Here is a 115,376-nt window from a genome sequence, read left to right as displayed (position 1 = left end):
TCAGTGACCTCGGAACGACCCAATCTTTCACAAAAGTTTGTAAAGGCAGACTACATGGCTAGGTGCTTGTAGTAACATGTGATTGCATTCTTTTCAAAGACCAGCAGGGGGCGATACCTGTGGCTGCAGAAATACTTCCATTTCCATAGAAGTCTATGAGAAGACCTCTCTGCCCTGACCTTTCATTTTTTTGAGGACTAAATGACAGAAGTCACTCAGGGTTAGGAAAGCTGAATTTCCCTTAGAGGATGATGCAGTTCAGATGAACACAAATCGTTTATTTTATTAAATTTTTGTGACTCATTAAAAAAAGGAAACAGAACATCCATTAAAGCAGGAAACATTACAGCCAAACATCTGTAAACAGAAACCAGAACCAGAATCCTCTGAAACACGAGGGTAAACTTATGGAACAAACAGGAAAAAAGAACACAAAGAAAAACAAGGATTATAAATGTTTTTTTGGCAAACACAGATTGTCATTTTTAAAGAAATGGATTACATGCACATGTCTGGCAAGCTGCTTTACAGAAGATAAGAGAAGGAAGTTTAGGGCAAAAAAAAAAGGCACATTTCACAACTCCTGATGAGTCACGAGAACGTTAACACATCTGCTATCTAATCACTCACACGCATACACGTTGAGCTCTGCCTTCAGGTTAAATATTAAATATCTTTTCAGGGTTCAAATGTTTGTATTTTTTCCATTCAATTGTTTCCCTTCAGCTTATAAAAACGATTCATCCTCACTCAAACCACACAGAAGCTGGTCGGTATTACACCGAGACAAACCGCCAATATTTGTAATAAATGAGATTATTGACAATCAGTCTTGTTAAAGGCCGACGCGTTCTGCTGACGACACAGCCAGCATCACCTCCGTAACCTTCGCTGCGATGCATGAGCGCCGGTCTTGCAGCCGCAGTGCCTTAAAAAACACTCGAGTCACAGCACATTACCTTTCAATTTAAACTGCATTACAGCAGTTGATGAAAAAGCTGCGGCGCCTTTCGAACGGCTCCGCAACCCACTGAACCCGAGAAACACCCTCGAACTGTGTTTGCATTTAAATTGACCACAGCTGAAGCGGCATTTCAATTCTACTACAAACTGAGAACAGCAGCAATTAAGCCCCTGAAGAAAAGACTTTCCTACAGAGCCTCGTGCAATCATTTGTTCAGAGGAGCCCGCTGTATACGGTACACAATACTGCAGGAACTTTAACTGGACTTTGAAAGTCTGGATATCTTTGCTGCTTTGACTCATCTCTGTGCAGACGCATGCTGACCTTAACCAAAAAGCAGCCTAAAGATATGTAAACCAAAACCTGGATGTTTATTCCCATATATGATGACTTAAAGTAAACAATAACAAGGTAAGAAAATGTAAATATGGTGTAGACAAAGTGGAGACTAAAAGACAAAGATCAGAATCCCTCAGAAAGCTGTTTTCACTCATGAACTGGGGAAAATGTGCAGGAACTCCAGATAACGCACTCCTACTTCAGCACCGGACATCCTTACAGAGGGTGGGAGGTCCAATCTGGCCGACTGGGACATTTGTGTTCTCACAGGAAGTTAACTGCTGCAGAGCTTGGATGAAACACCTTCGGTTTCTTTGGGTTTTCCCATTTGAAACCCAGAATTTTCCTTGTGTTTCCTCACAGATTACCAGTAAGGGGTTCACCAGTAAGTACAGCCTCACTGTGTCCTCACTCTCCACTCTCACTTCAGGGTGTAGAGCCTCAGACATCGGCCCTAAGAATCCTTAGATGGTGGTAGTAGAGGATAACCTTTAGATGGATTTTATTAAACCTGACCTGTGACTACATATGCGGGTTTAATGGTGACCTGGATCCACTGAAATTAAATTTATTTAAATAACGGCTTAAGAAAAATGGCCAAAGACTTAATTTGAGAAAGACTCCGGTGTTACCCAAACATCTCTGCATAAAGGGAAGAAGAGCTAATCTGTAACTTTAGTTTACTTAAAGATTAGTTAGTTTTGTGTATAAAGCAGTGAACCTAGAGCTGTTAAACTGCACAGCATGTGCGGTGACGCTGCACAGTCAGTGTTCTGGTCAAACTACATCTCCATCTAGAGCCCCGAGCTCTGGGTACAGACTAAGATAGGAGGTCATGGATAAAAGCAATGGAAATGAGCCTCTTCTGAAGTGTGTCTGAGCTCATCCTGAGTCCAACAGGGAGGAGACCCTGGAGAACACCCAGAACCCAGGAGGGTTGAGAAGTCTGAAAGAGGTGGCTGAGGAGTGCATGAAAACGGCTGTCTCTGTGACCCCACAGCCCAGGTAAGTGGTAGAAAACGGATGGATGAACCAAACTACGTCAGCCGAGCAGAAATGCACCTCCCACAGTACAAACAGGACAGCAACCTCCTTTTGGGAAAGTGGGTGGTTGTCCAGTGGTTGCACCTAAATTTAGTCTAACACCCTCAACCTCACCTGGTGGGAGGCAAATGATTGCATGAAGAGGTTTTTGTTGTTGCTGTTGCTCTTCAGGTAAACTGAAGTGTTTCCACTATAATATGAAAATCCCAAAGACAGAACCATGAAACAGGTCAAAGGCGGAAGCCTATGGGCGAGAATGCTGTTTGGATGAAGCTGCCAAGTGCCAGTGAAGTCAGCATCACTAGACTTTACAGTACAGTGTGCACTTTATGAAGCTGTGTAGTTGGCTCCCTTCACTTTTGGCCACAGATGCCTTCGTCACAGCCGGAGCTGAGGCCCTGTAGATCTCCATTACCCTGTCAGGTGTGGCTGTGTGATGGATACAGCACGAGGCTGACAGAGTCATGAATGGGTGCTGAGTAGAAGAAGATGGGAAGACATGCCCTGTGTGTGAACTACACGAGTGTCAGGTGATAAACAGAGATGGAGCTCCTCCTGGAAGCCTATCTGTCAGTGGATCTGTCACGGACGGAGCTTCATTGTTCACGAGGGGGAGACGAGGAGATCGGAGGCAGCCGCCGCTGAGGAATGGATGCACGTCAAACATGAAAGAGCGATCGTCCCCGATCCATTCGTTTTTCTTCTCCTGTTGGTTCCTGTTCCAATCTCATTACGAAGTTTTGCAACAGCGCACGAGTCTGAATGTGACAGGCTCTTTTTCATGTCTGCTCTTCCGCTCGCTTTAATATATTTTTGCTGGAACATTCTGCCCTCGAGGTCCGTCGGATCTTTCCTGCAGTTTGGAATATGAATGAGGCAAACTTTGAGAACAGCCCTTAGAGCTCTAAAGTAGCATATCAGAGGACTCAGATTACCATATAGCAATTAGAGCATATGTCGCTGCAGATCAAGAAGACACGTTTTGTCTCCCTCCTGAGTTGTCGGCACTGAAGAGCAGCCTCCGAGGCTAAAGTTCCTTTAACGTCCACTTGAGTCTACGGTTGGCACACAGCTTCACAGACTGGCAGTGTGATGACAGAGCGGATGACCTTTACATTGTGGTTTTGTCAGCTGCTACTTCAGGAGCACAAGTGCAGCTGGACGACTCTGACGGGGAGCCCGCTGAGGAGGAGAATCGGCCAAAACCAACTCGCTATGCGATAAAGTAAAGTCAGAGGGAAACAGGCTACACGTCCTCCAGACAATACAAGCAAGCTAACTGAAAACGGATGTCTATTTCTGGTACTCTAAAAAGTTACATTTTCTCACATTGTAACAAAAAGGATTATTTTTTTATTGCCTGTATTGTTGTTCTAAAAGTAATGCTACCCAACTCTGACCTGAAGCCATAAGTTTGCTTTAAACGAAGCTGCCGAGCGTTGGAACTGGAGGTGGTTACGGTGACAATTTTGTGGGAAAGTAGGTATAAACCTCTTTCTCTTCTTTAAACAACCATTTCTGCCGACTCACGCGTGAACAAATTTCTACAGATCACTGGGCCTCAGCTCTCTGATGACTATAAACCCGCTGGATATATTTTTAAAGTGCAAAACCTTGTGGAAAAACTCAGACTGTCTGGTGTTTATTGACAAAAAAATTCTACTAATAAATTCCCTTTAACTGTCATGCATTATCCCAACTTTTGTTCTGTGGAACATAGAACACGTGACATTTGGTCCCTTTTCCAAAAATATTTGATAAATTACTCTTAATTACATTTAATTTATGCAACAAAAGTTCAAGAGAAAGGCACACTGCCCAACCAGCAGTAATAAGGCTTCCTGTACAGGAACCACAAACTGGCCACACAGAGTTCTCATTTCTTGGTGTCAGTCAGGATGATGTTAGCTGTGACAAACATGAGGCAGGAGGCAGCCCACAGCAAAACAAACCACACCCAAAAGCTGTGACGGAAGGGAGACTGATGTTTGTTGATGGCATCTCTGCCCATCACGGGCTCCAGATGGCGCCTGGCGTAATAAACGAGGAAGGCTGGAACAATGTACTGGATCCCTGTGCCCGCATAGGATCCTGTGATTCCCACCAGGGACTCCAAGTTGTGGGTGCAGAAGGCGACCACGATGGGGGGCACGAGAGTAATAAGGGGAAATACGATTCTGTCCACCACCCACGGGTAGGTGCCTCCATCCCGGTGGAACAGGGTCTTCCAGTTGTTGCGAAGTGTGACGGCAATGATGGGGAAGTTGGTGCTGATGGTGAAAACGGGGAACAGGCCGAGGAAGTAGCGCAGTACTGGGATGTCTAACACGTCGCAGTTGTCCGTGAAGTTCAGGGTGTACATGTCATACAGCAGCGAGCTATCGAAGCAGAAGATGGCGGTGAATGAGAGCAGCACGTAGAAGCCAAGGATGAGGATGTAGTCAAAAAGCACCAGGGAGCCAACGCGTTTCTTGTTGGAGATGGGCGTCACCAAGGAAGGCAGGGAGTGTTGGCACATGAAGGAGTAGACACACACCCCGAACAGGTTGGGAACCCCAGACAGGGAGGCGACAGGCGGGTGGCCCGCACCGTGGTCTTTACCGATGCGGATTACAGCCAAGATGATCATCATGGTGAAAGCTGGAGGAAAAAAACAGAAAACAGGTTTTAAAATCACACTGATGACAAGAAAGGTAAAATATTATTGTACATTTGGCTATGGGATGCCAGCGTTCCCAGGCAGAGCTGGCACCTTCAAAATAAAATTTGAAGGTGAATAGTTTACGTTGCATGTTTCAGTTTCACGACTGCTTAGCGAGTAAGTCTAGTTGTCAAGTGGTTGCAGACGAGTGCATGTTTTCCATCACAAAAAGGTGCAGAACCGTGAAGCACATAGTGAACAAGTCTGACAACTGCCACAACTAATAAATACAAATGAAGTTGCTTTAAAGACATCATTATGATCTGGTGGTCTGGCCTTAAGTGTTTTGCAACTGCAGCTCAAAAAGTCAAACTTAGTTAAATATCAGCAACATCAGTTTAACATTAGGTACCAAAAGGGGTTAACCTGCAAATCTTCCAAGTGTTTTAAAAAGTATCTACTGGTCATAAACTCAACCAGTTATTTGTGAATGGAGGACTGTTAGAGCGTGAGGCTGCTGCAGCTACTTGATTAGTCATCAAGTCGCCAAAAAACAAATAAAACAGATGAAAAATGTGTGTGTGTGTGTATGGATCAGCCTTTCCCTCACTGTATTAATATGTTCTTGTCAGACAGTGTGAATGCCAACGAGAGCTTAGCCGCAGTGTAAGTAGAAGGAGCATGCTGGGATACTGACAGAGCCACGGGTCATCCTGGGGTCATACCATGAAATTATCCTTTTCTTAAATTTTATTTAGCCCCTCCCTAATCCAACCACCTTGGTTCCTTTATATCCTCAACTAATTTCTCCTGTTACAGAAAAAGAGATAAATCTACTTTTTAATTAAAACTTTTTTTCTAATGCTAATCACAGATTAAAGTGTTATTTTGTTGCCTTTGTGCAATCACAATGAAAGAACAGTTGGGATAGATTAACACTTCCTCACATTATTCCCAGAAAAACTGAGAACACGAAGCTGCTTTTTGCCCTTTCTCCGGTTTTGCATCAAAATGTATTTCTGAATGTTTTTCACCGCGAGCCTCTTTGACCACCTGGGACCCGGCTAACTGTTTCCAGTTGGATTAAATGCCTGGAAGTCAAAGCTTTCCCAGTCCTTAACTATTCATTTGGTTTAAATCCAGGTTTTACAGCCTGAGTTTAATTGAACTTTTTAAATGAGGTTTTTTTTTGGTGCACTCTGACTCACCTTTGTGTGAACTATAAATTACATTTTGAGTTTTATTAATTTGGGAAAAAATATACAACACACAAAGTTAAAGATGATTTTGACTGATTACAAAAATTTCTATTTTGTTTTTTTAAATTATCTACAGTTATAGTGTGACTTCTTTCACAATATTAATGAGGCGAAAACCTTTCACTGTGCTATCAGTGCTCAGAGTTTAACCTCATGTGGATGAAGATGGTGGTGCTGAACTGCCTTCCAGCTGTTTGTCCCAGAAACATCAGGCGTAAAAAAACAAACCAGCGAGCGTTTCACCACCCCGTGGTTTCCACTGCAGCGCCAATTGATTTCTGGATGTGCGTCTTTGGCAACTGTGTCTAAAGGAGACTCCTGAGAGTGGCATGCAGTCCTGTTACGGGCTAATAGTCATGTGACCCAGTAAACCATCTCTCCTCCAAATGCATGTGCGCGCACACGCACACACACACACACTCAATCAACGCGTGACACCAGGAGTTAGTCATAGCCCAGGGCAGCAGCCAGCTTCTCAGCTTTCATTATCAGCTGTCCTTTAAACACTGGGTGACATTTAGGAAGTGTCACTCGGACCATAATATGCCTCATATCTGCAGTAAAATGATTCTATACCTCATACTCGGACTTCACTCTACAAGAGTGAGACCCCTGCTGCCTCTGATGGGAATATCGTAAAGGGTTAACAACATCTGGGAGTCCAGCAGCTAAACTGCAGGGATGCAGGGGAAGTGTGCAACGAGGCAAGCTCTGCTTTTCACCTGCACTGTTCAAGAAACTCTAATGTATGTCAAGAGGATCTGCAGACCAGGAAAAAAAAAGCTCATTTTGTTTTAGTGTTTCAGTGTGGATGGAGATCTTTATTAAAGCCCCTCATCTCTGCACAGGAACATTCAGTAACTGTAGCCTGTTTCATCACAATTTAGCACTTTCTTACATTTACCTGCATCCATCATTCATAAACAATGATAGGCGACTGAACACAAACACCACTCAATCCTTTTCAAAGCAGCTGTCACACTGATACCGCAGCACAGCTTAGTATAAATTAATTTCTGATGTGTACAATTCACATAAAGACAATGAGAGGACACTGCAAGCTCGTAAGGTTACAGCTCATCACAAAGTAGCCACACTTTAAAGCACACGACTATTTTCCTTTAAATGTGACCATAATATACAAGATGAACGTTAACACTCTATTAAAGAAGACTTTAAATAAGGTGCTGAGGCCATAAACATATCAGAAAAATCCATACTGAGGTCATAGGTCAAAGGATTAGGCGGCTGGTTCTCTCATAGACCTCCGTGCAAACAGACTTCTCTGCATCCAGAGACGTCGCCCCCTGCTGGTCATCAGAAAGAACTCCAAAACACTGGCCAGAGGCTAAACTCATGAAACAATAGCTGATGGGTCCTCAGCCTGCTGAAAATGGAGCTGTGCGGTCTGTTGCTGACACAGCTACATTTTCAGCTTCCATTTCTCACCCTCGTTTCACACCTTCCTTGAATTTCACGTCAGAGCAGATGTAAGCACACACTCTGGAAAACCTGTTTCACAAGTGTTCAATATTTAATGCATCTTTGGCTCACGTCCAATGTAATCTCTGGCTCCGGGGAAAGCTCCCCGTTACGACCTCAACCCTCTTACACAGAGATGTCAAACGAATGGGCAACACACCAGGTTTCAAGGACAAGGACATGCAAAAAAAGTTCCTTATTATATCTGGGCTGTACACATACACATGCACTCTTTCCGAATGGCTCCGGCTTCCAAAAACATCTGCAATGTGTGAAAGAGTCATCACTAAAACCATCTGTCTGCTCCCTTTGCTCCTCCTGTCTTCTTTCTCCTTCAGACTCTCATCTTTTTTTCCACCTTTCTGTCTCTATGTGTGAAATAGTTGGCAACTATACCCGTCTGTCTGCGGTACACGAGGGAGAAAAAGGTGCAGGAGAGGAGGAAGAAAGCTTTTCTCCATCTTGACTCCAACACTTGCAGGCTGCACAGGAAGGAAACCAGCACGGGGCTTTTAATTAAGAGTACCTCAGGGTGGCTGGACACTGTTACATTACCTAAAGGACCTTTTTGCAAGTCTGGCCAAAATCAAGATGCTGCAAGAGCCTGCAAGAGTACAGCAGGGCTGATTGTACTGGGAGGCTCCCAGTTAAATGTTAATGAAGCTTAATAACTAAATATTACTCAAAATATCTTTAAATTGTAAAATCAAATGGGGGAAGAAAAAAAAATTGGCTCACAATTATAAAGGTTTTAAAGGCAAAGCACTCATTTATCACACTAAAGTCAATCAGATGGCTGAGAGGAGCCGAGATCCAAGAATAAAAGCCTCTAGATTGAAGCCTTTCATAATGTGCTCATTTGTCACCGGCCCTCGCCTGCATAATGCTACATGAGGTGGGCAAATCACGTCCGGCCGTGACAATTTTATCGCACTCATTGCGCCTATAAGCTATGAATCTCAATGCTGAAGCACTGTACAGCCGTGAAATGAAAGCATATTAGCTCTGATCACCTTAATCGAGTGTAGAAGTTTACTTACATAGTAAATTCAGTATGGCCTTGTAAGCGTCTGGACTGAGATGAGTGTGAGGGGCATTCGTGACTCCTTTAAAGGCATTATTCAGGTAACACGTACACGTGCTTTAATCTAAACCCATCAGCTCTTCTTGTAGCCATTAATGCTCCTGTCTTCTTCTTCTGACAAGAACTGAAACATTTCTCATTAAAAAAAAAACCTCTTTCTTCAGGAGAATTAGGTAAAGGTATTTTTTTTTATTAAGGCTGTTTTATTTTATTACTGTGCTGTAGGTAACGGTTAACTGACTTGTAAATTTGTTGTCATGAACATCTATGTGGTCCACACTCACATGAGCACACAGCAGGAAAGAGTCTGCTTTAAACGCCTTGGCTCTACTGTATAGTTTAGGTGAGGGACAGAGCTCACTGACTCTGAATGCACCGGACTGTTGATGGCACTACTCGCACATTGATGCAATCTGACTTCATACTACAGAGCTGACAGTTTAGAGACTGAGTAATGTCCGATCTGACTGTGTTCTTGCATGTTTTCCAGTTTCAGTCCTAAAAAACACAAGTCTTTCCACTCGTTAGCCAACACTGGCCTCCAGAAGCCTATTTGGGCAGTTATTCAGAAATATCATAATATGGTCACAGGGACTAAAAAAGTCCCGCTTTAAATGTTAGAGGTCAGACTTCCACCACCATCATTACTGATTAGATTTCAGTTCACGATTCTCTGAGTCCCGTGTCTGTCTTATAACGTCTCTGGCTGCAGCACGTCACCCACTGCTTTCCAGCTTCAGCACCCATCTTTCAACATATCTTCATACAGATGGGACGAAACATTACCTCTGCACCTGCCTGTTGAGATATGGTAATTCAATGCACCTTCACATAGACACGCAGGACCCATCCAATACTCTCCAATACACTTGACATGCGACAACAGAAGCTGAGTAAATTGAGCAACTGCACATCCCGATCCCCATGACTAGGCCCGTTCATCTGCTTCAGCCAGTGATTTATATTACCTGGATGGGAATGGCAACGACCTTGTGAGAAATGCTTCAACTTAACGACCCACCAGAGCAGGCTCTTTTGGCTGTGTTGTCTCTAGTAGCAAACATAGCAGATGCGGTTAAAGCCAAGGCTGGCTCTCAATGCTCCAAGAAGTCACTGACTGCCTAGAGAGAAAGACTCCCGGCTGCTCTCTCAGAGGAGATGGGAATCCTGGACTCAATTAATGAGGAGAAAATGGCAGAAGGTGAGAGGTGATCAATCTCATGTGCAATGGAGCACAAGAACGCTGAAAGTTGGGAGGTCTCGCTCCTCGAGTAGAAAGACGCAAGTACTTGAGTGAAAGCAATTCACTGACGTCTGCATGAAGGTCAAGGACTTCTCAGCTGTGTTTTAATGCAGAAAAAAAGCAGCCATGCTGCAGAGCAAATGCATTGTAGTCGCATGTTATGTAAGGGTCTGGTGATGCTACTTGTTTTCTCATCACGTTGGCCAATTTAAGCACCCCCCCCCTCTAGTGGTTTTAGTGCACAGCAATCTCCCCATCACTAATTAAGAGAGATACTCCTTGAGCACTCTTACTGTAATCTCTGCAGTAATTAGTAGCTCCGGCTCTTTGCCCGGTTCCCACCAGGGTTTCAGGATTTCTGGCTGTGCCAGGCTTCCATCACTTCAACTTCAGCAGAAGCAGAGGTAGCAAAGCTGCTGGGGCTGCTGAGTTTGTTGGGTGACTGGGTGATAAGTGGCTTCCTTGCTTTATAACCTGCTCTGTGATGTTGGATGGGGCTTTCAGTGTACATGACACAAAGCAGCACAGCAGTTGGCGGTACCATTTAGCACCCCATGCTGCAGCTGAGGTTCACAGACGTGAGCCAGCCAACCTCCGTTTCACCGGTTTAAATGCTGCGATAAAGACATTTAATTCAATTTTATTTATACAGCGCCAACTCGCAACAGCAGTCGCCTCAAAGTGCTTTGTGATGTAAAGATCCTGCAACAGTAGAGAGAAAACCACATCAGACGGCACAAATAAGTATTCAAGTTTAATGTCCTAATCTGCCATAAAGCTCCTATTATTCTAAAAACATTTTTAGGCTAAAATTTATATATTTATCTGGTTTGTTCTAGTTTCTCAAAAAAGGATTTAATACTTTTCTATTTTATATGATTGTCACATGAACATCAGGGAGTCACAGCTCGGATAAAATAACTTCAAAGATGTTTTGAGCTTTTGTCCCAGTTTTCTAGTCTTTAATATATTTCATTGGAAATAAAAAATTATGCTTTTTATTGCCTGTATCTAATCAGACTGTAAAGTAACTTTAAAAAATAGACTTTCATAGATTTTATTGCATGGAAATCGATTTCTGTGTAAAGAAGTAGGAAACAGTGTCCGAAACAACTTGCAGCCAATTTGCAATGGAAAGTTGGCAGTTACATGGCAATTAACTGTAACAGACCAGTGAAAATCGCAAATCTGTTGCCAGGAATTCACATTAACTACTCACATTCAGAGTCCAGCCAGAATCTCAGTGATATGAAATGGAAATTTAGAAATTCATCCACAAATAGTTGCTGCAGGATGGCAATTTAACTGTAAACTGACAAATGCACTTGGAATATAACCAGAGTAAAACCAGTTGGCAACCAGCTGAGTTGAGTCCCCAATTGCAAAGAGACGCTGTCACAGAGTTGCACTCATTGGCAACGTGTTGACTGTCAGAATTTTTAAATTAGATGGGAATTATCTGCAAACCTTCCTTAATCTGTCTGAGTGTGATTGCAATTCGACCGTGATTGTTTGGAGACAGGTTGCCTCACTCTGCCCTCTGGGCAACTAGTTGGGTGCTGCACCAATTTGCAGTTTCCTATTTGTAAAGAGGTTGCTGGTCTATTTGTACTCTAGCGGGACTGAATCATAGCCTCACTAAGCAACTGTCTCCCAGCACAACACAGACTCCAAATATATAAAAAAAAATGAAAAAGAAAAATAGGATTTTGCTGCTTCTGCTACTACGCAGGGATGGCAAATACATTAAAACCACTGTTAGACCAATGAAAGTGGCCTTGACCATGTAAATGTTCATACACATAAAATATGGTTTTTACTCCTTGGCTGACGTCACAAATGTCACTGAGAGCCAGAGCAGGACTGATGCTTTCCAAGCAGTGTTGAAATGTAATTTTTCAGGACCTCTGAACTGTGATTCTGGCTTCTGTACAGTTCATTAAGACCAGCTCATAATTCACTGCTCCCTCTGAACGAGAACTTTCCAGTCAACAACCAGAGTCCCCCTGAGCTTCAAAAACAATACATCAATCCCTCACCCATTTAAAACGGCAATGGGCAGCTGTGAGCCCCCACCCCCACCCCCCGGGCAATTTCTTAGCTCTTTACACTATGTTGTTGTAAACTAAGATCATCAGATGGATGGTGAGACCCACGGATCACTGAAACTATCAGTATTTGACTTGGACTTTTGTTTCTGTGCACCAAGAAAAACTGTAATTATTCATGAAGGGTGCAATAACTCCTTAGACAATCATCAAGACTTAAAGTGTTCTTAAATGAAGCACTCTAAGATAAGGGATATTTGTCACATGCACATGAGCATGTATTACTAGAATGCTCATTTTCAGCTTCCCATTTTTATTCTTGGGCTCAACCAAAGCCGTTTTGTTTATACTGGGCCTTAATACAGTCTGAAACAAGCTGTTTTAGCCCCTCCCCCTTTAAGATAACTTTCTTCTGACGGGCTGGTCCTAAAATCAAGCATATTTTCATTTTTGGCAAATAAAAGTCGATTCTGATGAATCACAAAGTAGCGTGGGACTCAATAATGTGCCAAATATGGAGGTTTTAGCTCCAAAGAGATGTGTTTTGTGAGGTCAGAGGGACCTCAGCCGTCACCACCGTAATCAAGTAAGCTCATTGTTGTACCTACGTGGACATCTGTGCCAAATTTAAAGACATTCCTGTTTCTGGTGTATTGTATTCACGAGAATGGCACAGATGGACGACCTCGACAAATGGCTTCCTCTGGTTTGGTGGCAAAGACCAATGCTGCAATGATACTGCACAAAAACCAAAGATCAAAAATTCCATGTTCGGTGTATTTTTCACAGAGGAAAATAAAAATCAAAAATCTTTAATGGCTTTCCTGTTGAATAAATCTGAGGGTTGCTCTCAGGAGGGACAGGATCCATATGGTACTGACTCAACAGTTAATACAGACACTAACACCTTTGAGGCTCCAAACATCTATTCATAAATCCTGGGAGAGATGGACGGAAGTGATTAATACTTGTTTACAGAGTAAGGAGGCTGTTAACTTTTTCCCTTTGTCTCACACCACTCGATATCAATCAGAGAAGCTGTGTACTCTAAGTGTTTAGAAGGTGTCCTTCTGGAGCAATGATAATGATCCATTCTGCTTACAGCAGGCAGGAAGAGGCTGGCTGCAACAGGTTACAGCAATATTTGCCTTTCCTACACATTTATCAATATGAACGTGCAAGGAAATTATTCTATATGGTGAAGATGCTTCACATTGCAAACTACTACAACTGTTTGGTGCATCATGCCTGTATAGCACTAATATTCCTGTACCAGGTGTGTACTATCGCTTTGCTTAAATTCACAAATGCTACCTCTCCTCTCTCTCCTTGCCCTGTGAGGTGCTTTTGTTGTGAGATGAGTCGTTATTACAGAGCACAAATTAAGAGGTGCAGATGGCCCTAACGATGTCCTTTATTAGCGATTATAAAGCATTAATTTATCAAGCATTATCTGGCACTGCTGCAAACAAGGTGACTAAATGAGTGCAGCTAGGAATTCTGGGTTGCATAAAAGGTGTCACGCTGACCTGGGCTAATGGCGACTCCGCTGAATATCCCAGCGTGTCACCGGCAGCAGAGCAGCAGGCAGGTACACCATCACTCGTGTTTGGTGTAAAAAAAACAGGGCTCTCTGGACAACAAGGTGACTGCAGTTGAGTGGCAGCAACTGTGACAAGGCCGGAGCTGAGGGCAGCAGGCGGGGCCCCGACGCACCAGCCAGCTGCTACCCCTGACATCAAATGCACTGGGTCCTCATTCAGGGCAGCACATGTGACTGCAGGTGCATCCGGGGAGTGGTGAGTAATGGTCAGGAGGGGAGGCAGGGTCTCCTGTCTCATGTGTTCAGTGTCAGTGGTTTCAAATAAAATGGATACCAAGATCCAGAGACACACTATAGTAAACAACTACACAACATGCATTTTCCAGATGATAGCACTGCCATCCAACAGAGAAGACAGAATACCAAAGCATGCGCTTCCAAGCTACTACTACAAGCTTTCTGTGTTTTATCACAATACACATTTAATCAGGATGCAGCCCTATCCGCTACAGCACATTACAATTCTTTTGATTGCAGCATATTTCTGAACATCACACTCAACAGGATTCATGAAAAGAGACTGTATCTTAGTGGGATAATACATTCACTTGTCCTCGGGAAGCAGCTCATCCAGAAACACTTCAACAAGCAATCTATAACTCAAACTGTCTTTGCACACTGAGAAGGTTGCCTGGTTCTCTGCACTAAAAACAAAGCTGCACAACTCGAAAGAGGAAAGAAAACAAACAAGGCCAATAATCAAGATTGATGGGGTAGTGGACAAAATAGGCCTCAGGGCAAGATATCTGTGCACAGGTAAATATGCACTCGGACTCTAAATGTTACAGAAGGTTATTAGTCCTCATTTTAAAGGGTAATTCAGGGTATTGTAAGTGGAGTATTTTCAGATGGTATTTAACAAAGTGCAAAAGGCTTAAAATGAGTCAACATGAAACACAATAATCCAAAGTTTCAAAACTGCAGCAGTGCTTCAGCTGTCCTGCATGTTGTGTTTGCTCTTAAACTGTTGCACATGTCCAGAGGGGTTTAGAGACACCGTGACTGGAGCTGCTGCGGTGAGGACAGACATCAGCCCTGTATTGATAATCTGGTAACGTATAAATATTAAATGCAGCGATGCTCCTGTAGTTGCACCGTCTGCTCTGACAGTATCTTAAACGTATGCCATGGACAGAGCTGTTTGGTATGCATTTCATTACAGGAGAGGTGTTAATTGATTAATTGATTTGATAAATCTTCAGGTCATACACCATGACTGATGTGCGTCACTGGTGTTCCTGCTTAAAATGCTGCAGCACTGTGTGTGTTTGGCTGAGCTGACAGCCTGCCTCTCCTCCCACCATATTCATCTATTTATAAATTTAGCAGTTTTGTAGGGTTTTCAATTATTACCACGTCATCAGTGTTTTGCACACACAGACTTTACTTGTGCAGCTTTGAATACACCCGAGTGGCCCATCCAATTATATTTCGCTACTCATTTTAAAATCTCATTTTTATTTTTTGATCCATCTGAGAGACAGGCGGTATCTATGATCCGCTCGTTACTACTTTGAGATTTCAGTCACTGCTAACTTTGCTCTTCTCCGTGGCTGGCAGGAGTGTCCCACAGACTGGTCGCACCACATACTTTGTACACTAGCTCCATCTGACCACAGCGGTCTCTGCAGGCAGATGGACCGTCCCCAGACTGGAGCAGAGTACCAATACGCCACCTCTGCTTTTGTCAGCAACTCCAAAGTGATTTCCATGTATTTTTTTTTTTTTTAAATGATTTGCTGCTCCCTGAGCATCCTCACGTGTCCAATGGAGCCATTTTAAATCAGTAGCCTGTGCTGTAAGGAGCCCTACAAGTGACACAACCAATCAATTATACAGAGCCTGGGGACGCTGAGATCAGGAAGAGCCAGCTAAAACCTGTGTGTTATTTAGCCAGCCAATAGCAGAGCGAGCATGGACGCCGTTGTGTCTGTGTGCCGTTTCTGTGAGCGAGCACGCGGCTGTACGGGGGCGGCGGGAGTGCCACGATTCAGTAGTGCTGTGATTTTAGCAGTGGACCCAGGACGGGCGGTTTATTTTCATCCGTCGCCTTGTGAGTGACGGTCCAATCAAGCTTGGGACGGGCTGTCAAGCCTGTCAGGCTGAGGAATGAGAGGAGATGGGAATCAAAGACACAGAGCAGGACCAAACCATGATGGACGGACCTTAAACCCACCAGCCACACAGGCAGACAAGGGCAGAAGGGAGGGGATGAAAGAAACTGGGAGGAGGGGGTGGGCGATAAAATGGAAATGTGTGGGTGGAAAAAGAGGCTGCAGAAAGAGAGGGCTCAAAGAAAGCAGGGGGAGAAAATGGTGAAAAGCAAAGAAAAACATCATGTTTAAGTGAACACAGCACATGTAGGTGCAGAATACTTTCTTACCAATCCAGCGCATGAGTGAGGTGAGAATCTGAAGATACTTGGTCTTCTGAGCGTTGAAGAAGGTGAATGGACCCAACAAAACGGTGAAAACGCTCTGCAGGGAGAGCAAATGGGAAAGTCATGTACACAGTCATGTAAAAGCAACCTTTAAGTGCTTCACGGTTTCACAGTTAAACAATAAGAGCTGGAAAATACTGAAAATACCCATAAAAAAAAAACTACCAGTGCAAAATAAAGTGGCCCAAATACAGTAACATGGCTCCATAAAACTAAAAGGGTCAATAAAATATAAAAATGAAATGGTTCAGAAAAGCAACAAAAGCTCAATAAACTAGAACAAACAAATCAATAAGGAAAGCGGCTCCATAGAAACAAACTTATTCTGATGTACATATTGAATTTGTATTGTGCAGAGGACAGCAAACTAAACTTAACCAATAGAGTAAGAGTAGAATCATCCACCATGAATGATGCGCTACCTGTTAGAGCTAACACACTGAACACACCTGAACAACACTTTGTGTTCTTTGACTTTCAACTGTGAAGGTTTGTGTCACTTTAAAGGCCGTTAGTTTCTGCTACACAACTTGTTCAAGTTCTCAATCTAAATTTAAATCAAAGAAAATTAATTTAAAGGGGACCTATTCTGTTCATTTCCAGATACATGTTTTTATTTTTTTTAGCTTTGGATGATTCACACTTCAAAATAATCGTTTTAATAATGCTGGGCCTTCGTGCAGCCCCACAGTTCATCCTCTGTCTGAATCAAGCCATCTTAGCCCCTCGTGAACAGGTTTGAGCATGAACTGGTCATGGGTATGACCTCATTATTGATCGAAACTATGGCCACCCACAATTATAACAGCATCTGTCAGGGGTTCTTCTTGCACAGAAAAACATTTGAAACCCCTCCAGAGGAAAAATCAGCAGGACTGTAATACAATTTATATTTTTTGGTTTTTAAAGCATAAAACAGAGGAAAATAAATAAACAAATAACAGAAAATAAGCATATACCACAATAGCAAAAGTGCCCCACTAGCCAGTTTTTTGCTGCAAGTCATTTCTGAGTATTTTAGGAAAGACATAAATAAATAACCTGAATGTTTGGTCTGCTCAGTCCAAAATATTCATGGGAAAACGCTCCCTCGGGATATACGTTAAACATTATTTTACCTTTACCTTTGAGAGCTTAAAGAAAAACTGTTAATTGGAAAAACTCTTTTTGCCTTTAGCATTGCAGCTTTTTCCAACTCGTGCGGTTAACTGAGCCTGCAAACCTCAGCCAGCGACTCGCGTTTTTGTTTTGCAGCTGTGACACCGACATGCAATTCTGAAACGCTATTGGAGACGCAACTTTCCTCAAATGCTCTCAAAATCCCATCAGCACTCTCAAAGATGGGTAAAAAGATGAAGAGGTGGCCCAATCCATAGTACAACAAAAATTTTAAATCCTCCCAGGCCACAGCTCTGATTGCCTATCAGATACTTTCTTTATCAAGAGCTGCAATCAGACACAGCAGCTCAGCTACTGTAGCTCCAATCCCATCAGCTCCCATTGCTCCCTCTCCTCCACGCCTGCAAACGCACTCCCTTCATCCATCTCTTCCACATCCCCGTTCTCTGACACTCTCAGGTCTGACTGCACAGTTTGAGTGGCATCTGATCTCCGAGGCAGTCACTTGTGTGCTTTTTCATCTGAAGAGCAGCCTGCAGGCTTTCAAAGAGAGGACCTCACCCTTCATCAAACACACACACACACACACACACACACACACACACACACACACACACACACACACCTCTGTGAGAGTGCAGAAAGATTTCAGCTTCACAGCTGATGTGTAGAAAGAAGCTACATAACACCTATATTGGAGTATTTGGGATTTCAGAAAGACTTCAATGGTACTTTGAAGAGAAAAAAAAAGGTCATCATTTATGGCAATTTAAAAAAAAATCAAGTTTATTTAAAATGAATTTGGCACTTTGAAATCCTGCTGAGGAAAACACCCAATGCCACCAATGTATTCCTGGCCAAGGACAAAATGAAATAACCAGAGTTTGTATAAAAGGCTGATTAACATGGCAACATGAAGACAGAGGAGATCGATGGAGAGAGATCAACATATTGCACTTCTACTGAAACCTCTATAAATGGGTCAATTTCCTTTTTTTTTTTTTTAATTTTCAGACCTTCTTGGTCTCCAGAGGATGATATTAATGACTTTAGCAAAATTCTTTTCCACCACCACAAGTTTATATTGGTTTTTTCTCTATATGTATAAATGCCTCAAGAAGTATTTGATGGATTTATTCAGACACTGAGAATAAATATAAGAACAAAGCCTGTCCACTTCCTATTGATCCAAATGTACTGAAACTGGCTGCAATCCAAAAAATATGCCCCAATGAACTGGAGTGAAGGATGCTAAAATAATTATTTACATCTGTTAAATTAGTTTCCCTAAATTTAACATTAACTGTTAAATTTATGCACTGGGCAGACAATTTTGCACGAGTAATGTAACCAACCAACCAGTTAGTGTGGCAAAATGGTCCAATATTCACCAGCTAGTTGATAACATTACTAATTTGCACTAATTTGTGCAACTTTAGACCAATTTGGTGATTCAAAAATGCCCAACGGGACCTCACAGAGTTTTTCCAAAGTTTGAAGCAATGAATGAGGAAACAAAAGAGGAATTTTAGACAGCAAGAGCGCAAAAGGTGTACAAATGCACAGCTGGGCTATCTGTGTGTTTGACAGAAAAAGAGAAGAAAAAACACAACAGCTTTTAATCCTGCTGAATAATGATGATGCCTATATCTCTATATATTAAAAGTATTACCAGCTGTCCTCTTGGCAAAGTGCAGTCTAAGCTCAGGCTGAGCCAAAGCATAAATCTGCAACAGCCACTGGAGGTAATGAATGAACCATTATGAAGAGAGATGTGTCTGAAGAAGAAAGTGAAATTAATGGCAGCTGGCTGACAGAAAGCAGTATTTTAGCCCTGAAGCACGGTGGCACGCTTTCCTGTACCTTTATTTTATGTCTAAAGATCACGCTGGAAACTACAGAATGGCAATCTGAGGTCAAATTTTAGATTGACTTTGACTCTGAAATGTATTTGTCGTGATGATGAAAAAGGCTGCTGTGTATTTATCAGTCTGATCATTCTTTTTGTTCTGGTTTTCTGCGATTCCACTGAAGGACCTGTACTCGTAATACAGACTATTTTGTACATGAATAGGCAGAAAGTTGACTAATCATGAGTGCAATCTGTACAACATGTACTGAGGACCAGGATGATTAATTATAAGTGACTTGGCATGGGTTAATACTCTAATATGAATTACACACTTTCACATGTTCTCAAAAATTTCTTGAACAAGTTCTTAATTAACAAGATTTTTAAAATTCAGACAAATTAAATTCTCTACATTAAGTGAACAAAATATTCCAAATGTGTTTGAAGTCAGTTAAATTCACAAGATTTTATTTATGCAGGATAAAATGTACTTTTTTTCTTTTATTAGAGAATCCCCTAGCATTAAAGTGCATCCAAATCAAATTCAAGCAGAATTTCAGAGGCAGCATGACTGCAAACAAAATCAGTGGAAAAGACCATCTGACACTTTGCCCAGGACTTCATTAAGGTGGATCATAAACAGAAAATCATACACAAGAAGTTCAACGAGTGACAGGAGAAGGGAGCACCGGTCTGTCGTGGTGAAGAGGGAGCTCAGCGTGAAAGTGAAGCTGTCGATTTACCGGTCGATCTATGTCTCTACCCTCACCTGTGGTCACGAGCTTTGGGTAGCGACCGAAAGAAGGAGATCGTGAATAAAAGTGGCAGAAATGAGCTTCCTCTGAAGAGTGGCTGACGTCTCCCTTAGAGATAGGGTGAGGAGTGCAGCCATTCAGGAGGGGCTCAAAGTGGAGCTGCTGCTCCTTCACATCAAAAGGAGCCAGTTGAGGTGGGTTGGGCATCTGCCTCCTGGGCGCCTCCCTACCAGGAGGAACCCCCAAGGCAGACCCAGGATCCCCCTGGATGAGGTGGAGGAGGTGGCTGGGGAGAAGGAGGTCTGGGCTTCTCTGCCTAGGCTGCTGCCCCTGTGACTCGGTCATGCATGGATGGATGGATGCATGGATGGATGTATGGATGCATGCATGGATGGATGTATGGATGCATGCATGCATGGATGGATGTATGGATGCATGCATGGATGGATGTATGGATGCATGCATGGATGGATGGATGCATGCATGGATGGATGGATGGATGCATGCATGGATGCATGCATGGATGGATGCATGGATGCATGCATGGATGGATGTATGGATGCATGCATGGATGGATGTATGGATGCATGCATGGATGGATGGATGCATGGATGCATGGATGCATGCATGGATGGATGTATGGATGCATGCATGGATGGATGTTCAACCATAGATTTCCAGCCAAGCACAGAATACATCAGTATATCAGCCAAACATGTGATAAGGATTTCCTCAGTAAATTATCAGCAAATAAAATATTAGATATTTACAGTGTCAATGGCCAATATTATTTTTATAATGTCAATATGTATCATCTCTGTTGTATAAATAAATAAAATACAAATACAACATATTTGTGTGACATTTTTCAATAGCAATAATCACTTTAAAGGTATACTGGGAACAGCCAATGGAATCACAATAGTTTGTTAGTTTCACAGACCTCATCGGGGTCTACCCCCTAAACGGGTAAATCACAGAGTCAGTTGCCTCTTCTGCATGAAATGGACCAACTGAGCACCAACTACTTCAGTCAGAAGAACGAGTGATGGAGAGTTGTGAAGAATAGTGGTTATTGTAAAGATGACTGCTGCACATTGGAGCTCTGAAATTTTAAACAATTGTACAAACTGCATTTTTTAGTCATCATCAGACCTTCATCAGATCTTCATCTGCTTATTTTATAATAATTAAGATTGGCCCCACAGCTGTAAAAGAATGGCTGTAATTCCTCAGTAGTCAAAGCAATATTTTTGTTCTGTCCCTCCAAATAAAGCAGAAGGCCTGCACGATGAGTCCATGTGATCTCATATTTGTAACTTTAACATGTTCTGGTTTACAGCTAAAATAGAAATTGTGTCAGTGTCCGAAAACTGTACAATGCATTCCCTCAGGTGAGAATCTATATCTCAAAGAATATCGTGAAGTAAAAGAATAGAGAAAATGTGGTGATGACAACAGAAGCTCCGTCAGGGCAGTTCAGGTATGCAGCATCAGTTACCATGGCGGCCGAGCCAGGCACAAACAGAGCCACCTTTGTGACACTGGCTTTAGGCAAAACATACCTTGCTAACCCATTAATCTCCCTTCGTAGTGCCATCCCTCGAGTGTAGCAGAGAAGTAATATCCCTGAGGGTTTACAGCACAGAACCCATGTGTTGTGTATGTGGGACTCTGGCTGATCAATCTCGTAGTAGGATTTGTACTGGTCATGAATCAAGACTACACCTCCAACAGCTTTCAAACTCCCAAAAACACCAATACCAACCAATGGCCTGAGGACACTTGACTGCATTCAACTGCAACTCAGCTACTAGAGCATTACAAGGAAACAGTCCAAAAATAAAGAACTGCAACACATCTTTACTGAGAAAACTCCCGGGGTGCCAGTTAGATCACCAACAGATGCAATAATGTGGCCGCTAAAGTTTGGAGTTAAACCTATATCAAGATATTTGGTGTTTCTTATCCTACTGACCATAATCTTCAAAACGCTTCCCTGAATTTGTGTGCAAGACAGTGAATTAACTGGACAAAAAGGAAATAAACTAAAAATCATCTGACACAGTAACAAGCTTTTGACTTTGGCAGATATAAGATCAGATGTGAGAGGTGCCCAGGAAACAGGAGACTGCATGGAAAATGTCAGGATTTTAGAGAGTGAGAGAGTATGGGAATGGAAACGAAGAGGAGGAAATGAGAGTGGGCGAGGAATCAGATGCCATGTGTTTGTGGGTGACTCAGACCCACAGAGTTGGCATGAGACACCCAAAAGGAGAGAAACTGGTAGGGTCACTAGAGGTACGGCCAGCACGAGGTCACACTTATCCATCCATCCATCCTTCCATTCATCCATCCTTCCATTCATCCATCCATCCATCCATCAATGCAACTCTGCACTTTATTTCCCAGTTTACCCGTTTCATTAGTAATTATGAGATGTTATTGTTTTATGAACTTACTCATGTCACTGATTCAAAGTTTAAAAGCATGTTCATGTAGCACTATAGATCTATAGTGCTTAAATGTATTAGACCACCTGTCATTAAAAACACAAATATTTTAGAAACCTGTCAAACTTGTTTGAAACTAAAAACTGTTTTTTATTCTCAGGCAAATAAACCAAAATCACATTTTTATTCCCAAATTGGAGCCAACACGCTGGACTTCTCTGAGAAGTCAGAAATTAATCAAGCACAACTTTAAATAACGAAAAATGAGGAATAAAAGTAAAGAACTGTAATTTGGCATCTTAAATAATAATGTGCTTCACAGATTTTTCTGCTTTTTTTTGTAAAAACAGTACATTTGAAAATTCATGCATAACAACAACAATTATATTTTAGCATTAAAATATTTTAATTTAAGAACTTGCACATACTTGTGGATTAACCATTACAGAAACATACAAAATTAATTTGGTAATTACCAATACTGTTAATTTAGCTGTGGCATGAACCTTACATTAAGTGCTGGTCTAATAAAATAAAACACTGTACTCTTGCCTCTCCTAACGGCTACATTTTTGTATCATTTGTTAATAAAACTTTTCATATTCCACATTAAAAGCCTCCCAGCAGCTCCTTGGCCCCAACCTTCTGGTTTTATTTTTAACCAATGAAGCAAACAAGCAAAAATTATTCATACAGTGCTTTTTACAGAGGAGAGTCACAAAGTGCTTTACAAGGCCGACGAACAGCACGCAGCACAACACTGAAAGATAGTATGCACAGAGAGAGAAAGGACACTGGAATTACAGTAATACACAAAGAACTAAAAACACAAAAAAAAGAACAAAAAAAAAGATGAAACCGGTTCAAGGACAAAAAAAAAAAGAAGCAATGTTAATATAAAGCCAATCCAGGGCATAGACATAACCCAAATTCCTGCACTAAAGTTCTTTGAGACAATACATATTTTGCTGTTTAATGATGAGATGTAAACATTTAATAATAAATCTAGAAAGTCAGAGCAGCGTGTTTAATTATTAGCAGTGATCGAAATGTTCCAGGAAGAGAAGAAGAAGGTGTTCTCATCACGCACATGCCGACAGACTGATTTTCAGGGAGGTGGTGAAATCACAGGGATGCAAACCTGGTGAGTTTGCCAGTCAGTAACAGTTTCTGAATGTTCTCCTCTCAGTCCCAGTACTGTGCCCCCCCCCCCCCCCCCCCCCCGCCTCAGGACAGCACAGTTCAAGTCTCCCTGAAGGACAAATTCACTCTGCCCGACCCCACGATGATGAGACGGGGGGAAAAAGGAGGTATTCTCCTTGACCAGTTTCTCACTGGACTCATCAGCACAGGGCTCAGAAACCACGGACTCTTTGAAAAGTGCTCAGTTGTGGCCGGAGACCCACCTCTCATCACCAGAGTCACCTTCACATGAAATCTGGGTGACTTTGACACAGACGTTGAGGCTTGCTCTCTGCGCAAGTATGATTTTCACTTCAGATTTCATGATGCAGAAGATGATTCAACACCTTATGTGGTAGATAAAAAATTAAGCCGCACACCTACTGAAGAACCATCGCTCATTTAACTCTGATGATGTCTGCTCTAAGCAGCAGTATCCGCATTCAGATCAGAGCCTGTGTAGAGTTTCAGTGAGCACGGTCTGCTGTGGCTGGAAATGTGCAGCTGTGTCCACCAGAAAAATAAAACTGCCAGACAGCAAGAGATTAATATTACTGGGATTTCATAACGCAGACAGATTGAATGACACTTGCTTCCAATGCATTTATTCATTTAATACTTTGTTCAGACCGCTCTAGCAATTTCATCCCGCTCCTGTTTGTAAGGCCGGCGCACAGATTTTGTCTGCATTTTTGCCTCCCCTCCACAGAAACTGCTTACGTTTCACGCTCGCTTTAATAAATGTCGCAATAAACAAAAACAAATTGTGTCAGGAGAAAAGTGGCATGGATCAATTTAGTGTGGATGCCCACCCTACCCCCACTCAAACCCCTCCATTCCCTCCTCTTTGGCAGGCTGATGGGTTTTGCTCCTCCGCAGCAGCACACCCATCAACTATGAGCATTTCGGGTTTGACAACAAAGACATTCTTAAAAATCGCCCATTTCTCCTCCTCAGTACAAGAGAACACTCCCAGCATCAGACACCTTCAGCCGCAATCACACACTTCAGTGAAATGCAATAAACAGCGAGTCTGAGATGAGAAACTGCAAAGGTGACCAAAGCAATGATGGATCCAAACACCGAGATCTGTCTTATAATGTCTCAGTGGAGAGCACTGACTGACGGTGCATCAGTAAATACTGAGGAAAACCCATGTTTTATAACCTGAGCGCATAGAGACAAAGTAACTAAAGACACTTCTGGTAAACAGATGAAGTTTGAAAGGGGATCTATTTTACTTTCGCTTTTTCTTTTTGCTGTATTGCATCTCCTGTTTCAGTGGTGGACGCTCATATTAGAAAATGGCCAAGATTTAAAATAATGAGGTCTAAAAGCTCAGATTATCACAGTTTATTTTCTACTCTTGACCCTGTATGATGTCAAAGAGAGGAGATGTACCTAATATAGTCATATTTTGTGAATGAGGGCAGCCAATATCAAGAAATCTGGCTTCAGGGAGGAAGACAAATGATGAACTGACAGGATGAAACAAGGCCCAATATAAGACTTCAATTGAATTGTGAGAGAATAAGAACATGTAGCTGGTAATGAGCAGACTAGGTCATCTTAACTAATACATAATCACAGTAAAACTTTTGCATGTGACTAGTTGCATGAAAATTATTTTCTTGCATCACAAGTTATCTCAAATGCAATAATTAAACATGCAAAACCAGCTCTTATCAGTCCAAATCTGTGCTAGCTGTCACGCATTTATAAAATATGCATCTGAACGTCACTTCAGTGAGGATCCAAATTCTCTTTTTAAACTTTCTGACAGACTGGAGTCAAAGGTTTTTGGAACATAATTTACCTGCAAGAGTCACATATCACAAAGAAAGCTGCCGGGCTGATTGAACTGATTACTGTGAAGTAACGTGAGCCTCTGCTGGGCCACAGCATCAGGGAAGCTACACCCTTTAACTCCGCTAATGTACATAATTAGACTTCAGTTAACATTTGCCTGGTTCTTTATTTTTTAAACTTTTTAAAGTTACTTTAAACTCATGTTCCTTAATTACAGCCCTTTCTGTCTCTTCTTGCATCAGCAGCAGTGCATCTGAAAGTCTGGTGCAGCGACAGCCACGCACTCGTGAGTGTCCCATTAACCCATGTGTATGTGGATAAATTACATAATCAGATCTATAGTATCCACTGACAGCCTTAGCACGACCACACTGTGTCCCTCAGTGTCTCAGCTTAAGACTTTCCAACAGGACTTTATTAACCAAAACGTGGAGTCCGTCTTTTATACTCAGACTCTTAACACCTATGTTGCCAAAGGTCTCATTAAAGTCTAGGGCCCAAATCACAGCACAGGAACATCTGTGTTTCTACCAAAGTCAGAGGGTCCCACAATCTGATGCCCCCTGCTTTCTTACACCAATGGCAGTTGGTGTTCTTTTGCAAGAGGATTTCATTACAAACCTCTGCAGGGTGCAGACACACAACTCAGTCTAGATGATAAAATGATTCTGAACTTGGCAGCGTCCATATGTGAATGTCAAACATGGTGACGGGGGGGGGGGGGGGGGGGGGGGGGGGGGGTCTTTGCTGCACATCCTCCCACATGTCTCTCCTTTCTATTCAACAAAGAATGAAGCAAACTAAAAGCCTTGGCAACTTTTGATGCACTTTGCGTTATGCCACAAAATAAAGTTATAATTTGGAAGGAGGAGATTAATGGGGCTTAGATATGGTGAATGATCTCAGTAATGGCGAAAACCTGCCACCAACTGGCAAACCAGACGATAGCTGTCAATCACTTTGTTTTGGATTTGTGTGGTTGAGAGAGTGCGGGGACTATGAAACGGCATTTAATTGGCAGTAGGTTGCGTAACTGGGAGCTCACGAGCCATTCCACTGGTCGCTTTTAATCACCACATATGTGAGCGCCTCTCCTGAGCCACGTGTCACTTAGGCTCATCATCTATCACAGTTGGGCTATAAGTCAAACACTGACCGTTCACCCCATTTAAGTAATTAATCAACATATTTTTCTCTTCTGTCAGGTCAGCCAAACACTCGTGGCACAGATGTCCTAAAGCTCTAGGACGTCACTGTAGATGAATTTATACCCAGAGCCACATGAGCGCTTTGTTCACAACTGCCACGCTGTCCGTGATTGGGTAACTGCAGATATTGCGTGATAAATGATATTGGCGGGAGCTTCATCAGACTCAAAGAGGGTCAGGAGTAAAATGCCCTGAGGACGAGCAGTTATCACCTTAGGGAGAAAGTCCAGCAGTGAAAATCCTAAGTGCCCCGATGGTGCAGCCTGGGCACCAATAATCCCACCCCCTCCCCTCACAATAAAACAGAGAAAGTAGGATTATGATTCCCAAGCCCCAGAATCCCAAGCTCCCAGGCCATTTGTGTCTGATGTTCATGTTTATTCCGAACAGATTTCAAACAGAAAATGCTGCTACCGTACGTCACTGCTGAGCCACTCTATTATTTATTTTCATCAGGGATGCAAACGCATGAAAAAAGCTGTTAAAAACAACTTAATATAATATAAATATAACCGGCTTGTGCTATATGGTCAGACTGGACCTATGACACTTTTCCTTATTTCCTGTAATATCCTTTTATTTATTAATGAAATAAGCAACAAGCAGCTAGAGTCTGAAATTTTAATTGCTTTAATTCTGATTATTACAGCCTGACGTGACAGTTATTTGTCCGAGTTTAGGCTCCTTATTGTACTTTATTTAGAATTGCATTGAGTCCATTTTCTATTATTTCAGCTCCTTTGCTGCAGTGACGTGGGGGAAACAAATGTGTATTAGCATGTACAGACGAAGTCACTCTGAGAGCTGCTCGTGTTTGTGCAAATGAATGAAAATACAAGCAGCTTATTTTAAAAATACATCAAACATAAAATGATTTAAAAGAAAAAGAAGCACAAAAACATTTATTATATTTTCCAGCTGGAGAATGTAAAGAATCACAGCAATGATGACTGAGCTAGGTCATCTTGTTTTCCAACTTTTGTAATAAATAAAGTATATCCTATCTTATTATTATGTCCACTGAGATGACACCTTCTATCAGATGGGAAACAGGAGACTGGTCCACGTGTTGAGCACCTCGCGAGCAGTGGACGGGCTGTATTAATACCTTCCCACAAAAGGCATCTGACGAGGTCCACGAGCATCTGCAGCATCCACCTTAAAAATCAAATGTTCCTGGGCCTTTAATAAGGACGTAGGTGTCGTTTCTACCTGAAACTCAAGTTTATCGTCTTCTCAAACATCCCCACCTGCTGTGGACTGATTGAGCCATTCCCTCACGCTTTTTTCTCCTCTACACAGACACAACCGCCCTGATTAATGAAAGCGAAGTGAACGTCTTAAGTGACTGATTAATCACTGTCATGTGTTGAGCTAAGCCAGACACTCCCATCTCATCTCATTATTATGAAAGGCTGATGATGACCTCAATCATTACTTATGCAGCCCTTTTTATTCATGCACGTATTTTAAAGAGGCACTCTTTATTTAAGGTGAAGAGGCATTCCACACTGTGCTATAACACATATATAACTAATCTCTTTTCATCAATCTGACTGTAAATGATAGAAAAACAATGAATAATTACACTGCAATAATGCACAGAAACCCCTGCACTAACTAGTACCAATATATCTGCAGTGTTTCCATGCAGCTACTTTATTTTAGTCATGCACTTGGGATTTTTTTTCTCATCTGTAAACAAGATCCCCTTACTCTTATTTTGAAAGTTCAGTGGCTGCTAACCAGCTAGCTTCCTGTCCCCTGGTCCGGTCGCTGTTTTTATGGTCCTCACTATCATTCAGCTGCCTCCCAGCTGTCCTAGATGAGCTTCAGCGCCACTGTTGTGGACTGCAGCTGATAACGGTGGTCACTCCAACCAGAACCTGCAGCAGGTGGAGAATGGATTTGATGTTCCATTATCCCAAGCTCTGCTGCAGAGCGGACTACCATCAGCTGACTGTTGCACCATTATTTACAGCTCCCTCTTTATATCAGGGCCCAGGAAACAGAACTGGACCACCAAAGGGTCCACTGGATGGCTTTGTAAAGTGTGACAACTGTCATTAAGTACTGCAGTTTTTTATTGAAATGCACAGATATTCATGATGTGGTGATGGAAGCATTAGCCTTCTACAGTTTCAGTGTACGAGGGAACGTGATTGGCTGTCAGACTGCACCCACTTCCTTTATAAGATGTCTCCTTGTCATAAAACATTTGCCAGATAAAGATGTAGAACAAAAATGCTATAATTACATGTATTTTTGCAGGTTAGCGTGCTAAAGTTTGTCTCTCCCTGTGTTTGTGTGCTATTTTTGTGCCATATTTTGAAGCGATAAACACTTGAAAATGCCAGCGTTAATTAATTACAAGATGTATTTGAGCGCAAACAGTTACACAGCTGCAATGCAGACAATTCAACAGTGTTTGAAATAGAGCTGAGCTGCTTCCTTGGCAAAAGTGGAATTATTTAAGACCTCAACAACTGCAAGCATCATTTAACTTTAATTAAGACCTTGAGTTGAGACCTTGAATGTGTAAATCTAAGAGGGTTTTTTTTTTTCCAACCCTCTGACAGAAATTAAGACATTGCTCACATTCACTGTGCGAATGAAGCAGTTTTCTTTCCATTATCGCTGACTGAAATTAATCAGTAATGAAAAATGATTCAATTATTCAACATACATTCAAACAGCTGAGTCTAAAGATATGCCTTATATGTTCATGACATGAATGAATGCCTAAAAAAAGAGACTGTTTATTCCAGACAATATTTAATATTAATGATGCACGAGAGACTAAAATGCTCTGTGACTGAATGATGCTGGAAACACCAGTATGACATGTTCACTGCTATGTTTCTGCCATCTATGACAAAGGACGTGAGGGTAGCCCGAGAGGCAGGGAGTAGAAATGGCCCAAAATAGGCCATAAAAGCCCAAGAGATGCATGCAAATCCTTATGATAGTAATAACGAGGAGACTGATTCACTGAATGTACAAGGCGAGGAGAAGGAGGAGGAGGAGGAGAGGCGAGACAAAGATGCTCAAAACGTGATTATGGTGGTTGAGGGGGAAGCAGATAATGTAGATCGAGCCTGGGAGGCAGCACAGCACGGCGCATGTTTGTCAGGATGAAAGAAGAATATGTTCAGCATCATTACTCACCTGAAAACATCCCCATCACACACATCTGACATTTATACAGCATGTTTCACTGCATGCACACTCAATGTGCTTTTCATACGTTCCTTGTATGATTTAGATTGGCTTTATGAAGCAGGACGAAATCATAGACCGTACACAAAAGGTGGATGTATGCAGTCTACGAAGTCACCCAGCAGTTAGTCCCATTCTGAGGGCTACTGCGGAGCATGTTCGCCTTCGCCACGTTGGTGTTTGAGAACCAGGCGTGATGAGCAAAGGACGGCTCTGACTGAGGGTGTACTCACCCTTGACCGACTCAACCACCGCCTGGCCCACCTGGATCACAGGAGGAGTAGGGTTGTTTTCTAAGAGACTTCCATACAATCAGATTTTTTTCTGTCCAAATAAAGCAGTCACCCCCTGCTGGCCATTAGAGAGAGAGCAAGGCACTTATATTGGTTTCAGTGCAGTAGATCGTTCCCCTTCAGCATGATGATACAGGATGAGAGCTGCTTAATATGTGAATATTAACTGTGTGATGTTTGTCTGGTGGAAAAGCTCAAACTGTGTGCATGATAACATTTCCTAAATAGACAGGTAACTAAAAAAACAAACAAAAGCAAGTAAATATTATTAACAGATGAAACAAATGATGGATTCAGGGTCAATATTGTGTGAATTTCTCATACTGTGTGTGCACATTTGTTTTTCATGAGAAAGGAATAAAGTGCTTATCTGCTGACAGCAGAAGCCTCTCCATCCATCTCTTATGTGACCGTCTCTGTCAGCTGGATGCTGCTCTCAGGGCCACCATTTGGCTTCATATATTCAACTACATTCAATGCTCTGCACCGACACACGGAGAGTATGTGTGCATATATAAACATATCATTGTGTCTGTCCCGGAACTCGTTTTACATCCAAAGTATAACTGAAGCAGGCTTCAGAAGTCAGAGAACTGGACGCTGTCGCGATGTGTCTGCTATGACCGATAAAACACATCAAATATTTTGTTTCAATAAATAAGAGATTACAGTGAAGGACGCGGATATTTAACAGCATCTATGTCCCTCAGTAAAAGGTCTTTTTCAGTGCTGTTTACTTTGCTTAGACTGTGATACTTTGTGCTGCACAACACCTTGTCCACATACCCTACTGAAACCCATGTGCTAACCCACAACAAGTAAAACACAACCAACCAAGTAGCATAAACTGTTAATAATGTCCACCAGGAAAGTGATGTGATTTCGTTTCGTTTTTTTCTTTTGGTCTGCATAGGCATTAATATAAGAGGTGGGACTTGACCCAGATTAGATGTGCTTAACTTTTGAATGTTTGGGAGGGTTTTTGCCTGTTTTGGGGGCAAAAAAAAAAGGGGGGCACAAAACATGGACTCACATCTCCAAAATCACGTACAACAATACAAATAATAATACGAAATAGAAGTAGGAAAAAGGAGGAAACATTAACTTGATGTTCTCAAGAAAATATCACAAACTTCAGATTCAGACATCCAACAGAATCCAGGGAGTGAATTCATGCATGATGTAGAGGGGATTTCAGCCTTAGCGGAGGCCCTGCCGCCTGCCACACATATACAATTAAAGATAGGACAACAACGAGGTGGAGACGTGGCAAAGCGAAGAAGAAAGAACAGACACAGAAGGAGAATGGCTGATAGCGTTTCCTGCGACAGCGCTGCAGAGCAAGTCATTATATTTTAAAGAGCGGATGAATGTGCATCACAAACTAACGCTCAGCAACAAAAACAAAGTGTCTGGTTTGGGGTCTGACTTTTTTTTTCTTCCCCCTTCATTTTCTCTACAATGTATTTATTGCTGTCATAAATAGAAAAAAGGGCAACAACACGCTGCTCCTCCCATTCAACAAACATCAGTCCATATCCCAGAAAACTAAATCTCCATTTTCACACATCAAATAAAAACATGCCAGCCACACCCACCAACCTCTGGGTAACACACCAGCCCCCAAAGTCCTATGTCTATAGCCATGTGTCGTGAGCTATAATAACTGAAGGATTGGAGGGGGGAGAAGACCCCCAGAAGGAGCGAGCCAGCTAACCAACTGGCTCAGTGACGGACCGAGGTCGCCGTGGAGCGCGTGTGACACAATCTGAAATTTGGATGACATCATCCAGCAAAAATCTGAGAAGATTAACTGTGAGACATTCAAGACCACAGAGCCAACCCGATGGACACACATAGAGCAGAGACACCTTCATTTCACTGCAGTGCTCCTAAATCACGCAGATCTCATCACTGTCAAACAGTGACTGTCGCAATATGCAAGCACAGTAAATGAGCTGGCTGGACTGTTTTTGTGGCAGAACTCATGTGTAAAAGTTAATCACACATCGGTCATCTGCAGAGTGATTTAGAAGGTGATTAGGATGTTCCACTTCCATGATTTCAATAACAACAAAAGGCCTGTCGGGTAATGGGGTCATATTTTCCCTGCATTCTGCTCGCAAACTTATAATGAAAACTAAACAAAGAAAATTCAGAAAAACAAAAACTAATGCGCCCATTAACGCAGAGCATCAGAGGGTTCAGACTGGGGGGGTGGTGGAGGGGTTGGGTGCCATTCAACCACCCAACAAGCACTTCTATTGGAATATACTGCCACCTTTAACCTTATTATTACTACTTTCTTGAGTGACTGCAGTCATTATAGAGTAAAATGTCTCCACACCTCCAAACATTTGAATCAGAACTGTTAATTTAGCACACAGGTAAGAACCACCATAAATGAGCCATCTGAAGATACCATATCTAAAAGAATAAATAAGAACAGCAGCTTTGGGAAGCACAAAAAAAAAAAAACTTACCAATGAGCACTTCAATCATTCCCTGCAGTCTTTGTACAATAAAAGTAAATAAATAAAATCAGTGCTGATATGACTTTCCAATGTTTAATCATCAACAGTGTTTGTTCTATTCCACAGCCTCTGAGATCTTAGCTTATGCTACAGGGAACACCAGTGTTTTGAGATTGCAGCACAACCCAAATTGTTGTGACTGTGTACAATGAACTCGTGATTTAGTTGACTCTGAAAGGCGAGGACCAGGTCTGCAACCCCTCACAGTCAGTGGCATAAAGACAGCAATAAAACAGCAACAACACCGAGTCAGTCTGCTACGAGTTTGTGATCAAATGAGGTCAAGTTGGCAATCGCATGCAACCTGTTTATGATAAATCACAAACCTGTCACCATCTACATTCACAGAAGTTTACATCAGCTGCTTACATTCAGACTCCAGTCAGAACCTCAAAGATCTGAAACAGAAACTCAGAAAGTCCTTCAAATAGTGACACAGGCGGGGTGCCTCCCACCCGGCGACCTGTGCAACTGCCCTGCGATCCAAAGTGGAGCTCTGCAACTACCTGCAATCGGTCGCAGAACACAAAAAAATTCAGTGCATTTACCAGTTTCTGCAATTTCCTAGTTGCAAGAAGGAGAAGCAGAAGATTGACTACTAATGTCAGCTGCACTGTAAGACAGTGGAGTTGTTGTTTGTCCCACTGCAGGACAACAAATGTTTGTGTAATCTTACTTTTTTGAAAAAAAATTGATAATTTGACCTGTTTCAAGCCCAATTATTTAAATGATCAGGCAATAATTTTGCAGGGTAAATGAGGTCAAGGACTGGTGGAACATAATAGCCAGACAAGTGCCCGCTGGAGAAACTGTGGTGAGAAGCCTGAAAACCACTCATATTTTGGGAGTGCTCTCTTCTGGATAATTTTTGGAGGGAGAAGTTTGATTTATTTGACAAAATATTCCACATTCAGCTACCCAGGACACCATTTCTGCCCATCCTTGAGGTTATTTCAGAAGCAGTGAGGAAAAGAGGATATATTTACTTTAGCAGCAGCCTAGGAGGTAATAACACTGGTTTAAAAAAGACCCTCAACTCAGTCAATATTGAAGTCAGTAGTTAAAGGAACACACACAGGGAAAATGACTCTTTTCTCCAAGAATACTGCTTTCTACCTTCAAACCAAACCTTGCATTTGCTGCACAATGTCATGGCTTTGAACAAGCTGCCGTTTTAGAGACATTTGTCTAATTACAACCTACAAAATGCAAATGTGCTTCTCAAGGAACAAGCCGTTAAACACCTACCAAGGTAAAAATAACACGCAGCAGGGAACGGTGCTGATTTATGACAGGCTTGAGACATATCTGGGCAGGACATGAGAAATGATCATTTGCTTTTGGTTTAATAGGACAATGACCATTTCGCTCCACCTGTCAACTCAAGCATTATAAAACAGAAAGCAAAAAAAAAAAAAGGATGGAGAAAAAGCAATAAAAGCCATTTCCTCCCAAATGATAGATGGATGAAAAAAAAATTGGAATAAACCAATAAAATAAAGCCTTATATGGATTCTTTCAAATTGAAAAAGACAATTACTGGATGTTTTATGTAGGGAAGGGCACAACGGGTCAGTGGACAGCGTTTAAACAGATGCTCCCTGCAGAGTAACGAGGGAGCGCCGTGACCTAACTACCCAATCAATTCAGGACACTGGAATGAACTGCAGTCTTCGGCGTACAAACCCCCAAACATGCAGCAGGACGCGTAATGAGCTCAAGGTTACACCGGGTCTCGATGTAGACAGCTATTGTTAACCTGTCTGCATTTTAATTGCAGCCGAGAACTCCTGTATGTTGGATGTAAATCACATTCGCTGGCCTTCAAATCCCTCTGAAATGTCCTTGTACCAAATCACCAGCTTTGAACTCCTCACATTCTGCATGTTGATTCTTTTCCACTTCACATCCTTCTTTAACATGTTTTTTTACCTCTCTTATGAAATACAGCAGTAAATGAAGAGGCAAAGTGTACGCATAGAAACAATTGTACCACATAGGGAAAATAAATCATATGAACTGCAGTATGCGCCTGCTGTAAACAGAAGAGCACAATTTTAGCAGCAGATACTATTTGATGATATTAAGCAAAGATAAATAAACTCGTTTTAGTATTCTGTGCATGTATTTTTTATCTGTCTGTGAGACCAACACCATCTGCAATTGATTTACTAGTGGACAATCCCCTTGCTCTTATTTTGAAAGTTCAGTGACTGCTAACCAGCTAGCCTCAGCCCTTCATAGCCTGGTGAGGTTGCTTCTGTGCCGGTCTTTAACATCTTTAGCGGCCTCTGCAGAGAGCCTCTCAACAATGGATTCCCAACACCACTGCACTGTGGCCAAATGCAGCCTGTTTATTTAGGAGTGTGTCTGTGAAGGACAAGTACAGGAAAACTGACTGCTGCAGAGCCAGCGTCTGACTGGGCTTTATTTCTGGGTGGAAACAACAATCAAACTCCACATTTTTGTGGTTTCATTTAATGACACATTATATCCTCGCTGGGATCTGCTCGGATGTAAACTTGTGACTTTTGGCATTTGCTGAAACAAATTATGCTGATCTTGGGAGGACAGTTCCCCCCAACCCACCCCCACACACACTAATAATGCCCTTGAACATGCTACTGCTTAATAAAAGTATGATGCATGAGTGTATAGGACATTATCTAGTGTAAACAAGTCCCCATTATTAATCATTCTGTTTATCAGGCTGAATAACTATCTACCTCTAATTTTTTTAAATTAAAAAAGGTCCATCAGTTATTCCTCAATGACCTCTACATCTCCTTCATAACTGCTCCCTCCTCTCCAGTCTCCACAATTCAAACAGTATCATGTGCCCCCCCGCTCCGATCCGCTGCTCTGATACAATCCCCCCCACCACCCCCACCACCCCCCCACCCCGCTCAAACACTTCATCCCGCTGTGATAATCTCCATTAAACCATCTGCACTGTCATCTCCCCACAGCTCCGGCCCTGACTGGGATAGCCGCTGCCATTAGACCATTAGGTGTGTGTGTGTGTGTGTAACTGTATACACACACACACACACACACACACACACACACACACACACAGTACAAATTAAACATGACTGCTTCAGTCATGTGCAGCAGATCAGCAGGATGGAAACTGCTCCTAAATACTAGGCTCCAGTGTTGTTAGTGAAAGGACACGATCTCGGGCTCAGCCACTGTTAAAACTGTTACTTTCAGTCAAGTTCAGGGACACACTGTGTACCAATTAGAAACATATCACAGGGACCAGAACCACTGGAAGGTTTACAAAATGGGAAAACTTGCAAACAAAGAATTTTTTCCACTGTATTTGTCCGTAATAATGGATCACATCATGAGTCTAAACAGTTAATTTAATCTAAAAGGCTGAATTACTGAATCATGAGTGAAATCATACGTCATATTACAGCAAAGCAAGTGAGTAACAGATAAACCATTAAACTGAATATTTACTGTTAGTCGGCTATTTTATTGCACGTCCACAGGTAAATGAATTAAAACGAAACGTTTTCTGTGAAAATGTCTGTAGTTTTAATTATGGGACAGAGTCTGAGTAATACCTTTTCTGTAATATTAGGGATTTATTTCACAGAGTTTAAGCCGGAGGAGCCGAGCTGACAATTTCTTTGATTTACTACAGCAGCATTTTCTTGTATTGACATTAAACCCGACGAATGCGGAAAAACTGAGACACATTATTTTTCTTAAGACATCTCAGGGTGTTCATCACCAGTTTGTTAACGAGAACATTTTCAGAACCATTCAGAACCATTTTTAGTGGTGGGGCGCACGTGAGATCAAACTGAGCTGCTTCTAATGAAGGATTTGCCTTCATGTAACAGTAAAGCTTGTTTTTAGTGTTGGGGGAAAATTCACCGCCACGAAAAACAGTCCGACAGAAAGATGATCGCACTAGTTTTAAACAAACCAAACCAACAATCTACAGACAAACTTATTTAGGAGAGACATGAGGTAAAATGATCACCTGAACCGTGCACTGCGGGCATCCATCACAGTCCACAGAACAGCAGCCCACTTCAATACTGAGTTGCTGCACTTACAAAGGCTGGGCTAACACGCTTTTCTTGTGCATTGAGGGACAATTAATGACATTGCAGGTGAGCTAAATCTCAGTTTCATGTCTGAATAAAGTGATTTAGGAGCCTCTTTAAAACCAGCCCAACTGTCTCACTACTTTTCCACATTTTGCCGGACCAATGAAATAAATGTGAGAAGTACACATTCATCATACTGCAGTTTGACTTTTTGTACCAGGTTCAGCTTTGATTTTACTTTGCTGCAAAGCTCCAACTTTCTGAAGTTCACCTACTTCCAAGGTGTACAGACAAGATATGCTATACATAGAGCTATGTGTGTTTATATCTAAAGTAATGTGAAAAAGAAAGTTTTCACAGGACTTCACGCAGCTTGTAGAACCACTTTTAGCAGCAATAAGTTGCAGTAATGGTTTTCTGTGTGACTTTATCAGTCTGTCACATTGCTGTGGAGGAATTTTGGCCCACTTTTCTTTATGTTTTATGTTCTTGAACATATTTCAGTCTGAGCTCTGGACTTTGACTGGACCTTTGCAGCACCTTCTTTTCTTTCTCAGCAGTTCTGTTGTAGATTTCCTGCTGTGTTTGGGACCACTGTCCTGCTGCATGACCCAGTTTGGACCAAGTTTCAGCTGTCGGAGAGATGACCTCACAAGTGATTCAAGAATATCTCGGTATACAGAGGAGTTCACCTGTCGACGCAAGGTCCTGTGGCTGCAAAACAACCCCAAATAGTCAGCCCTCCACCACCGTGCTGACGGTTGGTCTGAGGTGTTTGTGTTGATCTGCTTTGGTTCTCCAAATGCGGTGTAGTGTATTATGGCCAAACATCTCCACTTTGGTCTGGTCTGTCCACAGGACGTTGTTCCAGAAGTCTTGTGGTTCATTTTTATGCAACTTTGCAAAAATCAGCTGTGCTGCTGTATTCTTTTTAGGGAGCCTTTCCAAAGAAGCCATCGTAGAGTCTGAGATGCAGCTCTGGGGTTTTCACAGTCTCTCTGAGCATTACACGATCTGAGCTTGGGGCAGATTTGCTGGGATGTCCACTGTGGCATCGTGCTAACACACACCTGAATGCTTCAGACCAGCAAACTGCCAAAGCTTTTATAGAGGTGCTCACACGTGCTGATGATCAGTTAGTGAAGTGCATTTACTTAGCAGCACCTGGCTGCTACTTACCCTCTTAATTGTTATGGAAGCAGAAAGGGTGTACTAATAAGCTTGCCTTATTTGATTAACAGCATTAGTATTAAATTTCTGATTCATGCTTTGAACAGTTATGAAAACAATATCATTCCAATAAAACAATTTTTCACTGTTTTCCACCCACAAAGCTCCGTCTTTTCCTTGTGTTATAAATCGTGCGCTCCCCTTTACAACTGTGCGTTTTCACCTCTCCTTGTAAGCACAAACTCATTCACTGTTCAGTGTGGCTCGAGCCCAGATTACTAATAATCTATGCAGAAGAAGTAAAACTCACAAGCCTTGAATATGAATAATATAATCAAACAGGGGTCTGATATGACAGTACTGGCTGTTATTTCACTATAACGCGATTTGGATCATTTTTTCATCGTTAATTAGAATATTGAGGCGTTTGGAGCAGTTACTTTTTTCCTAAAGTGGAGAATGACAGAAAAGGAAGCCATGGCTTAAAGGGAGGTTGAGGGCAGAGGATGAACTGAGGATGAACTGCACCGAGGCTCAGTATACGAAGGGAGGATTATTCTGAACTGTGAGTCATGCAAAGCTGCTCTAGCAGAGTTTAAGAATAAATGGCTTGTTGCAGACAGAAGATGAACTGAGGGGTTATATGCAGTGGTGGACAGTAACGAAGTACAAATACTTTGTTACTGTACTTAAGTAGATTTTTCAGCTATCTGTACTTTACTTGAGTATTTATTTTTCTGACTACTTTTTACTTTTACTCACTACATTTTTACACAAGTATCTGTACTTTCTACTTCTTACATTTTCAAAACAAGCTCGTTACTTTAGGTTTAATGCGTCTGAGAAACGTTTGCATTTCCGGTCAGTGTGGGAGCCGGCTTCTGATTGCGAGCGGGTTTTTTCTTGGAAGTCGCAACAACAGGGTGGGAGGGAGGGAACAGACACCCCCACACGGTAGAGGGAGGGGCTCCTGCAACGCTCGCTCATGGACCGGAAAGAGCCAGAGGAAGTTGCACTTTACATAGATGCCGTAACGGTGAGGAAAATAAATGACAGAAAACGTAGAGGACAAAAAAGTGTGTGCAGTTTGTCACACAGTGTGTCTGCTAGCTAAAGGAATAGCTGCTGTATTTTAAGGGAGAGCGAAGAATGAGCGATATCTTCACTCAGATGGAGAAACATGTAAGAAAGAGGAAGAAACGTCCTCCAAGGAGCTACTTTTACTTTCTTACTGAGTAGATTTTAGAGCCTGTACTTTTTTACTTTTACTTGAGTACAGAAGTTGAACCAGTACTTCAACTTTTACCAGAGTAGTTTTTAACACAAGTACTTGTACTTCTACTTAAGTACAGAATGTCAGTACTTTGGTCACCACTGGTTATATGTGGTTTACATGTGCTATTAACAGACTAACAGGCTAAAATACTGCAGCAAAAACATGGCAGGCAGCCTTCAGGGGGAAGAGCCCTCAAGGTCACTGAAATTCCTCTTGGAATAAATCTTTATTAGTCAGTTAATTAATCAATCAGATCTCTATTGAGGAAAGTGGCAGGGTGGGTCATTTCTGAGCTCGTAGGGGACAGGCAACAATTTAAAATTAACTTTATTTTAACACGTGAAACTGAGCGCGGCTTAATCGTCACGCAGCGTAATTGAAATATCTGCATGACGATAAGCTGTGAACAATGCAGCGTAAGCATAAACTGCCTCATGACTCATACGCTGCATCGATTTTCCATCACTTCCCACATACTGAGAGAACAATAAATCAGCCATTTAAAATTGTACTGGCCATCCAGGAGGGTGGAGTGTACCAACCACTGCTTGGCTAGTCACTGTGACAAAGACCCTGTGGTGAAATTCAAAAAGAAAATTTATCAGGGGACAATCAAGGACAGAGAAGTTTAATTGAGGTTTAGGAATCTCTGCTGGAGCTCAACCAAAAAGCCAGAAAGGCCCAGCTCTTTCACGGCCGGTTAATCTTTTCAATCAAAGCTGTGTAAAGGGCTAGGATCAACACTGTGTGCTCTCTGTTATGCAATGGCCTCCATCATCTCACCTTCGCACCCTCAGAAGCAACAAACATTGTCCCCCACACCAAAAAAAAGCACTCAGCCATCCAACTTGGGTGGTGAACATGAGAATCAATCAGCAGCAGAGCCGATCGTAGTCAACGATCTTTTTAGGAGCTTTCAGAAGTTCACATGCAGCAAATCGCCATCATGTCATACCCACAGCTGATGGTGCTGATGTGTGAAGTTGATACTAAAAGATTCGACCTGATCAATTATCAACCGGGCTGCTTTCAGGCCGTATTATTATGAAGTAGGAAGTCTGCCTCTTTGGGAATTCAACACTGAGGTCTTCTTAAAAATGCGAGGTTAATGCTCGATACAGTATTAACATCACTCTGAAGTGGCTTGAGTAAAACTAAATATGACAATGCAGGATCACAGGCAGCACTGCAGCTAATTTAACTCTGTGGACTCAACGCGCATCACCCAGTTTCCCTGTAGGCAGAGGAGGTGTCAGTGTCAAGAGTGTCACTTTGTTTGTGTGACTGACAGATGGTTGAAGAGCAGGCCTAAGGTGGGGGGGCTAAAAACAAACCATAAGGCCTGAAACTCAAAAAAGAAAGAAAGCAAGCTCACAGTCAAAGAGACTGAAGGCAGCAGGTTCAATACTGACCTGTTTGACTGCAAATGCTGTCAAAACTCAAAAATGAGCCAAAACAGGTGTCAGCCTTAATGTTCTCCTCATCCCGCCGCATCACTGCAGCGCTGCTGGTAAAGGTCTGATCAGGGCCAGCTGTTGTCAAACCTAAAAATAACCCACAATCTGCTGGCCGCTGCAAACAAAGCACCCCGAGTGCTGCAGACTGTCTGTCTGGAGGAAAATCTGCCAAAACGTTCAACAGATTCACACATAAGTGTGTAACAGCACAGCGTCCAGGCGGATGAATGAAGCGAAGCACTGCTACAAGCCCGGCTGCTAAACTGTTTTCAAGATGAGATGGATTAAAACCTAGTAATCAAACGGCCTTATTGGCAGCAAAACATGCAACACAGATTCCTTCTTTAGGTAATCTGAATATTAATTAATACAACTCTCTCTTAAATAATTAAAATGTTTTCATTCTCATTATATTTAACATGAAATCAGGGGATTACACACACTTTGCAGAAGCAACACTTTCCTAGAGCTAGTTTCCAGTTCCAGCAATAGCAAGCCTGCACCCGGGATAAACGAGGAATGCGATGTTCCACCAATGGAACGTTTCAAACTTGGACAAGGGTCAGTAGTCTAAATAGGTGTTAACATACAAATATAGTGCCATTCTAGCCCACAATATTTGTCTAATATGAGTTTTTCATGAGGGACAGGATGAGAAATGAGTGAGCAGTTTGGAGACAAATTTAGCGAGGCGAGGCCGAGATGATTTGGACACGTGCAGACGAAGGATAGTGCATACACTGAAGATGGAGCTGCCAGGCATGTAATGAAGGAAGACAAGCGGATGTTTGGTGTGACAGAAGACGACAGAGCGAGGGTGAGATGGAGGCCAACGATCCCTTAAAGGAGCAGCTTATTTGTCAAATTTGAGTTTAAATCAAAATTTCATGAGCACATTCAGCAACAGCTTCAACTGCTGTGCAGGGCACTTGTTTAGGTTGCATTTCATGTAATGGAAATACATTTTGGCTGCTGTTTTTTTTCTTGATAGCTCAAGTTCATTTTTTAAGGTCTGAAACACAGGAAGCACCTTTCAACACGTCCAAAGTTTGACATCCTGAGGTCAGCATAAGTACGCGTAACCTCTACGAGCCAAAAGCTGAGGCCAGTGAGAGCAGATATCCCTATAAAGATCATTTCAGGCACACAGCTCTGGCTGTATGCAAACCTTCTGTTTGAGAGGAGCAGCCAATCAGGAGAAGGTTGGCTTAAAGGGAGAGTGAAAGGAGCAAAAACTGTTTGTTTCACTCAGTACATGAACTGAAGGGCTAGTATTATTTAAGAATAAAACAAATAATTTGCTTTGAACTGTGAATCATACAAAGTTACTCGAGTAAAAATGGGGAGGTGGAAATGAGAACAGGTCCCCTTTAAGAGTGTGAGAAGAGGATGTCCTTGCAATTGTTCTGGCTTTAGTTAAATATGTATTATCTTTAAAACATCAAGGTTACAGCAAAGAGTCATTTAAATGCATAACTTTGGTATTTTAAGATGTGTCATTTGATGCCAGTTTCACTTTAAGAGAATATCTGTCTTCTAAAAATTCATAAAACAAGACATGAGTCATTAGGGTGGATGTGTGCAGGGGGATTAGAAATGCTTTTTTAAAAACACACAGCTGGAGGAAGAGATTTCTCCAGACAGATAAAAGGTATATATCATAAAGCTTCATCTTTCAGATAGCAATTTTGAGCACGGGTGACCCGTCCTAAACTTTGCACCTGAGTGAAAATGATGGGTCACACAAATAAGAAGGGCACCTTGAACCATGCAACCGACCTGTCAATGTAGCACAGGCAATGAAAAAAATGAAGAAGAAAAAAAAAAAAAAAAAAAAAAAGAGATGGTAGGTTCTGGGTGGGGTGGGTTTTGATGGTTCCCCCTGCAGGGTAACGAGCAGCTGATGAGAAAGAGTCAATTATTTAGACTCATCATTCAGTCTGGGCAGTCACTTTAGGCCGGAGCCTCCGACCCTCCGAGACGCACAGAAGTTAAGAGGGATTTTATCCCAGCTCTGTGAATTCTGATTCATTTAAGATATAAAAGAGAGATTTCAAAAAATATATTGCTCATAACAATTTAAAAGAATTCGTTGTCAGTGATCATCTTACAATAGTGATGGACACCATATTATTTCTATTATCCTGACTTCTTACCACACTAAAAAAAAAATGTAGTAAATGTAACTAAATCAGTGATATTAACAATTAGGGTTGGAGCTTTACATACATTTATATCTAGCTCTCAGTTCATTTATTCAAATTGCACATTTTGTCTTATAAAGGACATTCACATAATCCCAGCTAATCTTACCAGTCTCTCTCTCTCTCACACACACACACACACACACACACACACACACACACACACACACACACACACACACAGAAACACAAGTATAAATACATTAAACTGTTGCCACTTTAAATACAAGCGTAGCTCAAACATGTGATTGAACTAAGCATTAAAAGTTAAATCTACTCTTTTGGTGTAACAACACTGATGTAACCGACCACGCGTCCCTTTGGCTTCATTGTGTGGCGACCTCCAGCTCACACTGGGTCGGTTTGCAGTGGACTGTGAAGTGGCATGGACTGAGAATTAGCACCTCCAAATTTGAGGCCATGGTTCTCTGCTGGAAAAGGGTGGACTGCCAGCTCAGCGTTGGGAATGAAGTGATGCCCCAGCTGGAGGAGTTCGAGTATTTTGGAGTCTTGCTCACAGGTGAGGGGAGAGCAGAGAGTGGGAGACTGACAGGTGAACTGGTGCAGCGTCTGCACTCATTGTCTGCAGTGGTGTGTACACTGTACCAGCCTACTGTGGTAAAGAGACAGATGAGCATGAAGGTGAAAGTGTTGATTTACCAGTCAATTTCTGTCTACCCTCAACTATGGCCACAAACTGTGTGTAGTAGCCAAAAGAATAAGCTGGAGGATTAAAAAGTGGCTTCCTCTGAAGGGTGGCTGAGCACAGGTTTAGAGATAGGAGGAGCTCAGAGTAGAGCTGCTGCTCCTTGGTAAAAGTAGCCAGTTTTGTGCCACCTAGAGCACTTAACTGGCTGGAAAGGTTGTATCTCAGCTGGTTTGGAAACAACTTGTTGTCCCCTGCAGGAACTAGATGTGGTGGCTGGGATGAGTAAGGTCTACGCAGCTCTGCTTAGACCCGGATACGTGCTGGGTGGATGGACGGGTGGACGGGTGGGTGGATGGGTGGATGGATGGGTGGGTTGGTGGATGGATGGGTGGGTGGGTGGGTGGGTGGATGGATGGAGTTTCACATTTTAAAACTGTTTTGCTTCCATTTTTATTCCATCTTCTGATTTTTGTGAGCCAAAAACTACAAAGTGATTTACTAAAGTGATCACAACTCAGCCTATGACAAGAGATCAGTGCGTGATAATCACATAATTTCTGTAACTCTTTTATTTCTTAGCCATAAAAATCTTTGTTTTAAATATTCATGACTGGTCATAATGAAACTGTAAAATTAGTCTGCAAAACTGCAACTGTAAACACACCAGAGATCATAAATCAGCATTATTTAAATCAGTTTCATACAATAAGAAGCTTCAACCCAAAGGAGATAAAAGAGAGAAAAGTTCATTTTCTGAAAAATTATTTTGTTTGCTCTTTCTATTAAATATGAGCAAAGACAAGAGAGAGCGAGAGAGAGAGGGAGAGGCTCCAAAATTATTCGGGAGAAGATCAGCACATCGATCACTGTCTCGGTGCAAAGTTAAAGCTCGAGTGCAAATCACAGTTTGGCTCACTTAAGACTTCAAGGACACAGAAACACTTCCTGTGGGCAGCTGAGGTGGGTGTCGGGGGAAGTTTGAGTGAAGAAGAGAACAGAAAATGTTGTTAAGACCAGAGTCTGACAGAAAGGGAGGCGAGGCTGGGAACAATACGCCTTGTTCTTACGGGAGATAAAAATATCCGTACAGGGAATAAAAGCTGGGCTGAAAAAATATTGTTATCCAGAGATAACATCCAGAGAGGTCATCACTGTGGACTACTTCTCCCTGGAAGACATGCTGTACTTACACTGCTAAAATGAACAATTTCTAATCCAACCTGTTATACTGTCTTTGTACTTCTGTCATGAACCGCTTCATGTTTCTGTCTGGTCACAGTCAGATCAGACGATGGTCATAAATACGCATCGGCAGAGAAACAGACTACACACGGGAGCCCGAGCAATCAAAGCTTTCCATCTCTGAGAACATGCACGGAGGTCAAGGTCATTAGAAGCTGACGACCCCCAAACTACCCATCAGTATCTGTGCTGTGTCACTCAGAGGCAACTGCTACTCTGCTGGTTGTTACAGGCTTAAAAAAAACACCAAAGCCCACTTTAAAGCAGCGTTTCTCATGTGTGGGTGCTACAACTGCTAAAACTGTCATGCTAATTGTGAATGAAAAGTGGCTGACAGACCTGCGGAGGTCATGTTCAGAGTTTCAGCTTTAAATTTACTGGAAACACCAAAATTTCACTGATTGTTGTAATAAATTGTTATTGAATGAACAAAGACGTGCAGTAAAGTTACAGATATGCAAACTGTAGGCATCGCACTGTTAGGGCAATCTGCATGTGACCAGTCGGTGATGCAGAAAATGCATAAATATATTTTTATATTTAGGCCCAATCAGCAAAACAGCTTATAAAATGGATCCATTAAGCTGTAAGCTATTTACCAACAATATTCAATCAATATAATTAATTTCACTTTACTCTGGAAACAAATTAAAGTGATTTCCACGTCTCCTTTATTAGAGTATGGGACAGACCTGAATGCCCTGAGTCTATCACCTGTCCCTTTCTTTATGTGAGTGCACTCAGAGGCAGAAAGCCCAGGTAACAAAGAAAGGTCGATAACCACCATCGTGCTACCTGTTACCTCTGATTGGGGCTCAGGTTTGGTTAAGCCAGCTAACACAGAAAGCCTGGCTATGTTGAACTTGCTCCTGTTGGATCAGTTTGAGTTTACGGTCAGTAGATTAAGGCATGCAACGTGCTTCGTAAAGACATAGCTGCTGCTAATTGTTTTCATTCAGATTTGTGGTGTAAAAGCAGACTGTGGGCTGCTTTCAGCAGGTGCGGCTTTAAACATAGACTTGCCCTTTTTAAACAAAAACACTGCTATAAATGAAATCTTTAATTAGTGGATTGCACTGGTTAGTTGGAAGTTGAGGGGATTTGTCAGTGCAGCTACAGTATGCCAGCTCAGCACAGTTTGGCCTTCGTCCTAACATTTTGAGGTCAACTGACTTTGGCTGCAGTACTGGGCTAAGTTCCACTTCCCGAGGCTTGAAAAGCAACTGTTAGCTGGAAACGGATCCAAAAACAAATGTAAATAAAAAGTCAGTGCTTACCAGAAACACCCGGTACGCATCTTTCCTCGTGACAGGGCCCCAGCACGGATCTGTGTCATTGTACTTCACACTTCCCGCGCTGCAGGAGTGGTTCCCGCTGCACACAAACAAAAACACAGAGCTTCACGTTAAGCCACGTGAAACACCCAAACCATCACCACAGCTCTAACTCTAAAGTACAAACTTTTATAAAGCTTCTAATTTAAAACATCTGTGTTCACACATGATGAAAGCCGGATAACTCGGCTAAAGGAAAAGCTTTAGTGGGTTCCTCTTAAAAGCAATCACTAACCCTGTCACTGTGGCGTGACAAAGCACGCGTTAGGAAAATCATCCAGTTCTGTCAGCGCTACCAGCAGGTCTCCAGTTTGCGCCTTCAGGCGGAGCAAACTGCTTTTGAAGTCTCAGTTACATCTCACATTTATTGTAGCTGGAAGGTTAGCAGGGTTGGGACCACAGTGAGGAGAATTTAATACAATGAGACAGCATCAGCATACTACGCCCCAGGACAGGACGGGGCGGGCAGCTTTAAACAACAACTATAACAACAATTAGAAGGCCGGACAGAGTTAATGCTGTGACTGTTTATAACGTAAAAATTATTACAAATTATTAAGAGTAATTTAATTACAATTTTGGCTTCAAGTTTAAAGTTCACCTTTTCTGCTTTTCTTTATTTGCCCTCTCATATATTTTTGTTACCATGTTCTTATCAAACATGTTCATAAATTTCTAATAATGAAGTCGGTGTGCGCAAATTATCCCTGTGAGCCAAAAAGCTCAAGCAGAGTGGTGAGAAGCTGAAAACGATACCCTGAGCAGACGAAAAGTGGCTTAAAGTGAGGAAGGAAGGAGAGAGAACGGTTTTCCTCAGACTGATGAACTGAACTCGGCTGCACCACGGTCCAGCTGAGGAAGAATGAGGATCATTTTGAACTGCAAATCATGCAAAGCTACTCTAGCAGAGTCAGAGAGCAGAAATATGGCACCGGAAAGGAGCATAACAGGTCCATTTTAAACAAATATAGTGCTTCATTCTTCTTCCATTTAGTCCTGTGTTTTAAACCCTTTATAGTAACAGCCTGAATGTTTACTCAAGGGTTGGACCGTTCACCCACTAATACTGAAAAATAGCTGGTAATAAACTGAGACAGGTTAGTTTACGATGCTGCTGATGATGTGTTGCTGCAACAGTAAGATTCAGAGATCTGTAATCTTAATAACTAGGGTCAGGTGACTGGACGAATTAATGGCCAAGTCCATCGCAGCTTATTTTCTTTTTTGCATTGTTTTTATTTGCTTACTTTGTGCTCTGCCTTGTAAAGCACGGTTGCTAAATGGCACCCAAGGTGGAGCCGTGCTCTTTAGAAAAGACAACAGAACAACAAAGAAGAGCTTAAGAAACGTAGTTTTAATGTGATTGAGATTAAAATGATCTAAAAACCTGAATGCACCCTGACCTAAACAGCGTGATTTACCTGATTGAGTGTGGATATAGTTTGCAAAGACTGATAAAAAGTTACTGATAAAACAGAGGCAGTTAATAAAAGATTATGCATTATAGTTTCCTTAAAACTTTTTGAAACTGCCCGAAACTACTAAAAACCGTCACTGTCAGAAACTTTAACTGTCACGATCCAGAAATAATAAAACAACACTGAGGGGAGAATGACTATTTCCGTGATCCAGGCTCTGAAGGGCTGAGTCCACTAGAACTATATATATATGAAATACCTCATTTTCAGCCAGACACTTGCAATAAAAACCTTTCTGGAAGCAAATCAACATGACTGAGTTGCCAGGAGCGCCAGTAAGAGGTGAGCAGGCCTAAAGGCCTCTGTCAGCGTGGCTTTATTGTCTTAATCTCGAGTTCAGCAGGTCACACCGGGACTAAAGTGAGAGGACAGAGGAGCCAATGTGAAAAAGACAGATGTGCTTCATCCTGCCAAAACTGAAAGCAAAAATGTTCTGAATGTTCTTCATGTAGAAAATGTAAAAAAAAAAATAAAAAAAAAAACACATCTTAATGGGCCCATTATGTTTATTCTCAGCTCCATATTTTTAGGCTTGGACTCTACTACAGCAGCTTTGTGTGACTCACAGTTCATAATAATTCTTATTCCTCTTATGCTGAGCTTTGGTGCAGCCCCTCAGTTCATCCACTGCCTGGAACAAGCCATTTAAGCTTCTCCCCCTTTAAGACTTCAATTCAAATAAATTCTATTTTCATTTAGTTAGCGCCAAATCCCAACAACAGTCACCTCCAAACACTATTTATTATAAGGCAAATACCCTACAATCATACTGAGAAAAGCCCAACTATCAGATGACCCCCTATGAGCAAGCACCTGGCAACAGTGTAGGGCTGCAACTAAAGATTATTTTAGTAGCTGACAAATCTGTCAATTATTTTTTCGATTAGTCAACGATTAGGCAATTGGCAATACTGCCCCCATATGTTCCTGCAGTGTATTGCAGTTACAAAATCGACAAAATTCCACAATGACTAATTTTTGTAGTCGACATTATATGTTGACGAATCGTTGCAGCCCTACAATAGCGGGAAGAAAAACTCCCTTTTAACAGGAAGAAACCTCCAGCAGAACCAGACTCAGGGAGGGGCAGTCATCTGGGGGGGGGGAAAGACACACTGTGGAGCAGAGCCAGAGATTAATGACTAACTGCACAGTGGTGTAGAAACAGAGTGAAAAGAGGTGAGTGAAGAAGAAACATCACAGGAACCCCCCCAGCAGACTGGGCCTATTGCAGCATAATTTAGGGAAGGTTCAGGGTCACCTGAGCCAGCCCTAACTATAAACTTTATCATAAAGGAAAGTTTTAAGCCTAATCTTAAAAATAGAGAGGGTGTCTGTCTCCTGAATCCAAGCTGGGAGCTGGTTCCACAGAAGAGGCGCCTGAAAGCTGAAGGCTCTGCCTCCCATTCTACTCTTAAGTATCCTAGGAACCACAAGTAAGCCAGCAGTCTGAGAGAGAAGTGCTCTGTTGGGGTGATATGGTACTATGAGGTCTTTGAGATAAGATGGGGCCTGATTATTCAAGACCTTGTAGGTGAGGAGAAGGATTTCAAATTCTATTCTAGATTTAACAGGGAGCCAATGAAGAGAAGCCAATATGGGAGAAATCTGCTCTCTCTTTCTAGTCCCTGTCAGTACTCTAGCTGCAGCATTTTGGATCAGCTGAAGGCTTTTCAGGGAGCTTTTAGGACAGCCTGATAATAATGAATTACAATAGTCCAGCCTAGAAGTAATAACTGCATGAATTAGCTTTTCAGCATCAGTCTGAGAAAGGATGTTTCTAATTTTAGAAATACTGCGCTTACTTGAAGGACATATCCTGGTCAAAAATGACTCCAAGATTTCTCACAGTGTTAGATAAAGCTGGGAAGCATGTATAGTGTAAATAAAATTGGTCCTAGCACAGAACCCTGTGGAACTCCATAATTAAGGTAGGAAGAAGACTCCCCATTTACATGAACAAATTCAAGTCTATTAGACAAATATGACTCAAATCACTGCAGCGCAGTACATTAAATACATATGGCATGCTCTAATCGCTATAATAAAATTTTATGGTCAACAGTATCAAACGCTGCACTGAGGTCTAACAGGACAAGCACAGAGATGAGTCCACTGTCAGAGGCTGTAAGAAGATATTTTGTAACCTTCATTAATACACTAACGCATGCTAATATTCCAGTTAAGGATATACAACAAGAGACACTCCCTTGATGGTGCCTGTTTCCAAACCATAAATTAGAAAACTGAAATTTCCATAGGAATACCAAAAGACAGCATCACCTTCAACTACTAGAACCGGCTATCAGGAGGCTGCTCTAGAAATTCTTTAAGGCTCCTCACTTAATTTTTAAAATTTTTTTATTTACATTAATATTCAATGATAATGTCACCCATCATGGCAGCAGTACAGTGAATTCAGAAGTCTACAGAAACATCTTGTCTGTCACTTTAAAGACACAACCAAACTAATAGTGACCTGAAGCTAACTAAATATTAAGTCTTATTCACTTTAATCTATTTTAAGTTTATTTGTTCCAATACCTTTGCTCACAAGAAAAATGGGTGAGTTCAGATAAAATGAGCTCTCTTCTGAACTGTGTATCAGATCCAAATACATGGAAATAAAAGCTGAGATGCTGATCTTTTGTCTCATATTGAGTTTTTGGTGTCAAACCAAATGTTTTCAGTCTACATCAAAAATAAAAGGATTAGCCTTTATTTCAAAATAAAGGCTAAGCATAAATGTGATTTAAAAAAAAATATACCGATCCTACCAGGCAACTTCCATCAGCGATATCGGCACAGCCGCTGCGTAGATGGCCAGGTCTCCATAAAGATAGACTATGATGCAGATGTAGAACATATTGACGCCAACTGAAAGACAAATGAAAAGCCAGGGATGTTAGTCATAGCAACAGTCTGGTTGTAACTAAACATTTGTCAGTCAGTCCTATGAAAGAATCTCCTCTTTGTCTTGTCCTTTAACCTGCTGTACATGCTTTGTCCACACATCTTCTACCAAGTCTCTACAGTCAACTACAAATAAAACTTCAGAATAAAATAAAATTTAAGGATCAAATTCATCCACATTGGGTCCTTTAGTGTGGCTCTGGAGTTATCTTCACTAAAAGAAATCAATCAGCCCAGTCAGTCAATCAATCCATTAACCTATTCCTCCATCCATGTCCAGGTTTGAGTCACCAGGGCAGTGGTTTAACTAGAGATGCCCAGACCTCCGTCTGGCCCTCTCCTACAGCTGTACCAGAAGACACAAAGGCATTCCCAGTTTAGCTGAGAGATATCATCTCCTGGGGCCTCCTCCCAGCAGGAAATGCCTGGAACACCTAGGAGGCATCCTGGTCAGATGCCCAACCCATATCAACTGGCTCCTTTCGATGTGGAGCAAACTCTACGCTGAGCTCCTCCTTAATGACAAAGCTCTTCATCCTCTCTCTAAGGCTGAGCCCAGACACCCCTCAGAGGAAGCTCAATTCCACCTCTTGTATCAGTGTCTCATTCTTTTGGTCATTAAACAAAGCTCAAGACCACAGTTGAGGGTAGGAACACAGACTGACCTATAAATCGACAGTTTTGCTTTCATGCTCAGTTCTAACTGCAGAAACTATTACACAAACATCCAGCCTACAAGACCACTACTCTTGTCCTCAAAGAAAGGTAGCGCGTTGATGGATGGTTGGTTTTCAGGCTTGGTGAGGTGTATAAGGACAACTTGGATCCAGACTGAGTGCAGATGGCAACCCAACAAATGATGGACATTTAAATGTGTCATCAGGGATTAACAGTCTGGCGACAGACACTGGGACAGAGAAGCCACAGCTTGGTGTGGGTCACCCTTGTGCGTACGTGCTGCTCCCTATTGAAGTTTATGATTTGCTTTTTCTATGTGAATAAAATCAGCAGGTTCAGGAAGTAACATGAGATCGATAAGTGACAAGCAGACACATTTTTCATTTTTAGCAGCCTTCTCAACGTTTCACCATGAAATATAGCCGGCGGACCACGAGAGTGAAACCTTGCCATCTCTATTAAAATGTACTCTCATCTACACCTCTACTCATTACATCCCTCCATCCCTTTTCTGGGACAGCCGCCTGCACAGCGTAGGCACGTCTTACCGGTTCACTGAAAAATATTAATAGTGCTAATTAAAAAAAATAATCACTCCATGAAGGAAATTTTTCTCATCAGCCTTTACTCTGCAAAAGTTCTGTCCTCCTCCTCTCCATCCAGCCAAGATCGAGAGCCTTTACCAGCAGACACATCAACACGGTGCACCACACATCCATCATCCTCTTGAATTCTTAGAAGGGGTTTAAACCGTCACAACCGGACCCCTCAGCTAATTCATTACTGCCAAGGAAATTAGAGCACAGAGTCGATTAAAAAGAAATAAAAGTTGACAGACTTACAGCTTTAAGGTCTGCACTGCTTCTTTAAAGGCTGAGGGTGCCCATCAAACAGTTAAATTAAGCACTGATAGAAGTTGAAAACACAAGGAAGTGGCAGCCTAACAAACAACTATTCATCTAGTTATAATTAAAGCTGTCAGCTGACTTACACCAGTCAGGATCCAGCATTAGAGTCTGGAGCCCTAACAGAGTAATCCAAGTCTAATTTAGCCGATACCCCATTAGAGTGTGCTGGTTATTATCCAGACAACAAAATTAAACAATTAATTATGTGGTCTATAAAGTGTCACAACATAACATACCCATTACATTTTATTAGCATATGTACAATGTATGTCACAGTCAATTGTTTGTTCTGTTAAGAATAAAGACAATCATGATAAAGTATTCACTTTATGAAGTTGTGTGAAAAAAACTAAGTACACCTTTACTGCTTCCATGGGGATTAGGAGGGTAATAGTGACCAGGTGCTGCTAATCAACTGCACTTGATCATCAACAAGTGTGAGCATCTCTAGAAAAGCAGACGTTTTGGCAATATGAGTATCCAGGTGTGCGTTAACACAATGTCACGATTCTCAGAGGAGCGGCCGTCCCAGCAAATTTACCCCAAGGTCAGATCGTGCAATGAGCAGAGTAACTGCAAAAACAAGAGTGCCATATTAGAGTCTACCAGCCTCAGTTAACATGTTAGAGGTTAAAGTTCATGACAGTACAATTAGAAATAAACTGAACAAGTATGGTTTGTTTGGAAGGGTCACCAAAAGAAAGAAGCCTCTTCTCTCGAAGAAGAACATGGCAGCACAGCTTAGGTTTGCAAAGGTGCATCTGAACACACCACAAGACTTGTGTGAATCAAGATTCAAGGTGCTGCAATGGCCCAGTCAGAGTCTGGCCCCAGGCTGAAATGGTGTGGCAGGACCTTCAGAGACCTGAGAATAAATTAGTGCTTCAAATCTCAATGAATTCAAGCAACACCGTAAAGAAGAATGAGCCAAAGTTACTCCACAAGGATGTGTGGGAAAGTCATGCAGAAAATGATTACTTCAAGTTATTGCTGCTGAAGGTGGTTCAACAAGCTACTGAATCATGGGGGGTGCTTAGAGCATAACCTGCTGATCATGTCTGTATTGAGACAGGCGTTCACACACAGAGGTTACTACACTTTACATAACTAAAAGAGACCGGGATGTCTACGTGACTATGGGTCATCGTCATCTATATTACTTGATCGGAGCTCGGAACAATCAGAAACTGTAGGTGCAGGAATAATAAGGTCAGAATTTCCATGCAATCCCATATGTAGAGTGAACGACCTTAAAATGGTCAAGTTCAGGTTCACACTGGACATGCATTAATAATTTGAAGACAGATGAGACTTATCATTGAGAAACAGGTTACGTTCTGCTCCTGCAGTCGGTAAGTGATAGCAAGGCAGGCACTCCGCATAACCACGGGCATGCAGGCCTTCACAGCACTGCAACTAATTTTTCCCAATTACCCCGAGCCGCAGGCTAACAGGCTATAAATTGGGCCTTCTTGTAGGAGCTCAGGATTTCATGTGGCTGTGAAAAATCATCGCTATCCATCAACATATTCCCCCTGACTGACAGCAGACATGAAAACCTGCCCGTGAGGAGTCAGAGAGAACAGCACAAAGACCACATTTAGTTAAGACTACAGAGCAGTTGTACTGATAAACCGATACCATTTAGGTCCTAAAATAATTATGAAAATAAGACAGCTGAGATAGGCTCCTTGACAAGAGCCATGAAAAAGGTCTATTCTCACCAAATATATCTCCTTTCACCATCTCCAACATGCATTTCAGCTTAACATAACTGTGTGTTTGCAGAGATGAAAGTTTTTCTCTCTCACATTTATTGATGAAAGACTCCGCTGTGTGTGGGGAAGGCAAGGTGGAGAATGGAGGAGCAACACGTGAGCCGTTTACACATAGAGCTACAGGTCTGAATGATAAAGAGCTCTGCAAACATGACTTGATATTGTTTTATCTGTTCAGCTGATATCTGTTTAAAAAGGGACAAACTCCCAGAGTCTCTCATATTTAGCTGCAGCACGGCTTGTTTTTGCATTTCGGCCACACAGTCTGCATTGAGTAGGGATGATGGCGCTACCTGAACAAGTATAGTTAATCCCTGCAGCAATGGGGGCAATCAAACTATGGAAAACTTTAATCACATAGCAACCACAAACATCGGTGATTGCCCCTGCAAACTGTGACTCAACTCGCTATAGTCTTCTAAATGACAGGTCTTATCACGATATGCTGCAGGAAGAGCAGCAGAGGAAATCATGGACAGGAATTACTTCAGACGCTTGGCTTTTCCACATCTGCAGAAAGTCTCCGAGTTTGTCAGCATCAACAATCAGCAGTAATTACAGCACATCTGGGGTGAGAACGGTGAGCATAAAAGTTTTAAGGCAGCAGAAGCAGTTCTCCATCAGCTCCAGATTTTAAAGAGTGACCGACCCTCCAGCTAATATTGGATCTCCAGAGCAGAAGACTGGAGATCCGACTGGAGTTCTTCAGTCCTCTGCTCGGGCAATCCAAGACAGTGGAGTTGGAGTTCTTGAGACCATGGGACAAGAGAGTGTCTGGAGAGGCAGCTGAAGGATATCAAGGACCATCATGACAACAAATACAGGCAAGGAAAGCACAAGACAGGAAGTGCTGCTGGTTAGCAAAATAAAAGCAAGAGCATTATCTATTGTTGAATCAATGGGAGACAGTGCTGTTCAGATGGATGAAAGTACTGCAAGTCAACAGACAAAAGCCTGCAGTTGTACAAGGGGACAGATTATGACCCCAACCGAGCATATAAGCCACCAGAAAGTAGAGGAAGCTGGACCGAACAGGCCTCGTTTGGTTTCATTTTGATGACTTAAAGGCTTCATGGAGCAGGACTGAATTTGTGCTACTGATCTGCTGTGTGGATCACAGCAAGTCATTACAACCAAACTTTGAAATTAAATTGTACATTCCACAAATTTGGTGCAGAAACTATTAAACTGGTGACTGACAGAAAATGATTGCGATGCACGCTGGAGCAAACATGTCCATTTATCTTCCCAGTGGCTCTGGCACTGCTGATTTTCATTTTGCCAGTGCTCTCCACGCACAAGTATGACATTTACGCAAAAGTCACTCAAGTATTAAAAATGGATGTGCTTGTGTTTGGCTCTCATTAAAGACATAGGTCTGTGTTACAACAGAGGAAATTAGTATTCACGTCCATGGAGCTCCATATGTCAGGGGAAGGACGGCTAACGTTGAAGAAACAATCCTTCTGTTTGCACAGCGACGGATAAACGGCAAATCATACCACAAAGGAAAGAAAAGCTTAGACAAGATGCTGATCCATGCACAGCCCTCCGTTCGCCTCTCTCTGCCTTTGTGACTTTAGCCAAAGTCGTCTTCTAATCAACTTTCAAATCATCAATGTGAAGGTTATAGTAGCACCTTTCCAGTGGTGCAGATAAACCAGCCTCCATCAACATTCCTGTCAGTGGCTGCAGGTCAGGCTGATACGATATCCATGGCCTTATTCCAAGCCTGCCTTACCGCTGCTGCCACCGCCACGTCAATTTCAGCCCAGGAGGAAATTGAATGCCCTCTAAGAGTGCCTATGCAACAGCAGGAGAGATGCCTAATTGCCTGCAAAGGCGCAGGACAGCAAGACAGTGTGCAATCACGCCTACGGGTCTTTGAAGAATTGAGGGAGGTGATAAACCTGCTTTAAAGTCCTGTAACTTCAGCACAGCGTGAAGGCGTTTGTTTGCATCCATTTTTGTTAATAACACATGAAGAGTCCTGAATACGCCTGTCAGTAAAGATTGCAGTCTGCCCTCAGCTGATTTTGTTTTACGCTGCTTTCCAAGAAAAGACAACTGCTGGCTGTCAGATGTCAACATCTGTCTCCTTACACCCATAATCCTTCACAACTTAGTGTTGTTTTTGTGGACTTTGGATTAAGCTGTCGCTTCTAAAAGGAAAAGAACTGCATGGCCAAGGCATTTCTAAACTGACTATCAATAACTCCCAATAGATAGGCTGGGATTACCTTTCACTTACATTTTTAATTTTAGAAAAAAAACAAAGCTATAAACATTGGATAAACAGTGACTGAAATACAAGGCCAAAATATTAATAACACATAGCTCACTTTATTCCCCCTCATTATTGGTTAACTGATTTTTCTTGACTGTCTTGTCAAGAAAATAAAAAATGAAACGTTTTCAGCCCAGAATGGCAGATTAGTATTGATGTCTGAGAAACTTCATTTAATTTATAATCATAAATCATTTGGAGAGATGGAAAATATTTTTGGTATTTTAAACAATTCGTACATTATCAAAATTGTTGAGGTAGTCTTCATATGTTTGACTGAATGATTAATGTGGCTCAGTTGTGCCCCATACTTTTATTCTTAGACTCTCCTAATGCAGCTTTGCATGATTCGCAGTTCAAAATAATCCTACTTTATCTCATACTAAGCCTCGGTGCAGCCACTCAGGTTATCTGACTGAAACAATTTGCTTTAGCCTGTCTCTTTAAGCCAACTTTCTTCTGATTGGCCAAATACAAAATCTGAATAGCAAGTGGGTGGGGCTTGAGGTCTGAGATGACTGTGCTGTCAAATATTCATATTCATGACAAGTTTCAGAAGAATATGAGGACAAATAAGGGAGATGTAGGCATTTAAGGTAAGCATCAAAGCACAGCATTTCTCAAAAGTTCATAAAAAAAATAATAAAATAAATGTAAAAGTAATATAAAAGTCAAATTCTGTCTCTCCTATTTTGTAGAGCCTTACAGAAAGAGTATTTGTGCCAAGTTTCAGAAGATTTCAAATATAGCTACATGAGCTACAACTCTGGCTACATTTAACATGAACATCCACTGCTAGAATAGCACATGTCAGAAAACAAGAGAAAGCATAATAGGTCCACCTTAATGAAGTAACCACTTTGAACTAAACTGCAGCAACCTTTAATGATGTGTCTCCAGAAAAAAAGCTCAACACACTTACATGCAGCCTGAGAGGAATGCTAAAAATGTGCTGAGTCTAAGAGACAAACAGACTGTAGAGTGGTTTTCATTTGTACTTCAGTGACCAGTATGTTTCCTAACAGCTGTATCAGTCCTCAGGAGGTGTTTACCCGAATTGGAATTAGCCTGAGCAGGTAAAGGTCGTGTGAAGTTAAGTGGCTCGCTGAATGAGTGCCAAACTGCTTTCCATCAATGAGTTTCCTCACACTAATTAAAGCACCCAATAAAGTCCACATATCAGGATTTTTAGGGTTTTCCTTACCATTAAGTCTGTTGTATAGGTTTTTATTATGAGGTTTGCCTGAAACACCCCTCTGCAGTCAGCTTTAGATGTTGGAGCGGGTCGTCCAACAATCAGAAGGTCTTTGGTTTAATGAAGGCGTTGCTTGCAGGTTAAAGCGTGATCAGTGTGGAAATGACGAAAGTGCTGCATGCATGCGTTTGAATAAGTGAATCAGGCTTTTAATTTAAAGCTGGGTTTAAACTACACGACATCAACGCGATCACAGTCAATTCCTGCCAACAGAGGCTCTCAGTTCAAGCCTGGAATAAAAATGGGCATCATGGGCAGCAGTCATGTTGCCCTCTCCAGCCCAGGGACAAGTTCCTGCCACAAGCGGAGGAGTTCAAGTATCTCGGGGTCTTGTTCACGAGTGAAAGGGAGAAGGGAGCGGGAGATCGACAGATGGATCAGGTGGATCAGATGGATCACTGCTTCTGCAGTGATGCGGATGCTGCACCGTCTGTTGTGGTGAAGAGGGAGCTTAGTGTAAAAGCGAAGCTCTCGATTTACCGGTCGATCTACATTCCTATCCTCACCTATGGTCATGGGTAGTGACCGAAAGAATAAGATCATGAATACAAGCGGCAGAAATGAGTTTCCTTCGAGGGGTGGCTGGTCTCTCCCTTAGAGATAAGGTGAGGAGTGCAACCATCCGGGAGGGGCTCAGAGTAGAGCTGCTGCTCCTCCACATCGAAAGGAGCCAGTTGAGGTGGCTCGGACATCTGATTAGGATGCCTCCTGGCCGCCTCTTGGGTGAGGTGTTCCGGGCATGTCCCACCGGAAGGAGGCCCCATGCTAGACCCAGGACATGCTGGGGAAATTATATCTCTCGGCTGGCCTGGGAACGCCTTGGGGTCGCTCCGGATGAGCTGGAGGAGGTGGCTGGGGAGAGGGAAGCCTGGGCTTCTCTGCTTAGGCTCCTGCCCCCGCGACCCGGCCCCAGATAAACGGAAGAGAATGGATAGATGGATGGCAACAGTCAGTTTTATCTGACACAGTAGCTCCAACTGGACAAAAACCAGTGTCCCAACAGAAAGTCAAGCACGCTATAATTTATTTTTCCTCAACCATTTTGTCCCTTTTGTTACGCTGCCTGATAAGAATAAAGAGCAGTCTACTATCGGAAATTAGTCATCGTCATCTGCATGTTGTGCATCTTTCCCAATGACGTCTGACACACAGAGCTATTTTACTTTTTGTGTACTCAGTTTCCTGAAAAAAGTAACTAGAGCAGAGTGTCCATCCCAGCTGCAGCTGAGCCAAATATTGATACATTTTTTATATTTACCATAACTTTCCAAGGCTCACATGTAGTGCAGCATAAGATTATTATGGCAGACACTGATATCTGGTGATTTAAAAATCTGATATCCCAGTCCGACTCTCCTCGGATCAGCTGGTTGTCGTTGTGGCATTCTAAACAAATGTTGCCAAAAGGGAAGCTGCAGAGTGCCCACTGGTGGACAAAGTATGCAACAACAACAACAATTGAAGAGAGCCTCTCCCGTCACTTCTTTGTTTTGTTTTTTTATTTTCATTTATCAGCCGTTATTAAGGCAGCAAATACGTAGGCAGTTAGCTTGTATAAGCTGATAAAGTGGTCATGCTTTAGTCTGCATTTTACTTTTTGATTAAACCAAATTAGAAAAAAAAAATTTCAGTTCAGCTGAATTTTTTTAAACACAATAAATTTTGCATGTTTAATGAAGCCATATAAAATTTGACCTTCATGCTAAACCAACAACTGACCCCATAAAACATGAGAAAAGTGTTCACTGAGCAAACGTGCCGAGGGCCGCTGTTTCTGCAGCCAGAGGAGTCGCCCCTGCTGGCCATTAAAAAGAATGCAGCACTTAACACCGTCTATGGGAGGTAATAATTGACTTTTCATGGAGTCACAAATATTAATGTTTTTTGTTTTATCTTGAGAACAACAGTCAGTGACTGCTTATTAAGAATCTTTACGCACCACATACACTGCGAGCCCTTGTCTTCTGCGTGTAAACCCAACTGGAACAGACCTGGTCTGACCGAGCTTCATCAATCGACTCATCCAAATGACTTTATTACCTTGGCAGTCATTAAGTGTACCACTGTGTTTCTGCTGAATCCACCTTGAGGTTTTGTCCACATCACAGACTATTAAAAGCTGGCAAGCACTGCACGTTGGCCTCACATTGTTTAAGTTTGTCTCCTTGATGGCTGAGCTGATGGCCCTTACGTGCCAGATTTGATAAATTTTTTTATGTTTCTCGTTTATATATGAGTACTAACACCCTGCTTGACTGGTTACGTTTCATCACTTGTACTCAAAAAGGAAGCGGACAGGAAGAATCCTGGAGAGCAGGTAGAAACTGTCGGACAGCGTCTCTTCTCTCCTCGTCCAGCGTGTGCTGGGACTCGTGCCCGTCCAATTCATTTCTGATTAGAGTCACTGGGCTGCTACCCGACCACATGGGGGAGAGAGAAGAGTAAACTCATTTCCTTATTGCCAGTCGATACCACCACGTGTTTCACCTGCACGGAGCCCGTTTCGTGGTGGGAAAGGTCGTCAGTGACGGTCTTTTCTTTTTTTTTAAAAAGCAGGCAGAACGGGGCGGACTGGATGGCGCACGCTGCAGCTTTAACAGCATGAGCTGCATGACGGCACGCATGAGCGCCTTCACACGTGTGGGTGTGAACACGAGCTGACTGGATGGGTTACGCTGCGTGTGTACCAAGTGCTCCACCTACTGCTGAAACGCTGAAGGACAGAGCGTGTCAGCACAGATGATGTTGTCACAGCTTTGACCTTTTGTTGTTCCTTTAGTCCTGCAACAACAGGGACGCTGCAGACTGTTGGGTTAAGAAGAGCTGGCTGCCTTAATGCAAGCAGACAAGAGGAGGGAGGAGACGAGGAGACGAGGAGAAGGGAATGCTGCATGCGGACACTGCGCCGATGAGCCTCGAGGCTTTCTCCGTCTCCGGTTCAAGGTGATTCTGCCTTTTGAGGCACCATCACAACTTCACAGAGAGCTCATTAGGCCCCAAATCTGCCACAAGTACAGGTTATACCCCCACTCACCCACACACAAGGCAGGGTGATTAACAACCTTGATAGGGTCTCAAACAGGTAATTAAAACCAGAGGCAATTTTTGCATTTCTAATTACATCCAATTTAACTCCCAGCAGCCTTCCTTTTGTAAATGTGAGGACTGGACATTAAAAAAATATCTTTGCTGAATTATCCCACACAACCTTCACTACTCCTCCATAAATGTTACACATGGCTAATGAAGGCGACATCGAGAGTTAATTGAATAATGGCTGAATAATGGGCAGAGAGAGGAGAGGAAGAAGAAGCTGGAGGCGAGGAGAATATTACCTTTGTTGAAGAACATGGAGGCCATCTGACCCATCTCCACCCGCTCCACGATGTCAAAATGATCAACGTGACCCGCTCTCTCTGTGAAGACAGGAGGAAACAACATGCAACGTGCTGCTAGTTAAATGGCAAAGAGCAGGCTGATATTAGATAAATATATATTCACATATATGCATAAAAAATGCGCTCATGTGCTCATCAGTGTTGTGAGTCAAAGGTCAAAGTGGCCTAACATGAAAGCGCTGATCACTTATTTTATGATGGACTTAAAATATGCTATAAACTTAAAATGTTTTCTAAACAATTCACATTAAAACCCTTTAAATTGTAACTTTTCCCTAAAAACAAAATGCCAAAATGACGATAATTATGAAAATTATCCCCAAACCGTGCATGAATGCAGCCCCTGGATCCAGAAAACATCCACATTCAGATTAGTTAAGATGATGTCTCTCACTTTTTCACATCTGAATTTTAAATGCATTTGTGAAGCCGCCCTGTGAACTGTCCAATTTTGCCCAAGCTAGTAAAAAGGTGGGACCAGATCCAGATCCTAAGCCTGGCCATGCAAATCCATCTGTAACTTCTAACAAAGACCTGAGTGAGTGTATCTGCAGACGGAGAACCTCAAAAGAAACAACACTGAAATGTGTTCAGATTAAATGAGAGTTTAACGAGTATGTCTCCAGTCTGTCGATTTTCTGAAAAATCAATCTGTAAAAACAGGCTCAACAAGAAACTGCTGCTGCTTCATCAGTCGCCTGCAACTCCACATACAGGATTTCCCCACAGACTGACTTTATGTGGGCAGGCCACCCAAGTATATTTTGTGATTTATATTCATGTTTTCATCAATCTGAGTCTACAACATGATCAAATCACTGCTGGCAAACCTCCTCAATCATATTTTGGAAGTTCAGTCCTGTTTGGCGTTTCCCTGCGCGCAGCTTGGCACGTCACCGCGGTCCTCCGTGACCTTCAGCTGTCTCCCAATCATAAAGTGCAGCTGGCGGCGGCAGTCCTGCTGCTGCGAGCGTTCGGGTCTCTCTAATCTGAACTTGAAGCAGGTGGAGAGCTGGTTCAGGTGCCCTACATCAAGCTCGCTGAAGCTGCTGTCGCCAGCTGCAGTCTGTGGCAGCGGAGTGTAAAAGCAGCGGATTTATTTTTAATAATTCATTTTGGAATGATTAAATCCATGCCGCTTGCCACAAACAGAATCTAAATGTATGGGGAACACTGACAGCTAGAAGAGCTCAGAGAGTTCACATGAAGATACGCTATACTGCCAAACATATTCACTCACTCACCCGGATCATTGGATTCAGGTGTTCACTTCCGTGGCCACAGGTGTATAAACCAAGCACCCAGGCATGCAGACTGCTTCTACAAACATCAGTGAAAGAATGGGTCGCTCTCAGGAGCTCAGTGAACTCCTACGTGGTCAACTGTTAGTGGGATTATAGCAAAGTGGAAGTGATTGGGAATGACAGGTGTAAAAATCACAGAGCAGGGTCTGTGGATGTTGAGGCGCGTAGTGCGCAGAGGTCACCAACTTTCTGCAGAGTCGATCACTGCAGACCTCCAAACTTATGTGGGCTTCAGATCAGCTTACCTGTGCTCTGGTCCCTGATTCCCATCTTTTCTCCCTCTCTTTTTTCTTCCTTGCTCTTTTTTTCCTGCCTGTCAACCCTGACAATATCATATTACACATACACTCATGTAAATATAAATTATAGAGCTCATATTGGGAAGCACAACAGTGCATTCAGATCATGATTCTGACCCAGTAAAAGCTGCCAGGCTTTAAAGAAACGAAGGAAAAAAAAAAAAAAAAACAGTAACACAACACGCTAAAGTTGTGACACTCACGACACTCACGAACAGACAAGATGGGCCTCGTCTCCGGCTCCGATCGACCCCGACACATGACGTCGTCGTCGTCTGAATACTCGGATGTGGAGTCGCTCTCGTTAACCTGTTGAGGACGGCAGCAGAGTGTGAGTTCCTGTTTTCCTAATTTCTCAACACAAACAACAGTCAGTTTACAAGCTATTAACACCGTGTTTATCTGCTCTGTGTGTGACACACAGGAAGGTAACATCTGGAAATTACAAGCAACAGCTGGGAAAACCTGTGGATGATGGAGGCGCATCGCACCAATCACGTGCCCACAGATTCTCTGCAGATTAATGTCAGTTAAGTGTCAGCGACGGTCAAATCTGTGGGTGAATTAATAAGTGACGGAGGAAAACGAGGAGATGAGGAGTGACAGCAGGTAACGACTGCGTGACAAACAACAAACATGTGGTCACACACAGAAGCCGGCCTTACAGCGGGAGATCAAGATCCAGGATTTAATCACTCCTATTTTTAACGGCCTGTGCGTGTTCATACATGCTTTCATTCACTCAGAACTGATCGATTCTATTCTGTTGGTCTCCACGTGTCATTTACAGCATGATGTTAGCCTCACGTCACTGGTTACTTAGTTTCAGGACATTTTCACACCTATAGTTTGTTTTACTCTGGTCCAAATCAGCTGATGGAGGGTTTACATTAATTTTACAGCTACTTTCTAGCCTGCAGTGGCCGCTTGTGTACTCTGCACATCTATGGTACCCTGCCGCATCCCAGAATGCAAAGCATATGTGGCTATGGGAAGGTGTTTAGCTCAAACATGCAGTGTATACCTGGTATTTGGGAACCGGACCAAGACCACCTCCTCCAAAGGGTCTCAGTGTGGTTGTTTTTTGGTCCACACCTGAGTGAAATTACTGCACCGAGGGGAAATGGATTTAAATGTTTAAATGGATTTAAACTGAGTGTATAGGTGTGAGAACACCCTTAGCATCAGTCAGATCACCTGACTCAATCCTCCTGGTGGTTCCCAAATCTTAAAATTAAAGCAAAAGGTGAATCACACTTTTTTAGTTGCCACCAGAGCTTTGAAACATCCCAGACCTGACTAAACACCAATCAATGCTTATGACCCACTTCCTCAACCTAGCTTCAAATCCAGCTGCAGCTGAGATGTATTTATTATTTTATCTTAATTACAAGCAAACAATGACTTATTCATTGTTTATTATATATGCAGTCATGCTTTTAGTTTATAAATACTGCAATTCAAATATCAAAGAGGAGGAAAAATATAAACTATATAGAAAACAATGAAAGCAAATATAATAAAAGGCATCAGTGTAGCAGATAGAGTCAGTTTAAATACAGCAGGTGCATCCACAGTGTTAACTGATTAAATAGGATCAGTTTGTCTGTAAAAGCTTCTGCAGACTGTTCGGTTTGTGTGGGGCGTATTGAAGCTAAGCCACTTTTCCAGTTTAAACATTAACATGATGATTTTCCAGAATCAAATATTAGCAGGCCATGGCTTTATTATCCCTGCTGAAACATTCTGCTGAAATCCTCCTAAAATACCAGCAGAGGGCAGTCACATCACCCCAGCCAGTGCCAAACATCATTTAATCGCTGGTCCGAAGATGCAAAACAGTTATTAGACTTTCTGAGCAGCCTGTCAGAGTCTCCAGGCCTGCTGTATAATCCCACCTCACTGGGAAAAAAACAGAACAGTCCTGCTTACAGGGCTCCTATTTAACACTTCTCTTAATAAAAAAGTAACTGATTAATAACATATGGTATCTGACAGCTGGTTTTTTTTGTTGTTGTTTTTTTGTCTTGGAAACAAAATATTTTGGTGTTGAACTGCAAAGGAGTCAGAGTGGGTTTTGTGGATTAAAATAAGGGATTTGTGTTGACTTAAAGCTTGCACTAAGTCTGCACTAAGTTTGGATTTTACAGCTGCTGTAAAATTCCTGAACTGTCAAAAACAGGTAGAAAATTAAGAGTTAAGGCCATAAAGATGTAAAATACAAAGAAGGTTACCAGCAAGAGTGAAAGGGAAGGTTTACAAGACGGTAGTGAGACCTCCTGTGATGGTTTGGAGATGGTGGCACAAAGACTGAAGCATTTAAGATCTTCATTGGGAGTGGCCAGGATGGACAGTATTAGAAATGAGTACATGAGTACAAAGTTAGAGAGGCTGAGATGGTTTGGACATGTGCAGAGGACGGATAGTGGATATACTGGACAAAGGATATTGAAGATAGAGCTGCCAGGCAGGAGGAAAAGAGGCAGACCACAGAGAAGATTCACAGATGTAGTGATGGAGGACATGCAGAGGGTTGGTGTGACAGAGGAGGATGCTGGGATAGGGTCAGGAGGCAGATGATCCACTGTGGCGCCTCCTAAAGGGAGCAGCCAAATGAAGAAGAAGTGTTCAGTGTTACTACTACATAAATTTGCTATTGGAAGAGTTGAAGATGATGGTATTATTCAGTTAGCTTAGTGCCCCCTAAATGTCTGTGGTACTGAAAAATGAAGCCCATGCCAAAGTTCAGTTCAACTAATGTCGACGGATGGATGGACAGATGGACGGGCTGGCTACTTTGACAGGCATCCTGAAAGAAGCAGCTGTAGCTGCTAGAGGTCTGCTGGGCTTCACCTCAGCTGACTGAAGCCCTGAACTGGACCTCTGGATCATATTTGTGCTGTTGGAGCCTTTTGGAGCATCTGCCCAATAATATTGCTGCTGTGTGCTTCTAGTATCTTATTAGTCTGTTCTGGCACTAATCAGTCTGTTTCTGTGTGTTGCATCCATATGCACTGTTAGCACACCACCTCTCATCCAAATATGGTAACTTTAAAAAACAAGACCCATCACCGATGGGGGATATCCTCCTGTGATCAATGAAAATATAAAATAAATGTAGAAGGATAACATTACAGCTCCATTTCATAACAGAAATCTTTCAGCAGATGTTTGGTTAGCTTCTACAAAACTGTTTTACCCTAATTTGGAGGCCTTGCCCTAATTTTTTATCCAAATACTTTTAGTCACCCCTGGGTTAGCAAAGATATAATACACATTCCAGCAAAAACATGTTTTCAATATTAACAATACTCATTAAATCAATCAATAAAAACAGTATCACAGCATGCTATAAGAAACTGATATTCTGTGATTTTATATATTATATAATTTTTAATATTTCTACATATACTTCTGGGTAACCCCATCCTAGAACAGACACAAAGTTTCTATGGAAACAACTTAGAGAAAGTACTGCACTCTTGCACAAGGGTGTAAACTATATAATGTCTTTCTATTCATATAATCTATAACAACAAGCCAGACATTAATGTATAGTTACAAGGGATTCACATCATCACTGTTTACATTTGAGCAATATTGCTGACCAGTAGGTATGGCTTTAATATTGCTCAATGTAGCATCATAGTATGTACTATTTATGGCCAACATGATGGATGACGCTGAGCCAATCAAAAACTGGCATCACAGGCTAATCAATAGGCGGCAGACTGGCTCTTTACATGGAAGTTTCTCACTATCAGGCTCTGCCAGCTGTTCAATGACGGAGGTCAGCTGCTGGATATGGAGAATTCCCACTTTCTCCATTTCAGTCAATAATGGTAAAGTAGGTATAGCCAATAACACAGCACTATATGATCATATGATTAGGCTAAGCCAATCAGGCATGAGAAAGATGCTGCATATCATTAGCATGTATTATCATAGCATTAGCAGCCATGTTTACTCTCCACTTCATTTGATTAAAAACAGCCTAAGTGTACAAAGGGTCATAAACATCCAGGAATATGAATATTGTCTTGCACACCTTTGAAGAGTAAAGAACACGTATGCCAAATTTCATGGTTCAACTCTTTGTAGTTTTGGAGTCTATAGATGGGAAAGTTAAAGCCTCATGAATGGATGGACGGTATGACGACAATATCCTCCTGCTTTATTTTGTGCAGGAGAATAAAAACAATGTGGTAATAACCAAAACACTGATGCTGAGGCCAAAACCAGCGGGTGACGTTACATAGGCAACAATGTTGAGCAAGCCTTAAAACACATCATCTACAAATGAAATATACAAGAAAAATATTGAAGTTTAAAAAGATTCTAAGACCTAATTTTTCTTTATATTAATTTAAGACTTTTTAGCAGGAACCCCGTGAGTCCTTCCTGACAAACATACCCTGATGCAAACTCAACAGCAGGTAATGCTGAGTATTCTCTAGTTTTTGCAATATAAACTCATTTTGAACCTGACGTTAAAAAAAATAAAATAAGCCTATATTGTGGTTAATAGGCTTCAGTCATGCAGAGGGAAATAAAAAACATTCAGCAGCTCTCCTGTTTCCATTAGATGGGAGGAAAATGCTGAGGAGTACAGCAGCAATGAATCACGGCTGAGTGTCTGAGGCTCACTTCGAGCCGGGCTATTGTCCTCGGGCTCATAACTCCTCAACTGGAAACCCACAGGCATTAAGCAAGATGACTTCTGTACCCAGGGAGAAACAAAAAAGCAAAGGCCGAGCCATCTGGAGTACAAAGATTTTTTTTCTTAGGCAAAGTAAAAATGATTTAAGACTCTGTTGTTTCCTCTGGTAATCAGTATCGTTCTACACCGACGGCTTCATCCAAATTGGGTTTCTTACAGACGGGTGGCAAGAGGCGCATTTCAGTTGTGCTCAGATTGGACAATAAAACAACAGCAGCCTCCTAAATAAAAAATAAATAAATAAAACAGCTCCCTTTTAAAAGAGAATTTTCAGGCTTTAAACTTTAAATATTCTATAGTCAAGTGAGTTTTACTGGCAGAGAAACTAAGAGTCATTGTGTCTATAAAGAAGTTCAAAAGTCCATGTGGTGATAAACTTCGGCTCAAATAAGGAAGACGTCAGCTGTGTTTAAAGGTCACGAGCCTCTCAAGCCCGGCTGCTGCTCTCAGTGGGAAAAGGGTAGGATCTGCATTTATTCCCACATCAAATGAGTATTTATCAGTGGACACTTTCATTATCATCACAAAGCTATAATGTGCGGTAAAGTTGTCACTTCTATTGATGATTTCTGCATCTCTTTGGCATCACAATCACAAATTTAATCTGCCTTTGCTCAAGCAGTGCTCAATCTAAAGAGATGTTTTAAAAATCTTAATTGATACAAATGGCCAGAATAAAAGAGGAAACTACACATATTTCTGTCAAATAAGGTTACAAAGCCTTATTCTGCAGTCACACTAGAAAAAACAGTGGCTGGAGGCAGTGACACAGCCAAAATTACTGCGACTCTGTGCAATGAACTTGCAATCCTGTTTCTTCCTAAATGGTAAATGCAACTTTGCTGCATCGAGAGGCAATAAAACAACAATAAGAAAGTCAGTCTGCTATCAGTTTACAATTGAATGCTGTCAAGTTGGCAACTTCATGCAATTTGTCTGTGATAATATGACGACTAAGTGGGTGAAAACTGCCAATTTGTTGCCATCGACATAAGCAGAAATTCACACCAACTAATTATATTCAGTCCAGCCAGAACCTCAGACCTGAAACAGAAATTCCTCCACAAATAGTGATGCAGTTGCTGCAGTATGCTGATCAAACTGCAAAATGGCACAGGGACTCAGCAGCCTTGCTTTTATATGGGACTAACCAGAATACAACCAGCTGATAGAGTTCCTTGCTGAGCTGCGCTCATCAGTGCAGACCGACTCAGATTGATTGCAATGTGTTGGCCGTTTGTCTGCACTCACCTTCGCGAACCTGTCTGAAGTGACTGCAGTCAGTCTGAGTTGGACTGCAATTGTTTAGCCAGGTTGCCTCCTACCAGGCAACCTGTGCAATCACCTCGCAATCAAAAGTGGTCACCCAGAGGTTGAGGGTGTTGCATGCTCAAACTCTGGGTGACCAATTACTTGCAACTGGATGCCAAATGGGAAAAAGTTCACTGGGCAACCACCGATTTTTCCTATTTGCCATCCTATTATTACTCGGTGAGACTGAGCCATTATCATCTTTACGTTATGCACACCAGATGTCCTTATGCCTGTAGTCAACCCCCAAAAGCCCACTGTGAGGCAGAAAACAGCTCATTTGACTGTTATGTGTCTCTCTTTTGTCTCTGGTAGATTTGTATCAGTCTCTCTTGTAAAACTCTTCTACGTCAGCATCCGGTCAGAAAAATTGTTCACTCTGAAAATATTTCACAAGTTTCAAATGATCAAGTTCTGCTTCAACATGTCAGAATGAGACCTTAACTAGAAACATCCCTGCACTGCTTTTAACCGTTAAACATTACTTCCACTTTCCTGCAGGCTCTGCAGACTAAATGTTTGCTAAATGTCTTAATAAACTCGCCTGACAGGGAGGAATAATTTACTTCTTTAATATTTGGTTTGTCTGACACACAATCAGTTCAGCCAACATCTTATTAAAAAAAAGATATTTACATATAGAGTAAGAGTCTGCTCCTTCTGGCACTTTATTATCTCACCTCTTCCTGCTCTCTCCTCTTCCAGCGCAGCTGAGCGTTGGCGGCTGCCATCGCCTCGATCACGAAAGTGGTGGTCATGTAGCTGCAGAGAAGATGATAATCAACTTAACAGAGGATAATTATAATGACACAGACGCTGAAATAAAGTATGAGCCATTATCACTTTCCTGCCAACGATTTTCTACAATGTTCCAACAGGGAAAACCTCTTTTTTTTTTTTTTTTTTTTTTTTTTAATCCCTCATCAGGCCGGCTATGAAAATAAAAGTGGCAAGATTCTGTAAATACCAAATATGGGATTTTTAATAAGAAGGTTATGGAAAGTTTCATGAAAAAATGGTTTGAAAAGTATTTTTATGGAAAACCTGAATAAACAGTGACTGTCTCTACATCAGGCCATACCTTAAAAACTGTACCATTCCGATATTTGGCGCAGGTTGGGATCCAATCCTGACTCCAAATAGTGGATCCGGTATCAGTGACAACGGGCTGAACTATTCATTTCATATTCATGTCATCCTGTGTTTACTACACTATGTGTCAGCAGCAGCAGTTACTAGCAGGACGAGTAGCATGATGCAGAGGAATCAAAGTCATTTACTCATTTCATATTTATTTGCCCAAAAAGTCCCTTACGATTAAAATCTCTTTTTCAAGGCCGACTGCCAAGAAAGCACTTCATTGAGGTTTCAAAATTTATAAAATAAACAGAAAAAAATGAAGAATATCAGAACAAACAAGTAAAATAATAGAAAAAGCAAAGTCCAGCTTAGGAATAACAAGCTTGGAAAGCTCTGAACTCTCTCAGACAGACAAAAACATTCAGCTTCGGTGTGTCCCGAAAGTTGCTCCGTGACCAGGGCGCAAAATAACTTTGTTCTACCAAGGTCAGGAAAAATAAAATATCCTGGCTCCTCCAGCACAACGTCTCCATTTTAAGAAGACTCCTAAAGAGGAGCCAAAAAGCGGAAAGAAAATCATAGCAGCTGTTTGTGAGAAGTTTCACAAATAATAAAAGAAAAGTGTTTCACACCTGCTGCAACAATGTTCGCTCTCACACTCTCGTTATATTCGGCTTTATTTATACTTATGCTAAAAAGTATCTATGAAAGGTGTGTCTGCAATTTGTCTACATTTGATTTAAAACACCCCGAAAACGACTTAGAGTTTACAGCAACACAAACCAAGAAAAATAAAGTCGTCTTGGCTCAAAACACGGAGTGATTTTTGTAATTTCTCCCGTCTCTGTCTGCTCCACTCCGTGTGTGAGGAGGTGCACTCACAGCGAGACTGAGAGCTGGGAAACGAGGAACTCGCATGACCATAAACAACCACAGCAGAGACTCTCACGCTGAGCTGAAAGTTTTAGTCCTGTCACCGATGTATTTATTTATTTATTTATCTATTTATTAAAACCTGTCCCGTCCGGCAGCTTAAGCAAGCAAAATTATTGCTCTGTTGTCAAGAGGAGCCGTGTTGTATTTATCTTCACTGATATCCATGTTTACACTGTTCCCGGTGAACGCAAGACAGAAAAACAAGGCAGAGGTGGAAGCTGGAAGACTTTTATCATTAAACTGAGGTTGGATCAGAGCAACACTCACCTCATAAATCCTAAAAAGGTGATGAGCGCTAAGCTGACCACCCACCCAGCTTGAGCGAAGGCTTTGGGCATCGTCAGAGCTCCAGTTCCCACAATCAGGTTGAACATATACACCAGCCCCACCTGGAGAAAAAAAATCATGGAAGGTGAAGGCATGCAACAGTGCGCCCCTGATAAATATAACAATTCTACAAACACCTTTTCATTTCACTACCACACTGACTCAATTTCTCCACAGGTAATCTAATATCTCCCAATATTATCTAATAATATTAGAAGATATTATTAGAAACCATTAATGATTTATTTAATTTTCCCAAGCGGAAAACCTCAGGCTGCACAGTATCAGTTGCTCCTCAGCACCCTGGCTGATACAGATCAAGCTGCTGGATGGAAGAATGGGCCACTGTCAAAGGAGACAGCTGGGCTTAATTGGGCAGCACTTGCACTATCAGATAGCTGAGTGCTTTAATCATTCAAGGCTTTCACTTCCTGGGGGGAGGAGGAGAAGAAGAAAAAAAAAGGCTATCTGACCAGCAGAGCTGACTCTGTGGCAACGTCATGCTGAAGTAAGCAAAGTCAGGGACTTACAAAATGAGCTGTCACACTGAGTCCAGGCCATAAAGAGGCCTGGCGTGAGTTAAAGAAGAAAAGAGGATGTAGACGCATCATTTAAGCTTCCTCTTTATTTACTGCTGCACTTTAATACACACAACTTCTTCTTACAAAAGATATTTGGTAAGCTATTTTCACCAACAGTCATCTCAAGGTGCTTCATTTGTAAGAATATTAGAGAGAGAACTCGAACAATGAGATGATCCCCTATGAGCAGCACTGTGGTGGCTGCAGACAGGAAGAACTCCATCTTAACATGAAGAGACCTCCAACAGAGGTGGGATCAGGGAGGAAAGAGGAGAGAGAAAAGAGGAGCATACAGAGACCAACAACAACAAATAGTACATATAAACATATTGGGAGTGAAAAGAAGGGAGTGGAGGAGAGGTGTTCAGTGCATCATGGGAAGTCCGCCACAGCACGAGGTATCAAAAAGGAAAGTTTTAAACCTAATCTTTAAAGTAGAGACTTTGTCTGTCTCCTGAACTCAAACTGGGAGTTTGTTCCACAGCCTGAAAGCTGAAGGCTTTTAGAAATGCTGGGAACCACAAGTAAGCCAGCAGTCTGAGAGCGAAGAGCTCTTTTAGGATAATATGATGTTATGAGGCCTTCAAGATATGATGGCCTGTGATCAGGGCTTTGCATGTGACTGAAAAGGAGCCAATAAGGGAGAAATATGCTCTCTCTTTCTTGTCCCCATTGGTTCCCTCACTGTGGCATTTTTGACCAACTGAAGGCTTTTCAGAGAGCTTTTAGAAGTGCCTGATAATAAAGAATTTCGACAGTCCATCCTACAAGTAACATGGACTAGTTTTCTTTAGTTTTTAAACACAAACTAACTTTTTAACTCGAGAGAGGCATGTGGTCCAAAACAACTGAGGAAGGTCAAAGATACTGCAATGCCAGCATTTTTACAGAGCTCTGTCAAGCAGCTAAGCACGTGCTTGACCTTAAAAGAACATGACATTGAAGACATGTTGAGCTCAGCAATTTTAATCTGATTTTTTCTCAAATTTTGGGGAAAATTTCCAATCCTTAGATCCTACAGTGAGATGATGTATTTTGTTCAACTTTTATCCAAGTGTAATGTGACTGAAGGAGGAAAACATATCAGAGTTTTTTTCAAAATGTACAATGAGGAGGTAAAAGCAGGGCTAAATCACAGCTGTCTGTTTGGTGACTGCCCTTAACGCCAGCTGAGAGCATTTGCTGTAAAGAGCTCTGAGGTCAGTGCGTGGCTCAAACTATTGTTTTATAATAAAACAGATTCCACTAAGAGCATTTCTAAAGATTAATACCCACCACCATCATACAGTCCTCTAATTTTTTTAATCCGGGTCAAGTAAATCATCTGCTGGCTGCATCCATCTGAGTAACTCATTCTCACTTACAGGCTCAGGCTCACAGCCATAGGTTAGCTGTCAGAGCCGATGGCTTACTGCCCAGCAGGAATATGTCTAATGTCCCAGCTTTCCTTAAAGCGATTTTCACTCACTATCTGAGCGCGTTTGGAGTCCTTGTGGAACAAAAGTGTCGGCGCTGCTTTTGTGTTTAGTTGTTCTTATAACGAGCTGCATCTTTGCGCTCCTTCAGTGACTAAACTGCATCAGGACAGAAGAGACGACAATACAGACGCGACTTTTGGAAGTCCTCTTCATCCGCAAACTATTTCCCTCCATTCGCCTCTTCTTATCAAGAAAGCTGTCAGTAACATCACTTCCCTTGTTTCCTTTCCACACCGTGTTAAACATTTAAACAATATCTCATGGGTTTGTAACAGTGTCTTAGTAAAAGAGGCTGTTTAAAGCGCACGGAGGACATCGAGGGTTCGTTTCAAATATTCAAAGAGAAACTGGGAGTTAACTCCTGTATGTTGGATACTTACAAATGGGGAGTAGGGCTCCCCTGTGTCTGTAATTCCACCTGCCATGGTTGGCGTCTCTGGTTCTCACCTGGAGAGAAAAGACAGCCAGGTAGTTGAAGCCTGTTGCGTTAATGCCATAATGCCAACAATTAGTTCAACTATTTTTAAAAAAGGTTGTAATTCAACTCAAAGTGCTACATTTCTTTTTTACGTGCATGGTATCAGAACCCCAGTACCTTATAGTGGGTGTCACTTTGGTTTCATTTAGCGGAGTTTATTAATTTAAATGAGCTTACATTTGCCAGCTGACAGCATCCGCTAGTCAAGACTAGCACAACTATCACTTATGAATCACATTATAAAATATCACCGATAAAATTAGTCAGGTTATCATGCAGCTATCTATCCACACAGGTGACGTTACTGGGAACGAAGGTAAACACTGCTCACCTCCCTCCTCTCTGGTATGTATTGCTAATTTAGCTGCAAAGCTAGCAGGATGCTCGGGAACAAATCTTTACTCGCTAGCCGGATAAAACGCACTTCTCCCGCCTAGCCAGCATGGGCTGCTCCGCCTTTAGATGGCAGACTGGAAGTCGGGGCGAAAAGGAAATTTGAAACGCATTTCTAAAGGTAAATGCGGCTCTAACGCGAAGCTAACTTCGGCAGTAAACTACCCGAACCAGCTGACCTGCTCCCGCACGAACCAGTCAAATTAAAACTACCGCTTTCGCAAACACACGTTTCCGGTACTTACCTTCAAAGTAAAAGCTACTCCACACTAAATGCGACGCACTCCGATGGCCGGAAAAGTAACGCTTTTATTTTGAACATTTTGTCCCCTCTTAATATAGTTAACTTGACGCTCCTGCTTTAAAATTGGGTAAAATTTGACTGCAAGGTTTACAGTTGAATACTACATATTATTATCATTAAATATTTAAGGTAACCTTTAGTTGACATTATATTTTTATAACTAAAGGCTGTTTGAACCAGCAAATATTTACATGCTGTTCAACCCGCCCCTCCGGACTGCCACGGTTTTCAATATGAGCGACCCTTCTCTCAGCATGTCCTGTCATATGACATGTACACGTGTACGTGTCATATGACACGCACACCTGTCTGTAGTATAAAAGACCCTTTTTTTGTTTCTTTTATTGGCGTTAGGGATAAATGTATCAAGCAAATCACATTTGGTGCAAAATTGCCACAGCTGCCAAAATGAACCATTTAATAATATAATAATCACTTATATTCAAGATGCAGAATAACAGTGGAGCTAAATGTGTTACCTGAAAATTCTCTGTAATGTAATTCTGTCCACAAACTGAACCAACACAGCTTTTTAGGGCTATCAGAACAGTAGCCAGAGGTCTTTACAAAGCTTTTCTGGGTGATTCAGGGTTAACCCTGGGTTTTCAGGGTTATGAAGGAAGTTCACTTTTTACTGGGGTACATCACCACAATAACTTATGCTGCAGATCATCCAACAGGTATGAAAACTCTGACTACTGACCAACCAATACTCTACAATTGCTGGGAGGTCCCTCTGCGACCTCTCCACACAGACAGTAGGAGGCTCTAAAAGTTTATGAGTCTTTCTCTGAGAAGCATCATTAAAAAATAAAGCTTCTTAGAAGCAACTTCATTCCTTGATTTTTTTTTTTTTTTCTTGGCTTGCTTGCTACACCACTCTGCATTTAAGCATTAGTTATTATTCATCTCTGGCTCTCTTTAGCTGTGTATCTTTTGTCCTGCCTCCCTCCCCTCACCCAGAGGTTTCATCCTGTTAAAAGGGAGTTTTTCCTTCCCACTGTCGCCAAGTTCTTGCTCACAGGGGGGTCGTTTTGATTGGTGAGAGTTCTCTGCAGTCACTGTAGGGTCTTTACCTTACAATACAAAGTAGCTTGACTGTTGTTGTGATTTGGTGCTATATAAACAGAACTTGATTGAATTTAAATAATGACACTGTTAAACCATCTCAAAAGACAAATGTATATATTATTGGAGTGTGTGTGTGTGTGTGTGTGTGTGTGTGGGGGGGGGGGGGGGGGGGGGGGTCAATTAAAATGATAAATTAACAGATTCATTAATGTAACTAAATATGGAAGATTTATCCAGGCAATGGGACCATAAAGACAGCTGAACAAGGGTGGCGCTGGTCCAGTTCCTTCACTGGTCACTTGTTCTGCAGAGCAGTATTTGATATTTGATGCAGCCAGGTTTAAGTGGTCCAGCAGACTGTAGTATGAGCAGTCTGAAGTCTGACTGCTGGAAAACCCTGCTGAGAAGAAGAAATCCTTATAGACAGTGCAAACACATGACCCCAAATGTCTTTAACTAATCCAACAAAACCCCAGAAAGAGCTCCATTCTAACATTTCTGAATGTTACAATCAATTTAATCTTATAGCTCACCAGTTCAAGAGGGAAAAGCTGGAGGCCTGAGGGCAGCCGTGGCTGTTTGTCTTCACTGCAGTCTGAGTAAACCCTTCTGCACTGGGGAGCTGCTTGCATAAAACATGTTAATACAATACTGTGGATGAAATCCATATATTAAATGAAGTGAACTGTTATATAAAAACCTTCTCTTTGTACCTGTGTTCTGTTTAAAGGGAAATGTGACTAATCACCTGTGCATTAGTATTGTTGGCTGAGTCACCACAAATAGATCTCATTATAAGATCAGGTGGGAATGGAAAGGTTTCCAGTGAGAACAATGAGTTGTGGGCTGCGCAAACACCGCCGGCCCGCCTGTGTGCAGTGTCTCCTCCCCGGGCTGTCCTTACCACCTTACCTTGAGTTGTCTCATCAAGTTCTTTGAACTGAAAGGCTGAATGGTGCTGCTGTTCTCTGCCACATTGTTATGCCAGTGTGTTTGTTCATCTTCTTCGCAGTTGCCCGTAAAAAGTTGTCCTGTAAACCTGTTCACCTGAGGAGTTTTGCAGTTACCACCAGCCACTCCCACCTGAACTGGTTAGGAAAGGATCCACACTCCACCTGCCTACAAACCCACCTGTTTTCTGTCAAAATAATTTTCTAAAGCCATATTTTGACATTCATCAAATATTAAAACTGAGATTTCTCCACTCAAAGATTTAAAATCACAATAACTGTTAAGGATACTGGAAGGTTTTTAGGCTGTAAATATATTTGTGTTGATTTCAGAGCTTTGCTTTATGTTCCTTAGTCACACAAACAGTCTGTGATTCAAACATAAAAGGCTGGGAAACCTCAACTTTAAATGCAGATGTTTTATTTCATATGTGAAGAAGCTAACGAACAACAACAACAGTTACAAATGCAATTTAATAATCAATCAACAGTTAAATCATTCGGTTGATCCTGTGAGGTGTGAACATAAGTGCTGTCCAGCACCAAGTACTTTCAGTCTGTTTTTATTGTATTTTATTTAAGATTTTCATGCTGCAGTTTTCCGTTGACCTTAACCTGCTCTCTCCACGCTGTAGACACAGGTCAGGACTCCACCCTCACACATCCTCCATAGATGCAGGAGTCTTGTTGAAGTGACGCAGTCTTCACACACAAACCTCACCTCTCAAAATTTGGGACATTTTATATCATTTTGAGTCCGAAGCTGCTGCAGGGGCAGCCGCTGAAAGGTTTTACAAAAATGCCAACATCAAAATAAAAACTGTCACATCCATGTGAAGTAGCTGCCTCACAACCACCTGTACCTCACATCAAATGTGTAACATAATTTATACAAGACTGTAATTCCATGAATCGTGTAAGAGACGGATGTAGAGGTCCAAACTGTTCACTGTGTTGGGAAATGTCTGGATGGCAGCATCCAGTCAAACAGAGTTTTAGTGACTGATCCAGCTGAATGAGTGATGTGTATGTGATGATAAGCTGCACTCATTACTTTAGATTTAAAAAAAAAAAAAATACAACTCTTTATTGAAACTTAGCCACAGTTTCATATTTATTCTGCATTTAGACGTTTATGCTTCCTTATTTATACTTCAGACTGCATTAAACACTTTCTAAGTGTGCGCTGGCAGATGATCACACAGCGTTTAGTCTGGTCCACCAACTCTGAATCAAATCAGTTTTTGAATCCATGATAAACACATGAAGACCAGAAACAATGCAGAAACAATTAAATATAAAACAAAGAACACACGATCTGTGATTTCGGCCAGTCTCCTGCAGCACCCACGCTTTTTGTCCTTGTCCCGTCTTTCGGCTTCCTTTCGAACTGCCCTCACTTCCTCCAGGATTAATTTCAGAAGGTGGCGGTTATCGGGAAGGTAACACCTCCCTGCTTTGACCTGCTCTTTCTCTCCAGCTTCAGCAGACTCTGTGTGGGACATGGAAGAGATCATTCATCTGAATGAGCTGCAACAACTTTCCTGGTTCACCTGATTTTAAGAGGTCTTTCTCCTCCTCACTGGCCTTTGTGTTAGTTTCTTTATTCTCCTACAAACATACCTGTGAGATCGCTCACCTCCAGCTGAATATCCTCATGGACACTTACAGAGCTTTGAGCCTTCTCACCACAAAAACCATCAAAATCGATTAAGAAGGTGATCAGCATGGCCTCCAGGACACTTATCCCCACCAGGGTGAAAACTCCAACACAGTACATGGCTAGAAGAGACATTACCTGTCAGTTTGTATTGTTACTAAAACCACTCTACCTCATTAAAACCTCAGGTCTGAGACCTGCGTGGCTGCTCACCCATCATTGGCAGGTTCTTTTCAGTGGAGGGCAACATGTCCTGAAGAATTAGCAGTAAGACGGAGATGGAGAGGAGTAAGGTCACTTTGAAGCTCAGCTTTTCGCCTCTGGCCTCGTTAATGAAGAAGGAAGCCAAGTCCAGGACCAGGAAAAAGAAAAGCGGCATGATGAAATTTATGATGTACAGCAATGGCTTCCTCTCCACTATAACCTGTAAAACAATCAGAGAAAAACTGAACATGTGGGGAAAGGCTGTCATTGAAACATCCCTGCAAATGTTTTCTTACCATGTATTTAAGGGTGCTTCTGGCTGTAGGCTCATCGAAAATGATCAACCTTTTGAGGTCCCACTCTCCCATTGTAACCATGGCCTCCTCTGAGATTTTACTCAGGACTTTGTCACTGTTGAAGGTTCCTAAATGAATAGCGTCCTCTACGATAAGAAAAGTATGAAATTGTTACATCAGTTGCTCCGGAGCTGACCTGTATGTTTTCCTTTCAGTGACTCTGGTATAATTTACCCTCGGAGCTCATTGGTGAAAAGGTGATGTTGCAGTATTGCGTATCAAAAGGAAACATCATGAGATCGAGCCTGCAGGTGTAGGTCAGCCGCTGCCGTGCACTTGTGTACATCCAACCACTGGAATTCAGGATGACCAGTGGACTGTCCTGAATGCTCCCAGTATCAGAGACACTGAAGGGACAACAGCAGACACAGGAGGAGCGTGACAAATTAACACTCATCAGTATTATAACTTAAGATTTAGCACTGTATTGTGTGTAATATAAGAGCACCCCCCCATAAAGGATACAGTAAAGCAGGTGCTGCAGCCTCGCAGTGGCCTGGGTTCAGGTTTGCATCTGCTGCATCTCACTCACTCCCTCTCTGCCCCCTTTTCCTTTCTAATCCACAATGTCCTCGGCAACAGAAAAGCCTAAAATAAAAGTAAAACGCCAACAACTAAAGTCTGTACAACTATTTAATCTGATTGCAAACTCCCAGCCACTTGGTTGTCTGTCTCAGTGTACGCTGTCCCAGCTTGAATCTTACATCCTGCAACTACATGCTGGACAGTCTCTGGGGCACCTTTGCAAAGCCTGCAAACCTGGGTCCTGTCGGCTGTGTTGGACTCCTCCTTCTGTGGATCTGGTGCTTAGGGCCTGTTCTTGTGCTGCCAGGATCGGTGCCTCTGCGCTGTCCTTTAGGCCGGCTTTTTCTAGCCAAAGGTAGGACTTCTTCCTCTGTCAATGGTATGCATGGAGAGGCTTCCACAATACTGCCTCCTCTTTTTCATTATCACTGTCACTCTTGCAGCAGCTCATCTCAGGGGACCATCTTCCTCAATTATGCAGTGCCTGTCCTTCATGTGTCTTTATCATGGTTCCCGTTGGTCTCTGGGACACCCAGGAACTTTTAGGTGTCCTGTCTGTCCATTATTCTGCCTTCTGGCACCTCTAACTCATCAGTCTGTATCACCTCCCCTCTCTTTGGCACCCTTCAGCCACACTTATCCAGTCCTAATGACATCCCTACATCCTTGGTGTCGATCCTGGTGAGGCGTGTCAATGTCATGTTCCCTCCTGACATATAGCTCGATGTCATCCATATACAGGAAGTGGCCGATGGTCGCTTCACTACAGAATCTATATCCATTCTTTGTGAGGAGCTGGGTGGGGGGGTTAAGACCTGTGCAGGGATACCAAACCACCTTGTAGTACCAAGACTGGAGGCTGACGCGCTGAGGTCATCAGTGTACCATAAGCTTTGTATAGTGCCAAACACTCCAGCATGCTTTTATCCATCCATCCATCCATCCATCCATCCATCCACTTATCCTTTTTAGGGTCGAGGGGACTGAAACCTATCCCAGCTGCCATAGGGTGCGAGGCAGGCTACACCCTGGAAAGATCACCAGCCTGTCGCAGAACTAACACAATACAGTTTCAATCATGTTAATCAATTAATTAAGCTAAATTAAGTTAAGCTTATTTCTTGACAGCCAGCTTTCCTGAGCCTCCCTGTATGAAATTCCCCTTGAATAAAATCACAGATGCTCAAATGAATCTGCAGTTGTGTAATACTTACTCCTCATTGATTCTCACATCTGGGATCCACAGCATGGATCTTGGAACGGATATCTTTTTTATCCCACAAAACTCTGAAGAATTCCAAGTTAGGAATTCATTTGTCCAAGACTAGGAAAAGGAAAAGCTTGGATTTAAAAAGAGTTATGATAAGACAGGAACAGTGTGAGAGTTATAGTCATGAATGTAAACTTAAAAATGTCACTGAAGCTGATCTATTACTGATAACAGACCAAGGTTTCAGCACTGGCCCTCGAACTCAGCATGATGATTCTTACCGTGTACAGCCAGATGTGGTTTGTGATAGTTTGAGACTTCTCGTCCTGCAGACAATCAGCAGCAGTGAGGTCAGTGTTCATATTTACAGCTAACACACTTTCAGTTTGCTTGAAAGGATCAGATCAACCAAATTATAAAAACATACACTGCTCAAAAAAAATGAAGGGAGCACTTTTTATTCAGAGTTTAGCATCAAGTCAGCTGAACTTCTGGGATATTTATCTGATGAGTTGAGAAGTAGAGGGGGTGTTCACCAGTTTCAGCTGCTTTGCTGCTGATGAAATTAACAACAGGTGCACTAGAGGTTACACCACTGCATCCAACACTTTGCATTGTGCTTGTGTAAGTAAGGTTTGTAAGGCTTGGATACAGCTGCTCGGCCATGGAGTTTGGAGATTGATTCTGCAGAAAGTGGGTGACCTTTGTGCACTATGACCCTCAGCACCCGCTGAACCCGCTCTGTGATTTTTTACGTGGCCTACCACTTCATGGCTGAGTTGCTGTCGTTCCCAATCGCTTCCACTTTGTTATAATCCCACTAACATATTTAAAAATATAAATATTTAGTGGTGAGGAAATTTCACAGCTTGACTTGTTGCACAGGTATCATCCTATCACGGTACCACACTGGAATTCACTGAGCTCCTGAGAGCGACCCATTCTTTCACTGATGTTTGTAGAAGCAGTCTGCATGCCTAGCTGCTTGGTTTGCGGTCATGGAAGTGACTGGATACTTTTTTGTATTTAAACTGAGCACCACTCCTGAGAGTCCATATTCATAAAGGCACAGTACCAGATATTAACCCTAAAACATTTGAAGGACTTAGCTATAATTCCTATTAAGAAGTGCATCTTTCCCCTGGAATTTTGTTTTGTTTGTTTGTTTGTTACAAATCTGATGAACTGAGATGGACTGACTCATGTTTAGTTTTAGTTTAAAGACACTTACCACGTCTAAAATACCCAACAAAAACATGTCCAGCTGGACGAGGGTGGCCGTGGTCCAGTTTTTCGCTGGTCTCACGATTTGCAGAGCAGAATTTGATGCAATCAGGTTTAAGTGGTCCAGCAGGCTGTAGTATGAGCAGTCTGAAGTCTGACTGCTGGAAAACCCTGCTGGGAAAAAAATTAACAGACGAGCAAAATGTACGACCTAAACTTCAGAAATGGATCCAAATAAACCCCCAAAAATCAAATCAAATATTTAAATCAAAGGCGACTCTAAAAACTCACCAATTAAAGAAAGAAGAGCTAAAGTCCTCAGAGCGGTCATCGCTGTCTGCCTTCACCCCAATCCGAGCCAACGCTTTTAAACTGTAAAGCTGCTTACATAAAACAGAACAATACAATAGTGTGGACGAGAAATTAATATCCTTCCATTTTCTTTCAGTTCTCCAATTCAGGGAGAAATTAATATATTAAACAAATTTGTTCCTGCGTGCTGTTGAAAGGGAAATAATATTAATCACCTGTACATTAGTGTTGTTGGCTGGCAACTGGATCAAAAAGTCAACAACATCTGAGCATCAATCAGGAGAGAGTGGAAAGGTTTTCAGCGAGCAAACTCTTCTGGATGATTATTACATCTATGGACAACAAAAAATATGGCATATGGATATAAATTTTTTTAATTAAAATGCTTTAAAAGCCATTTAAAAGAGAGTCATTTCAACAATGGGCAGTGACCATCATCTAAACTTCATCCTCAGTTGTGGGATAAAAAGCTAATAATGAGACTTTACATTTCCAGCTATACTACATGATATAAACCAAGCAGTTATATCGTGTAATCTCCAACTTTATTCTCAGAGGTTTTGGACACTGTGTAACATGTAAATTTGTAAAATAGTTTAAAGGCAACATGTCAAATGCTGAAACTGAAATTTAAAAAAAAAATGCTCACCATGTTCAAATAAAATAAACCAGCTCTTGTTTATGCAGCTTTACCTGCAAATGTTTGAACGGTGATCAAATATTCTTGATTCTGGCTCTGCGTGTTACCAGTGATGAAACAATCAAGACACTTTTATCCAAGCGGCTCAGCAAAAATGCAACAACCACTGAGGAATTACAGCCATTTTTATACGCAGTCCCCGATTTTCAAGTGCTCAAATTAGTAATTGGCCAATACACTCAAACACTGTTTGGTGGCCCAGCGTGGCTCGTTATCATGTGCATTTCATTCATGTAAACTGTTCTTTCACAGTTATCACTGACAAAGGACTTTGGTGATAACATTTCAATGCAGCTGTGCCTTAAAGTCGAGTCTGCTGGTAGCAGAGCTGCTACTCTAGCAGCAGGAGCCCAGCTCAGGCCTCACTTTGAAGTGGTGAAATTAGACTTCCCAAAGCCTCCCCTGTAACCTTCTCATTGGCTTCCTTATTGTCCAGCCCAAAGTTTCTAAGTCCCTAAACACACTGGTCTAGAGTCCTGCTTTCAGCAGAGGTAGGAAGTAACAAAGTCCCAATACTATTTATTTTTCTGACAAATTTTTACTTTTACTCCCTACATTTTTACATAAATATCTGTACTTTCTACTTGTTACATTTTCAAAACAGGCTCGTTAGTTTAGTTTTGAGACATTTAAGGGAAGTTTTTATTTCACATCAGCAAAAATCACTCTGAGCCTAAATAAAGGGAACATAACACCAAAAATAACATCACCGAGGCTCGTCACATACAAGGAGATGAAAGAGGTAAAACCATATCATTCATGCATCATTTACAGTGCTATACTCAGGTGTTAAAGTGAGACAGAACAAGTGCAGAGGTCCATAAGATGTGATTCCTCAGCATCTAATTAGATCTACAAAAGAGGAGTGTGCATAAAGAGAGTATGTTTATTAAGTGGCAGGTAATTTGAAATGCAATGTGTCTAACTGCTCAACAAATATCTGCAAACACGCAAACTGTCTGTGAGCTGAAGGTCCAGCTGCTGTTTTTCCAAGGAGAGAAAAGACATGGAGGAAGATGTAAGAAAGAGGAGAGGAGAGGAAGAGCAGCAGAGATGAGTTTGAATTTAAAATCCTTCTTCTTGCATACAAGCGCTTGAATTCTTATTTTATTTTTTATCTTATTTGTCTTAAAGACCTTATAGTACCATATCATTCCAATAGAGCACTTCGCTCTCAGACTGCTGGCTTACTTGTGGTTCCTAGGATAGTTAAAAGTAGAATGGTAGATATTTCCCTGTTAAGCTAAAGATGCTCAAGCACACACACTGGCAGATTACACACACAGCATGCAGTTCAGTCAACTAAATCTAAATCAGAGAGCTTTTGGAATCCACACTAAATAAATGAACACTAGAAAAAGTGCAGAACCAATAAAGTATAAAACAAAGAACACATGATCTATGATTTCAGCCAGTCTCCGGTATCGCCCATGCCTTCCATTGCTTTTGTTCGGTCTTCCGTCATCCTCTTGAGCTGCATCAAGCAGGCCAAAGTCACAGTGTGGATCGCTTTTCTCAGGTTTTACTTCACCTTTCTCTTCAGCTTCACCAGACTCTGCAGAAAATGAAGAACATAATCAGCTAAAGCTACTATCAGCTGCTCCCTTACAGCAGCAGGTAGTGACACGTTTGTTCCCCTTCCTGACGCAACCACAAGCTGTATTTGTGTCTCCCACTAGAATCAGATCAGCAACTGTTCCCTTGCTAATGCACAAATAATACACTTTATAATGATGATAATAATCATCATCTGAGTGGGATGCTGATTTTTCCCTGATGCCAAGTGGAAAAAGCTTGGAATTCCCCATGTATTCCATGTGCCCAGCACCAAACAGCACATAAACAAGTAATGCAAAGAGGTGGCTCAAGACATTTGCACACTACTGTATATTTTTTAGCAAAAAAGAAGTTACCTTTCAGAATGTTGGGTCTGGGCTGAATATCCATCTCTACATTTCCACAGTTTTGAGTCTTCTTACAACAGCTAAAACCTTCAAAGTCGAATAAAAACATCACCAACATGGCCTCCAGGACACTCGCAGCCACCAGGGTGAAGATTACCGTACAATAGGTGGCTGGAACGAAGGTGTAGAGACACGACTTGTCAGTGCTGTGATACTAAAGCCAGTCAAGAGGATGCTGAAACGTCTCATCAGAGTCCTCACCAATCATTGGCAGGTTCTTTTCAGTGGAGGGCAACATGTCCTGAAGAAGCAGCAGTAAGACAGCAATGGAGAGGAGCAGTGTTACTTTAAAGCTCAGCTTTTCCCCTCTCGCATCACTGATGAAGAATGAAGCCAGATCCATGACCAGGAAGTAGAACAAGGGCATGATTAAATTGATCACGTAAAGCACCGGCTTCCTCTCCATGGTGAGCTGTAAAAACAGTCGGATTCATTAGAGGCAAAGAGGCAAAGAGGCACAGGCATCTGCGAGAGAACTATTTGATCATTTGAAATATTTTCTTACCAGGAATTCAACTTTGCTTTTATTTCCATAGCTTTTATCAGTAATTGTGGAAATGTCTATGCTTTTGAGCTGCCATTCTCCCCGTGTAAGCATGAGTGCATCAGAGACTTTAGCAAGGAATGCTTTATCGCTGAGTGTTCCCAGGTTCATAGATTCCACTATGAAGACAATAAAACAACAACAAATGACTCCAAAACAATTGTTCTGGGGGGGGGGGGGGTGCCTTCAGTTAATCTGGTGTAATTTACCGCCAGAGGTTGGAGAAAAAAATGTGATGGGGCAGGTTTGGACATCAAAAGGGAACATAATGAGATTGAGACGACAGGCGAAGGTCAGCCTCTGCCGAAAGTTTGCGTTCACCGAACCGTTGGAATACACGGTGACCAGCGAACCCGTCTGGATGCTCCCATCATCAGAAACACTGAAGAGACACAAGGAAACACAAGATTGAAGGAAAGTCAAAAGGTAACATTCACCCTTCAATGAAGGGATTAAAGGAGCACCAAAAACCTTATTATTTCCTTTGACCTTAAAAAAATGTCCCCAGTTTATTTAAAGTAATCTTGCTTCAGCAAAGAAACAAGACTTTTGCACAGTATTGTACCCTTTTGCATGAAATCAGCTGTAACCACAAACTGCAGCTCTGCAGTGAACTGTACTTACTCCTCAGCAATGACTACATCTGGGATCCACAGCATCGATCTCAGAATGGTCATCTTTTCTATCCCACAGAACTCTGAAGGATTCCAAGTTAGGAATTCGTTTGTCCAAGTCTGGAAAAAAGGAAACAGTTTTAAAACCTGGATTTGAATCACAGATGAAAAACGCCATGACTGTAAACCCAAAGTAGATGTATCTACTGACAGACCAGTGCTGAAAAATGGAGCCTCAGTTAAACTGTCTGGATCTGAGTCTTACCATGTAGACCATGATTTGATTAGTGAAAGTTTGAGTCTTCTCATCCTGAAATCAGTAAACAGAAACTAAGTCAGCATTCAAGGAAATTTACAAAGGTACCTTAAAAGGATCAGCATTTATTAATCCATGTAGTCTGGGGTGTGTTTTTCCAGAGTTCTAGATATTCATTATGGTCTAAGGTTCTGAACAAATACAAATAACAATGGTTTACAAATCACTGAAAACGTATATCTGACTGAAGATCAGAAATACCTGTAGTATAATATCTGTACAAGCAAGCAGAACATCATGACCACCTGTCTAATATTGTGTTGGTCCCCCTTTTGCTGCCAAAACAACCCTGACCCATCGAGGCATGGACTCCACTAGAGCCCTGAAGGTGTGCTGTGGTATCTGCACCAAGATGTCAGCAACAGATCCTTTTGGTTCTGTAAGCTTTGAGGTGGGACCTCCCTGGATCGGACTGGTCCAACACATCCCACAGATGCTCGATCTGATTGGGATCTGGGAAATTTGGAGGCCAATTCAACACCTCGAACTCGTTGTGTTTGCTTTGTGGCAGGGCGCATTATCCTCCTGAGAGAGGCCACAGCCATAAGGAAGTACCATGATTTACTGTTTATGCTCTGTGGTCCGGTTCTGATGCTCACCTGCCTGTTGTTGGAGTTTTAAGTGGTGGGCAGGGGCCAGCATGGGCACCCTGACTGGTCTGCACCTGTGCAGCCCCATAAACAAACTGCGATGCTCTGTGTATTCTGACACCTTTCTATCAGAACCAGCATGAACTTTTTCAGCAGTCTGAGCTACAGCAGCTCATCTGTTGGATCAGACCACACGGGCCAGCCTTCACTGCCCACATGCATCAATAAGCTTTGGCTGCCCGTGACCCTGTCGCTGGTTCCCCGCTGTTCCTTCCTTGGACCGCTTTTGAAAGATACTGACCACTGCAAACTGGGAACACTCCACAGGAGCTGCAGGTTTGAAGATGCTCTGACCCAGTCATCTAGCCATCACAATTTGGCCCTCAAACTCAACTTTGAGGACAAAATGTTCACTTACTCCCTGATATATCCCACCCACTAACAAGAGCCATGATGAAGAGATAATCAGTGTTCTTCACTTCACCTGTCAGTGGTCATGATGTTATGCCTGATCTGTGTAAAAATGCTTTCTGGTTTTGGTTCAGTCCATTCAAAGGGGACTGTAAGTACACATACCGCTTCTAAAATAGCCAACACAAACATGTCCAGTTGAACAAAGGTGGCACTGGTCCAGTTTTTCACTGGTCGCATGGTTTCTAGAGCAGTATTTGAGTCAATCAGGTTTAAGTGCTCCAGCAGCCCAAAGTATGAGCAGTCTGTAGTCTGACTACTGGAAAATCTGACTGGGAAGAAGAAACATGCAGACAAGGCAAACACATGACATGAGACTTCAGATCCTACACAAAGCCAGAGAGACTTTAACATCCATCAAAGGGTAATGTAAAAACTCACCAATTACAGAAATAAAAGCCAAAGTCCTCAGAGCAGCCATGGCCATTTGCTTTCACCTCAGTCTGAGTAAACCCTTTTAAACTGTGAAGCTTCTTACACAAAACAAAGCAATACAAAAATTGCAGATGAGACCTCAATACACCAAATGAGCTGTATTGTCAAGTATAAACAAGCTTCTCTTTGTCCCTGTGTTTGACAGGACATGATACCGATCACCTGCACATCACCTGCAACTGACGTGAAAAGTCAACATGAGAAGTTCTCATAAAGTGGGAGTGGAAAGGTTTTTGTGTAATAATAAGCGATCCCACATTCTCTCTGATCTGCTGTCAAATACAAACTTGACATGTGGCCATCAATCACTGTAATTAAAAATGTTGTGTGTAATTGTTTTTACCAGCCTGCGTGTGTGTGTGGACTGGTTCTTATATAGTGCTTTTCAACTCATCACTTTATACAACATGCCTCATTCGCACACATCCATACAAGTACTTCTTTCTAAGCTTAAGTGTTTTCATTCACACACATTCACACTCTGACAGTTGCATCAGAGAGCAACTTGGGGTTCAGTATTTTGCACAAGGATGCTCTGGCATGCAGAATGGAGCAGTCAGGGGATCGAACCACCAACCTTCAGATTAGTAGGTGACCTCCTCCACCTCCTGAGCTACAGCCACCCCATGTTTGCATGTCTGTGAGACCTTTTTTTTTAACTTACCATCTGGACTTCATGTATCTTTGGTTTTTGTTGATTGACAGCAGCTTGCTCAGGGTTCTAGCCAGCGGTTGATCAGCCTGCACCGTGCCATGCTGAGGTCGTCTTACACTGGGCTGAGAATTTCACAGGTTTGCTATCACTGCAATTAGCAAGCGGGCGCACGCCATCACCAGACTGATTTATTTAATCTCGCTAGACCGCTGCACTGTAGTATTATATCACCGCAATTTGCAGTCTACCACCAGTTTCATTCACAATGTGCACACGTGATCTCCCGACGGTCCTGTTCACGTTTGAATTTGCGTGGCTACAGAAAGCAAAATGGCGACAAATGTTAAAGTGAGGGGGACAAGTGAAAAAGGGAGCACAAATGACAATTTAGAGCTTTCTATTAAATATAAATTCCCAGGAGCTCAGTGTTGCAAACTTAGCGCTAGATTTAAGCACTTTTTCCCCCCCGAAAAGCAACAAGTGACAAATTTAGCGACTTTTCCCAGTGACTTCAGCGACTTTTAGAGATAGTCTGGAAAGCTGAAATCCTCCGCCGACAGTGTTTTGTGTAGACAGGGCGCTTGTACAGCATCCCTTTGTACCCTTTGGCATTGCCAGGACCTTACTTTGTACAAACCCCACCCCCATCACCACACACACACACACACACACACACACACACACACACACACACACACAAAACCGGGCTGAAATATTTTTTCTGGCTAGAACCCTGCTGCAATCATCTAACTATATGGACAAAAGTACTGAGGCACCTAGTACATAATCCATAGCTATTGATATGGAGTTCCCACACAAAGCACTTGGGTTATGTCAGCAAGTCGACCTCTGAATGCTTAACAAAAACAATATGAAGGTTTTGACTGACCTTAAACATGCTGGAAAACCCTCAAATGTGGCTGAATTAAAACAATTCTGCATTTGTTTTATGATCCATAACATGAAAGTATGTGTAAACATGCAAAAATAAAACCAAAGGAAGCGGTCTAATGCTTTTTTACAGCATTGTAGCTGCCATGGTCTGTGAAGTCCTGTCTTGAAGTCTCTAGATGACCATCATAATCAAAGGTTGGATCGGACTCTCAGACCGCACCCTCATTGGCTAAAGACTTGTCGGTCACAAGTAATTAGCCCTTAAACTGGTTAATCTTCCTTTCTGGCACTTAAAATGAACAAAATTTACAAAACAGACTTTGTTTTATTCAGTAGGACTCAAAATGAGTGACTGAGCCATAAACCTATCTGAAAAGTATTACACAGGTCGAGGCAGAGGGCCTTCTTCCCGCAGACTTCTAGAGAGGTGTGTGTTTGTGGGGACACTGTAAAAGGTAAATAAAAACAGAAATCTCATAACCCCATATTTTATTCACAACAGAACATGGAAAACAAATCACATTATTAAACTGAAAAAATATACCACTGCATGAAAAATATTAGCTCGTTTTGAATTTGAGGGCAGCAACAGTCTCAAAAAAGCTGAGATGTGGCAACAAAAGGCTCTAAAAGTGAGTGTAATTAAAAAGAAACAGCTGGAGGAACATTGTGCAACTAATCAGGCTATTTGGCAGCAGGTCAGTAACATGATTGGGTATAAACAGAGCATCTTAGAGAGGCAGAGTTTCTCAGAAGATGGGCAGAGGTTTGCTAATCTGCAAAAAACTGAGCCTAGAAATTGTGGAATAACTTCAGAATAATGTCCCTCAAAGTAAAACTGTAATCAGTAAGAATGTGATTAAAAAATTCTGAAAAATCTAAAGAAATCTGTGGGCAGAGGAGCAGGCTGAAAATTCCCCTCCATGTGGAGGAGTAGCAGCTCTACTCTGACCTCCTCCACCTCCTCCTATCTCTAGGGGAAAGCCGCAACACCCTTTGGAGGAAGCTCATTTCTGTCAGTTATACCTGCGATCTCATTCATCCGGTCCCTACAACAGTTCACAGCCACAGATGAGGGTGGGAATCTCTCTCTAGGTAAAATTCCACATCCCTAAAGCCAGTCTGAGCAGCCAGGGATTGAACACCCACCTTTGACTGCTGCCCAGTCCACCAAGTAGGACCTCATGGGGTAAGGCCCAGCTACCAGGCGCTCTCAGAAAAACTCCTCCCGCAGTCCTGGCTCCTGGGGTGGAGCCGGAGATACCACGAAGTTTCCTGATCCCTTGTTTTCATCATAGGGGACTTCTGAGTCACACTTTTTGTAGTGTGTTTGTGTTTTTAAATACTGTTAAATTTATTCCAACAATGTCCTGATTTGTCCTACTACAAGAGAAAGCCTGAAAGAGATCTTATGGATCAACAACAGTGCCTTTGGAAGTAAACCAGGGCCGAATGGTATCCGACCCTTTTTCATTGCCAGACATTTCTGATCTGCACCCACTTGTTCTTTTTTTCTAAAACCACCATAAACCCCATCAAAGACCTTTACACATGCAGCCACTTTATTTAAAAAGTCCTGGAAGAGCGTTTAGGGGTAAACGTCTGTGGGGAGCTGGAAGTCTTTGAAGGTGTAGAAGGATATGTCTCCGTAGTCCACCACAGCTACGACCACTGGGATGTCTCCGCTCTGATTGGCCAGCAGCTTGACGGCTCGCAGGTCGGGAACGGGATCATCGAAACTGAGACACAGCAGGCAGCGAATCACATTAATGAGTTTTATGAGATCACAGTACAGCCATTAGCAATCAATCAATCACCAAGTGGACCCAGCTGTATGTGGCCCACTGATTTGATAAGAATACTGGAAAGCTGCAAGTTAGACATGTTTTTAACATTCTAGGGTTTGATTTTATTATAATTTGACATTTCTAATCACAACACTGTGACAACTATGGCTAACAGACCAACAGCAGAGTGATTTGCTGCAGCTATATACCTGAGGGTTTAATACACTGTGGTTTTGTAAGTGGGCACAGGCTCCATTCCTGTCCAGCCTCTGGGACATTCATTTCATTTGAAGCAGGTATCTATTGTTTTTCTTTTAAACAAACTCATCTTGAACAAATACACCATGGGGTGGGCGGCTGCGTGACTGCTGACCTGCACACACACATGCGTGAGTACGGCTTCCCCGGGTTGCTCTTCTTGAAGTCGGCCACCGTGTCGGGCTGGTAAACATTGAAACAGATCCTCCAATCGTCCGCACCTTTTAACCTGGGAGGACAAAGCACAAGCTCATCGTGAATGATGCAGGAGTGCATCAGTGCACGGCCTTCATGGGTTTGTAAACCAAAGATGGCGAAATGTGACACCAGCGAGTGAGGATTTAGTTTCCTTTGTGTTTTCTAATCACAGTAAACAGACGGGAGGATGCACAGGGGTCATTTCTCCTACACAGCCTGATTACATAACTCCACATGAAGTCTCAGCGTGGTTAACCATGATTTCCTCTAGAGACAGATCTTGCTGCTATTTCAGTATCCTATTTTCCTTGACTTTAGGTTTTGAAGCACGTGCACTGAATGTCTAGTAAATCTTAACAGATGGAAGCAGCTCAATGTCATCAGCACTTAATAATAAATCCTGGATACCTGGACACTCCCTCCAGCAAATGAGTGGATTTAATGATGCTGATTTTGTCCAACAGCTTCCCTGGAAAACAAAACGAATGATTCAAATCACACAAAACAAAACAAGACAAAACAAAGCATCTCCTCTGCAGCCGTGTGATCTCACCTGTGGGGATTGGCTGTGTTGGGTCATGTAAAGGTGTGACTTCCCTGTTCCACAGGTGTGCTGGTCGACCTTCACGCTTCCCCTTCCGCCTCACCATCAGTTCCTGATACTCCGCCCAGTTTCTGCACCGCCGTACCTCGAAGGAAACCCCACTGAGTTTAAATTTAAAACAGGTTCCTCGGTTTTATGTTTAATTCCAGCTTTTACAAACCTCTCTGTTTTTGTTGACGTCCCACCGCCGCCTGCGCTCTTCCCTCTTCCGCTCCTTCGCCGACATCTTCACCTGCCGCAGGTTTATTTTCCGCCTCCAGGGAGCAATGTCACAGGATCCCACAGACAAATCCCGGGGCAGCAGAGACGGGTCGGGAGGGGCCAGGGAACCTGGGAGGTGCTCTCTGGAGGTGGAGCCCAGGTCAGGGAAAGAGATGGAGCTGAAGTCCCAGCACGAGGAGCCAGATTTGGAGCTGCGGCCTGAATCTTTGTCAGATTCCCAGAAAACATCCGTCATCCACCAGGTCCTGCCCCCGCCTTCATCCGCTGGACCGTGGGCCCCCAGAGGCTCGGGAAGCTTTTTATCCTCCTCCATTTTCTCAGTGAAGGATTCTTCTTGAGCTTCAGTTCGACTACAGACAGAAGAAGAAAGTCACTGTAATCAATCACTTCAATGGGAGATTTCAGATCCAGACATCTCTGTTTTCTTTGTATCTACCTGAGGTCTGCAAAAATGCACGTCTCTTTTATTATTTCAGCAGACTGAATTTATGAAGCAAAAATTAGGAGCCATCATCCATTTCAGGATTAAAGAGCTCTCTAATTTTATATTTTGAAGTATATAAGAAGTTCAGTTAGCAGCATCATCATCATCCCAGAAACACCTGCTGAAACAGTGATGACAAAGAGCATCATCATCACTGTTTTACAGTCTCGTTACATCCTGTTCAGTTAGTTTAGTTTTTCATCCTTTTGGAAATTCTCTTTGTGTTTGTGGCAACTGTCACAACAAACAAGACATCACAGCTGCAGTCATTACAAACATTACCAACAAAGTGTCTCCATAACAGCAGCAGCAACATCACCACCAAAGCACCACAAAGTGTCTGAGCGGCTCACACCTCTAACCACTTGGACTTGTTCAACGGCAGATTTGGTAAAAAAAAAATAAAAAATAATAAAAAATCTAATAAACTTTGCTAACCCCAGATCAGAGCCCATTTTCCCTCCAGAGCTGCCATAATTCTCCTTGGCAGAGATTCAACAAGGTGCCGGAAACGTCCCTCAGAGATTCTGGTCCATGTTGACATGGCAGCATCACACAGCTGCAGATTTGTCAGCTGCATCCATCTCCTGTTCCACCGCCTCCCAAAGGGGCTCTATTGGACTGAGATCTGGTGACTGTGGAGGCCGTTCGACTTCAGTGAACTCACAAACCAGTCTTTGTGACATGGTGCATGAAGCTGAAAGCAGCCATCAGAAGATGGGTACACTGTGATGGTCAGCAACAGCACTCAGGTAGGCTGTGGTGTTTAAACGATGCTCAGTTGGTACTGAGGGGCCCAAAGTGTGCCCAGAAAATCTGCCCCACACCATCACACCACCAGCAGCCTGAACACTGACACAAGGCAGGCTGGATCCATGCTTTCATGCTGTTTACACCCAACCATCTGAATGTTGGAGCAGAAATCGAGACTCATCATTCCAGGGAACGTTTTTCCAATCTTCTCTTGTCCTGTTTTGTTGAGTCTGTTCTTAGCTGACAGGAGAGGCACTCCCTCTGGTCTCCTGCTGCTGGCTTTGACCTGCTATGCATTCAGAGATGCTCTTCTGCACACCTTGGTTGGACCAAGTGCTTATTTGAGTTACTGTTACCTTCCTATACTCTCGAAGCAGTCTGGGCATTCACCTTTAACCTCTGACATCAACAAGGCATGTTCTCCCAGAGAGCTGCTGCTCACTGGATCTTTTTCAGACTGTTCTCTGTGATCCGTACAGATGGATGTGCAGGAAAATCCCAGCAGCTCAGCAGTTTCTGAAACACTCAAACCAGCCTGTCTGACACCAAAACCAAAGTTACCAAAGTTACTTAAATCCCCGTTCTTCTCAGTTTGAACCTCAGCAGGTCTCACACCTATAAATGCACTGAGTTGCTGCTGATTGGCTGATTAGATATTTGTGTTATTGCGCAGTTTAGCAGGTGTACCTAATAAAGTAGCCGTTCATTATTAGGAAGATTTGGAAGCTAAAATGAGCCGGTGCTGGAGCTCATCCTCAGACAGTGACCTCAGGTGTCCAGCAGAGAGCAGCACAGACTCAGCTTTCAGGAGGAGGCGCATGAGGGACCATCTGGATTTCTTTTTGCAGCTCCACAGTGAAAAATAAGAGTCCCAATAATAATAATAATAATAATAATAATAATAATAATTTCTCTTCTTTGTACACAGCAGTAGCTAACAGGTTTGGTCAGTGGTTTTATAGGGTGGCCCCTCTTTACCTGCATGTTGCAGTGCAGCTGGAGGACGGGGTGGGGCTGACGCTGCGTTTCCTCTTCAGCTGCCTCTCCGCTCGGTCACGTGACTGCGGCAGGTTCAGCTGCCTCGCATAAGACGACGGCTTCGAACTGTAAGAACACAGACATCTTTGGAGGCTGTTTCCATGTACATTATTTTTTCTATGCCTAACAAACTGATCCATATGCTGTATTATCTTCATCATCTTAAATATCTGAAGGTTCTGCTACCTGGCATCAAACCTGAGCACCACATAGCCGAGCCTCTTCAAATGCGCGAACACCTTTGTGATGAAAAAGAGTCGTTAGCGCATTCGGGCCATCGCTTCCACCTTCAAACACGTGCCGGAGTAAAAGTTGCACCTGATATTGCCGAAGGCTCACGGTGCTGGTGGACAGGAACTTCTCGTACCCGTCCTGGATGGAGAGCGGCAGGTCCTCGTAAAACACCTGCAGGTTTCCCTGTTCACACAGCAACACGCTGCACATTTACAGATCGCATCGAACTGTTAAATAAATACAATAATCACCTGCTCCGAGGCGGTACACCACACCCCGAGCTGCAGGTTTTTCCTGCCAACTCACACACTCCATCAGGTAGAGCGCCTCCTCGGGGAGCAGGCACTGTTTGCCATTTGCAGAGAAGCCCATCGTCTGCCAGAACTTCCCCTGTGGGACAATTTTTAAGAAGATATGAGAAACATTTTTGGACAAGAAGTGACTGAGGAGGTGGTGCAGAGGCAGTAGCTGTTTGTGGACGGTGTTGTAACAGTGAAGGGACTCACAGCTGGAGACCGAAGCTCCACAATCTGCTCGCTTGGAATCCAGTCGCCCTTCACGAGGTTTCCCCTGCAGTAAAATTCAAACAGACGGCGACGATCTAACGTCAGGAAACAACCCGACTCCAGCAGACACACAACATCTGTTAACAGTTAACTCAGGGGAATCAGACACTGGCTGAATTATTATAAAAAACAAACTAATGAAACTGAACTGGACACAAATGATGCCCCCCACCCCCAGAAAAGATGTAATTAGTCAGTCTGCATATTTAAAGGATGATCACAGGTATTGTTATTAGGGTGTGTACCACACACAGAAAGCTGGGCAGAGAGCCGACTCAGCAGACAGTCAATGACGAGCACGTTAAAGGTGAAGACCATCTCCGAGCAGCGTGATGTTCCTCTGACTGCAGCTGCACGTTATTCAGAAGTTTAAGGTCCACAGGACTGCAGCCAGCTGCCCTGGATGTGAGCACGAGACAAACTGAAGAGACGGACAATACGACCGGTGACCAAAGAGCCCAGAACAACTTCCAAAGAGGTCAGAGGTGAACTCCAAAGTCAGGGCCCATCAGAGTCAGATTGCTAGACTGTTGTGAAGTGTCCTCTGTGAGCCCTGATCTAAATCCTGTGTGCAGAAGGAGCTGAAACATGCAGTCTGGAGGAGGCCCCTTCAAACCTGAGATAGCTGCAGCAGTTTGCTCACAAGGACTGTGCCGATACACCTGTGGACAGGTGCAGAAGGCTCACTGAGGGCTACAGAAATCACTTGATTGCCTCAAAAAGTTGTGCAACAAAATGTAAAGTTAAGGGTTCCATTATTTTAGTCCAGACCGAAAGGGACAGGAGCAGGATCGACAAACTGGTGCGGAGGTCTAGCTCTGTGTTGGGATGTCCTCTGGAGTCTGTGATGGTGGTGGGTGAGAGGAGGATGTTAGCAAAGCTGACATCCATCATGGACAACCCCCATCACCCTCTGCATGAGACCGTGGGTGAGCTGAGCAGCTCCTTCAGTCAGAGACTGAAACATCCTCTCTGCAGGAAGGAGCGCTTTCGCAGCTCATTCATCCCAACAGCAGTTAGACTGTATAACACATCATAATGTCTTGAGTCACTTGGACACTTTACCTCCTCTGCCATCACTTTATCCATACAGTCAGATACATTTTATTTATTACACTCACCCATATAATGCATACCGTGTATGCTGTGTATCTTACCGGCTACAAATGTATATAATATTTTGATATCTGTATATAGTGTTTTGACGTGTGTGTATATGTGTGTATATGTAAATGTGTGTATTGACATTGATATATATATTTATGTATATAGTGCTTATGTATATGTGCATAGTTTTTTGCTATTTTATTCTATTCTATTCTATTTTAGTTTTAGTTTAGTTATTTGTTCTTACTCATCCGTTTCATTTTTCTCTATACTGAGCTGCTGTAATGCGCAAATTTCCCCGTCGTGGGATCATTAAAGTTTTATCTTATCTTATCTTATCAGGCCAGTTTCATTCGTTTTTAAAAATAATTCTACTGAACTGTAACTCAAAAGCAAACGTCTGATTTTCATGAGTTAATTTTGAGTAAATTTTTATTTATTATTATTTTAGTCGGTTTCAAGTTATTTCAGTGGCCATTGTGGGTTTTTCTTTCTTTAACAGAAGGGTAATAATTTTGTCTGCATCTGTACCTGATGGATTTATAACCAAGACTTTAAACCCAAAAGAAGTTCATTTTCTTTTCACACGAGTGACTCAAACTCAAACTTCTGAGTGTTTCACATCCATCAGATCGTTTTGGTGTGTCACCCAGTGTTTCTGGATTAGTGGAGCTTTAAAGGTTTTCTTCTCTGGAGTCACGATTCTATTTTTCACTTATTTTTCTGGATTTTTTAAAAATCTATTTACTCAAACACACAAAAAAAAAAGTTGTGTGATGCATCACGGTGCATATTTAGTTCCTTTTATTTTGTCCAGTGAAGCTAAAAAAACAGTGAGTGCTGCGAGTTTTCGCCCTTGCTGATGGTGCATTCAAGGACAGAAAGCATCAGAAAGCTGATGGTGCATTCAAGGACAGAAAGCAGACAAACATTCAGAATTAGTTACTCATCGATTTAAATGTCATCTGTGCAGATTTTGTCTCTGCACTGCTTTTTGTCTGAGCTAAGACTGGAGTTTGTGGGTGTTAAATGGGAGGGTCTCAGCCTGAATGCACCACCGAAGCCGGACCTGATGAGTTGGAGTGATTATACATCAGTAATCCCTCCAGCGGGGACTGGAGGACGGGCTACTCACAGCCTCTCCACTCTCTCCTCTGAGAGGAGGCTCCAGTGTTCATCCAGACTCTGCTCGAGTCGCTGCTTCTGCTCGTCTGAGCCATCGGGGACGAAGTCCTTCTGTCCTCTGACGGGGATTTTGTGACTCCGGGATCGGGCTGCAAACAGCTCCGACGGACTGAAAATTTTTAAAGAAAGACAACAAAGCTCAGCTTTGTAATCAGAGCTCCTGTTTAATGAGACAGATTAAAATCAGGTGGATGTGACCACAGAGGTGTATATAAACTTAATCACTTCTGAATGTGTTTTTGATCATTAATAATGTTTTGAAAGAGCTGGTTTTCAGGAAAAGCATGCACATCTTTCTTGATTATGTTGGAGGTTTTTCTGCTAAAACGCAGCAAACGTGAATAAGCGCCAGCTTTTCTTGTCCTGGTTGCAAACATAGTAACAAAAGCTGAGACGTGACCGCTGGACGTGCCTGTGGGAGAGGAAGTCGATGCACAACAAGTGTTTGAGATCATCCTTTTAACAAAATGAGCAAAACATTCTCGATCAAGAGAATCAGACTCTTAAGCTCTCATTCTGGACTCTGAGAAACTCTGAGAAACTAACACACCATTTTATATCAAGTGGTTTGGAGAAGACTCGTGGATGTAGTGATGGAGGCCATGCAGAGGGTTGGGGGTGTGACAGAGGAGGATGGTAGGGATAGGATGATCTGCTGCAGCGACCCTTAAAGCAAGTGGCCAAAGGAAGAAGAAGAGGCTCGACTCCTGTAACGACCTCTTACAAGAGAAGAGATGACTCCAGTTTTAAAGCACACTGGCTGCCTGCTAGTTTGTGCACTGACTTTAAAATCCTTGTACCTATTTTTAAGGCACTTCGTAGCTTCTCTACAGTATGTGTCTCACATGGTGACAGCCTGCAAATCACTACAGCCCCTTAGGTCTTCCAGCTTAAGTCTGCAAGATGTTTATAGCAAAATAATCTTTGAGCAGGCAGCTTTTATTTTACACTGCCAACCACTGCACATGATTTATTTTATTCTATCATTTCTTCTTCTGCCTTATTATCTGTTTGTCAGTCACCTTTGAACCTGCTGCAGAAATGAAGTGTAACTGACTGATTTCCTGTAGTTGTACTGTTTTAGGTTTTTATTTCATTCAACTGCAGTTATTGTTCAGTTCACTGTAAAAACTCTGGTTCATAGACAGACACACACACACAGACACACACACACACACACACACACAGACACACACACACACACACACACACACACACACACACACACACAGACACACGCAGACACACACCATGCCGTCAAGACAGCAGCAGTCACATGGTTCCTAGCATGCATCCCAGCTTCTGTATGTTGGTGTATAACGTTATATTACTTCTGAAGTCCCGCTGCATGTTAACAGCTCGCAGTACTGAGTAATTAAAGTGCCATCCTGAGTCATACAGCCATGACTCAGTGCCATGGGACCTCGCCCTGACTTGTTCTTAAAAACATCCGTCCTGCTGCTTCGTCTGTGCGCAGAAATAACAGCAGATTTCCTCAAGTTCATTTACTCCAGTTAAAACCCAACCTTCCCACAGCTGTTTTTCACCAAAACACACCACAGACGGCGACAGAGAGCCAAACACAGCGGCAAGATTTCAGAAAACCTCTCCAGATGATACTTTATTCCCTTTGGAAATAACTATACCGCTTCCTCGGTGCGTTTCCCTGCCAATATATGAATTTTCTTCGCAGGATATCTCTATATTTAAATTAACAGCTGGCTTTAAACTAACCTCTCCCACCATGTGCACACAAGGCGCCCGACAGTTCCGCCCTCAGTGATTCAGTGACAAACAGCCGCTGAGCGAGAACACGGGAGAAAACGCCGCTACCCTGGGAATAAACCCACTCACAGGTCCCGGTAAAAGTAAAAACACACCTTAAAATTTCACTGTAGAACTTCCCCTCAGCGTCTGTGTTTCGGTCCGCCATAATGGTGCGTCTCCGCGCTGCTGCGGATCTCCTCTGGGTCCTAGTGACCGTCAGGTTCAGCGCTTATAAATATGGCCAGCAGAGGGCACTAAAGGGAGACTTTAAAGATTGTTTAGGGTTCAAAGACTATTTTGCAAGTTGGCTCAACGATTATGTAGTCTCTTCAATAAGAGCCATGATCCTACTTAATAAGACTAAGAGCAAAAGATTTAACATCAAATCCCATATAATGTATCTAAAGTGGTCATTATGCATAATCATATCCATTGTATAAATGGATCATCATTACTGTGTATATTTCTACTGCATGGCACTGAACAGGAGCGGCCCTCCAATCTCATTGTGCATTCTAATATATATATATATATATATATATATATATATATATATATATATATATATATATATATATATATATATATATATATATATATTTTTTTTTTTTTTTTTTTATATATTATTTATTTTTGAAACATTAACATATGCCCCAAAGGGTGGTTGAGAGCAACAGAGCTAAGATCCTGTGGGACTTCGAGATACAGTGGACAAACAAAGGAAGAAGGTTGTGGTGATAGATGTTGCAATACCAAGTGACGGGAACATCAAGAAGAAGGAACACGAGAAGCTTGACAAATACCAAGGGCTCAGAGAGGAGCTGGAAAGGATGTGGAAGATGAAGGTAACAGTGGTCCCCGTGGTAATTGGAACACTCGGGGCAGTGACCCCCAAACTGGGAGAGTGGCTCCAGCAGATTCCTGGAACAACATCCGAGATCTCTGTCCAGAAGAGCGCAATACTGGGAACACCTAAGATACTATGCATGACCCTCAAGCAAAATAGACCGCCTGTAGGGGCGAGCTGGGATTTTTTTTTTTTATATGTATGTATGTATATATATGTGTGTGTGTGTGCGCATATTGCTTTATAAATAATCCATCCATCCATTCGCTTCCGCGGGGGGGGGGGGGGGGGGGGGGGGGGGGCTGGAGCCTATCCCAGCTGTCATAGGGCGAGAGGCAGGGTACACCCTGAACAGGTCGCCAGCCTGTTGCAGGGCCAACACAGAGTGACAGACAACCTTTCACACTCACATTCACACATATGGGCAATTTAGAGTAGCCAATTAACCTAACCCCAGTAAGTGCATGTCTTTGGAATGTGGGAGGTATACCCGGAGGAAACCCACGCAAGCACGGGGAGAACATGCAAACTCCACACAGAGAGAGGGAGAACCCTGGGCCAAGGTGGAATCGAACCCAGGCCTTCCAGATGGTATTCTAACTGTGAGGCAGCAGTGCTAACCACTAGCTAGCCACCATGCTGCCCTGCTTTATAAATAAGAAAAAAAAAAAAAAAAAATCAAACTTGTGCCTCACAATTAGTTTCTCATAATTGAATTCCCTTGAGTTGAGGTTATTAGCATGGCATGAATACAACATAACATACAAGACATATCTCAGAAATTGTAATAATTTAAAAATAATCATTTTTATTACTGGGTTATTATTTATTAGGGAGGGGCTTACCCAGGCCTGTCTTTATAAAGGCCAATAGGGGACATATCTACCAACCAATCACATGTGAGTGATGAATTGTGATGTCATTTTTTTCATCCAATGACTGAGAAGCCATGTTGGTCTTTTGCCGCTGCTTCGGCTTGCATCGCTGCTATTCATATGCAGAGGTGGCAAAAGTACTGACATTCTGTACTTAAGTAGAAGTACAAGTACTTATGTTAAAAAATACTTTAGTAAAAGTCGAAGTACTGGTTCAACTTCTCTACTTAAGTAAAAGTAAAAAAGTACAGGCTCTGAAATGTACTCAAAGTAAGAAAGTAAATGTAGTTCTTTGGAGGATGTTTCTACCTGCTATTTTTGTGTAAAACTAACCGAACCTCATTATATATTATTGTAATAATATAAAATAATATTACATGAGAATACAAACGTTATTCCAATCTAAATTTTAATTCTAATGAATGCACTCAGCTTGAATCTGTTATGTAGGACACAAACTGTGAAAGGGAATTTAAACACAGCTGTGTTCTCTGTGTCCTCCATAGTAGAGGGTGACTGTGCCTCCACCTAAACACCAACATGAGGATACTCAGGGGTTACAGTGGGATTCAGAAGGTGGAAGAACCCTAAGATCAGCTGTAGTGGCTCTGCATGGGGAGAAGAATCACAGCTTTCTATTGTGAGCTGCAGTAAATGATGTTGGTGTGCAGGCTGTGATCAGCTGACCTGCTGCTGCTGCTCTGAGGTTTACTGCTCTGTGTGGATGAACTCACAAAGATGTAACCCAGTATTTCACAGCTCTCTGAGCTGATCTCCATCCCCTACACTGACAGCATACAGGCTGTAGAAATGTTGGATTCAGTGAATGAATCTCAGCATCAGCAGCTTTGATTCAAACTCATCTCTGCTGCACTGATGTAACCTGTAACTCTGACCATGAACACAAACACTGTGCTCCAGTCCAACACTGAGCTTTACTGTAAATACAGTACAACAAGCTAACCTAAACTGCAGTATTTTCATACAGTCTTTGAATTACACAAAGTCAGCATACTTCAGTTTATTTTCCAGTCCTTACCTTTAATTCTAACCTCTCTTCTTCCTCTCCTGTCCTCTTTCTCAATCTCTGAGTGAACTTCTCTCTCTTTGCTCTCCCTGAAATACAGCAGCTCTTCTTTTAGCTAGCAGACACACTGTGTGACAAACTGCACACACTTTGTGTGTTTGCTGATATTAGTTGAGCATTTAGAAACGTTGCATTTACCTGCCACACGTTACTCCCTTCATGCTCGCTCCTCTTCAGTAGCGCTAGCTAAGCTGTTTATGTGCCGCAGCGCAACTTACGGACTCGGTCCGGCCCGCTGTAACCCCTGATTATAGCGCTATAAATGAGACATTAATTATATGGGTTTGCGTATTTAATCCCTTTGTACGAGATAAGCCCCGGTGATGGAGGATACGCAGTACGATTGTCTCTTGTGTGTTATTATTCCTCCGTTTAGGCTCAGATCGTTTGATGTTTGACGGCGCACTGACCGGAAATGCAAACTTCTCTCTGACGTGTTAAAAAGTAACGAGTCTGTTTGAAAATGTAAGAAGTAGAAAGTACAGATACTTGTGTAAAAATGTAGGGAGTAAAAGTAAAAAGTAGTCAGAAAAATAAATACTTAAGTAAAGTACAGATACCTGAAAAATCTACTTAAGTACAGTAACGAAGTATTTGTACTTCGTTACTTCACACCTCTGTTCATATGTAGAGTCATTAACACCTCCCACCAGGTGGCTCCCCCTCACCTTTGCCCCCCCCGCTGCTTATGTTGGTACCAGTGATGTCAGTAACGCATTACTTAGTAACTCCTTACTCTAATCGGAGTACTTTTTATCAGTAACGAGTAATCTAACATGTTACTATTTGCAGTCCGTTAATCAGATTAAAGTTACAGGTTATCCAAGTCACCGCGTTACTATTTTTGTCATTTTCCTCAGTAAAAAGATATATTTTTGCTTTCTTCTTGCATCTCAGCTTCAAAAACACTACGTCAGATTTGAAGAAACATCTGGAGTCGCAGCACGGCACAGTCCTCACCAGGTGGTGCGAAGCAGAGCTGTGGCTAATGCAGGAGGGCCCCAGCACCCAAACAACAAAAGCTGAAGTTCGGTGCAAAACCAGTAAGTAGGGGAGAGTTGAAGAAGCTGGTCCGACAGTATGTTGTAGAGGAAATGCTGCCCTTAAACACGACTGACTCGCCCTCGTTTCCTGGTTGTCATTTTTATGTTGAGGCGGTGGGGGGTGATGCCGGTGTTGTGCCAAAAAGTGATCGTCTGCTATAAAGTGATTTTCGGTGTTTGCCAGAAAATGATCACCTGTATTTAAATGGCTGTAAATGACTTGTTGACCTATAATCTGTCAAACATATGTCAAACATATCTCTCATGAATGATATCAGGTCATTTTGAGTGACAAACAGCATTTCTATCACAAGGTAGAAGCTGCAATCAGTTTTTGGCAAAGTGACTATATATTAGTTTTTACCTTGATAAAAAATGGTCATTGACATTAAAAATGTCTTTTTAAACAAATCTGGCTCAGAAGGCTGCAGAAATTGCAACAAATATAACATCACAGTTCTATAAAGATATTTGAAGTGGCCAAAAGGACTGGATCGATTATAATGTAGCACAGGCTCCTAAAGATTCTTGCAAAATAAGTTATTTCTTCATTTTATCAATAAGCCCTTCATAAATCATACTGACTGCACTGTATTTACCAATATAAGCAAAGGCATTACACATAAAAGCACACAGAAACATGGGGATCACTTTATGGCAATTGATCACTTTTAGGCACAACACCGGCAGCTGTTTAAAGTAACTAATAAAGTAACTTGTAATCTAACTTAGTTACTTCTAAAATTAAGTAATCAGTAAAGTAACTAAGTTACTTTTTAAAGGAGTAAGGAGATTACTTTTTCAAGGTAACTATACCGTCACTGGCTGCAGGGGCGTAGCAGCAAATTCTGGGCCCTGTACACTCTCAATGTCAGTGGGCCCCTATCCATGTCAGTACACTAGGCAAGTGAGAAAGAGAAAAAAAAAAGGGAAAAAAGAAGGGGTATTTATTTAAAATAAAAAAGCATAAATAAGGTTTTAAGCTACAATCAGATCAGATTGATGAGTTGTTCTTTCATTCACCACCTGTATTGATGCATTTGGCCTACTTGTGCTCAAATACCTAAAACATTAGGATACATCTGGTTTGTGTACTAACGTTTTGATCCATGACACGTGCAAATTTTGATTTACAAACATTTACTCTCGAACAGGAGACAACTGTACCCTCAGAATCAAATCAAATAATCTACATTACTTTTGTAATGAGAAGGTACAGTAGAAATGAACAGAAAAGTATTGTTTCAATGTGAAAAAAAGAGGTTGTGACTGGTTTCTGCTTTTTACATCAATGTCCTATGTCATCTTATCAATAGAGCCTGCGATAGTACAAAATGTCAACAGTCAAATTGTTTTTCAGCTTGCAGAGAAAGAAATAAAGCCTTGCTGACACGATATGTAAAGATGTAATTTACATCCCAGTAAATGCCCACTGACGGGTCTTTTTGTTTGCAAAGTCACTAATAAGATCTGTAAAGTCCAATTGTTTGGCTAATTGGCTTTCAATCGACAGAATGGTGAGGCTGTTCAGTCTATCCTGGCCCATTGTTGATCTCAGGTAGTTCTTAACCAGCTTCAACTTGCTGAAAGCCCGTTCACCCCCTGCAACTGTGACAGGAAGTGTGCAGAAAATTCTCAAAGCAATACAAAGTTCTCCAAAAATGCTCTGTAGCTGCATCTTCCAGATGGCATTAAGGAGCTCAAGAGAGGACAGATTTTTTGGAAATGTAGCATCGTATATGGTGCGGAAGTGTAGCACTTCATTTTCAAATTCTTGTGAGAGATCCATGTGATATATTTTTGCCAGTGCCCGGCATGTTGTTTTTATCTGCGCTTCAGTCATATCAGTCAGCTTCAGAATAGGTGCAAATGTTTCACATATGTTTGCTGTGGTCTGGAACCTTGCACTCAAGGCACTGATGATGCTATCCATTGCAACAAAAAATATATTGTCCCTGAATGCATTTTCGGCACTGTCTTCAGTAGTTGCATCTTCTTGTGTCATCTCATCAGGCATGCATTTCCTTTTCTGCTTTCGTCTCTCTTCACTCCGAAAATGATCAGGGACGTCCATTGCTTGTGCTACTAGGGAGGCCTCTGCAAGCAGCGAGTCCCATCTATTGCGGAGAGCCTGCATTTCCTCTTGTAGTGCCTTGATGTTTGCAGCCTCAACATCCAGAGAAATATCTCCTGCCTGAAGAATCACATTTTGGTTTTCAATGCACTGCAAAATCTTTACCCACACAGTAAGAAGGACGATGGCATCAAAGGTCTTAAAATAGCTGATCAAACCATTTGCCTCGGACTTGGCGTCACTTGTCAGACTGCAGGTGGCTAAGACACATTCTAGTGCCTCAAGGATGGACGGCAAGTGAGTTGCCACAACTCGTACTGCAGCAATGCGGGCACTCCATCGAGTGTCAGAGAGACGATGAAGAGAGCATCCCGTCTTTTCTTTCAAGGTTGCCCATCGCTCTGGGCTAGCACTGAAGAGATTATAAAGATGATTTACAGAGCCAAAAAATGTTGCAACCTTTGGACATGACTCAGCTGCATAAACACCAACCAGATTGAGGGTGTGGGAAGCACAGGGGGAGAATGTAGCAAGTGGATTGACTTTTAAAATCTGAGCTTGTACTCCTTTCACCTTCCCAGACATGTTGGCTCAATTATCATATCCTTGTCCTCTGCATTCTTGTAAGGGTATGCCTTTGGACTGCAACGCTTCTAGAATCATTTCAGAAATTTCCTGGCCTGTCTTTTTGTGAAAATCTTTGAATTCGATAAACCTCTCAACTATCTTCCAAACACCACTGTCTTCTTTGTCGCGATGTACATATCTTACCAATAGCACGTTCTGTTGTGTATGAGATATGTCTGGTGTTGAGTCACATATGACAGAGTAATATATTGCATCTTCTCTTTCTTTCAGGATAGTGTTGAGCACTCTTTTGCCACAGAGCTCAATGAACTCATTCTGCGTGTCTGGACTTAGGTAGTGAGTTATACGTGACCCTTTCTTCTTTTGTCTAACTTTTTCTAAGTGCTCATGTAAGAAGGGATCATAATGGGCCAACAACTCAAGTGTTCCAAGAAAATTGCCATTATTGACATCATCCAAATTTGAGGTTTTGCCTCTGAATGCAAGATTTCTTGAAGCCAAATGAAGAGTTACATCCAAAAGCCTCTCTAAGATCTTGGTATGTTTCTCTGCTTCTGTCTGGAACTGTTTTTGAAGGTGCCCATCAACTCCTGTGGCTACCAATAATGAGTGCTGAAGGCTTTTCCATTTTACATAGCACTGCTTATGGGGAGTGTGTGTCTCATGTTCTGGGAACTTTCTATACATGTTTTGCCACTTAATGTCTGATAACTTAAGTCCATCCTTGCTGTTCAGTGCACTTTTAGATGGCCTTGTCTGCTCATGTGAGAACAGAAGGCATGGGATGCAGAACAGAGCCTTTGCACTGTCACTGTGGATCAACCAGTCCCTCCTAATCTTCTCACGCCCATTGGCCGACTTAATGTATTGAAGATAGTCAGGGAATGCTTTGCTTTCCTTGTCTTTGGGTGCCACTTTGGTCAGGTCTACACTTTCACTAGCCAGTCTGCAAACTAGAGTCTCTCTCTGCTGAGCAGTTAGCTTGTCTGGCCACAGTCCTGGGTCCTCTGACAACAACAACTCTGCATTTCCCTCACTTGGCCCTTCCTTTTCTCTCTCACTCTCTCTTTCTCTTTCTCTATGTCAAAAATCATAATCACAGTTATTTTTGATTGATATTGTAATCACAGTTATTTAACATGATTATTCATTGGCTTTGGTAACATGAATTTATTGAGCATTGACAATAGCTTTTAAGCACAGCACTACACTACTAAGGCTTTTTACCAGACAAAAATAATAAATTACTTTATTGCTTAATATATTACTAGTGTGCACTTGAGCCTACAGTGATACTGGTAGGCTATTTACATGTTGATATATGCAGCAGAAAAAACTGCTAGGTGGAACATTTATTAAGTCTCAGCACGGAGTTTCACTTCCAGCTCTGCTGTGTTAGTAGACAATAGGCTACAGCACACGCACTGAACCAAAAGGCTACCAACATACCAACGTAAGGGGGGGGAGCTCGCCCTTGAATACTTGAACAACGATCTCACCTTGTCTTTGCTCATCTCTAACCTCAGGCTCATCTTCAGAAGAGCTGCCAGGACTGGCCACTGCTGCTCCAGCTGCTGTTTGTTTCTGAAACTGGTTAATGTTGACAACTAACGTTAGCCGACTCATAATTGTCTTTATACTTAAAGCCGCAAGCAACCTGGTTGGCAACTAGCTAAGCTAACGACTTCACGTGAGCATACAAACATCAGCAGCAGGTGCCTGACGTGGACTACGTTAACTTTAATTGGACTTTGCATAACAAGTAAACTCGGTTCACCTTTGGGAAAGGAAGCCGTCAACAGCTGCCTCCCCTCATTCTGCCTTCTTTCTTTTTCCTTCCTTTCTTTCATCTTTTGATAACCTGATTTCTGCTTTTTGGGCAGCAGGATGTCTAGCCCCCAGGTCATTCAATCTGGGCTCACTGACGTTACACTTGTTGCCGGTCACTGTCGGGTGGACTAAACCGTTTTGCGCCTCCAAGAGGGGGGGCCCCCAAGAATGTCCAATATGTTGAGAGGACTGTGACTCAAGTTCATTCCCTCAGTTGATGTTATCAATATATTTGAAATATTAACAAATTATTAATTGGAGGGCCCAATTCATTGGAAATAAAACATCACAAAAAAAAAAAAATCAGGATTGTCATGGGCCCCCTCTCCCTACTCGGGCCCTGGGTAGTCAGGTCCACTTTTCCCCCCACCACCACGCCCCTGTTCAAGAGTAAATGTTTGTAAATCAAAATTTGCACGTGTCATGGATCAAAACGTTAGTACACAAACCAGATGTAGCCTAATGTTTTAGGTATTTGAGCACAAGTAGGCCAAATGCATCAATACAGGTGGTGAATGAAAGAACAACTCATCAATCTGATCTGATTGTAGCTTAAAACCTTATTTATGCTTTTTTATTTTAAATAAATACCCCTTCTTTTTTCTCTTTCTCACTTGCCTAGTGTACTGACATGGATAGGGGCCCACTGACATTGAGAGTGTACAGGGCCCAGAATTTGCTGCTTTCACACAAAGGCAACAATCTGCTGTTAACATCACAAACGTGTCCAAGCTGAGCCGAGGCCTGTTTGCTTCTTTCCTCTGAAGCTGATTCTGTCCTTCTCCAAAGGAACGACTGTCTGCAACCTTTACACTGATTCAGGTGATCCGTGTCACATGACCACAGGTGGTCATTTTCTTTAAGAGCCTTGGCTCCCCCTGGTGGACAACAGAAGAGCTCCACTGAGCACGCTCAGTGCTGTGAGTTGTGGGTCTTGCACACACTGAACTTAACAACCTAACTTTGTTTCCTCCTCTTCCTGCTGGAGGAGGCCAGAGTTCCCAGAGGAAACCCACCCAGGAAGAACAAACTCCACAGGAAGAGCTCCAACATTTTGAGAGAACTGCTGATTCCTTAGTACTGCAGTAACAGTACTGCAGTAACAGTAAATGTTTACTGTGTAATTCATCTGAATACAGGTTGCAGTGTGTAGTTGGTAGTACTACAGTTGTAGCCTTTTGGACTTTGAACCTTCCTTATTTTCTCCTCTGACTCGGCCCAGGTGACTGCAGCGAGTTGTTGCGTTCGGTTTGTTTGGCAGTTTCAGCTTTTGTGTCCTTCTCGTCCTCCTGTGTGTTTGAAGGCTTGTTTTGATCTCCTGTAATTCTTGTGATCACCTCCAGTCTGGAGTTTGTTGGCTCCATAATGACTTTGACAAAGTGTTTAAAGTTTCCTGTGGTTGTTTCAGCAGCACCAAAAACATCTCAGCTACCTGCCTGAGAGGAACATCTTCATGCTTCCACCTCTGCTCAGGTGAGATTTTACAACTCACTGTCAGCTACATATCAAACTCCCAGCTTCTGTCACAGGTTTGTTCCTGCTGAGAACCAGACCATCAGTCGTCCAAATGATGCAGCAGACAGTTGCTTTCATTAGAAATTATGAATGTGAACTAAAAACTGATCTGAGAGCTGCTCTCAGACACATCACTGACACTGTGGTTCTCTTCCTGGTTCCAGCTGTGATCGAGGTTTGCACATCTGTGCTGCTCTCTGTGACTCTCTGGTTTGAATCTGATGTTCTGCTGATGAACTTAAAGGCAGAGCTGCAACAGGAAGTCACTCTGCTAATGATGCTTCTTTATTCTGTTCTTGCAGAGCTCAGTTCAATTTTATTCATACAGCACCAAATCCCAGCAAACAGTCGCCTCAAGGCGCTTTATATTGTGGGTAAAGACCCTACAATAATACAGAGAAAACCTAACAGTCAGAACGACCCCCTATGAGCAGCACTTGGCGACAGTGGGAAGGAAAAACTCCCTTTAACAGGACGAATGTCATGGATCAGCTGTGTGGCCGGCAGGAAGGAGGACCCCAACGCAGGATACGCCAGACAGACAGGAAATAACTTAGCTTTATTAGACGGGGCTAACAAAGGCACGAGCAGAGGCAGACAGCATGCAAGACAAGGACAAGATGACAACGCGACAACAGGCACTGAAAACACGGGACCTACATACACAGGAGGATAACGAGGGAAGTGGAAACAGCCGGGAACACAGGTGACGCTAACTACAAGGACAAGACCAGGGGAAGCAAAACTGAACACAACAGACAGAGACAGGACGTAAAACAGGAAGTAACTTACATAGTACACACTGGCTTGACACCTGACGATATGACAGAGGGATAACTGACACCAGCACAACAGAACACAGGGGAACAGACACAGTGAAACCAGAATAAAACAGAACTCTATAACAAGAACATAGAATACTGGGCCACCGGCCCAGGACCATGACAAAGAAACCTCCAGCAGAACCAGGCTCAGTGAGGGGCAGTCATCTGCTGTGAGGGGGCTGAGGGCAGAGAGACAGGACAAAAGACACACTGTGGAAGAGAGCCAGAGATTAATAATAACTAATGATTAAATGCAGAGTGGAGTATAAACAGAGTCAAAAGAGGTAACTGAAAAGAAACAGTGCATTATGGGAACCCCCAGCAGCCTAGGCCTATTGCAGCATAACTAAGGGGGGGTTCAGGGTCACCTGATCCAGCCCTAACTATAAGCTTGATCATAAAGGAAAGTTTGTAAGTGTAAAGATTGGTGGAGGGGGGGTTATGGTGTGGGGGTGTTTCTCAGGAGTTGGGCTGGGCCCCTCAGTACAGTAGCGTGTACAGTAATCCCTGTGAGTGTCAGGCTGTTTCTGTTTCTCTGTGAAACTTTGGAATTGATCAACATGATCACAAACCATGTCATTGATTTTGAAACTGACTGTTTCCATAATGCTTACAGTACAGTTGTAGTCCAAACTTGTGAGGAAGGAGTTGCTGTGATGCTCAGTGGAGCCCTGAGTCGTTCTGAGCGCGCTCCTCTGCTGGGTTTGATGACCCCCTCCTCTCTGGGTATCCAGTTCAGCACTGAGCCCTCCTCCTGGTTTTAGGATGTTGGACTCTGAGCGGTTTGCTGAGCTTCTGCCCTCTGGTGGCCGCAGGAGAAACTGCACCAGTTGGTCTGTTTGGGTTTTAAACGTCTGACAGAGACAAAGGTTAAAGGTTAAAGCTCAGATTTTCTAAGAGAACTTCCAAACTCAGTGAAGTGACCTGGGGTCTCTTCCAGGAAGCAGGTTCAACAAACTCTGAGTTTCAAAATAAACTCTCAGACTGGCAGTTTAACATTTCTAATCTGATCTAAGATCAGCTTCACTGATAGCTGACGGCTCTCTGACAGCCACAGCAGAGATGTTTCACTGAGTTACTGTTAAAGGTCAGAGGTCAGTCACAGTCTCACATCTAACTGAAAACATGCAGGTCAGCTTTCCAAGTCTGTAATGAATGTAAAGTTTTACCACTAAAGACAAACATGTTCTCAGAAATGTCTCAGCTTTGTAGGTCTTAAATATTTCACTACAGTTTGGGAGGATGAGACATTTTAGACGAACGCAGATCGTGTCGAGAAAAATGAAGCCATTATGAACAGATCTGGACGGGATGAGCTGGGAAATAGCTGGAACCTGAATCTGGGCCTTATCTGGTCTGAATCCATGATCCTGATCCGTTTTGGACCCAGACAACGTTACAAAATACGAAATCCCAAACCAAGTCAGGACTGGAGCCAGTACTGCAAACAGATGATAACTGTGGAAATGTTACCCAGTGGGCCAAATCTGCCCCAAGATAAGAAATGAGTTCTAATGGTGACCAGCAGAAAACCACCACACTCACACTGGAAACAGGGTTCTCTTCAAAGTGTACTACTGGGCTGGGAGTCCAATTCTGGCCTGCAGTACAGGCCTGAGAACACCACCACCAGGGTTATCTGCCTTAATAAGGCTCATGTCAGTGGGGAGTGGGGTTCCATATGAGATCTTGGGAATGCAACTTAATCTGTTCCTCTCCAGGTCCTGGGTGCTTACATCAGGCTGGCCTAAGACTCCATTAGCAAACAAGTTCTTACTGGCAGCTCCCCCTCTTGGTAAAAACTCCACATACACCTGCTTTCCACCAACTGAGGCTGCTAATCCAAATCAGCCTCAACCAGCTGCTCCTGTGCTCTGCAGCCTTCTTGCTTCCTGTCTCTCATCTTTATAGAGAAAGGCCCCAAACCCACACAATCAACTACTTCCAGTACTCAACTCCAAATGGTGTACGTGACTGTGCTCGCCTTCATGCTTCTGAAGAAGCCTGTTAAACGTGTCCAATTGCTGTGATTACAGTAATCAGACTGAGCAGACACACAAATATGTACTGCAGAAGACAGGAAGTGACCGGGATGGGAACTGATAATTGATCAATACTGAAAGTGCAAAATCAGAAGGATTTTATTGGTTTAATGACTGTCGCAGAGAACAGTATCTGTACATGTGTGTTAGCAGAGCTCAGGGTCAAATCTGTGCCTATTAATCTGACACTGCTTTGTTTCTGATGTGTTTTCTATTGTGAATAAAATTTGGGTTTATCAGATTTGCACATCGGTTCATTCTGTTGTTGCGTCCCAGCATTTTTGGAAATGGGGCTGTAAATGCTTCTGGATTTGACCTCTGACCCTTCCTAAAGCAGATGTGACTCCTTCATCGCTTGTATGTGCTACATATTCTGAAAGGCCCAGTCGTTTCTGGCTTTGGTGCTTCGTGTTGTTCCTAATTCGTGCTGAGACCCATCAGCAGGAGTTCACCTGAGCCGTGGAGAGCTGCCAGAAACTTTGGATCCCTGCAGGGAAATGACTTTGTGTGATTACACAAGACGATTCGTTTCCCACAAAGAGTCCCTGAGGATGCAACATGTGCTGCTACATGTTGGTGTGTCAGATTTTTCTGTTGCAATATTTGCTTCAGGTTATTGGAAATGATTTTTTAAAGGTCCACCTGTGAGCACATTTGTGGAAAACACAGGTATGATAGCACTTTGGCCGTGTTGGTTTTTGGAGCAGAGGGGACCACGTTAGAGTCTGGAGTTATTGGGTCAGACATGCGTGGTGCAGAGAGAGGGTGAGAGGACGCCCCCTGTGGGGATTCTGTGTTAAACGTGGTCACAGTCTCTAAGAATGAGAGAGTACAGCGAGCCCTGAGAGCCCGGCGCTCAGATCTGAACTACAGACAGGATAAAAACATGGCAGCAGTCGCTCATCTCAGGTCAAACTGCAGAAAACATCGAGGCCAGTTGCTACATTGTGGCCACTCTCAGTCTGATAAAGGACGATTGTCCAGGATATGCTGTGCTTTGATTCATGACTGAGAAGTTGTTAGCCAATCAGCATGCTTTATAGTGAGCTGTACCTGCAGCCATCTTTTATACTGTCTCTGAGTTTGTGCAGCAAAACTTTGCATAAACAGAAAAGTATGCAGAAGGAGAGAAACAGCTCATAAAATGAAGCACAGTACGTCATCTGTCAGACATGATGACGGGCACGGAGGGCCGCTAGAGGAACAGCTCAAAAACATTCCTTATATTTAAAATGATTTGGGTCGTGGTCCTGGGCCTTTTACCCAGGTGGTCCTGCCATGCCATTGGAGGGTCTTCGTCTCTGACATCGACCACCACAAGTGTTTCATCGCCTTCACCCTCGTCAGCCCCCTCCATCACTGGCCACCAGGTGCTGGACGGCCCCCTGAAGATCTCCATCTCCATCATAAACCTTTCTGTATATGAATATGCAGCCTTGTGACAAAGACATAAAGAATCCTCTGATCCACAGCAGTTTGTAAAATTATATTCTTAATATGATGACCCTCCGTGAATCACCGCAGTGGAAGGCTTTGTGTGCCGGCTGAGTACTGCCCTGTGGGGCCACCATCAAAGGAGGGGCCGTAGGGGTTTGACCCTCTGTGGACTGGGTGGGTCGGCGGGGGTAGAGGTCCAAGCCTGAGCCGGTGTGTAAGGCTGAGAAGGACCAAATATTTGTGTTGGCCTCAGCACAGCTGATAGATGGAGAGAGGTGTGAGGGGAGGGCAGGAGAGGGAGACCCCAAATTAGTTCCACAGGTCAGCACGTAATCGTGTAATGACCTCGTTCTCTGGCTTCAAACAGGCAAAACTTTATTAACACTACAGTCTGAACTGTTAAAGCTCTCGCTCACACACACACACACACACACACACACTCTGCTGCTTTCACTCTGTGTTCTTCACCTTTTGTGATTTCTCTGATGTTACAGGTTGATGTTCCTTAATGAAATCAAATCTGCTCCTGGTCCTTGTTTCTGATTGGTCAGATGCTGCCAGCTTCTTCACTTTGTTGTGAATGAGCTTGAAGCTGGCTCGATAAACCCTGGGCACTCCTAAATAAATTAAAGAGCACTCAGATCTCAACAGGGGGAAAACAAAGGTTTTTAATGAGATGATGGATGGTGTTCTGGGGGATCTCCTCCCAGATCTGGACCAGAGCATCACTGAGCTCCTGGACAGTCTGAACTGCCCGCACACTCTCAGTATGAGGCCGGGCATCGTCGTGCACCAGGAGGAACCAGGACCCACTGCACAGCGTGGGGTCTGACAGCTCCAAGGATTTCATCCTGATACCTGATGGCTGCCGTTGCCTGTAGAGGTCTGTGTGTCCCTGCATGCAGTTCTTAATCTTACCCTCCTGTACAGGGTTCGAGCCACCCAAAAGGCAGAAAGGATTCAGGGTGATAGCGCTCACCCCCTGTCCTCAAAGTATCAGTTATTACCTTCAGGAAGGAGGTACTCTCTGCCACAGTGCAGAACAAACAGATTTAAATTCTCTTTTATTCCTAATACTATTAACTTTTTGAACTCTTTTAGATAATTGTGTCCCTGGTTGTGTGTGTTGTATGTTTGATTGTTTTTATAGATTTATTTATTTTTGCTGTTGGCTGCAAAACAAATTGCCCCTTGGGGATAATAAAGTATTTGATTGATTGATATCTCTGAGTCTGACACTCACCCCACAGAGCGGGTTGATCAGAGACTGCCTCAGGACTTTGGGAGTGGAGAGGATGGCCTGCCTGCAGTCCTGACCTAAACCCCATGGCTGACTGGTAGCAAATGCTGGATGAAGACTGGCCTGCAATCTTGCAGCAGCCTGGGAGCTTTGTCTGAGGATGATGTGCAGTACTTCTAACACTACACAGAGCAAAGGTCTCTGTTCATAAAGGGCTGAGCTTTGTCCATCTTCTGGAGCAGGTCTGTGGTAGAACTCTAAATGTTCCTCTGAGGAAGCCACTGGTGAAGCTTGTGAGTCCTGCTCGATCCCTGCGATGAACTTCAGTCCTCCTGTTGTTTCTGACACGACATCTGTCTCAGTTCAACAGAACATCTGGCACAGGACAGCTGTGATGAAAGAAAGGGAGGAAGTTTCTCCAAACTGCTGGACCCAGGAATTCAGACCCAGCTGGGCCCTGATGGCCTCCCTCACTGGGTGAACGTAGCTGTTGATAATAATGTGGACTCTGGGTCCTGGTGTTAAAGGGAAAGAATTCATTTCACTGCTGGGTTTGTTTGCAGCACTTCGATGCAGAGACTCCATCCTAAGTCATTACTGCACCGACTGTGGCTCCAAAAAAAGATGGCAGCCCCCAGAAGCAGGAAACGTTGATGTCCATCTTTGAAACAGTCATTGTTTACAACGTGATGATTTGTGGGTTTCACGGTGCAGGCGCTGATGTTAGGTTGGTCCTGATGCAGGCGGGCTCTGATTGGTTCTTGTGTTAGGGTTGGGAGCATTTCAGATCTGAGTTTGTCCATGAAAAACAGTGACAGACAGATCCCTGAAAACAGCTGTCCAGAGAACCAGCATCACACGTCCATCATCACCACAGGAAAGCTGCTGCATAATGGGGACTTTGCATTGTGGATGTGATAGATGTTTGTGTCGAGGAAAGAAAAGATACTCAAATCAGTTTCCAAGAACTTCAAGTGAACAGAAAGTCAGCACTGGAAGACGGGAAATGACTGAAAGCACAAATGATCATGTTGTGTCATCGTGCAGACTCGTGTCCCTGCAGGGAGGTGCTGAGGTTACTGAGCTGTTTCTGCTTCTCACAGGTCTGCATACCTGAAGTAAACACTCACTGCACTGCACAATGCTTTTGCTCCTGCAGCTCAGCGTGGATTCAAAACATCATGGAGGAGCCAC

At 42.6% G+C, this 115,376-nt stretch overlaps 4 protein-coding genes across 6 annotated transcripts; all 4 read right to left on the bottom strand.

Annotated features, from left to right (window-relative positions):
- Positions 1 to 257: 257 nt before the first annotated feature.
- Positions 258 to 73,774, bottom strand: tmem104 (transmembrane protein 104). 2 transcript variants are annotated; one of them, XM_030736421.1, is made up of 10 exons: positions 73,517 to 73,774; positions 73,088 to 73,154; positions 70,589 to 70,710; positions 68,986 to 69,067; positions 62,478 to 62,583; positions 60,609 to 60,689; positions 50,232 to 50,331; positions 45,920 to 46,016; positions 16,091 to 16,184; positions 258 to 4,987 (listed from the first exon to the last, which is right to left on the bottom strand). In XM_030736421.1, exons 2-10 carry the CDS (start codon positions 73,130 to 73,132, stop codon positions 4,224 to 4,226), a joined length of 1,491 nt encoding a protein of 496 aa, XP_030592281.1. In that variant the 5' UTR covers positions 73,133 to 73,154; positions 73,517 to 73,774; the 3' UTR covers positions 258 to 4,223. The 2 variants fall into 2 exon arrangements, with proteins under 2 accessions (XP_030592281.1, XP_030592282.1); XM_030736422.1 differs by having other exon boundaries at positions 62,487 to 62,583.
- A 3,361-nt stretch (positions 73,775 to 77,135) lies between these two features.
- Positions 77,136 to 81,413, bottom strand: LOC115783885 (5-hydroxytryptamine receptor 3A-like). The gene is made up of 10 exons (XM_030734852.1): positions 81,374 to 81,413; positions 81,090 to 81,256; positions 80,140 to 80,184; positions 79,863 to 79,972; positions 78,298 to 78,470; positions 78,064 to 78,209; positions 77,777 to 77,987; positions 77,523 to 77,685; positions 77,435 to 77,485; positions 77,136 to 77,352 (listed from the first exon to the last, which is right to left on the bottom strand). Exons 1-10 carry the CDS (start codon positions 81,411 to 81,413, stop codon positions 77,136 to 77,138), a joined length of 1,323 nt encoding a protein of 440 aa, XP_030590712.1.
- A 1,994-nt stretch (positions 81,414 to 83,407) lies between these two features.
- LOC115785297 (5-hydroxytryptamine receptor 3A) lies at positions 83,408 to 87,014 on the bottom strand. Its single transcript, XM_030736852.1, has 9 exons — positions 86,975 to 87,014; positions 86,699 to 86,865; positions 85,482 to 85,526; positions 85,227 to 85,336; positions 84,812 to 84,984; positions 84,564 to 84,721; positions 84,260 to 84,470; positions 84,008 to 84,169; positions 83,408 to 83,649 (listed from the first exon to the last, which is right to left on the bottom strand). Exons 1-9 carry the CDS (start codon positions 87,012 to 87,014, stop codon positions 83,408 to 83,410), a joined length of 1,308 nt encoding a protein of 435 aa, XP_030592712.1.
- Positions 87,015 to 89,065: 2,051 nt separating this feature from the next.
- tsen54 (TSEN54 tRNA splicing endonuclease subunit) lies at positions 89,066 to 99,001 on the bottom strand. 2 transcript variants are annotated; one of them, XM_030734898.1, is made up of 12 exons: positions 98,894 to 99,001; positions 96,964 to 97,122; positions 94,662 to 94,798; positions 94,462 to 94,545; positions 94,240 to 94,338; positions 94,108 to 94,160; positions 93,862 to 93,987; positions 91,585 to 91,996; positions 91,374 to 91,509; positions 91,229 to 91,289; positions 90,738 to 90,851; positions 89,066 to 90,316 (listed from the first exon to the last, which is right to left on the bottom strand). In XM_030734898.1, the coding sequence occupies exons 2-12, from the start codon at positions 97,046 to 97,048 to the stop codon at positions 90,166 to 90,168; spliced, it is 1,458 nt and encodes a 485-aa protein (XP_030590758.1). In that variant the 5' UTR covers positions 97,049 to 97,122; positions 98,894 to 99,001; the 3' UTR covers positions 89,066 to 90,165. The 2 variants fall into 2 exon arrangements, with proteins under 2 accessions (XP_030590758.1, XP_030590759.1); XM_030734899.1 differs by having other exon boundaries at positions 94,662 to 94,725; positions 98,894 to 99,000.
- Positions 99,002 to 115,376: the final 16,375 nt, after the last annotated feature.

This window comes from Archocentrus centrarchus, chromosome 8, assembly GCF_007364275.1.
Source record: "Archocentrus centrarchus isolate MPI-CPG fArcCen1 chromosome 8, fArcCen1, whole genome shotgun sequence".
Classification (NCBI taxonomy): Eukaryota; Metazoa; Chordata; class Actinopteri; order Cichliformes; family Cichlidae; genus Archocentrus; species Archocentrus centrarchus.
Note: the sequence above shows the minus strand (reverse complement) of the source record. Positions and strands in the feature narration are given on the sequence as shown.

Bases quoted from the DNA above. Each gene is read 5' to 3' on its own strand.
- tsen54 (XM_030734899.1), bottom strand. From the start codon at position 98,946: ATGGCGGACCGAAACACAGACGCTGAGGGGAAGTTCTACAGTGAAATT. The intron at 97,123-98,893 runs GTGTGTTTTTAC...AAAAATTTTCAG, and splicing joins TTCTACAGTGAAATTTTAAG to TCCGTCGGAGCTGTTTGCAG. The intron at 94,726-96,963 runs GTGAGTAGCCCG...ATTTTACTGCAG, and splicing joins GAGGAGAGAGTGGAGAGGCT to GGGAAACCTCGTGAAGGGCG.
- LOC115785297 (XM_030736852.1), bottom strand. From the start codon at position 87,014: ATGGCTGCTCTGAGGACTTTGGCTTTTATTTCTGTAATTG. The intron at 85,527-86,698 runs GTATGTGTACTT...TACTGATTTCAG, and splicing joins TGTTGGCTATTTTAGAAGCG to GATGAGAAGACTCAAACTTT. The intron at 83,650-84,007 runs GTAACTTCTTTT...CATTTTCTGCAG, and splicing joins CAGACCCAACATTCTGAAAG to AGTCTGGTGAAGCTGAAGAG.
- LOC115783885 (XM_030734852.1), bottom strand. From the start codon at position 81,413: ATGACCGCTCTGAGGACTTTAGCTCTTCTTTCTTTAATTG. The intron at 80,185-81,089 runs GTAAGTGTCTTT...GATTGTCTGCAG, and splicing joins TGTTGGGTATTTTAGACGTG to GACGAGAAGTCTCAAACTAT. The intron at 77,353-77,434 runs GCTCATTCAGAT...CAAAGCAGGGAG, and splicing joins GAACCAGGAAAGTTGTTGCA to GTGTTACCTTCCCGATAACC.
- tmem104 (XM_030736421.1), bottom strand. From the start codon at position 73,132: ATGGCAGGTGGAATTACAGACACAGGGGAGCCCTACTCCCCATTT. The intron at 60,690-62,477 runs GTGAGTGTCACA...CTGTCTTCACAG, and splicing joins CTTGTCTGTTCGTGAGTGTC to AGAGAGCGGGTCACGTTGAT. The intron at 50,332-60,608 runs GTAATATTCTCC...TTTGTCTTTCAG, and splicing joins CTCCATGTTCTTCAACAAAG to TTGGCGTCAATATGTTCTAC.